Source organism: Neovison vison, chromosome 6 (assembly GCF_020171115.1).
Source record: "Neovison vison isolate M4711 chromosome 6, ASM_NN_V1, whole genome shotgun sequence".
NCBI lineage: Eukaryota > Metazoa > Chordata > Mammalia > Carnivora > Mustelidae > Neogale > Neogale vison.
The window spans coordinates 203,371,133-203,511,530 of record NC_058096.1 but is presented as its reverse complement, the minus strand read 5'-3'; the positions used below and the strand labels follow the sequence as shown (position 1 = coordinate 203,511,530).

At 55.8% G+C, this 140,398-nt stretch overlaps 2 protein-coding genes across 4 annotated transcripts; both read right to left on the bottom strand.

Moving 5' to 3' along the window:
* Positions 1-25,462: 25,462 nt before the first annotated feature.
* Positions 25,463-32,875, bottom strand: DUSP7 (dual specificity phosphatase 7). Its single transcript, XM_044253457.1, has 3 exons — positions 32,278-32,875; positions 30,398-30,832; positions 25,463-27,604 (listed from the first exon to the last, which is right to left on the bottom strand). The coding sequence occupies exons 1-3, from the start codon at positions 32,792-32,794 to the stop codon at positions 27,297-27,299; spliced, it is 1,260 nt and encodes a 419-aa protein (XP_044109392.1). The 5' UTR covers positions 32,795-32,875; the 3' UTR covers positions 25,463-27,296.
* A 16,275-nt stretch (positions 32,876-49,150) lies between these two features.
* On the bottom strand, positions 49,151-118,067 carry POC1A (POC1 centriolar protein A). 3 transcript variants are annotated; one of them, XM_044253455.1, is made up of 11 exons: positions 117,751-118,064; positions 115,663-115,747; positions 114,299-114,470; positions 113,715-113,894; positions 112,297-112,404; positions 111,204-111,319; positions 103,110-103,243; positions 93,857-93,925; positions 91,881-91,979; positions 69,204-69,347; positions 49,151-49,885 (listed from the first exon to the last, which is right to left on the bottom strand). In XM_044253455.1, exons 1-11 carry the CDS (start codon positions 117,766-117,768, stop codon positions 49,787-49,789), a joined length of 1,224 nt encoding a protein of 407 aa, XP_044109390.1. In that variant the 5' UTR covers positions 117,769-118,064; the 3' UTR covers positions 49,151-49,786. The 3 variants fall into 3 exon arrangements, with proteins under 3 accessions (XP_044109390.1, XP_044109389.1, XP_044109391.1); XM_044253454.1 differs by lacking the exon at positions 49,151-49,885 and adding an exon at positions 49,902-50,076 and having other exon boundaries at positions 117,751-118,067; XM_044253456.1 differs by lacking the exons at positions 49,151-49,885; positions 117,751-118,064 and adding exons at positions 49,903-50,076; positions 117,483-117,515.
* Positions 118,068-140,398: the final 22,331 nt, after the last annotated feature.

Genomic DNA, 140,398 nt, shown 5'->3' with positions numbered 1-140,398 from the left:
ATATAGGGCGGGGGCTTGCCAGGGGTCTCACCTGGGAGGGGACCACCACCTAACTCTCCTCACCCCCACCCAGATCTCCTCCTTCCCATCAGACCTCAGCTTGGTCTGCCCCAGGCTGCAGTGGGGCTGAGAGCTACCTGTCTGCCGCTGCCAGGAGGGGCCTGGAGGGGAAAGGGAACTCTGGAGGGAAGGTTAGAGCCTCTGGTGGCAGCCGGGTCCCCTAAAGCAGAGCCATTCATGTTTCAACTTCGTGTGCGAAGTTTCAGTTTTTCACGGCATTCTCTGAGGTGGGCATCACTGGTAGCCCCATTTTATAGATGAGGAAACTGAGACTCAGTCATTTCTCTGGAGTCAGAGCTGGATAGACCTGGTTTGTCAGACTCCAAACCCTACCCTGTGTTGCCTCCTATTACATCATTATAAAAGGAGGTTTCTGGTTTGTTCTGGGGATCCATGAAACAGCTGTTTCCTTCAAAAATGCCCCAGTTGCTACAGAGTTCCAGGCCCACTGGCATGGCTGGAACCAAGCACTGGAACCTGCACGGGCGCCCTTCTCCTGCACTGATGAAACCCCTTCCAGGGACTGACAGCCGCTCCTTCATTCTTGGGGCTCAGGGGCACATCATGGGTCCCGTGCTGGTTTTCTGGGCTCAAGGCCACCAAAGGCCACCTGTTCCCTGCTGTGTCCCCCTCCTTTTCCCATGGCAGAGGCTCCAGGATCCAGACGCAGACCCCAGCAGAGTACTGACTTGGCTGGGAAAGTCCAGATGAGAAAGTGGCTGAGAGGTGTTAGCCCCAGAGGCCCCCCGCCGGAAATCCCGACAGCTGCCTGGCTCGCAGGACCTGGGCACTGGGCCCTGACTCCAGGCTGGCTGTGGCTGTGTCAGGTGTCCAGAGGAGTTGGGGGAGGGGATGGCTAGAGCCAGGGGCAGCCTGCCTGTGGTTATGGAGGCTCTTGACACCTCCCAGGCTGCCAAGGCAGAGAGGGGCCAAGGGTTGGGGGAGGGGCCCTGCCCTGGCCTGGAGGGTTTGAGGAGGAGAGATGGGCCCTGTCTGAGGGTGGAGACAGACCCTGTCCTGAGGGTCTGAGGGCAGAGGCAGGCCCCATCCTGAGGGTCCAGGAAAGGAAGCACAGTCCTGTCTTGGGCTGGGGAAGAGACCTCTAGTCTTGGGATCTAGTAGATGGGATATATTTTCTAGCAGCTGGTGGGGATTGGGAGGTTGTCTCAGTCTCCCAACAGGGAAGGCTGCCTGCCATCTGGGCTGGTGGGAGAAGCTCCGGACTTGCTTCTCCCCTGTCCCCATTCAGCCGGCAGGCAGGAGGCTCTGCATTTCCCCAGAGTTTCTCCTAAGCAGCTGGAAGGACATGGCTCTGCAGGATAAGACAGGGGTCCTCTGGCCTCGGGCTGACCGCACAGCACCTCCAAAAGAGAGGAGGTGAATGAGCCCTGCCTGGACTTTTCCTGTCCTGAGGGAGGGTTCTACCTCTGCCCGTGGTATCAGGCCAGGCTTAGAGAACTGGTTCCGGGGGCGCCTTTCCCAGAATGAGCCCCACTGCTCACTCATCCCCATGCTCCCTCAGCTCCCCTAACGCCCATGTGCTCACGTCTAGAACTTCCTCCACAGGCATCTTCCTGGATTAATAAGGATGCCTCCCCCATCAGGCCTGGAGTGTCCCTCTCCTCCCCTCCCTGTTTCCTTGGAGCCCCAGCCAGCCAAGCCTGACCTTAGGAAGGCTTTGGGCCTCCATTTCTCCTCTCCCATTTTCCTCTCAATTCTCCTTCCCTCCTGGCTCCAGTTCACGGACCAAACCAGCCCCTCCGCCACACCAGCTCTGGGGCCTGCTCCCACCTCGGCTGTCCTTGCTGCTCGGCCGGGGCACCGACTGCCACCTCTTTGCTCAGTCTCCTCCCCTGCGTCTCTGTCCCTTCTGTCCACATTTCTCTTTGTCCTTTGCTGACTCCGACGTGGCTCGGTCTCAGTGTCCATCTTCAGTTCTCTCTCCCCTTCTGGCTCTCTCCCACCCAGTCTCCGATAGCTCGGCCTTCCTGTCACTGTTGCTCTGAGACCCTGTCCTGGTAGGGTCTTCTCTCCCCCTCTGGCCAGGATGCCTTCTGAGACATCTGCTCCGACAGCCACTTGCCGGGCCCCTGGGAAGAGCTCAGACGACACTTGTGGTCTTGGCTCTGGCCCAGCTCCAGGGGAGTGGCTGTGATTCCCAGAAGGCAGGCGGGAGAGATAGACCAGAGGGCTGTGTGCTCGCCTGTCCCTCGGAGGGTCTCCCTCTGTTCAGGCCACTGGCCATGATCTGTTCCCAGGACCCCGACTTCCTGCTCCACTTGGGCTGTGGGACCCTGGGCGGGCTCTAAGCTTCCATTTCCTCCTTCCCAGGGCCCACTGCGCCTGCTGCAGCAGGTGCCACACGACTAAATGTCAGCACACTTGGCAGGTACTTGGCACCGTACCTGGCACATAGCAGTACTAAGAGAGTCCCTGTTACTGTGACTCTAACTCCCCAGGGTCCCCAGAGCCATGATGGGTGGAGTGGGGGATGGGCTGAACCTAGGCCGCTTGTAGTCTCCCATGTCCATCCCGAGTCCCACGCCTGCCCCCTCCTCTGGGGAACAGAACACATCCCCCCACACCTGGGACCTTCCTGTCCTCAGAGTAGGTCTGAATTGCACACCGTGGTGCTCACCAAATTAATTACTGCCGGCTTGGGGATATACTTTTTTAAGAAGACATTTTCCAGGGGGAGAAACACGCAGGAGCTATAATTAGTTGGTAAAAGGAAAGAGAGCGGCGCGTGTGAATCACCAGCTCCAGTGACAGACTGTCAGAGCTGAGCAGAAGTTTTGGGAGAAGCTGCTGGGGTGTGGGTGAGCTGGGGACGAGGTGCGGGCAGGCTGGAGTCCTCAGGCACAAGGCACATTCACCTGTCACCCCAAAGTCTTTCTACTCTCCCCCATCCCAGACTTGTCAACCCATTGTCTTACACAAGGCCCAGCTTCTCTGCTCCCCTGCAGCTCCTATCTGCCTGTCCCCGGGGGCTTCTGCCCACTTCATCCCAAGGCCACGGCCGGTCCCTGCTGATGCGGACCTGGGCAGAGACCCTACAGCTCAGGTGAGGAAGGAGACACTGTAGAGGGTCTGAGCTGCCTGGGGTTCGAAACCATCTAGTCCAACTTCTCATTCATTCATTCGTTCAATCACTTGCCCATCAAGTGCTGAAATACTGTGTGTGCCTGGCCTATAGACAAGCAAACTGAGGCCCAAGGCTACAGATCTGTGAGTGGAGCAGCCTCTCTGCCCATCCCGTCACACCAGCTGTGCCAAGCCAGACCCACTGAGGTGACCAGGACCACACTTCCTCTTATGGGGCCCATATTCCAATGTGGGAGGCAGCCAGGAACCAGGGCAGAACGCACAGTGCCATAAAGCAGGGAGCCCCAGGCTGCGGGAGCCTGGAGGTGGCCTTTGATCCAGGGCGGTGGTCATGGAGGGCTTCACAGGGAAGGAGGTGAAATGTGTTCAAAGGCTGGAATTGGCACCATGGCCCCATCATGCCTGGAGGGAGAGGAAGTGACTCTATGGCTGGGCTCAGGGAGCAGCAGGTGTCGGGTGGGGGGGCGGTGGTTGCTGGGGAGGGCAGCTTCTGAGCCAGCTCATGATGGTGCCCATCCCCCCATGTTTCTTCTGAGCAGCCCAAGAAGGGGCATGACCTGCTGGGTGCCCCTAGGGCACTGCGTACCACACGGCCCTGGCCCTTGGGGGACCTCTGCTAGCTCTGTTTGATATCTGGGATCCACTGACTCAAGTTAAACTGTGTCTGAGCAGTCAGTGGCCAAGGAGATGGGACCCAGGTTCCTCCCTCCCTCTCTTTGGCCGAGGGCTGGCTACCCAGTCCTCTAGGGGGGCTCAGACCAGACCTCAGGGGGGTACACTAGAGCCGTGTGGTCTGGGCCTGAGAGCAGAGGCCCCAGATCTCCAGCGAGAGGACACTTCCTCCCCTCGGAGAGTATGGCATCATCCAGCCCACAGAGAGCTCCCTCCTAACCCCAGACCAAATTAGCCTTCCAAATTACAGGCTGCATAGCCTCCAAATTGAGGATTGGGTGGGAGAACAGAGGCCCAGCTCTCCTTCCCACTTCCTGCTCCCCAACAACTCTCAGTTGGTCCATCCGTAAATAACAGGACCACGTTAGGAAAGAATTCTGGGTGCGCACATTCTCCCACCTCAGGGTGCAGGGATCCCCAGGTCCCAGGCCCCAGACTAACATCCAGGCTCAGGACTAGCCATGCTCTCCTGGGACTGGACAACGAGCTTGGAACCAGGACATCTAGTCAAAGCCAGTTTAGAGTTCTGAGGACGTTTTGGGGGTTACTCATTCATTCAGTACTTTCTGGAAACATTCTCTGTGCCAGGTCTTGCGCTGGGCCCTAGACGCTGGGCGGCGTGGAGCTGACAGACATGTGACCAGGCAGGCGTGGGACAGAATGAACAGGCTTGTGGTGGGCGGGGGGGGTTGCCCAGTGGCTGTGGAAGCCTCTGGTGGGGTCAGGGAGAGCTTCCTAGAGGAAAGCGGTTTATAAACTAAATCTCTCCTTGGCCAGGGGAAAAGATGGGGGGCAGTTCCAGAAGGAAGAACATCATGTTAGTGCAAAGACCAAGAGCAGAGCAAGGGGGTGGCCTCGAGAAGTGGGTGGAGACCCTGGTCTGATCCGACTTCAGGGTCTTGTTGGCCATGCTGGGCGAGTGGATTTTATCAGCGGTGCGAGGGAGGGGGCAATCTGGGAGCAGGGGTGAGGAGGAGGATGGGGGTTGTGTGCAGAAGCAGAGATGGACCCATAGTCCCAGCCTGAGGGGTCCTGGTAGGTGGAAAGGGGACTGAGGGGGGTGGTCTCGGGGACCTCCTACACTGGCCTCCCTCAGACCTCTCCCAGACGGCCTCAGACCTTTGGAGAAATAATCCAGCTGGCTGCAAGGAAAACACAGGAGCATGACTGTATTTCTTTGGGTCCTGAAAGGAGGGTGATTTTCTATGTTTTTGCTAATTAGTTTGGGATTTTTCCTGTTTTTGTTTTAGAAGAAAATTATTGTAGATGCTGAGAATAAGGTGCTGAAGGCACGGAGTGAGCTCGCCCACTTTTGTGTGGCAGAAGAGGCAAGGGAGGCGGGGACATGGAGGGATGGAGGAACAAGGCCACACAGGTGCCCCCTCAGCTCGTGTCCCCCGGGGGAGCAGGAGAGGGTGGGGTGGTTTCCAGGGCTCAGGGGAGCAGAGGACACTTGGTGGGGGGTTTCTCACAGTGGGAGAGGAGGAAAGGAACTGGAAGCTCCTCCAGCTTCTGGTCTTGCTTACACACTTCTTGGGATGGAGAGCTCACTGATTCCCATTTGCCTGGGGTAAATTTGACCAGCTGCAGCTCTTTGGCCGTTCTTCCTGAGTAGCTTCCAGCTCCCACTCAAGGTTCTCTGCATCCTAACCTCTGCCCTGCCCTCGCCCATCATCTTCACCCCTGCCTGGGGTGAGGCCGGGGCCAGGGTAGACTCCATGGGCAGGGCCCTGGGCTTCTGTAGCAGTCGTCTGGCCTGTTGTCCAGCACATTCTGAATGGCCCTACCTGGCCTGGCTGAGGACATGGGCCAATGGGTAGAGGAAGGCCCCGACAGACCATTCTAGGGGCACGGAGGAACAGACAGGCCAGGCAGCAGATCAGAGCACTCCCTCACTCGGTAGGCTTCTGCATCTGGTCCTAGGATGCTCAGAAATGAATGAATCACCAACCTGAGCCCTGCCCTTGGGAGCCCATGGCCTGGAAAGGCACGGGGAAGACAATAGACCCCAAGAAAATGCCTGCGTTGCCAGCCCTACCAGCAAAATCAGCTCCAGACTTTTGGGAGCAAAATCCTACATAATCCAGCTTCCACCCAGCCACAAGAGAGGGACCTCTAAGTCACCTCTGGCCTCCTGCTCCCTGTGCTTGAGCTGCCCGGGGCTCCCAGTCGCAGGGCCCCGGAGGCCCTGTGTGCTCTCTGTTCCCTCCACCCCCCAACCCCAGCCTCTCCTGGAGCTCAACCCTGCTCAAAGCACTGAACACTCTTAGGTTTTAATGGTCTCTCTGGCCCTCTGGCCTTTTCCCAGGTTGTTCTGTCTGCCTGGAAAATGTCCTCTCCCTTTCCCTTGCTAACTCCCACTCACTCTCCAGACTCAGCATCCCAGCCCTCTCCTTGGGCAGCTTTCCCGGGTTTCAGACCATGACGGCCCCCTAGTGCAGCCCCCTGCACTGCCCTTGGAGCACTCATGGAACCTTCCATCAGATCTTTAATCATGTGCTTATTTGATTGGCATCTGGCCCCATCCTGGACAGCAAGAGGGGCAGGTTTCTCTTGGTCCCTTGTCCCTTGTCCCTTGGTCCCTTGTATCCTTTTGCCTCATCCCCAGCTGAGCTCAGACCCCACGCTTAATCGATACATGTTGAGTGATGAATAAATAGATATAAAAACCAGTTGTTTCTATTAATAGAAACTTAAGTTCAGGCCCATGGGGCTGGTAAGATTGGAACAAGCCTGTGCTGGGACTTTGCAAAGACTGGTACACAGGCTTCTAAAATGTAACCAACCCCTTGCCCTCCCCAACCTGGCTGGCCTTGGCTGGTTCCAGGCAGCCTTAAAGTTAGCAGGCCCGGCCATGTGCTGGGAGCTACCTCAGCACTAAGAAAGTACAGAATGTTTTTTCAATGAAACATTATATTTGGATGCAAGAACCTAAGGTATCAAAGCTTCCTGTGACGCCAAGATTCATTCATCAACAGATATTTCTCCAGCACCCACTGCGTGCCAAGGGTTGGCTGAGCCCCAAGGATTTGGCGGTGGACAGACAGACCTGCCTTTGCATCAGCCTGAGGCCAGGAGCAAAAAGCAGGATCCGTGGACCTTCCTGCTGGCCCTCTGGCCAAGGGAAGACATTTACTCCCACAGGACGTGCCACCTCTGAGCATAGCTGTTGTCTGCACAGAGGCACAGACTGACCCTGTCCTGGGGGTCCCTGGAAGGCCCAGGCCAGCCGGGGACCCTGGAGACTGCAGTCCTTTTGCTGGCCAGGTGCAGTCCTAGACCAGGTGGCCTTACACTCTGGGGCCAGTGTTCAAGCAGCAGTGAGAGCTGGGATGGGCCAACGGGCCCCACAGAGGCAGGCTCACTGCCTTCCCCTTCCCCAGGGTGCTACTCGACGGCCTGTGCCTGGGATCCAGCCCCCTCCCACACTCCCCAACCCCCTCAACCCCCAATCCCCTGTCACCTTCTGCCGAGGGTCACATAAGGGGCAGGTACAGGTCACAGCTCAGAGCAGCCCCTCCCCGCTCCCAGATCATGGCTCAGTGAGTCCTGCTGTGTAGGTGTGTATCTGGGTAGGGGACACTCAGGGGACAGAGGGGGCTCGGGAAGAACAAGGCCTTGCGGTCCCCTCACACTCCCCCAGACAGGGCCTTGTCTTCTGCTTCAGACCAGAGGCCCCAAGGGCCTTCACCAGGAAGATGACTGAAAATGAGACCAGAGCCCCCATCCCTACCTGACAAGACTCTCGGGTCAATGGCCTGGACCCTTCAGTCGCCGTGCTGACGTGCTGAGCAACCAGCCCTCACCCAGCTATGCCCTGCCAGGGCAGTGAGGGCTCTGAAGGACACACTCGGCTCTTCCTGTCAGGACAGTGGGGCCATTTATCAGGGAGATAAGCAGTAGCCAGAGGGCAGAGTTGGCGGAAGGAGCTGTCTGCAGGAGATAACCTGCGGTCACCCAGAGGACACAGGAGGGCTTCTGTCCCCAACCTCAGGCCACCCAGGCTCTGCCCCAGACCCTGCTCAGACACCTGCCCTGAAACCTGCCAGCCTCAGACATCTGACCGTCTTGCCTCATGGAAAAAGCTTCTGTCTTCCAAGAACAAGGAGCTCGCTGCGTCGTTCAGGCATGGAGTACGCCTCCCACTGCAGGGCCCCTGTGATTCTGCCTCACCTAATTTACAGATGGGGAAACTGAGGCAGGGGGGATCCTCACAGCACTGTGTTAGTGAGTCCTTCCTATGTCCCAGGTACCTTCGTGCATGGCCTCTGTCCTGTCTCCTCTTTCCTGTGGAGCAGGCATTGCCTTATCTGGCTTTTCCAGATAGAGGCAATGACCAAAGAGTGAGGTCCCCAACCCAAGGCTGAGCTGCTGGGAATGGGCTCCACTAGGATTTGAACCTGGGGCTCTCAGAGCTGCCTCCAGAGCCTGAGCTGGCTGGCTGCACAGTACTGTCTGCCTGGAGGGGCCAAACCAAGCCACTGGGCAAAGGTCAGCTCTGCAATTCCTCTGCCCAGCTAAAATCTGACACCCCCAAACTGTCAGAGTTTTCCGAGGCTGTTCCGCTCACTCTAACTCCCTACCCTGACACTCAGTAGGGCTCAGCAAATATTTCTGAAATTAAGAAGTCAAAAATGAGCTGCCACAGCGGCATGGATAATGATGTTTCCCCCACTTCATGAGCTCCCGGAGTTGGTCGGGCCCACACGAGGGGCTGTTCACACTGGTCTCGCTATCTTCCTGCCTGGGACATGCCTGTCCATCCCCTGCTCGATCATAAAAGATAGGGTCACCCTTGGGAACCAAGGTGAGCCCAGGACTTGGATTGCAGAGATGGGGAGGAGGAGGAGGCAGAGGAGGAAGGAGGAGGAGACGCCCCTTCTCCTGGGCTGGGGGTCGGACTCATCATCATGCCCCATGGAGGCACCTCTGCAGCCCTCGCCAGCAGAGGCTCTATGGGCTAGTGTTTTCAGCATGTTGGAGGTCTGGAGGTCTGGTCTGGGGATGAACCCCAGCTCTCCTCTCTCAGCCCCAGTGTCCCAGGCAGTGATTTATTTGATCCAGAACTGCAGAGGCTTTTTTGGAAAGTGTTGAAGGGAGCATGCTAGGGAGCCTTGGAATTCATCTGGCAGGCCCTGGGGTGAGGAGGGTGGCTTTTGAGAAGACTGGAGCCCCATGACCCATGACCACCTTTCAAGGTGAGGGGGTTCTGGGTACCCTTTAGCCTGGGCTATATATGGATGGTGCGGGAGAGGGTCCTGGGGGCTGAGGAGGTAGGCTGTGAAAGTGACAGTTGTGCAAAAAGGAGACCACAGGGGACCGTGTTGGGGAGGGGAGGATGACAGATAGGCACAGCATTACCAGCTTCATCCCCCAGCCCTTCAGGCGTCCCCCATGTCCAGGGGGGCCCTGCCTTCAGTCTGGCCGGGGGCATTGGAACTTCAGGTGTGGAAGGGCTTTTTTCCCTCTGACACTGATTGGGACACTTCATGTCAACCCAAGAGAAGATAAGTCCTCAGGAGATAAGCACCAGGCTGCCCCCTGAACCAGCAGAGACCAGTCCTGGGAGGCCTTCTCCAGAAAATTTCCCATCTTTGGAAGAAGCCCTGGGGGTGGTATATGGGAAGAGGGGCAGGGGTTGGCAAACCCCGCGCTGAGCTGGGCCAGCCTCTCGGGGTATAAGCCAGACGTGTGATAATAATATTGATGATTTAAAAAAAAAAAAAAAAAAACGGGGTGCCTGGGTGGCTCAGTGGGTTAAGTCTCAGCCTTCTGCTCAGGTCATGATCTCAGGGTCCTGAGATCGAGCCCAGCATCAGGATCTTTGCTCAGCAGGGAGCCTGTTTGCCCATCTCTCTGCCTGACTCTCTGCCTACCTGTGATCTCTCTCTCTGTGTCAAATAAATAAATAAAATCTTAAAAAAAAATCTTGGGGAGTAGCACTGCTGAGCTCTCCACACCCCAGTCAGAGCTGAGTTGAACCCCCCTGCCGCTCTCCCATTTCATTTAAATCTCATTGTGAGGTTCGCACAATTACTCATCCTTGTTTTACAGACAAGAGCCAAAGCCTAGAGGGGTTAAAATCCTGGCCCAGAGTCACAGAGCATCAATAATCCTAAAAGCACGTGTGTACACCCTCAAAGGGCCATGACGCTTTTCCAGGGCATGTCCCATTGCTAGTAAGCACACTCCTGACTGGGGTATCTGGGATCTCAGAATCCTTAATGGATGGGGGAGGGGTGATCCCTGGGTAACCCAACATGTTCACCAATCAAGTTCATGCTCAGGACAGGACCTCGAGGAGGGGGGCGTGGAAGCAGGCGCAGAAAGCGGTCCAGGCCCAGCGTCGGGGGCAGGTAGTCGCAGTTGACCCAGACGGACCCCATTCACATACGTTATGTGCTGTGTAAGCCCCAGGCCAGCACCGGGACACCTTCTTACACACACGCTGGGGGCACCCAGATAGGACCCGAGGCCCACACCTCCCGGCGCCTGGGCATGCCTGTGCACACAAGGACTGCTCACAAGGATCCTGCCACAGTGCTCTTGCGCATTCTTTCTCTCTTTCTCCCGTCCCCTGACCCCCTCCCCTCTTTCTCTGGGTTCAGTTCCAGGGTGTGGAGTCCTGGCTGGGGCAGGAGAGCTACCCTCCCCGCTAGCAGCTTCCTGCCCCCTCTCCTCCTCCCCTCCTCTGCCTCCCTCTTGCCTGCTCCCACCACCCTCTCTCTTCTGAGAGGTTCTGAGTTCCCCTCAGTGGCACCAGCCACACAGGCGACAGGTCACCCTGCCTCAGGCACACACAGTCCTGCCTCCCATCCTGGAGTCCCTCATGGCCTCCAGGCATCCATCAGCGGTCAGGCTGGCCTGTGGCGTCACCAGAAGTGATGGCAGCGTCACTCAAGCTGGCCTTGAGTCGCCATCCCCCTGTGGCAGCCCTGGGCCCGGGGGGAGTTTTCGGAGGATGGAAGCTTTCGGGGGGGGGGGGCGCAGTGCCTAGGGTGGGCATGGAGGATGGAGAGAGAGTGAGAGTGGAGGGGTGAAATGGAGGTTGGGGTGAGGCAGGGGCAGGTCTGTGCCCCTGCAGATAGGACTCCCACGGGGCAGGTCATGGCCCCTGTGCTTCTCCATCTCTGCCTCTAGCCCCAGTGCCTGCCCGGCTGTTTCCTATGGCCTGAGGACACAGAGGGGGCAGGAAGCTAGGCAGCTTCTGGTGCAGACTTCCTGTGGTCTTGGGCCGGTTAGGGCACCATGCTAGGCTCAGTGTCCCCATCCATTAAATGAAGCAACATGAAGATGTCCTAAGGAGAAGACACAGGTCCTGGAGATGCCCACCAAGAACCAGGGGGACAGCGACCAACCACCCCAAACACCATAGGCTTACCCAGAGCCAGGCCCCTTCCCTCCCTGCCTCCAGCTCCTTCGCTTCGGTACTGTTGCTCTCCTCTGCTGCTCTGAGCCTAACTCAGAACACTCACTTGGCAGGGGTTCGGGAAGAGAAGGTGAGGCTGGCCCTTCGCTTGCGGTCTCTAGGTCTCTAGGCTGGAGTTGGTGCCTGTTCGCAGCGGTCGCCCAGGTCCCCAGTGCTGGCTATTTCTGCCCTTGCCTGGGTGGGGGGGCACGGAGGGAGTGCCTTCTTGTTCCATGACTTCCCTGGGAGCTTGGTCAGCTCCCATGTGCAGGTTGGAGAGTTGTCCATCCTCCTGGGCTGAAACTTGGGGGTGAGGCAGGGACTGTACTGTTGCCCCAGGGGCAGCCTCAGTCTGGACCAGGTCCCATTCCTGGCCTCCTGGGGTCTGCTTGACTCCTCCTGAGCTGTGATCCTGCCTGTCTGTGCCTGGCCGGGCTGAGCTGCATTAATGAGCATTGAGGATGAGGGTCTCCTGACAGCAGGGCCTGAGGCTCTGGGGCATGTCCCCTCAGACTAGACCCAGGACCTCTGCCACTGCCTGCACCACCTCCCTCCTCAGCAGTGTAGGAGGTTGTTTGGGACCAGGCCCACCCCAGACTCTCAACAAGCTAGTCTAATACCAGCGTTTGCTTGGTCTGCTTCCTCTCTGTTCCTGTAACCCAGACAGGGCCCATGCCCCTACCCACACCCCATTCCTGCCCTCAACCTAAGGTGCAGCAGGCTGCCCCCTCGGACAGCACTCCCTCACATCCTCACTCCCATCACTCCTTGAGAACAAGGTGTGTCTCAGCCTTGCTAAGCCTCAGTTTGCTCATCTGTAAGATGGGGACAATGATGTCCATGTCATGGGATTTTTGTGTTGCTAAAGTGAGATTGAGCGTATTTAATGCTTGGTGCAGGGTCTGTGTAAAGCAGAGCTGCACTACAGGGGAGGGTCCTCGTGATCACACCAGGCCAGACATAGCTTATGGGAACCTCAGAGGTATCAGTCTGACATTCCCCATTCCCCCGATGTGGAATCTGGGACTTTGCAGGGTTGCCAACAGGCGCGAGGTCACCCAGCTCTAGCCTGCGGCCACAGCTCCATGCCTGTAACCCGCTCAACCCACACAGAGAGGTCCTCAGCCCAGGGTGACCAGTTTTGTCCCAGCTTTTCAGAGCTGTCTCACAGAGGGTCTGAACCTACCGGTTGCGAAGCATAGCTGCATGGCTCAGTGTGGCCCTCCAGAGAGGGCTCTGCTGGAGCCCCCTTTGCCCACCCCCAACACACCCCTCTCCCAGGTTGGGAGGGGCAGCAGGCTGTGGCTGAATTCATTCCCCTTCTCTCTGTACTGTATGGGGATCCCTGAGGTCGGGCAGAGACTGCAGCAGCCAGGACCTGGCCTGGAGCCGCGGGGCTGCCGGGCCAGCGGAGGCTGCAGCTCCGTTTTGGAATTCCAGGCACATCCCGATGCTGCCGCAGAAGCTGCGGGGCTGAAGCCAGGGCCCTGGCTGCACGGCCAGCTGATAGAAGCCAGAGCAGAACTGCCCCTGCCCCACAGCACCTATGGCAACACTGTCAGCGGGGTGGGTGCTGTGGGTTCTTAAAGGACCCCCACCCCGCCTGCTCTCCAGCCTCCCGGGGGCCTCCTCCCCACGGCCTACAGGATCACAACTCAGTTCCATGGCTCAGGGCCTCAACCTCCTTTCTGTTGCTCAAAAGATGGGGGCAAAGGAGCCCTCCCTACGAGGCTGAAATGAGGTGATATGTGCCTGGAACAGAGCCTGGCACACAGGGAGGGGAATCCATGCAGGTGCCTCATCCCTGACTCAGGCGACCTGAGAGCACTAAAGCAGGTGTCACGGCTTAAATGTTCCAAGGTAGCCTGTGGTGATGGGGGTCTCATCACCTGACTGCTGAGTTGTCCTCCTGGTCCCACAGCTTGTGTTTCCATCCCACAGACCCACACAGAGTGCACAGGCCAGAAGCTCCATTCTCCTCCAGTTGGGAAAACAAAGGATTTGCAGGTAGCAGGGCCTGGAGGCAAGGAAGGAACAAATGTCCTCTGGAGGTCCTGCCCGGCCCTCACCGTCTCAGGACCTAGACAGGCAGGGGAAGCAGTGGGCTAACGCCATGTGGATGCTGGGGAAATGGCCGAAGAGGGAGAACATGAGGGCAGGTCCCAGTGATCACCAAATGGGTCCCTGTGGTGCAGGGGGGGGTTGCTGTCAAAGTGGCCACCAGCCCCTCCTGGAGGACATCAGCCTCACGCCTTCCCAGAAAGTCTGGGAACTAAGCAGGGAGTGGCAAAACAGCTGTGTGAAGCGCAGAGCCCACCCTGCTCACTGCAGCCCTCACCAGCACCCACAGGCCGGGCATGGTCCCCCAGTGGCCTCCACGGGGGATGGGGGTGGGGGTTGGGCAACGGGTATAGGACTCAAGGTGAAGTGTGAGCAGGCTCCCCAGAGGAGGGGAGCTCTGAAAGCCCCATGACTGGGGAGACAGGAGGCTTGAGTTCCAGAGAGGAGAGAGGGAGGGCCGGGAAGGGCCATAGATATGGGACATAGGCCCAAGCAGTGGGGAGCTGGTGGGCGTGACTAGAGCCCTTCTTCCTGTGGGAGGGAACGACCCACCCAGGAGACTCTGGACACCAGTCTCTGGGACTGATGTGAGCCAAGGATGGGTGGCTTCTAGGGTCACAAGACTCAGGTCCTGCTTCTAGACGTGGTGTCCCCTCCTCTCACCATGAGAGGAAAGTACAGTGTTCTTCCCCACAGCTTGCTGAACTGCCATGCCCCACCCACCTGTAGCCCCAGAGAAGGCCTGGTCTGCGGAGTCCCACAGAAGCTTCTAGACCCCCACAGAGTACCCCAGCTGGAGGGCACCAGAAGGACCATCCTGGGAGTAAAGGGAGGGTTCTGCTTCATTGGTTCATTGGTCGAGGGCCTCTGAAGCCCATCAGAAGACACAGAACTCAGGTTCCTGAAGGAGTCTGTTTGACAAAGGTGGCCCATGGACCGGCTAAGTTCTGATGGCTGTATGTCTGCAGCCCTTCGTCATACAAATGCGGGAACTATATGGGGAACTCTCCAAAGATCACAGAGCAAGTTAGAGGCTAACTGCTTCTACTTTCCTTCAAGCAGAGATTTTCCTAGGGCAGTTTCCCAGACCGGGAACTGTGGGGTTAAAAGTTATGTGTATTTTTAGGCCTTTTTTTTTTTTTAAGATTTTATTTATTTATTTGTCTGAGAGAGAGAGAGAGAGAGAGAGAGAGATCACAAGTAGGCAGAGAGGCAGGCAGAGACAGAAGGAGAAGCAGGTTCCCTGCCGAGCAAGGAGCCCGATATGGGACTTGATCCCAAGAGGCTGGGATCATGACCTGAGCCAAAGGCAGTGGTTTAACCAACTGAGCCACCCAGGAGTCCCTATTTTTAGGCCTTTTGACTCAAGTCCTCAAATGGCTGCCCCCAGGTGGGTGGGCGGTGAGGCCAATCCGAAGGGAAGGAGCTGCCCCACCCCCGCCCTGGCAGCTCAGTCTTAACTGTGGCATGAGACTGAGTCACCTGAGCTCCCCGTCCTATGGTAGAAGAGCCCACCTGTGGGGACATCCAGGCCCACAACCTCACCCGGCCCCTAACCTGGACTGAACTTCCCTGGACCTCAGTTTCCACCCTTATAGTAAAACGGGGACCCGGTGGAGGAGTTTGGAGAGCTCATGGGAAGTCTCCAGCTCTGAGCAAGGGTCCATGCTGGCCCCAGACACCCAGGAAGCAGAATGCTCCTGGGAAAGGGAGGGTAGCTGAGCCCACTGGCCACTGGCTGAGGGCCCAAGACTACCCAGCTCAGAGTTCAGGCTCAGAGCTGCAGATCCCTCGTGGCAGCCTCAAGCTTTCTGTTCCTGAAGGGACACAGCTCAGGGGTTACCTTGGACTCGAAGTTCTGTGGAAATGTCTGTCCTCAGAATCCAGGTTTTGGGCTTTGGGGGCTGGAGTTACAGTAGGGACTCAGCCCTTAAGTCCTCCCAGGGTCCCAGGCTCGAATAGGCTGGGGGAGGCCTTGGACACGAGGGATTCGGGGGCTAGGGATCAGGAAGATGGGTAACCTGGCACCCTCTAGCCCCACCCCCACCACATGCTCCTGGGAGCCCAGAAGAAGGGGTGCCAGGGCAGGCAGGCTCCAGGGAGGGCTGGGCTGGGCATTTCCTGCCAACGGGTGCCAGGCTCCAGTCCCCTGAAGGCACGATTCTTTAGTCTTAGTCAGAGGAAGTGAGGCAGGGCAAATGGGCAATGTGTGTGCAGGGCCGCCGGGCACGGCGGGCAGGGCTGGGAGGACGGCGGCAGTCAGAGCCAGGGAGCAGCCCGGGCCCTGCACCTCCCTGACTGCTATGCCACCACGGCTGACCTCGAGAGCCAGCCGACCATCCCTCACCCTGGTAGGTCCCTGGAGACCAGGACCCTGCAGCAACCAGCTCCTGATTCCAACTCCCTCTTACCCAGGTGCTGAGGCTCTGCTCTGTTGCTCACCTCCCATGTGGCTTACACTTGTCACTTCAACCCTCTGAGCCTTGGGTTTCTCACCCATGAAGTGGGAAAATTGGGGAACCCATATGCCCCTGGCCTTCCCCTGCCCCAACATCAGTTTGGCCCACCCCCAGTGTCCTGTGGAAAGAGTGGGCAGTGTAGAGTCTCTGCCCTGCTTGAGCTGAAGGGGTAGTCCTGGGACCTCTCAAAAACTGGCTGCTCCGGGCTCCAAAGTGGGTCAGTCGTTGAGTGTCTGCCTTTGGCTTAGGTCATGATCCCAGAGTCCTGGGATCAAGTCCCTCATCAGGCTCTCTGCTCAGTGGGGAGCCTGCTTCTCCCTCCCACTCCCCCTGCCTCTGTTCCCTCTCTCGCTGGGTTGCTCTGTCAAATAAATAAATAAAATCTTAAAAAAAAGAAAAAAGAAAAGAAAAGAACTAGTTGCTCCAACAGTTTTTATTGTGTAATTATGCCCAACAGCGATCCCCCCTGTTCTCAGTTTTGGCCGAGCTCTCTGCATCCCCACCTTTGGCTGGGTGCCAGACCAATCAGCCTCCCCGCCCTCCACTGGTTGGTGGTTGATCAATACCGCAGCTGCCTACAGGCTCAGGCTGTGGGCACCTGCCCCAGGCCACTCCCCAGCACCAGCCCCTGCTTCCGAGTGTGCCTTGGGCCCCTGATGTCTGGGTTCTCAGGCTTTTCTATGACCCGGCTCTGACCACAGTGGGTAGAAAAGGCAGTTTCTGTCTTGGCCCATGGTCTGGGACCTCTTCCCCAAGGTCCCACCCCTCTCCCACTGGAGAAGCTTAGCAAAGCCTGGCCAGATAGAAAAAAGAGGATGCCTGGGGGTTCAAGACTCCAACCTCCAGCCTCTGACAAAGGGAGGTGGGAGATTGAGGCTGTGCATGCCAAGAGAGAGCCCTGGTTGTCTTGGCCTCTCTACAGACAGGTGCTCTTGAGGAGCTGAGGCTAGCTCAAGAACAAGCAAAGGTGGCCTTGAGCTAGCTCACACCACGGAAGGTCCCTGGGAGCAGAGGCTAGGAAGGGGCCTGGTGAAGACTGAACTGGAGAGTTCCCCTTGGGTTAGGGTCCCCTCCCTACCTCTGCTCTCACGAGGCTGGAGCAGGGACACAGGGGGGACGACTTAACCCTCTGGCTCCCAGTCACCCAGCCCCCTTCCCACAAATATGGGGACCGAGAGTCCAGGAGGGAAAGAACCGGGGCACGGCCTGGTGCCTTCATAGTGGCTGGCTCTGCCCCAGCTCTAAGCTGAAAGGGAGAGGTAAGGAAGGCCAGGAGGGTCTCCGGGACAGCCGGGACCAGGCCAGGTGGAGTGAAGGTGCCGGGCTCTGGCCAGGCTGGGTAGTCGGCTTCCCTGCCCTGGGCCTAGCCGGGTGGGGGCAGCTGGGCTCAGGCTGGCGGGCTGTTGATCCAGCCCAACAATGATGAAATGGTCCCTTTGTCCTGCGGCGCCAAAGTTACTGTGACTGGAGGAGGCGTGACGTGAAAGGGTCATTGTTCCCACTTGGGCGGCCACTCAGGGAGCTGGAGGACCGACCCAGAGCGGGCTCCATGCCAAGGCTGCAGCCCCGCCTGCGGCCTGCGGCCTGCGGCTGTCAGAGTGGCCTGGGCTCTCCGACTCCTACCCGCGGCCACCACCCCTCAGGGCCGGACTGAACACAGGGTTCCTTCTGCACAGCGTCCTGTCCCCCTCCCTCTTCTGTGCTCTGCAGCTGGAATGATACTGGGGATCATGAATGGGATGCACCCGCCGTGTGGGGGGCTCTTCTCTTTCCATACATGGAAACCGTGTGAGGCTGGATGCCTGTGGGCTTGAGGGGTGAAGAAGGTGTTTTGTCCTGGGGCAAGCAACCTGTCAGTGACATTCACATCCTAAGGCTGTGGCCTCAAGGAACCCCTCCCCCAACCTTTCAGATGAGGGGAGAGAGGCCCAGAGAAGGGAACTGGGTGGCCCTGAGCCACACAGCAGGAGCTGTTGGCTGATGGACCTCCATTCCCGCTGGACCGTTGAAGCCCCCTCCTTGCCAGTCCGCTTCTGCCACCCCCTCCAGTCCCTTCTCCCCTGAGCAGCAGACCCTGAGATCTTTCCAAAACCCAAACCTGACCAGGTCCCTCCTTGGCTTTCAACCTGTCATGGCCTCCCCTATCCAGCACCAAAGGTCAAGCTTTGGTGCTGGCGTTCAAGGCCTTCACTGTGCCGTAGCTGTCAGACAGGGAGCTCTGTCTATAGTACGGAGCATCCCTCAGCCCCTGTGTGGGAGTACGGAACCCAGCAGGGACTACTTTCCATCTCCAGATCCAGCCTTCATTCCTTGCTCCCGCAGGTCCCGCCCCCTCGAAGAATCCCCTTCTCCTCCACGGCTCGTCCAGGTCCCATTGCCTCCAGCCACTGGGGTCCAGGAAGCCAGGCGAAGGTGGTCAGGAGGGGTTTGGTCCAGGCCCAGACTGGAGCCTCTTCTCCTCACCTCCGGGGCCCAACTGGCTCCGGGGCCTAGAACTTAACTCTCCTCCCCGACTCGCCACTGCCCCCAGCAGCTGGCATCAGGTTCAGCCTGACCCAGGCTAATTAAACCCCCCCTCAGCCCAGGCGAGGCTCTGGCTCTAGCTCTAGACTTTTTTCCCTGGAGGGATGGAGCTAATTAACCGAGAGGGTTTAATTAATCAATTAGCGTGGCCTCCAGACCCCTCCACTTAGCTGTGGCAGTAGCAGATATTTATAAACAGGAGTTCCAGAGCCTTCTCTGGCTGGCTGGGACTGAAAGAAAAAGCAGGCGATCATGGTGGGCGCAGAGGCTGTAAGAGACCCAGCCAGCGGCGCAGAGGGGTCCAGGGCCACCTCCTGGGTACCACCATAGGCCTCAGCAGCTGCAAAATTGCAACACTGGGCACGTGAGTTTCCACAGTGAGGTGTGTACCCCGGATCCACCTCCACGGGCATGGGTCACGCAGGTCTGACATCCAGAGCCAGGCAAGTTTCCAGAAGTGCCCCCAGACAAGGGCCAGAGAGCTGATGATGCCCAGCTGGACCCAGCACAGTGGCTAGTAAGGTCTCCAGGAGATGGGGCTGCACAGAAGTCCATGGGAGCTAGAAGAGGCCCCAGAAGCCCAGCTGAGGGAAGAGGTTGGGAAGGCTTTCTGGAGGAGGAGGCATTTGAGCTTAGCTCAGGGAAAGAGTAGGAGAGGTAGCCAACTGAAGGGGCTATAGGTGATGCGAGTATTCTTGCAGGAGGAAATAGCATATGCAAAGCCCCAGGGGCAGGAACAGAAGGAGGTTCTCCACCACAAGACATCCCCTTCTCTGGGAAGCCTCCCAGATGGCCTTACCTGTTAGAATTGGTATCCCCTAGTCTCTGCCCCTCCAGCCTACACACTCCAGGACAGCGCAGATTCAACACTCCTCCCCAAGCCTCCTGACCTACTGCCAGCTCTCCTCCTCAACCTCCCCTGCCCCGTCCTGAAGAACCCACAGATGCATCCCAATCCCTTCAGAAAGGGGGCTATAGACTCCTTCCTCTGAAATGCTGCTTTCCCAGGGTTGGCACAGTCAGGAGCCCAGGTGGGATCTGAATTGGGTGGGGTCAAGGGCTCAAAGCTAATCTTCGCCTCTTTGGCCTGGGTTAGTTGACAGGAGGGACTCCCGATCTAGCCAGACCTGCACCCCGACCCCAGAGGGGCACCTTCCAGGCTTTGCTGCTCTGTCTTGGCTTCTTCCTCAGTTCATCGGGGATAATCTAGCACCTTCCTCTGAGGGTTGCTGAGAGGATCTGTTGAATTTATCACGTAAAGTCGGCCGGGCACCCTGGCCCAGAGCAATGGTCATGTATGTGCTTTGCTATTATTACTCTTACTGCCAGAGGAGACATTCAGCAAAATTCCCAGGCAGGGCGGCCATGAGGGACCGCTGGAGCTGGTGACCCAGGCAAGGGCTCCCGCTGAGGGATGGTTCAGCCCCCAGTGCTTTGCCGGGCCCCTGCTGGTTGACCAGCACGACCGACCGACATTCGGCTTCTCTGAATCAGCTACATCAACACCCAAACATAAAAGGTAAACGATCCTGCTTTCCTTTCAGAAACCAGTCGGCAAAACGGAGACGGGTGTTTGCCCCGGAAATGCCACTTCTGGGCACGAGGCCCAGAGAAAGAGCCTGAAGTCCAGAAAACACTACACCTAGAGTCCTGGCCCAGAGGTCCTGATGGGACAAGGAAGACTAGAGACAACCCGAGTGCCCAGCAACCAAGGAGGGGAGGTGGTGCCCAGCCCCTCTCTTTCTCAGGGCCAGGGGAGAGAGCTGCGAGGCCTGGCTCTAGGGATCGGAGGGAAAGCGTGACTCTGTTCCTGCTGTGCCGTGACTTGGAGGGCCGTCCTGAGCACCACCCCTTACCCTCTGCGGAGGAGAGAAGAGAAGCAGCTCCAGCCAGTCCAAGGCCTCAGGCACCCAGGGGCAGGAACAGAAGGAGGAGGGGAGGGGCTGAGGATGGGCAGGACTTGGGAATTTGGGGGGCTGGTGAGGAGGGACTTTGGACAAGCAATATGGGGTAACAAACAGTCTGAGCAAAGAAATAGAGTGAGAGGGAGGGGGTGAGCTCAAGGCCCTTTCTGACAACCCCACGAAGACATCTAGACTCCCAGATCAAAGCATCCTTGGGCAGGCTGGGACAGGGATGGGCAGGCCATAGCGGTAGGACCGGGCACCAGGGCTTACCTGGGAGCAACACTCTAAATTTCTCCGCCTCTCAGGACCAGGGGACACTGTGAGAGAGTCCTCTAGGCAGGTAGATGGAAGGAACAAGTGTCCTTAAGGGACTGTAGCAAAGGAGTCTACTGGAGCAGAGAGGGGCCTGGCCTGGCCCATTCCTCCCCAGCCAGGCCCCTTGCCCAAGGCTCCCCAGCCCTGAACTCCAGCCTTCTCCTTGTAGGTGGGATATTGGCTCCTAGGCCACTCCTGATGCCAGGCTGTCCAGCCCTTGGGATAGAAGTGAAGGTCTGGGCCATAATCCCTAAGTTCCGAGTCTGAAGGCTGGGCCCATCGGAGTCATTCTCATTTGTCACCTGTGCAAACAGGGAACCTGGGGACTGGATAAGAAGGAAGCCTGTCTGAGATCACCCAGCCAGCCATCAGCAACAGCTGGCCATGGGAGGTGGCCCCTGGAGGGTGGTCACAGGTAAAGTGGCATCATCATGACTCACATTCCCAAGGCCTCACTGGGAGGAAGGCCCTTCAGCCTGCTTTCTCCTCTTGGACCCACCATTCTTTATTGTTGTTGTTGTTGTTTTTAAAGATTTTATTTTTAAGTAATGTCTACACTGAACATGGAACTCGAACCCACAGCCCCAAGATCAAGAGTTGCATGCTCCCTCAACTGAGCCAGCCAGGCACCCTGGGACCCACGGTTCATGTCTCTGATGTACAGAAGAGAAAAACAAGGCTCTGAGAGGGGCCATCAGAGCTGTGCTGTCCCAGGAAAGTCTGCAGTAGGAGGGAGGACCATGGTGACCCCTGACTCTCTCTGGGTATTTGATGTGTGGCTAAACATTATGGGGGGCAGGTAAGGGGGAACTCAGACTCCAGTGGCCAGGGTTCCACATGTCCTGGCAAAGACCCATGGTGGTGCCTTTCGGGTCATGGACGTGGAGTCAGACAAGCTGGGAATTTCTTTTTTTTTTTAAGATTTTATTTATTTATTTGACAGACAGAGATCGCAAGTAGGCAGAGAGAGAGGAGGAAGCAGGCTTCCTGCCGAGCAGAGAGCCCGATGCGGGGCTTGATCCCAGGACCCTGGGATCGTGACCTGAGCCGAAGGCAGAGGCTTTAACCCACTGAGCCACCCAGGCACTGCAGGAATTTCTTTTTTAAAATATTTTATTCATTTATTTGACAGAGAAAGAAAGAGAGACAGAGCATAGAAGGAGGGGAGCAGGAGAGAAACAGGGAGCCTATTGTGGGGCTCGATTCCAGGACCCTAAGATCATGACCTGAGCCGAAGACAGATGCCCAACCAACCGAGCCATCCAGGTGCCCCAAGTGGGACCTTCTGTCCACACAAGAGGCCCTCCCTCCCATGAGCTGTCTCCCTCCCTGCTCGTTCTGCAGATGTGCCTCACCCTCTCCTTGTCCATGGGGGTCTGCCCTCCCCACCGAGTGACCAGCTCAGCCTCCTCTCTGTCCCCTGTTCTGCACATTCCCCTTGAGGGTGTTCTCCACGTAGCTAGGGGATCTTTCTAGTGACAACCAGTCACTGTCAGCCCTCGACTTAAAGCTTGTTAGGGCTCCCTGGTTCTCTGGACAGCACCTCGTCCTCCCTGGCTCGTCCAGCCCTGGAAAAGGGGCTGCACCTTCTCCTTTGCCTGCATCAGGGGTGTAAGGACCATGGGGCCATGGAGCGGGTCAATGGAGCTCCTACAGATGTGCAGAAGCCACAAGGTAGCTGATGCCCCTGGAGGTAGCCCGGGGAAGGGGGTTGGCTGCCTGAGCAAAGGGTGTTATGGGAGGCACTGGAGTCCCTGTGGAGGCTCAACTGACCCAGTCAGAGACAATGGGGCTGAGGCCCCTTGAGAATTGTTAATGATGGTCTTTAATGGCCCTGCCTGGGAGGGGATGACCTCACCCCACCCGCGCCCTAATGAGAAGAGGCTGTAGTCAGAGGCAGGCGGCTCCTCCATCACTATGGGATCTGCTTGGGCTTGTCCTGTCTGAGAAATGAGGGGGCCGTGGATATGTGTGTGTGTGTGTGTATGTGTGTGTGTGTGCGCGCGCGCACGTGCACACACACATATGACTCTGGTCCTTCACAGGGCCGGATAGAGAAGGCTCCCAGCCCGAGGTGGGAGGCTGGACCTGGACGAAAAGACTCAGGGCAGCAGTGTGGGGAGGCCTAGCTTCCTCCCTGACTCACTCTATGACCCTATCTAAGCCTCGCTTTCCCTATCTGCATGGGGTTGGAGGGAGCAGGGCCATTCTGAACCGTCTCCAGGCTTTCAGGTCTGCCGGGTATCAGGAATCAGATGGGACCTACCCCAGAAGACCTCTGGAAGGAGGTGAGAGGGCTGTGTTCCAGTGGGGTCCAGAACAAAAGGGGAAATAGATCAATCAGGACCCAGATTACCCCTGCGCAACCCAGGCTCCAGGGACACCTGGCTCCCACGTCAGGCTTTCCAGCTTCTGTTAAGAGTTTGGTGTGGGTGCTCGTGTCCCAGCCATGTCCAGATTGACATGGAAGGTGGCCTGAGATAGACACGGTGTCTGGAAGGAGGTCTGAGTGTGTCAGGCAGCAGGGGGGTGATAGGGGAGGGCACAGGTCCCAGCACGGGTTCTATGTTTGCATCCCAGAGAGAGGCCCTGGCGGGGGGAGCAGCCCCTCTCCTAAATGCTGCCTGCCCCTTCCCCAGGCTCAGAGCAGGGCTACCCTAGGAAAATGTTCATCTCTTTTGTGGTCAACTTGTCAGACGCCCCACAGCAGGGACTGCTCCATAGTGTGGCAAGTTCTTTCTCGTGTCCAGCCTTAGTCACTCCTGCTGTTGCACCTGATTCATTTATCAGAGGACAAGCTGAGGGCCCCATTATCCTGCCACCCAGCCTGACATCACCAAACTGCCCTCAGGCATGTTCCCACTCCTGGGGCAGCCCAGCCGACACAGGAAATGGCTGTGGGATGAATGTGCCCATGAGTGAGTGGCTGAGATCTTCCTCCCATGAGAAGGCTGGGAAGTGGCTAAGACTTGGAGGGAGGGGGCTGCTCCTGGGGCCTGGGCTGAGATGGAGACAGAAAAAGGAATCCAAAGGGAGGCAAAGAGGGGATCAGGAGGAGAGATGGGACCGAGAACACATGGACTAAGCAGATCCACCTCAGAGAGCGAATGTTCCAGAGCTCAGGGGACACTTGCATCAAGGGCTTCAGCCAAAGGTGGCCTGGGTCCAGCAGAAACCGGGTAGAATAACAGGAGCTCAGAGAGGACTATGAGGTGGGAACCTGGGAGCCACGGAACAGGCATGTTCCCACTCCTGGATCATCGGGAGTAAGCATGGCCCAGCCCGGAGTCACAGAGTGAGGACCCCCAGTCCCAGCTGCCCAGCTGTGACCAGGTCCCCAGTCCCCACTGGAGAGAAGCTGAAGGAAACCCACAGCCAGGCATGGTGCTGAGGTTTGAACTTCCTCAAATGAGGACATGGAGGGTCACTGAGGCCGCCTGGTCTGAGGTGGTCCAGGAGGTCAAGCCCCCTCGTCCTCTATTCGAGGAGCCACCATGGGAGGCAAGGCTACCCCCCCCCCAGCCTGTGCTTGGGCACGCTGGTACTGCCAGGCACTCACTCGGCCTGTCAAGAGCCCAGCCCCCAGCCCAGCACCCGCGGGCTTCCCCAGCCCTGGCCAAGGGCAGCAAGAGGGAACAAAGGCCCAGTCTCTGCCTGCTCGGGCCCCCACCCCCTCACCCGCCCCTGGCACAGAGGGACCAGGGCCGGAGGGAGCACCCGCCTCTTCGCCGAGGCCGTGAGGAGCCCCCGTCCCTCTCCTGCGGGCCTGCTGACTGCACCAGTGTTCCCCCATTCTAGAGATGGGCAAGCTGAGAGGGGCAAGGAGCTGGTAGCCACAAGTCTGGGATTAGAATCAAGGTCCCTTTGTTTGAAGCTGGACAGCCCAGCTGGGAGTTGCCCTTACCCACCACCCTACCTGCGGCCAACCCAGTGTGGTCACAGCGGAAGGGATAAAACCAGAGGAGAGGCAAAGATGAGGAAACGGAGTCAGCAGCTAGTCCCCGACGGGGGTTCCCTCCATCCGGCAGAGGCAAAGGAGACATAAAGCCTTCTGGAGCCTCTGTTCCCCATTCTGGAGCTCCATTCCACATGGAGCTATGCCCCGACAGAGGGCCTCACACCCCCAGGCCATGGCCACCATCCTTCTCCAGTCCCCTTCCCTCTTTCTTGCTCCTTGCTTCCACCCAGGTCCTGGCCTGGAGCCTCCAGGGGGGGGCCTGCATGGTGAGGGGGCACTCACTGGCTCCGGAGAAGCCAGGCATGGTCCCCGCTTCTCCTCTGCAGGCCCAGACCAGGAAATGAATAGAACCTGCTCCTTGTGCCCCAAATACAGAAGGCACTGGGTATCTCGTGCCATTGGTTCTGCTCAGAGATGGAAATAGAGGCTAAGGGAGGCTTGAGGGAACTGAGGACCGCCCAGCTCCTGAGGAGCAAAGTGGGGCTGATCTGTCACCAGCCAGGTTGCAAGTCCCACTGGCTTCCCAGGGACTGTGGGGGTGGGGGAGGGTGGGAGTTGGGTGGAAGGCTGAGGTGACCAATGCACAGCCCCCGTTCCACCCACAAGAGCAGCAAGAGGAAAAGGTCAGGGCCCCGAGGGCCTGGTCAGGAGACTGAGGCCCTGGGGCAGCTCTGGCCAAGGCCCAGTGGACAGCCCTGAGCCATTCAGGGTGAGTGAGGGCTGGCTCAGTTGTATGACCTTGGTCCACAAAAGCTCTCCAAGCTTCCATCTCCCGTCGACCAATCAGCAAAAGCCCACGGACAAAAGTCGCGAGGTCCCTGCCTGTAGTGTGTCAGGGCTGGGGCAACGCCACCCCTCCCTTCCTCCCCACCAGGCTGGGCCCCTCCTCCTCCTGGCTTGGCGGACTTCACACAGAACAGGTGCTAGGACCCCTCCCGCCTCTCCTCCCCACCTCCCTCCCCACTGCCAGTCCCTTATTGGACATCACACTTTGTTTTAAAGAAAAAATAATATTTATTTGCAATATAAACAAAGTCCCGTTGCTGGTTCGGGATATATATATATATATGTATGTGTGTGTGTATATGTAGGGTCACAAATTTTCCTTCATAAGGTCATAAAGCAAAACTGGCCACCCTCTTCGCATACTCTCACGTACACAAATCTGATGCATCTTTCTGGGGTTTTCTTTTTAAAGGTAAAAAAGAGAAAGAACCATGTACAGCATGGAAGCTTTTTGTCAATTTCTCGACTGTGGCAAGATTTTAATCCGCTGCCTTAAAGAATCCCTGAAAACCGCCCCGTGAGGTAAGACGCAATGGGGCAGAGCTTCCTCGGCCTCGCTCTCGGGCCAAGTGCTGGCTCACTCAGGGACCCCGGCCTGACCACTCACCTTTCCCCGGGCCCCTGTGCAGTCCTGACACCTGGTGGGACTGAGGCTGGAGAAGGAACGAAACTGGAGGATAACGGAATCCGTGGCTTTGTTCTGTGGATCCTGGGGGGAGGAGGGTGGACAGAGTCCCACACCCCTTTCTCTTGTCCATCCTTGCCCCTTCTGCCCCTGCCCTGTTATTTTCCTGGTGCGAGTTTCCTGGTAGTAGAAGGCATGGGCAAGAGGAGTGCAGGGCCAGCTTCCATGGGACACGGGGGCTCCGAGTGGCAGCTGGACCGAAGCATCAGCCAGGGTAAGGGACAGAAACTAGGAGGCGGGGCTGGGCCTCAGCCACCCAGGCTCCCCCGCACCCCCGCCCGCAGCCGGGCCTCCGCTCTCAGTCACAAACAAATGGGGAGAGAGAGAGAAAGACAGAAGTAGTGGGTACATAAAGAAAGGGCCCGGGGCCCAGACCCTCCTACGGGCTGAGCCCAGAGGGCTAATGCTACTGCTTGGCATCCCCCACAGCTCCGCCTCCAGTGGGCCCGCTGCAAGGCCACCCATCTCCTGCCTCCGGGAGTCTGCCCAGTCTGCAGGGGCCGCTGGAGGGCCCAGAATGCAAAGGCCACCCGGCAGCCCACCCATTGTGACTTGCAGAGGTCATCACAGGCAAGTGCAGTGCCACGGGGGCTGGGCCAAGAGATGTGGACACGACTTGGGGGGGGTGTTGACGCCAAGAGAGCAGCAAGTCAACCCTTCGAGAAGGGCCTGCTGCTGCAGAAATGGGAGGCTTCACACATGTGCAAAACGCATTTGGTCAAGATCAACACGGGGTTTGTCTTTTCCATTAAAAACAAAAACAAAAACAAAAACAGTAATTGCTTTTTGAAGTAGTAATAAAAACAAAACTGAGAACATCTCTCTCTCTCTCTCTCTCTCTCTCTCTCTCGCAGGATCAAGGAAGGGATGAAATACTGGTTTATACAATCCACTGTTGCATGTAGCCTGAAAATAACACTTTTCATTAAAAAAGAAAAATCAAGAAGAGCTTGAACACTTGCTGTGCTCCGGGGAGCTTGGATTACCTGCCAAAAGTAAAAAGTAAACTCAGGTCCGTGGATGGGTCTTTAAAAAACAGCCCAACTGGCCGGCCCATCTGCTGATGGAGTGTCCTGGGACAAAGATGAGGCCTCGCTGGCCTCCCGAGGCCATGTGTCCCAGAGCTCAGGGCCTCTCCAGAAAGTCCTGTGGAGGGAGGCCTCGCTTTGTGGTCCGCCCGCCCCAAGGCGGTGAGGGAAGCTCGGCCACCCGCCCACCGGGGGCCTCCGGGCACTGGCCAGGTCCGAGGCTGCCTGGGTTCTGGCTGGACGTAGCAGGAGTGGGCCACCCACCTGGCCCGAGGAGCTGGGGGGGGTGGGTTGGGGAGGGGCCGGCCCCCGCCACCTGTGCCCCAGCCTCACGTGGACTCAAGGGTGTTGAGTGGGAACAGGTTGTGGTTGGTGGGCGTGGAAAAGTAGAGCTGCTCGCTGGGGGTGTGGTTGTCGCACGGGCTGCTCAGCCCCAGCGTCCGCTCGAAATCCAGCAGCTGCCCCATGAAGTTGAAGTTGGGCGAGATGTTGGACTTTTTCCTCTTGACGAAGTCGTAGGCGTCATTGAGCGACAGATTCATCTTCTGCATCAGGTAAGCCACGGTAACCGTCACCGAGCGGCTGATCCCTGCCAGGCAGTGCACCAGGACACCACACTTCTTGGAGCGGGCCTCGTCTGCAACACACAGGCATGGGTCAGGAGGACACCTCTGCCAGAGAGCCGGCGGCGGGGGGCTGGGGCATAGAGGGCAGCAGGGTCACTGGCTGGTGCTGCCCAACACTTGAGGGACCTGGTGAAGGCCCACACGGGTGGGACAGCCACTTGGGGTGGAGGTCAAGAGCGTGACTATGGAGAGGGCTCTGCCACCCATCAGCTTCGAGTCACTGGACGTCCCTGTGCCTCAGTCTCCTCACCCATAAAATGGGCCCCCATGTTCCCAGTGCTCTTACAAGGACCTGAGCCAAGAGAGGGCTCTCCAAACCCTGGTGCCTGTGATGGCTAGAGTCACGGCTTGTCCCACTGCTACGACAGCCGAGTGCCCAGCCTGTGCTGAGCTTCTCTCTCTTGCTGAGGGTGTCACCTGTGTCCTTTCAGGCCATCTGCACCTGAGATGGTCAGCAAGTTCATTTTATAAATGAGATTCACAGGCACAAAGAGAGTGACAAGCCAAAGGCCACAGACAGGCTCCTCCTAACTCCTGGCACATACCACGGTCAGTCCTCGACTGGTAGCAGAGGCCAAGCTCACTCTTCTGGTGCGGCTCCCATGGGGATCCCCTGAGGGCCTCCTGGGAAACAGGCCTGAGGGGAACCCTGGAGAGGGAATGGAGGGCCCCTGCCCTACACCCAGCTCTGCCCTGTCCCCTGCCCTCAGCCTTACTCCTGAACAGCCAGGGATTGGGAGGAAGGCCACACCTGAGGTTTCGCCAGGAAGGCTCTCTTAGGTGAGTCCCCTCCCCCACCTCACTTACTAGACTTCCCCCAGAAGGCCCATGCACCAGCGACTCTCCCACCACCACCAACCAGGTTCTGCCCACCCTCCCAGCTTCTCCCAGTGTCTCTCTCAGTCTCCTCAGCCTGACACACAGTAGGAGCTCAATAAACACTAGCTAAGCCACTGAACAACTCAGTCCCGTAATCGCTCCTCCCCTAGGCTCTAGGGCCTCTATGCCACAGCTGTGCCAAGGATGGAGGTTAACAAGAGGCAGCTCTCTGAGGCCCTCCAGGTCCCTAGCTCTCTGATTCTGAGCCCACTGGGAGCCAGGCATACAGCTGGCACTCAATCAGTGCACTCCCACAAGATGATGCACAGGTTCTCAGGCTGTTCCGCCTCTGATGCTCATTCCCTCTGGCCTGGCAGAGCTTCCCCTCCTCATCTCCGTGAGGGCACCCAGGGCTAAGCATGCAGTAGGCACTTAATCCAGATCCAGGCACTGCCTGGGGGTGAGAGTAGCTGGGGAAGAGAGAGAAGCTGCAGCCTGGTGCAGAGTGGTGCGGTCTGACCTTGAGACTTAGGGCTAATGGGGCAGTGGAAATAAGCCCCCCAATGGTGACACACCAGGATATGGGGAACGCCTGGTCCCCAAACCCACTCCCGGGTGATTCAAAGTGAAACTGCTTCCACGGGCTTTATTTTTAGCCTTCTCAGGGTGTGGCTGAGCAGCGTGGGGCTTGGGGCTTGATCTAGTCCCAGCGAGTCCTGGGGGGTGCTCAGGCCTCTATTCCTTCACTTGTCCCCCTCCCCCACTCCTACACCCTGTTCTGTCTCCCTCCCAGATGCAAAGGGACCTTCAAGAAGGATAAAGGCACCCATGAGCCAGGCTCAGTCCTGGGAGCCTGGGATCCCCCTTCTCTGCTCCCCTGTCTTGTTGGGGAGAAGGAGTGAACGCTCAGGCAGGACCCAGAGACCTCCTGGCCTTGTCCGTCCCTGGGCAGAGCTGGGAAGCTCCCAATAGCCCTGGTCACAGCCCCTCCCCCAGGCCTCAGCTTCCTTCCTTCCTCCCAGCCAGGCACCTAGTTTTGGTTCCCAGTAAGCGGATGAGGCGGGGAAGCCTCCCACTTCCTGTTATTAAAGCTAGCCCGGCCCAGCTGACACCAAAACGCCCTCCACTGGACACAGCGGCCAGCGGGAGAGGACTGCCCAGGCCACCTCCTCTCTGCCACTGGAGGCTGGGGAGAAACACGGGGTCATCAGGCTCCGAGAGCCAAGGGTTTACATTCATGCTGATCTGGTAGCCCTTCCCTGCACCCTGGGTAAGAGCTGGGGCCAGGAAGATGACCTGCTAACAGCTTCCAGCTGGCCGCAGAGGAAGCAGGATGGGGAGGTCGAAGATAAAGCAGCTCATGGAGCTTGAGTCAGCTGGGGCCATCGGGGGCTGACGGTTCTAAGCGCAATAGCGGGACGTACTGCTCTGAGGGAGGTCTCCTATACTCCAAGCAAGCCCCACAGGCTGCCAGGAGCACCCAGGGCCCTACCAAGTCACTCTGGCTCGCCACATTCCAATAGCTGCCCATCTGGGGTCAGCCTTCGGCTCCAGCACCACCCTTTAGCCCCCTCAGGTACAAAATAAAGCCCAAAGAGGCACAGTGGCAGCCCCCTCCCGGAAAACAGGTGTGCTGAGGCATGAGGACGAGCAGGCAAGACCTGTGGGAGGTCTGAAAGCTGTGATGCTTCAGCTGGCCGAGCCCAAAACAGCGGAGCCACAAAAACACAAGCTGGACAGCAGGGTCCGTGGGTGAGGCGATGGGGGGGGGCGCATCCAGGACTCAGGGGACCACTTGGGTCCCAAGGGCCTCGGTGACTCACAGCAGGCATGGGTTCGGCCACGGGCACATGCCAGCACAAGCAGGGCACGCACAGGCTTCGACAGGCCCAGAGGTACCCAGCCAGGCGCCAGTGACACCCAAGTCCCATACACACCTCGACACAGCTGCCCACCCACCCCGCCCAGAGCGCAGCAGCACCTACCAATGAAGCTGATGGCCTCGGGGAAGAACTGGGAGAGGTTCTGGCTCCAGTGGTCCGAGATGGGGATCTGCTTGTAGGTGAACTCGCCACCATGCTCAAAGGCGTTGGGCAGGTTAGGCGTGACATTGAGGATATACTTGATGCCGTACTTGCCGAGCACGTCCAGGTTAGTGGAGTCCTTGGCGCAGCCGAGGTAGAGGTAGGGCAGGATCTGGACGGGGAAGGCTGGTTGGCTGGATGGCACAGGGCTGCCATCCGACTCCGTGGCACTGCTGGGCAGCTCTCGGTCGGACTCCCCGTCTGAGCAGTCAGAGCTGATCCGTAGGCCCCCCAGGCCCAGCACGGAGGTGGGTGGTGAGCCACTGGGTGAGGATGAGCTGTCCACGTTGGTCTCGCAGTGCTCTGAATACTCTGTCTGGAACTTGTTGAAACCACCTGTGGCCAGGGTAAGAGGGCCTGGGTGAGAGACTGCCCATGCCACCGGCCAATGTCCCCAGACCAGTGGGCTGCCCACATCAAGCACCTTAACACCGACAACAGCCAACGTGGGCCCTGCCAACTGGGTTACACGTGTACCTGCTCCTGTGTTCTCTACATCCAGCTTATGACCCCCGACAGAATGGGAAACTGAGGCCCCAGGAGGTGAAGTAACACGCCTGAATGCCATATCCTGACCCATTAGGCTTCAGGGCCCCAGCTCATTTCTCTTCCACAGCCCCCAGGCACACCTGGCACCCATGGGTGCTGAGTAACGGCTCAGTGGTAAAGGAAAGAAGACAACCCCGTCTCTGGCCAGCACCTGTGGGTGTGCAAACCCCTCTCACAGAGGGGACTGCAGGGGCCAGAGCTATTGTCTAGGTCAGTGAGAGGCACAGAGGTCCTGGGCCTCCTGCCTGGGAGTCCGGTCCCTGCCCCCCACCCCAACCACAGTCAGGGAGGACAGTGTGAAAGTACTGGCTAGCCCTTCCCTCCCACAGTGGCAAGTTCATAAAAGGGGTCCCAATCCACCTTTCCCCCCCGCTTAGATCTCAAGGACCCTAGTTTTGGAAACACAGGGGGAGGGCTGCTGGGGCTTTACAGAGACAAGAAATGGGGAGCGTCTTGCAGCTAGGCATGGGCCCTGCGCCCGAGGGTGCCGCAGGCTTCCCCTCCCCTCCCTGCCTGCACGCCCGCTGCCAGCGAGAGGCCATTTTGGAATGTTAATTGGAAACACCGGCTGCAGGCACTCGCCCCCCAGCTGCCTCCCCCTTCCACAAGCTCAAGGGTAGTAGGCTGGGGACTTGGGGGTCCCAGACAGCCATGGCAGGGGACCCTGGTTACAGTTCTGCCCCAAGTGTTTCCAAGAGGCTGTGATTCCCAAGTAGTGAGCCCAAAGCCCAGATGCCCAGAGTTCCCCAACCCAAACGGTCCCTATACCTTAGGGGCGGGGATAATGCTGCCAAAGGTTCCTATATCCTGACTCTGGTCTCCCAGGGACATGCATTCTAGACTGGAGCAGCAGGACCTGGTGTCCTGTCGCCTTTGGGGTCCCAGGAGGCGGCCCCTTCCTCCTCTGAGGGGCTCAGCAGGAGACTAGGCGCTGCCATGGCCCCAACAACAGGGGAGAAAAAAAAAAAAAAAAAAAAAGGAAAGCCCAGGTTGGCAAAAGTTTCTTCAGCCCACTCGAATTGTGTCGAGGACGGGATGCAGAAGGGACCCTCGCGCCAGCCTAAACCCTCACCGCGGGGGCCGAGCTCCCGTTAGAGGCGGATGCGAGCCGGGGGCGACGTGGCGCCGGCCGGGCAGGCGGAGCGCATGGAGAGAAAGCAGCCTCCGGCGGGGGCGTCAGGGAGCCGCGGGAGAGCCCGAATCCCGGACGGGGGTCTCAGTGCTGCCCTCACCTTGGAGGTAGTAGGCCTGGCAGCCGTCGTCGCGCAGCTTTTGCAGGAGCAGGCCAAGCACCGAGGCGGGAGCGCCAGTCTCTGGCTGCCACTCGGCCGTGGCCTCGTCGTAGAGCAGCACGGTGGCCGCCTTGCAGCGCGTGGCGAAGCGCTCCTTGTCGGCGTGGTTGGGGATGATGGAGCGGATAGGGAGGTTGCCCTTGCGCAGACGGCGCAGCATGAGGCCCGGGATGGCCAGGTTGATGGCCGTCTCGATGTGCGACGACTCGAAGAGCTCGTGCGGCCGGCAGTCGAGCAGCAGCAGGGACGCGCCGCCGCGCGCCTCCAGCTCCTCCTGCAGCCACTCGGCGCTCTTGCAGGGCATGGCCCCCGCACCCGTCGCCGCTCCCGCGCCGGTGCTAGCGCCGGACCCTGACACCGCACCGGGCTCCGACCCCGCACCGGTGTCCCCAGCAGCCGACGCCCCCGAGGCCGACATGTGCGCCCGCGCTGGGGGGCCGCGGAGCTGGTTTTTCATGGGGAGCGCGGGCGGCCCGGGGCAGGGGCCGGGCAGCCCTGCCCTGGGACGGCGCCCCGGCCGCGCGGGCCCCAGCCGCGTCTCCGGGCGCCCGCCTCCCGCCGAGCTGCGCGCCCGCCGCCCCGGCCTCCCGGCCTCCGTCCCGCCCGGCCCTCCGCGCGCGCCGCGGCCTGACAGCCCCAATTAAACGGCGGCTCCGGCGGCCGCGCGCCGAGGCGTCCTCGGGGGGGGCGGGGCCGCGGGGCCGGCGCCGGGGCTTAAAGGCGCCGCGCCTCCGCCGCCCCTCCCCACGGAGTACGGGAACGCGCTCGCGGCCCCGTGCACTCTGAGACCTGCGCCCGCCCGGGCCCTCGCCCCACCTCAACCCCGACCTAGCTAAGACCCGCCGGGGTTGCCCGGCCAAGACCCTTCCCCTATGCCCGCGCTCTCAGCGCTTCCGAGTCCTACCGTGAAGGGCTGCCCTAGGGACGTCCTGCGCCTCGCATCCCCTCCCCACTTTTCCCTGAAGCAGAGCCTCCCCAGGGATAGGGCGGTGGATGGGGGCGGTCACGCTGAGGCAACATCCCCCTCCTCCTGTCTGTCAGCCCCACTCATTCATTTTCTCAGCGAGTTCATTCAACAAATGGAAACTGAACGCCTACTACGTGCCAGGCACTGTGCTTAGGATAAGGTCACCGTTTCAGGCGACCGACTGGTCCCTAGGATGGCCACAGGCTCTGAGACCTGAAAGGGGATCCCACCCCAGCAGGCCTGATGGGTAATCAGCGAACAGGGGACTAGAGGACTAGGATGACCCAGGGCAGCCCCACACTCCGCAGGCAGGAGCGGAAAAATCCTGGAAAGGGCCAGCCCCAAGAAGACAGAGCTAGCCCTTTAAGAAAGCTTTACAAGCTGGGAGGTGACAGGCGCCGAGTGAAGCGCCACGTGACTTTCTCTCCGAGGGGCGGGTGGGCGGGGAGCTCTCCTTTATCAACCTCTCTCCTCGCCAACCTCCTTCCCAGTGCGCCAACCAACTTTCGCGGTAGGCGGGAGCGCGTCGCGCAGATGGCCAATCGTGACTGAAGGAGACGGTTGGGAGGGAGGGTGGCTCGTCACCCGTTCCACCCGGCGCAGGGAAGTGGGCGGGGTCTCCGCGAGCGCGGTGTGTCCGCTCGCAGGCGGGCGGGGCGGAGGAGGTGAATGGAGCCGCAGGTAGCGCAGGAACAAAGCGGCTTGACTCGAGCGGCGCGCGTGCGCACGGACTGCCGCGCTTTCCCTACGGAGCCACTCTCGTCTGCCGAGGAAGGGAGCTAAGGACCGGGCACTGGGGTCCGCCCGGTCCGTTGCCAGCGGGCGGAGTGCCTCCACTTCCTCGGGGTTTCCATCTCCCACTCTGCCCTAGGCTGGTTAGCACACAGCCACCTTGCCTGGACAGAGCCCAGCAGGCCCGTCACAGATCTATCCAGCGATGAGGGCACTTCTCTGAGGTCAGACCCTCGACTGGCAGTCCGCGTGCTGGTGGTCAGGGACGGCGGCAGAACTGGAAAAGGAAGCCTAAGCAGACCCACACTGGAGGGGACCTGCTGGCTGATGAATCATTCCTCAGCGGGCTTGTTGAGGGCTGGCTGGAGCTTCGGGGACAGCAGGGCCTGGTGAATTGGTTACTGCTCTCACTAGTGGGAAATGGGATCCTCCACTGTGTCCCCGCAGTCCCTGTCTCCCTGGACAGAGGAGGGAGGCCGTGCCACCCCTCCCATTAGCTCATGATGGCTCCCTCATCTCCCCTTCAGGACTCCTCCAGGGGAACCGTACAGGCTGGAGGAGAGACCTGTGAGGATGTGAGGAAATGGAGAAACTCCCCGGGAGGTGGGTGCATCCTCCAGCGCGGAGGAAGAGGCAGGGTTCAGATGCATCCAGGAGGAGGGAGGCACCTGAGGAGAAGGTGACAGTGAAGCAAAGGAGTGGAAGAGAACTAGCCTGGCTGTAGGAGCTGCCTGCGGGGCCCTGGACCCCCATCTCTCAGCTTGGAGGCATAGCCCAAAGCCTTGGTTCTTAGGTGGAAGCCCCGCCTCCAGTCTTGAACAGCTAGACACAAGGCATAAAATGGATCATATCCGGGATGCCCTGGGTGCATATGCGTGAGTGTGCACGTGCATGCAAGGGGGGGACACAGAACTCTCTGACTTACAGAGCACAGCAGGAACTCGCCCGTGGTCAGACAGCAGGAGGCCAGGACCACCTCTGCCCAGGACCTTGCCCTACAACTGTGAGTCTCCCTCCAGAATGCTGGGAGACATACCTGGAAGAGGGAGCCCTGTGCCCTGAGCAAGGTCTCGGGATCAAAGACATTTTTCCTCTTCAGGAATGTGGCCTTTCCTGCCCTTCAGGGTTCAGGCCCTCCCCCATCTGCAGCCCCCAGGAGAGGTGCCCCACCTCCCCCCTACCCCCAGAATAGGTCCAGGTCCCTGGGGGTAAGTTGGAGGTGGAGTATGGGTGGGCTGTCTCAGGGCTGTCCCTTTCTCCCACACACCTTCAGGCCTTTGTACACCCTACCCCCATGGCCTGGACATTTTTTGGCTTCACCCTTTGCCAGCCTTCTAGAAGATCCCAGTTCAGTGTCACCCTCAGGGAGGCCTCCTCTGCTAGAATTAGCCCCCTGCTCCATGCCCCTGGGACCCTTGCCCCCAATTTTGCACTGGAATTATCACTGTTGTTGTCCAGCAACCCCACCAGACTTTCTCCCTTTGGATACCCAATGGCATATCTACCTCCCCAAGTCTCACCCCTTTTCCCCCAGGTGCTAGGCCTGAGCCCATGAGGCGTGTTTGGAGCTACCTTCCCTATCTGCTCATATCCAGCCCCAGAACCAAGCAGTGAAGGGGACTTCCGGCACGACAAGGCTTGGCTATGATAGTGGGATGTTTGATGTGAACTGAGCCAGATGTGAGCTGGCGTGCAGCCCCCCTGCCGTCCACCCCTCCCCCATCCACGTGGCTTGGTGACCCAGGAACTATGTCGCCAAGAATAATTTAAGCATTGGGGCGCCTGGGTGGCTCTGTCAGTTTAGCTTCTGCTTTGGGCTCAGGTCATGATCCCAGGGCTCTGCTCAGTGGGGAGCCTGCTCCTCCCTTTCCCTCTGCCCCTCCCCTCTGCTCATGGGTGCACAGTCTCTCTCTCTCTCTCTCTTGCTCTCTCTCTCAAATAAAATCTTTAAAAAAATAAGAATAATTTAAGCATCTTGGAAGCAGACTTTCCTTTTCCTACCAGTGTCCATGGATTTCTTAGAGATGGGCAAACATGTTTTGAACAGCACATGCCAGAGGGAAAGGAGGGGAGGAGAGTCTGTTCCTCCTATCCTTAGGAAACTAACACAAATTTCAGGTGAGCTCCTGCTGCTTGCAGGAGGGCAGTTTGCAACGGTGATTGATTTCACACCCCCCCATGAGAGCTGAGCAGGGGCTGGGGAGAGTTCCGGCGACTCTAGCCCATCTGTGTCTGAGACCCAGATTGGGGGTCACTATGCTTGTCCCAGAACCATGGGACAGCTTCTTCCCCATCCCCCAGTGAGGTGCCTGCCTAGGTTGCCGTCGGAACAGGTCATGTCTAAACCAGGCCAGAAGTGAACCGTGAAAGGCCTGCCAACTCTCTTGCCCTGGGCAGAGCTCTGGCTGTGCACGCCTGAGCTTGTACATGCACATGCACTCAGGTAAAGACACACACATACAGGCCCAAACACACATAGACCTACCCTGTATCCACATATGCTCACAGGCAGAAATACACAACATGCATGTGCGCGCACACTCTCCGTTAGCTACACACACATACACAGTAATGTCTGTAATGTCTGGACATTTGCCATTCTTGTTGGAGGGGTACCCACAGACCAGTCACAGAGGGCTTGTTACAGGCTATTGGCTATTGCTTGGATCTCTGTGGTGACAGGTTCTAAAGGAAACCAAATTCTGCCCCTCCCTTCCTTCCAGGAGGGAGCCACCAGACCCTGGGTGATGGCAGTGTGGCCTGGAGAAGCTATTGCCTGGGACAGCTCTCAGGTTGGGGAGCCACATGCCTATTCATCTTCCCCCCACCCTGCCCAGGTGTGGGGTAGAGGGATAGGAAGGATAGGGCCCTGGGGAGCAGGTGAGAAAGGGTCAAACCCAAGAGAAGCAGAGACCAAGAGCTGGCAGGTTGGAACTCTCCAAAACTCCCTGGAGGAGATAAAGGGGAAGAAGTGAGGAGAGCCAGGCCACTGTGGAGCCTCCCCACTGAGCTTACACGTTTCCTGCCCTAGGCCAGGGCGTGTGCAGGAAAGGGGATTGGGACCTCAAAGGGAACTAGACCAGCATAATCACTCCCTCTCCCAGCTTCCCACAACAGCAGAGCAGGCCCTTAGCTAACCTCCCCATGTGTGTCCCCCACTGGGGCCAGCCTGAGGAGCCAGACTAGAGGACAAATCTATACTACTCTGCCTTGCTTTGTCCCTGGCAGACATTACTAGTCAATCACAGTACTCCTGATTGCTGAACCACCCTCTGGCCTCAAAACCGTCCTAAGCAGGCATGACCAGCTGATTGATTGTGGTAGACAAGGGAGATAAAACCTATTTGCTAAAGCCTCAATTCACAGCCAGGCCAGCCATGGCCTCTCTGTCCCCAGCCCTGGCTCACGTCACCCTGGCCTCCTCCTGCCCCCTAGTCTGTGCCCAGACATGGCACCCCTGCTTCCACACACTTCCTCGTCCTGTGCCCCCTGCCTTCTGAAATCATCTGCAGCTTCTGAGGGGTGTTGACCCCAGGAAGTCTTCCCTGCCTGACCTCAGCAGAGTGTGCTCCTTCTCTGATCCTCCAGGTGTTGTCCCTGTTTTCTACCCTCTCCCCACTTAAGGGCAGTTGAGCTGGAGGGATCTGGGGGAGAGCCGATCCAGCCAGGGAGCATCTGTGTGACTTCACCTGTGTGAGCCCCTGTTGTCACTGGAGTTCCCGAGGTCCTGGCTTCTCACCCAGAGTCCTGCCCCTCCCCTTCCACTCCCCCCCGCCAGGCCTTCCTCCTGGCCTGGCCCTCTGTCCTCCAAGCTCTCCTCAGAACGAGGGGCCCCGTAAGGGAGATGGGGGCCTCCTGGGATGCTCTCTGCTCAGGATGGATTAGAGACTGATTTCAAGCAGGCCTGGTTTCTGTCCCGGCGCAAAGGTCACACCCTGTGCTGCCCTCCTCCTTCGTCCTACAGCGTTTTTCACATCCTCAGCCCTACGTTCTTTGGCGATACCCCAGCGAGACCAGAGCAGGCCTTGTCTGTTCTGCAGGTGGGGAAGCTGAGGCCCAGGAAGGGAAATGTCTTGCCCAAGGGCCTGGCTCCAGGCCCAGCCAGTTACTCACCCATTGGGCCTGAGGTGAGTCATGGTGGCCCAGGTGATGGGAAGGAAACACATAAACACAGGCAAGTGGGAAGGGCCGTCTTGGAGGCGGGGTGAGTACCTGCCTCGGGCTCCAGCTACAATCTCCCACACGCAGACCCCTGTGGGCTTAGTGGGCAGGTGCACACCTGACTGTCTCAAATCACGTTCCCTTTTGGCTCCCCGTCCAGCCTTTAATCAGCCCTGGAAAGGCTGTCAACGCATTTGACGGATGGGGACACTGAGGCCCGCGGTTACCAGTCAAGCTGTGGCAGGGGCTGGGCCCCAGACTAAGAACCCAGAGCTCCTTTCCCCCAGGGGAGAGGTTCCCAGCTGGCTCTTATTGTGACTCCCGGCCCCTCCCACGGGAGGGGACCCAAGCACAGTCCACAGGGACTGCTTGCTCTGACTCCTTGCTCTTTCCCATTTCTGGAAGGTGGGGGCAGGGGACAGACTGGAGGTATGTGAACCTATTCACCCCATAACAAGAGGGGCCTATCTATACCTTGCACATAGCATCTATGCTATCAAACGCTCTTCCCATGTCCCAGGCACACCTGGCCGATCCATCCCATAAGCCGATTTCCGAATCCACCTTCACTGACCGTCACAACGTAGTCCCGGCCCTCCTCCCTCTCCCTGGCCCACCTTGCCAGCCTCATTCCCAGCACTTGCTCCGTTCCCCTAGCTGCAACCAGAGGCATCTTTTGAGAATGTGGAATCAGACTTGGCCTTCTCCCGCTCCGGAGCTTCCCATCATCCTGACAGAGTCCCAACTCCTCTCCGTGGCCAGTGTGGCCCTTGATGAAGCGGCTCGGCCCCTCTCCCCACTGCCCTGCCTCTCCTCAAGGGCCAAGATTGTCTGCCCCCACTCTCTTTCCCTCACTCTCCCAGCCCAGCCCTGCCTCCTTTGTTGTTCTCCTGCACTGTCTCTAGGGCCTTTGCACTCACTGGTCCTTCTGCTGGAAACTTCTCCTAGTTCTTGCCTTTAAATACCTTCTTACCCATTTGTCTTCCAGAGCTGGAGTGGGCATCTAGGAAGTGGCTGAACCAGCATTAGAACCCTGGCCTCCTTCTAGACTTTGTGTTGTCAGCCACCAGCCGTGATTTCAAATGCCTTTGGCTCTCCCCTGCACACTGGAAGCCTCCCACCTCCATTTCCCACTTGGGCTTCTCAGCCTGTCCTGCATGACCTGCTGGAGTCACTCAGTGAAATTACCTGGAGCCAGAAGAGGCTCCTTGCTGTCGAGGGATGGATTCCTGCTCTCAGTGTGCTTAGCAGCACCTGGCCCCCAACCTCCAGTGGCAGGCCTTAGTTTCCCTGTTTCAGAGAGGGCTCCCCTTCCCTGCCATCCAGGTGTGGCCCATCCTTTCTCCAAAGGTCGAGCCAAAATGTCCACCTCTTGGTGGACTCAGAGGGCACTGGGTCCCCAGCCTGCGTTCCAATCCTACATATACCACTACCCACCAGCTGGAGGAGGGGCTGGCCTGGGGGTTAGACTCAGCTGGGAGCCCCACCCACTGACACTGAGGTCATCCCTAGAGGGCCAACAGCAGCTCAGCTGCCTCAGGAAACCAGGCAGGCCGGGCCAGCTTTCCTGGGTGTTCAGAAGAAACAGCAGCGGGGGAAAGAGCCCACGTGAGCTCAGGACCACCCAGTCCCTGCCCCAAAGCCACATATGAAGGCCAGAGCCCTTTCCTTCCCGAAGTCTGTACTCTGAGTTGATCCCCCCTCCCTCTTGTGAAACTTGGAATTTGGGGGTACCCAGGTCACCCAGGTCCTGAGGGATGCGAGCCCGGGCTTAGGGGGAGTAGGAGTCCTAAGCCACCCGCCCATCTGTTGCCCTGGCCACCATGTTGCCCTTGGCCTCCTGCTCCAGGCTTCTGACCCTTCTGAGGCCACATCTGTCCCAAAGGGCCTGGAACCCTGCGCCTGGAGCAGGGGTGGGAGGCAGGAGGGTGTTTTCGACAGGCACTGCCGGCCAGAGCAAAGGCCAGAAGTAGTGATGGAGTCAGGAGCGGCTGCCTGACTCCCGCTCTGTCCTGTCCGAGTCTGGGTCCCGTTCTGTCTTGGCTGAACCAGCCTCTGGTTTCCCCGTCGGAGAACCAGCATGGGCAGGGTCCTGACGGTAAAGGCGTTCCAAGCTTTGAGGCTGAGAGGGTGGAGAGGCTGGGAATTCCCAGGGTATCTGGCGGGCGGAAGTGCCAGGGGCCTGGGCTGGGTCTGCTGCGGGTGGGCCAAGGGGTGGAGACTGTTCGGTCTCTCTGTAGCCGCCAGGCCTAATTGCCTCATTAGTATCTGCCTGCTGCCTGGGCCTGTCTGCTTTCCTCCCCACCGGCCCACACAGCCCTGTTTTTCAGGAATCCCTCCTACGAGGCCTTGGTGATGGTGACCACATGATCATGATGAGGCCGGGGGAAATGGCCTGGGACCGAGCTGTCCTGGGCCAGGCGCGAGGTTGTGGGGTTGAGGCCTCAGCACCCGGTGCCGTCCCGCATGGGCTCAGCCGTCTGGCTGCCTAGGCTGGACAGCACCAGGGGCAGCACCAGGAAAGGGTCTAGAAGACTCCCCTCCCTGGCCTGGCCCTATGCCGCCCTATTCCGGCCACAGGGGCACGTGCCCTGGAACTTGGCAGAATCCATCCCCACAAAGGTTAAGCTCTCCTGCGGGAGAGGAATCTAATGGACTCTGACTCTCAGGGCTCCAAGCATAATCCAAGGCGTGAGTGTGCCGTGCGTGTTGCGACAGGGCGGGAGAGGAGGGGTGGTGGGTGGAGACTGGGGTGGGGGGGAACCTGACCAAGAGAGACCTGGTTCCAGTCCTGATTCCACCACCAGCCTCTCCTCTCGCGGCCTCAGCTTCCTCCTCTATAAAGTGGGTGTGTGCTATACCATGCCAATTGCGAGAAGGCAGGAGGAAGCCCACTCCTGGAGGGCCCAGCCCAGGGAGGAGCACGTATCCCTGGGCTCAGCCCTCTTGGCCCTGGACAGTGGGGACAGGGCTCTGGGGGCAGGCGATGACCACCCCAGGGAGGGAAGCTTCCTGGAGCAGAGGGATGAGAAGGGGCCTGCGGCAGCTGTGCCAAGGAGTGTGAGCAGAAGGGGCTGGAGCAGAGAGGCCGGCCCCACAGGGAGGTGAAACAGAGACAGAGGAGACAGAGCACCATTGCTGGGCCTGGTGCTGGTGGCTGCCCTGTCCTGAGGCTGATGGTGGGGTGGGTGCGGTGGCGTGGACGCTCCCAACACCTGGGGCCTGCCGGTGCAGGTCCCATCCCGTGGTGCAAGGCCCTGCCCGCCGGCCTCATGCCTTTGACTTTGCGGCCACACCTGCCCACCCACCTGCCTGCCCCCCCATGATGAAGGGCGGGGAGGGAATCAGTGTCCTCAGGATCCTAACACTGCTCAAACGTGATCCCACCTCCAAGCCTCGGCACACCAGCCCCCTGCTGCTTTCTTTCACCCTTCCTCAGCTGTCATCCCCATTCAGTTCCCACCTTTCGCTCAGACCCAGCAGACAATAGCCCCTGCTCTCTGAACTCAGAGAGCCTTTCTATCAGGGGGCTTTGACCCAGACCTCCTGCCTCCTCAGGGCTTTTCCCAAAGTGGGATCCATGGAACACTGGGCCTCTCCAGTACACCTTGATATAAAAGGTTATGTGGGGCACCTGGGTGGCTCAGTCAGCTAAGCATCTGCCTTCAGCTCAGGTCATGATCCCAGAGTCCCCAGATGGAGCCCAGCATCAAACTTGCTCAGCGAGGAGCCTGCTTTTCCCTCTGCCTCCCCTGCTCCCCCTACTTGTGCTCTTTCTCTCTCTCTTTCTCTTTCTCTGTTAAATAAATAAATAAAATCATTAAAAAAAAAAAAAGTTATGTGGTCAAATGTCTGGAAAACACTATGAGCGCTGTGGCCCAAACTGCCTGGCACAGAAGTGTGTTAAAGGCTCTGACAAGTCCTGCCAGGATCTAGCTGGGTTTATTTTGTTCACCTGGCATTTCCCAAACTCTGGAGACCACAGCGGGGACCTGGGTGGCTCAGTCTGTTGGATGCCCAACTCTTGATTTCCGCTTGAGTCATGATCCCAGGGTTGTAGGAGCAAACCCCCCATCGGGCTACACGCTCAGTGAGGTGTCCGCTTGTCCCTCTCCTTCTGTCTCCCTGCCCCCTCAAATAAGTAAGTAAGTAAATAAATAAATAAATAAATAAAATCTTTTTTAAAAAAACACCAAAAAATGCTGGAGACCACAGCATCCGTTGCTGACATGACCTTCACTATCCGCTCACAGGACTATGCCCTCAGCGTGTCCTTCAGGGGAGAAAGTGGCTTTATGTTGCCCAGTGGCTTCTCACACATCTCTTCCCTGGAGTGTCCTTCCCATCTTCAGATGGAAGCGGAGGGTCAGCAAGATGATCACGCGGAGCCCCACGCTCTTCCAGGCTGCTGTAGGACCCTGCGGTCTATTTTCCACCTCAGGCCCAGCCCATATTGCCGCCCCTCCTCAACCCCAAACCGTGGGATCAGAAGCTAGCCTGTTGCCTGGTGGGGAGGCGACGATAAATAGACACGGTGGGGGGTGGGGGCAGGCTGGAGAAGGAGGAGGTGAGCCAGACACCCAGCCATGCCTCCCCCAACCATCAGGCACCAGCCCTTGGCCCTGACCAGCTCTGGTGGCTGCTGGCTCAAAGCTGCTCGGGGCAGGGCTGGGGTGGATGGGGAGGCTGCTGTGTCTCAGCATGGGAGCCATGGACAGGGCCCCCTCCGCAAGCCCAGGCCAGAGTTGGGTTACGAGCCCTGAGGGTCTCCTAATGAATTCCACATGTGAGTGGATGCCTCGGAGAGGAAACGAGGAAACGGGAAGGGGCTGGGGTTGGGGAGAGGGACCTGAGAGAGGATTGGAAACATGTGTGGAGGAGGAAGAGGAGGCAGAAGGGGGGAGAAGGATGACAGCAGCAAGAGGAGGAATCTTTATCTCCAGAAGTTCTGGTGCCTACCTCCCCACCACGAGGTTGGCTGCCAGGATCCCAGGCCCTCTAGGAGGCCCCAGGCTATCAGGCCCTTGGGGGAGTGGTAGGAGAGACCCTCTTTCAAGTGGAGAAAGCCCTAACCTCCTAGCCTTGCTTGGCTGGGGTTCTGAGCCATTAGGGGCAAGATAGAACAAGCTCTTGGGCGGGGGGGCTTGAGGAAGCTCCCTCAGAGCTAGACAGCTGGCCAGAAGCAAAATGCTCCTTGGGATCCAGCCCCTCTTGGAACTGTAGGGAGCTTCCCCTACTCCACCAGAGAGCCCTGGGGCGAGCAAGGCCACTGACATGTCAGCCCTGACCCCCACCTTTGCTGCTCTTGGCGAGGCGGTGGGCAGGGAGGCCTGGCCTATCTATAGGTTGGCTGTCCCCGCCCCCGTCAGGTGGGGGCAATGCACAGGCACCTAGACTGGCCTGACAGCTGGAAGCCTCATTAGGAGAAGAGTGTGTAGGGAGCCATGTTGACGTGTGTGCATGTGGTGGGGGTGTTGTCCAGTGAGAGAGACCCATGGTGGTTTGTGCCAGAGTCTGGGGGCTTTGTGGGGTACAATGCATAACGGCTCCCGCCCCCCCACCCAGAAGCACTGGTTTTGAGCCCCAGGTTTCCAGCTGGCCCACCTTCAGGACTCCAATGCCAGGAGCCGAGCCCTTCAGCCTCTGCCTCCAGCCTCTTCTCCAGACCATGTACTGGAGCCCAGCAAGGACAAGGCCTGCTCTTAGAGCTTTGTATGAATTGTCTCAGTGAATCTGCTCAACAGCCCTATGAAGCCACTCCTGCTCCCATCCCATGTTCTGGATGAGGAGGCTGAAGCGCAGAGAGGCAAAGTCCCAGCATTCCTGGCAGCAGGAACAGAGTGGGTGCAAAGGCTCCCTGGGGCTGAAATGCGCCAGGTATGGCCAAGGCTGCTGTGGCTGGAGGAGCATGAGAAGGGCAGAGGGTGGCAAGAGACGGGATGGGGGCCAGTCAGGATTGAGGAGGGCCTCAGGGCTGTGGTCTGCACTGGGGCCTCCACTGGCCATGGAGGATGCTGGGGGACCACTGGAAGCAGCTGAGCAGGGATGGCATGGGCTATCTTCCCGGTTCTTGCTTATTATTTATCACTTTTTCTTCTGATTGCCTAGCAGCCCCTGGCCACTCTGATGAGAACAGATGGGGGAGCAGAAATGGGAGACCAGGAAATGATCAGGCATCTCAGCGGGTTCTGGCTCCTTGGGGCTCACATAGCCAGGGGGGCTAGCTCTGGGATGGCCTGAGTGGTAGGCAGGCCCAAGCTTCTGGGGGAGGTTGAGAGGGCCCTCACCTGACCTGCACCACCTGAGGCTCCCATCCCTCACCAGAGGGGCCTGTGGAGCTGAGGATGCCTCAAACCAGAGGCACTTATCCCCCAACGGGAGACTTTAGAACATCTCTCCAGAGCCATGGGCATTCTTATAGGGGATCACAAATGCCTCTCAAACACACCCTAACTATCAGGGGTGCTAGACCCAACTCTAGGACCAGGGCAACCCCAGGAGCAAAGGTCAACTTCACGGTTTGAGCTAAGAAGTCCATGGCAGCAGCCCAGAGGCTGGCCTCTGCGACAGAAAGCACCTTCTGCTTGCAGGTAGCAGACGTATGTGACAGGCTGCCCGGAGGGTCTGGAAGGACTAATTATACTGCTTTTCTGGCTCCAAGTTTTACAAGCTTCTGAGGAGCCAGTCTAGGAGCAGTTGTCACAGAAGAAAGATTCTGGGAGCTGAGCTGGGAATGGGGGGCGCGACTTGGAGCAGGAGGGCATGCCTTTGGGTGCGGTCAGGGTTTAAGGGGCTCAGTGCAGAGGTGGGGTGGGGCATCACAGTTCTAGAACTAGGTGGTTCTAGAGAGATGTGCCAGGGAGAGCCAGGGCAGGGAAAATTCTGGAAGAGGCCAGTTGAGCAGAGCATCAGTGGGACACATGAGCCCTCCTTGGCCAGACCTGAGACCAGGAGAGCAACATGGGCTGGTTAAACACAGGCTGCAGCGCTCAGGGACATCCACGGCCCTGAAGGCTGTCCTGATTCCAAAGCCGAGTCCAGGCACCCAGCAGGAGGAGAATGGAGCTGGACCACGGCCGACGTCAGGATGCGAGGCAGAATGACACTGCTGGTGTGAGCCCTGGCTCCTGTGGGCCAGCCCCCTGCCTCCTGGCTACCCACGGAAGGTGCCCAAGTCCCACTTGCAGAAACACACACTGTGCCTGAAGGAGAAGCTTAGAGCCAAGAAAGGGAAGCTGCTGTAGCACAGGGCTTCCTTTCCTGCCCAGGTTCCCTACCCAGGTGCTCAGATCTCTTAGGTGGTAGGAGAGTGGGGGTCAGGAGAGGCATTCCTGCTGCCAGAAAGCACTCCTAGGCAGGTGGGGCTCAAGGTGGCCTCACCTGAAGGGAAAGCTCTCCTTGGCCTTGCTCTATAAATAGGTTCTTGGGAGACTGTTTGCGCACAGCGGCTCCCAGCCCCAGAAGGGGCTGGCAGGAAAGCCTCCTAATGCCGTCGCCCCCGGCTCTCTGGCCTGGCTCCAGTCCTATCTTGAGCACAGGCTGGGCCCTCCTCGGTGGGGAGTCAGGGACAAAGCCTCTAGAAGACTTCCCCAGAGTGGCCAAGCCAGTGAGCCTAGGTTGCCTCGGCCTCCTGGCTGGGGTGAGCTAGTGCACATCAGGCAATGGGACAAGGCCCTGCGCCAGGGCCCGGTGCCCAGTGGAAGTGGAACGGCACCCTGGGCCCCCTCCGGCCTGCCACTGCTGTCTTGGCCGGGGGTCCCTCCTCAGCAGCCTGGAGCGGGTGGGATGGAGCGGGGGTGCTCAGTGAGAAGCCCTGGGGGGATTTCTGGCCCCCTTAAATGGCCACACACCAATTAAGGCAGGAGCCATCAAGGGCCCATCTTGAGCACATCATCTAGGAAAATGAGGTTAATGACAGTGAGCCAGGACAACAGGGCCAGTGTGAGTCACCGCGCTCTCGCTTGCTCAGCGGGCTGGGTTTCCGGGATTCCGGGTCATCACAACACCCACCCTCTAGCCCGTGCTGGCCGGGGTGGCGGCCTTGGTGACAGCCAAGGAGGTGGCCTTAGAGTGGTTGCCTTTGGGGCAGGGGAGGGACTGCCTTGAGCCCCTCTGCCCACCAGCTGGCCCAAATCCCTCTTGCACCCCTAGGGATGTCCAGGGCAGGGCCCACTGCATCAAAAGATTGTAACTCTCACCACCCAGAATTCTAGAGCTAGAGGGACCCTGGGACCATCAGCACATGGACACAAGGACTAACTTCCGGGGAAGGGGCCTGACCTGCTGAAGTGACAGCATCCCAGGCTGGTGGAGGGGGATCACACAAGGACCACAGTCATGCTCTGTGCCAGTCACTGCTCTGAGCACTTCATGTGCCCGATTAGACCAGCACTCTGTCAAAAAAGTGAATTAAAAAATCTTTTAAAAAATAAATAAAAATAAATCACCAATCAGGGGCGCCTGGGTGGCTCAGTGGGTTAAGAGTCTGCCTTCAGCTCAGGTCAGTATCTCTAGGGCCTGGGATGGATCCCCGCATCGGGCTCCCTGCTCAGTGGGGAGTCTGCTTCTCCCTCTCCATCTGCCTTCCCTCCAACTCGTGTTCTCACTCTCTCAAAATAAATAAAATATATTTTTAAAAAGATTTATTTATTTATTTGACAGACAGAGATCACAAGTAGGCAGAGAGGCAGGCAGAGAGGGAGGAGGAAGCAGGATCCCCGCTGAGCAGAGAGCCCGATGCGGGGCTCGATTCCAGGACCCCGGGATCATAGACCTGAGTTGAAGGCAGAGGCTTTAACCCACTGAGCCACCCAGGCGCCCCAATAAATAAAATCTTTAAAAAAAGAAATCGCCAATCACCGACACCTGTTCTTTTAGTTCACGTTAGGAAAATTGGGCCATGAGAGGAGGGGGTGGTGGCAATTACCACTGTATATACCTAACAAAGCCCCCTAACCTCACCTCACCCTTCTAGCAAACAGAGACAGAGAGATGCAATTTGGTTTTTACAGAGCTCGGTTATCAAAATCCACAATCAGGAGAGATGGTGGCTGAGCAGAGGCATTTGCATTTCCAGAAGGCTGCTTTTGAGCTTGGCAGCACCAGCGGGAGGACTGGTAGGAGCCCCTACTACAGGGGAGCTGCTGGCGAGGCCTGGCAGGGAGACACCATCACAAGAAAGGCCCTGTCCCGTGGCCCCCAACCTTGCCAAGCTGCCTCAAGCCCACCCGGGCTCCACACTCCTCTCTTGCTTATGAGGCCCCCACAGCCGACCAGCCCAGTGTTGCCCAAGTCAGGGTCCTGTAGCACCTCCACGGGGCGGGGAGTGGGGGGGTCAGAGCACCTTAGGGTCCTCTGTCCCCTTTCTCTCAGGGGCAATCTGGGCTCCTAGGTCCTCACTCAAGAGCAGTGAAGTCCCAAGTCAGGCCCCACGGGAGCAAGAAAAGGAACTCTGGGCAAGAACTTGGCCCCTTCATAGCTTTGGCCTGTGTCACATGCTGACCCTCAGGCTTGGAGGAGGTGGGTCTCTGCGGTGATTCAAAGACAAGCGCTGCTCTCCGAGAACCATCTTGCCCCCCATTTCGATGACTGCCTCCAGGCGGGTGTGTGAGTGTGCAGGGAGCCCGGACAGGAGGGCCCTGCCTCTCAGACAGCCTGTGGCTGTCTCTGGGAGAGCCCAGGGTGGGGCTTCCAGGGACCCAGAGACACCATTGCCCCCAGGCCATTTCCCAAATCCCTGACAGGCTCTCAATCCACATTTTCTTCACAGAGAAACTCACAGCTCAATCCTGGCGTAAACCGAAGGCAGGGAGACGGTAACCTGGCTTGGCCAGAGCAAGAGCAGCCACACGCTGCCTGGAGACGTGGTTCTGTCCTGTCGTCCCCAGTGAGGGGTACCATCTGTGTCCCTGCAGATGACCTCCCCCTGGACTGGTGGCTCAGATCACCAGAGCCCCAACGCTGGGGTCTCTAGCTTCGGGTCTGGAAGCTCCCACAGGTCCAGCATGGGAGGGGATGGCCAGACTGGCCCCACAAGGGCGTCCTGAGCAAGCTCCCTTAGCGTTGCCCAGACTCCCTAAGAGCCTTCACGCAGGGGGAGCTCCTGACCTCCTGAGCAATCTGAGCGCCTTACCTGCCAATTCAGACCCGCAGGCCTGCCTGGCAGTCTCTTCCCCACTCACAGAACTCCGGGGGAGGGGGTCTACCTCCTAAGCCCCTGGAGGGGTACTTACCAGCCCTGCCTAAAACAAGAACTTGAGGCTCAGAGAGGTTATGTGACCGTGTCAAGGCTACACAGCTGGCTGAAGCCTGACCCTGGACTGTGGCTTTTCCCCTACCAGCTGGGAGAGGCAGCTTCCCCATTCTTGCCGTTCATCCAGGCTCCATGGAGGCCGCCTCCGTGTCGGTCCCAACTCCCAGCCTTCAGGCTCTGCTCCCACCTGGAAGCTGCAGAGGCTGGGAAGCTCATTAGCTGCATGGTACCAACAGCTCCTGAGAAGATCTAACGCGGCACCCCCCGAACCCCCAGGGCACAGCAGGTATGTTGAAGGATAAATACCTCCCTGGCTGGCTGGGCCCCAAGAAGCCAAATGCCAGAGACACGGACGGCACCCAGACACGTGGAGGGCACTCGCCCGGCTCTCCCTGTGCAGTGCACAGGAAGAAGCCTGTGGGAACCCTCCGGAGAACGTGGAAATGCAGCTGCCTGAGTCCTCCAGGACCCAATTGACGAAACTGGCTGAGGCCAGCCAGAGGGAGGTGGGTGCTGGGCTGGGGCTCCGGCTGTCCTGGCTCCCCCAGTTCCCTGAGCAGATGCAGATGAGTGTCCCGAGTGCCCAAGGTGACCTGGTAAAGGCCCTCGAAGCCACTGCTTTCATTCTCCCTTTAGGGACCCTGAGGAGTGGGGGGGACACTGATGAGGTCTCACTCAGAATGAGCCACTTTTATGACAAGCTCAATAAAGTCCATTTTAATTTCAGATTCCTTCACCCTCAGGTGTCCAGAGGAGGAAGCCACTGGGCCCCAGTGAACACGTGTGGGGCAGAAATCCAGGCCACAGTGAAGCCACCACCACCCCACCGCACGCTTGTTCCTGGACTAACCTGACTCAGATGGCCCCCATGGAGCCTTTTGTCATATTTAGAGGAAACTCCTGGCTGGCCCAGCCAATGGGCAGTCAGTCCACTCCTAAGCTGTCATGGGTGGGAAGAGCCAGGCATTCAGCAGAGAGAGGGACAAAACCCCATAAGGTGGCCTAGGGGCGACCTCTTCTGGGGGGAGGGTGTGTTGTGATCTTCGGGTCCATGAGGACTCTAAGGTAGCAAACATTTTCAAGTGACTCCTTCCCATTAAACCAAACGCAGTCCTCTGTGTCTGTGCGGGCACTGCCCAGAGGGGCCTTCCGCTGGCAGGTGGCAAGCCTCCGGGGGCAGAGCAGGTGGGGGACAGAAGTGCCTAACCCCAGGGTCTCGGGGGCGGAGCTGAATCCCCTTCGTTTATTGACCCAAGTCCCCCAGTACAAATCCCCCGCCTGCCATCCCCCACCCCACCCCCCCAAATCGAGCGAGCTCTTGATCCTGGCTCCCCTGATCACGGTGGTGTTCTCTGCATGATTAGCTGCTGGTTCTCCAAGCACTGCTTCAGCCTGTCTTCCGTCAGCGTCAGCCGCTGCTCCAGGATGGAGACTGTCTGTAAGACAAATGGCACAGTCAGGCCTCAGAGGACAGAGGGGCTACAGGGCTGCCCTGGGGATCCCCTCAACCAGTCCTGCTTGGCTGCCCAGCCTGTCGTCCTGCTGCCAGGTCCCGTCTCCGGTGGCTGCTAGGGATAGTTCCAGCCTTTGCGTCTCCTCCTGGTTCTGCGTGGCTGTCCTTTGATGTCTGCAGGCAAGGGGAGGACACAGGGAAGGGAGGCAGCGGGTCCCACAGCCTTGGTCATTCCCCAAGACAACCAAGAATCATGATGCCCAGCCCCGAAAGTCTGGCCTTTAGATGGGAATCCAGAGCAGAACCACTTCCTCATTTGGACTAGGCTTCTGTCCACAATCAACTGGAGATCATCACCCTTCTCCATTCCAAAGGTAAGAAAACAACACCCCCAAATGAAGGCACCCTATCTGGGTCCTGCCCACGTCTCAGACCCTTCACACCTCCACACCTGGAGGGGCTTCCCAGGCTGGGAGGTGAGTGACTGAGCAACTCTGAGCCTAGGAGGGCCTCTGCCTGTCTGAGTCCAATGAGGACCACTGCAGGAATAGGTCCTCTGAGACACAGGCCCTAACTCCATCTCTGAGCCCCTTTTTTCCTCTGTGATGGAAGGACAATGCCAAGGTCACAGGAATCCTGGAGCCTAGGAGGTGACTCAAGATGGTGGTCAGCATTTCTTAGCTTGATCCATGCTGGGAACGCTTGTCATCATGTTGGCTTCCAGAGGCTGAGTCCGTGGCTCCCTGTCCTCTCCTGCCTACCCAGCATGGCTGGCCTGTGGACCTAGCCGTCTGGCTTGCCAAAAGCCGGTAGTCCCACGTGCCGGGGAGGCATGTGCCTCATGGGCCGGGGCCAGTGTTATAGACATGGCTGCTGGACAAGGCTGTAAAAAAACATGCCCACCTTCTCTGGCTTGGGACAGAGTGCTGGCAGAGGGGTAGTGCTGTCTGGGAGCCCGTGTGTTCCCCACAGAGCAGCTGGCTCACTGCCCTCAAGGACTCCTGCCCAGGGCCTGCCCACCAGTCACACAGCCAAGCCCAGCCCTCACCAGGCTGGCCATGATGGCTGAGTTCTCCTTCACCTCCTCCCCAAGGACTGGGTGAGTGCCAGGCCTGCACCAGGCCCGGGGTGAATCCGCCATGAGCGAGGCAGGCTTGGTCCCTGTGCTGTGCAGCTGACAACCAGCAGAAAGGGATCAGGTTAAGAAACAATACTTTCTATTAATTTTGCCCATTTGTCTATGGGCTTTCCCAAGAGGTTCTGCCACCTTCCCTGAGGCTCCAAGGAGGCTCTGGGCCTTGGTCCAATGAAAAGGAAACTTTCCTTTCATACATTTAATAAACCATTGAAACATTTTGGGAAGGAGTTTATCCTCTCGGGCAGCTATAAATTCTCACAGCATCCCGCACGGATGTCGGCTGCTCACGGAGGCTGCTCCTCAGGGCGGCTGGCCATTTCTGAGGGAGCTGACCTGGGCTGCAGGGGCTCTGAACCCGGGGGTACAGGCCTGAGCCTGAAAAGGAGCACTGCACCCCAAGAGGCAGAGCCGGGCTGAAGGGAACAGTCACACTCCCCCTGTTCTGGCCAGAAGCCGCTGAGGGGTCTGTACCTCGTAAAAGGGGCGGCGGAAACAGCCCCTGGCTGGCCCAGAGCAGCATTCCTGGAAGTTTCCACTGGCTGCTGTGAAATGCGCGCTGAGCCAAGCTCCAAAATCCTTCCCCATCCAGACTTTTTCCGATGGCCCTGGACTCCAGGTCACAGTAGGGGAGCCGGCCTGCTCTTCCTCGTGCCCACCCCCTCCCCGCCCTTTTTAACTTTCCACAGGGACAGAATCCGCAAATGTGGAGGCAGTGGGTGCGGGGCGAGCGTCAAAACCGGGGGTGCCACGCATTTCACGAGGCCTCCACTTAGTTCCACGGGGGGCCCATGCTTCTGCTCGGTAGAAATACGGCCATTTGTCCATATTATACTTCTTTAAACATAACTGCACACCCATCTCTCCCTTGCAGCCCTTGGAAGGAGGGTGCCGGCTGGTTGTCCGGCTGGTTGTGGGCCCTCCCCTGGGGAGCTTTGAGGACGTGCTTCCTGGCCTGTTGCAGACAGGAAGGCTTCACATCCACGACTCCTCAAAATCTGCAGCTCCCCTCCTCCCTGTGGTTCTCCCGCCTCTCCCCTTCTCCAGCTGCAACCGACTCTGGAAGAGTCATCATCTCTGCTTGGTCTCTACTTCTAGTGCCCCCCGGCTCTGCCCAGATGCTGAGTGACAGTCGCCATCCGGGGATGAGGTCCACCAGGCTCTTCGCACTCACATTTGATCTCATCCGACCCCCGTCTGAGCCGGAAGGATGGGCCAGGGAAAGGAGGACGATTTTTGGATTATCTTTATGTTAAATGTTGTCTGGTGTCCTCTGCTCCACAAGTTTTCCTTAATAATCCTACTCTAATAAAGCATGGGGTGTCGTTTTCATGGAAAATGGTGTCTCTCAAGGTCAAGTGAAACCTAGAAATCCCAATGCCTGATATTGCTGATGTGCCTTCCCTCCGCCACGGAGGAAGATCTCCCCTGAGACCAAGTGGGTGCCTTTGGGGCACTCAAGGAACAGAGGTCAAACATGCTCAGGGTTGGCAGTACAGACAGCAAGAGGGCAGGTGGGCCATCTGCAGTGACTCAGCCCAGGCCACTATGGTGCCACCAAGCCTCCCAGCTGCTGGGGCCTCTGGCGGAAGAGGAAAAGCATTGGGGATAGCACATGGGTGGGCGAGGGCGTCCCCAGCAAGGACTGGCTCCAGGCCGTACTGCATGGCCTTGTTCACATGTCAGGCATACCACAAGCCTCAGTAAATACGTGCTGCCTCAGCATTCAGAAGACAGAGGCCGTAGTCCATTCTTCCAGCTGCCCAGGGCCATCCATGCTAAGCAGGCTGCTCACCCCGCCTTGCACTCTGGGTCCTGCCACATGGTGCCCAGAGATGAGGCCCACCTGCCCCAGAGGGTGGGGAGGCGCACTACTGAAGCAAACAGCCCCACAGTCTTCCAGACACCGTCACCCCTGCCTCCAACCCACCCTCTCACCCTCCTTCCACTCAGGGCAAATGAGGTCTGGCCTTGCAAGCAGCCCCGGGGCCCACAGGCCCCTCCCCTTTTCCTGTGCAGAGGAGCGGTAGGTCGGAGGTCTGGTCCCAGCCTCTCCCCCTTCTAAGTCCCACAGCTTGTTAAGTCCCCAAGGAGGTCTGGTGGCAGATGCCAATGAGGGAAGCAGCCCTGACTGACCCAGCTGTCTGCAGGCCTCTGCCCTTGCAGCAGGGCAAAGGGAAAGTGGAGAAGCGGCTGAGGAGGCCAGGGTTCTGGCTGCTGGGCGGACCTGTCTGGGCAAGGTGACCCATGTCCTAGGCCTCCTGCATGCTGGGGTCCAAACTCCTTCGGAAAGGTCCCTCTTGTCTGTGGACTGTGGAGAAACCAGGCAACTCATTCCCTCTCCCTGGGCCTTGTGCCATCCGGGCAGCTTACTCGAGTCCCCGCTGCAAATGGAGTGAGGAGTCCAGACTTGAAGGGAGAATGGTGGGAAGACCCAGGACAGGCTCGGGGGAGCCGGGGGTGGGGGGTGGGGGGGTGGCGGTCATCCTCATGATTTCTGACACACTCGGCTCCAGGGGCCGCTCTTGGCAGCTGCCGTTCACGGAGAGCTCATGATACGCCAAGCACTCCTCAAAAACCCTCCAGGGTGGGAGGCTTCATCATCCCCATTTTTCACATGAGGAAACCAAGGCACAGTGCTATTAAGCAGCTTGCCTGAAGTCACACCGCTTATAAATGACAAGCCAGGGCCGTGAACTAAGGGGGCCCAGCTTCAGAGTTTGGGCTAAAGCACCGTGACCTGCACCTTCGCTCTGTTCCCATGGTGAACGAATAGGTGAGGCCTGACCTTCCTCCTCCCCTGCTCCAGCCATGCCTGAAGGGTAACAGCCATGTAACCCCAGGAGACCTGTGTGTCCCCCACCCAAAGCCCAAACTCAGGCAGTCTAAGGAGAACCTCGTGCATCTCTGTTCTTATCCATCAGAAGACACCTCTGTCCTGCCCAGGTCACCTGGCCCAGTGGCTCCAGTTTAAATGGGAACGAACAACCCCCCAGTGTCACCCAGCAGCTCCTCACACCATCAGACCGCCCTCAGAGGTGGCTTCCAGGCCTCAGATGCCCCCAAACCCCACAAAGCACTCTCTCACCTGACTGGATATTTAGGTTTGGAATTATCACAAAAGTCACAATTTTGGCTACAAAAAGGTAATGTTATATGGACAAAAGGGACATTATCAACAAGAACCTTTTAATAGATATGTGATGAGAAACCACCCGAAAACTTGAATTTTAGATGCTTTCTTTTACTGGGGGCCGTGTCACTCAGCATAAATGATCAGTTCCCAAACACGCCATGGAACTCACCCCATTCCCTGCTCGTGCCCCACCCCTCACAACACAGGGCTTGACTACTCTCTCCCTGAACCACAGTGACAGGAACCAGAATTCAGACCCCACTGGGGCGCCTGGGTGGCTCAGTGGTTTAAGCCTCTGCCTTTGGCTCAGGTCATGATCTCAGGGTCCTGGGATCAAGCCCTGCATCAGGCTCTCTGCTCAGCAGGGAACCTGCTCCCCCCCCACCGCCTGCTCCCTCGCCTGCCTGCCTACTTTTGATCTCTCTGTCAAATAAAAAAAAAAAAATAAATAAAATTCAAACCCCATGCCTGGACCCATCACCCCTCATCTAACACCCTCCACTTCCAAGGTCACAGCCTTCACCTGCCGGCTACAGGGGAGCTTCATGGGCGGGCAAGGTCACAGGAGACCCAGAATTTTCATTCTCAAAGTCACACCTGGTCAGCAGGTCACCTTGGAGGGCTTGTTTCTGAACCACTTTCTGCTGCTCCTGTCACTGGTGATTTCCAGGATGCCACAGCCCTGGTCATGGGAAATAGTGCCCTTAGGAACATTCCTGCTTGCTGTTGAACATATTCTGTTGTTTCTCTAGACTGAGGCCTGGCACACTCAGCTTGCTGCCCACTTTTGTAAATAAGGTTTTATTGCCATGCCCACCTATTTACATACCGTCTATGGCTGCTTTCTGGCAAGGATGGGGTTGCACGGTTGTGACAGAGACCCTCTGGCCCACAAAGCCTGATAGCTACTGTTAAGAAAGTTTGCAGACCCTTGCCCCAGACTCTCTTCAGGCTCAGCCTCGGCACGTGACTCCCTGGGCTGACCTAAGTCACCGAGGTTGACAAGGGCACACACAGACTCGGCAGGAGCCATGGGGTACACACCCCATCCAGAGGCCAAGCACTAAGTAGCAGGATAGAACAGGAGGGTGTGCTGGGAAGAACCGAGGGGTCTGGGTGGGGGAAGGGAGGGGTGAGCAAAGGCTAAGAAGGAGTTCACCAAGCAAGCAGGCAAGGAGGGTGCTGGGCCCAAAGGATCAGTGAGCACAGAGCCCAGAGTTGGCAGGGAAAGAAAGGAACAGGAGGGACAGAGCAAAGGAGGGCCCTGTGCAGGAATGAGGAAGGGCCTCATGGAAGCAGGAGATGGGGCAAAGCGCTGCCGGCCACACCAGGCAGCCTTGCCTTCAGCCTTAGAGCACAGGATGGTGTTTGGTGGTCCTAGGCCGAGTGGGGAGCAGACCCCTCTGGCTGCCACACGGGGATGCTCTAGGGAGGACCTGCATGACCCTGGTTAGGCGTGTTAGAGGCCTAACCAGACACACCCACAAGGTATGAACTTCCAGCACCCGGTGGTAAGTTGGTGGGGGGGGTGGGGTGGGAGAAGGGACAGGACGGTACCGCAAGAGGTGAGAATGGGCTCCAGAGAGGACAGGTTAAGTGTGAGGCCCCTCTGACCCCTCTGGCCCGGCGGGGGACCAGAGCCAGCAGCAAGGCTATTTTGTTTTGCTAACATCATCTTCACTGCTGGGGGCAGAGTGGGGGACACAAGCAGGGAGAGCAATGGACCCATAAGCCCCTGGGTCTCAGACAGAACCAGGGGCACAAGGATGTCAGGGACACGGCTGAAGCCCCCTGGAAAGCAGCCTGGCCCCTCAGTGGTTGACAAAGAAGGGACAGCCCCACACAGGGGACCAGACAGGGAGGAGGGTGATAGAGGTGTTGGGGACCAAAACCATGAGCACGAGGGAGTCCAGCTCCAGCTGGAGCAGGGAACTGTTTCCAGCCTGACTTGGCTGCCTGAGCTCTCCAGAGGAAAATCCTCCCGGGAGAGGCCGAACAAGGGCATCTCACGCGAACCCTCATTTTCCTGCTCAGGGGACAGCAGACACTGATCTGTCCCCTGTCAAGTCAACATTAACAGGCGAGCGGCTTCTCTCACTCACAGTTCAAGACGTGTAAGACGGTTCATGTAACACCCTGAAGGGCCTTCTGAGTGGGGTCTAAAAATAACCAATTTTAAAGTGACAGGCTTGTATTTTTAGTCCCCTAAAAACCTGAGTGATGCTCAAAGAAGCCACACCAAAATGCCAGTCCTCAGCCACACGTCTGGCACCCAGGGCCCCCAACTCCAAGTGGGAGACAACACAGCACAGGGGACATTTCCACAGACACCATGGCTCCATACCTCATATCCTTAGACGGCTTCTACTGACAGGCATCCAGGTCTCCGATGCCTGCCTGAGGCCATGGGGCTCTGGCAGCTGGAACAGCAGAGCCCAGCTCCCCCTATACTGTTCCCATGCCCCCCAAGGGCTCAGATGGGCCAGTCTAGGTGCCCTATGAGGGACAGTGCCTGGTGTGTGCATCTCCACTAACTTCTGAGGTGGCCAAGAGGAGGCCCCGACTCCTGGTGTGTGACAGGGACTCAGGAAACGGTAGTGCCGTCAGAGGCCAAAGTGGGTTTGCAGGGCATCTGCCTGAGCGCGCTGCCCAAGCGGGCTGGTGCCAAGGCTGGGGAGCCAGGATGCTCCCACGGCCTCTGCACAGGCATCATGTGAAGGTGAGAGTCCAGTGCTCCCTGAGAGGACTCCCCCACCCTCGGAGGCCCCGCTTGCCTCATAGAGCAGTGTGCAGTCCTCTGGGGACCACTCTCTCCCTACCAGTTCTGCCATCGTGCTTTCCCTGGGCTTGGTGGGCTTCTCCTCTTTCCCTTCTGCCTACTTCCTGGCCCCCAACTTCCTCACGGCATGACCTCCCCTTCTTTCAGCCCTGCTGGGTTCTTATTTCTCCCCAGACTGGTTTCCTATTGAGACCGGCTTGTCTTGCATTTTTTTCCTCAGCTCCTTCCCCCAGTCCTTGTTTCTACCTGCTTTTCGGGTCATTTTTCATCCCCTTTTCACTTGTGTCTGGAGACAAGGCAAGAAAAGGAGCAGGATGTATTCACACAGAGTGAGATCCAAGTGAAATCCAGGACCCTGACACGGCTCACCTACTCTGGGGCTGACAGACCTGGTTAGGAGACCTCCAACTCTGACCAGGGCTTGGGAGGCCTTTGTGAGGAGACAACACAAGATGGGCTGAAGGAAACGAATTCCAAACCCCAGGTACAGCAGGTACAAAGGCCCTGAGGCACAGAAGAATATGGTGCACTTGGAACTATCAAGGAGCTCAGTGTGGTTGGTCTGGAGTGGCTAAACAAGGAAGAGAGTATGGTGGCCACAGGCAAGGTGGAGGAGGGGCCCCAGGGCCCTCAGCCACAGGGGACAGGAACAGGGAAGCCTCCACTCCCTGGCACTGCCTTATCGCATTCACAGGTCTGAGCAAGTTTCAGAGTGGCCAGTTCTCAAAGCTGATTCCAAAGCGAGTCTGGGGAAGAGGCTCAACCCAGGAACTGACCGTGGCCAAGTGGTGCCTCAGCTGGAGGTGAGACGGAAGGGAGTGACCTGGCACTTCGGACCACAGACCCAGGGCAGACCCTCCGAGCCAGGGCACCTTCTGCAGCTGCTCCTCCGCCCAGAGCACAGCAGCTACCTCGACCTTTGCTGAAAATCTCTCTCTTATATAGCCTGCGGGCAAATGTAGCAGCAAACCTGGAGCCCAACTTCCATAAAGCCCTGAGGGCACCACAGTACACCAATGGGGCCCTCTGGACATCCCCACATCTGTCAGGTCTGTCAGCTGCCGCCAGCAAGAGACTCTGGCTTGTGAGGGGGCTTCTAGGCACTGGCGTGGCTGCCACACCTGCCCTGTCTGGGCTGGCTTCTGGCGAAGCAGCTCGGCCACGACTAAGAGTGAGTAACGTTTTGGAAGGCGGGAGAAAGATGAAGGGAGACCAACCAGCCGTTCTATGTGCAGCACTTCTCAGCTATCCGGCCAGTTCCTCACAGAACGCTCCTGCATATGGAGGCCGTGTCCCAGCTTTTCCCACAGCAACCCCCTCTTCCCAGGCTTCTCTCCCACGGCCCCCCACCCCAGCCAGCGAACTTCTCCACATCTGCCTCCTGCTCTCAGTAGAGCTCTGGGTACAGCACGGGGCCCCTCCCAGGCCTCCCAGACCGTGGAAGATAGGTGGCCCAGAAGTGACACCCCCCCCACCCCCACAAGCACTCTGCCAGGCTCAGGACACAGCGGTGAGGGGAACTAACTTGTCCTAAGACAGCAGTGTAGCTGAAAGCCAGGAGACGGAGCCACCAGTGCCTGAAGGGGGCAAGACGGGCAGTGAGGCAAGAGGGCGAAGTGGTTGGGGTGGGGGGTGCCACTTGTGCAGCTGTGTGCCAGGGCCACGGAGTGGGGAGAAAGTCGGAGGGAGGGAGGTGAAGTATGCAGGGCGGAGGCAGCCCGGGGCAAAGGCCCAAAGGCTGGGAGAGGGCAGGGGGAGTGGTGAGCACAGGGGGGTGCTGGAGGGGGGGGGCTGCAGGAAGGGCTGACCGGGTGCAGGAAACCAGTCCCGGGACTGGACCGTGCTGTCTGCGACCCCTCTGGCTGCTGAATCAGGCTGGGCAACGCCCTCACCTCAGGGCTCTGCTCGAGGAGTACCCTCACCGGATCCAGGCAGTTTACCCCTGCCCCAGGGCCTCCCCCTCTGCTGCCTCAGCTTCCCGGGACTCCTGGGTCACCCTTCCCCTCCACCTGCTTCTCCCATGTTACTTTCCTGTGCAGGAGCTCAGGGTTAAAGGCTGGACTCCAGGCCCGCGCTGCCTATTACCACGGCTCTCTCTGACCAAAGCCCCACTCCAGCCCTCTTCCCCCTGAAGACCTCCGGGTCTCATCCCACTCTCAGTGCCTGTCCTCCTCCTCCCCCAGGATGTCCTGGCCACAGCACGGGGGCGGGCCCTTGGAAAAATGCTGCCATGGTAACCTCCGGTCCCCAACTTTATCCTGTGGTAAGAACACAGGCTCCAGGACTGTTCTTCCTGGGTTCAGATCTGAACTTGACTCCTAGCTTGCTGAGCAGCCTTGGGGAAGCTACGGGACTCAAGGTTTCAGATTCCTCATCTGTACAATGCATCTCTCTGGGCTCCACTGTAATCCTGTACTAACAGCTCATATTTATGTGGCCCTTGCTCTAGACACAGGGGTGTACTATGGGCAACATGGCTCCCCACCTCACAGGGGCCATGGCGGAGCTCTGGGCTGCGGGGGCCTTGCGCACAGATGGGGCTGGATGGGGCCCTGAAGAAGGCAGCCTGTGGTCAGGCCTGGTAGGGACTGAGCCATCAGGGCACGTGGTGGTCTGGCTGCTCCTTAAAGTTCTCTTGTGACGGAAAGTTCCTTTTAATCATTTCCAGGCTTGTGGTTGCTTTGGGCTCCTCCAGGCGGTCTCCCACAGGGGTGGGGGCATCCCAGCCCCCGCCCCCCACCCCAGAAGCCAGATTACTGGTGGTAGTGTCCCAGGCGCCCTGGGGCTTCGGGAGAGGGCACAGCTGCCCAACCACACCACTGGGGACCCTGGTGCCAGGCTGCGGGAAACATCCTGGCGTTGGCCATTGGCTCAAGGCCCCTGTCTTGACTATGCTGCACAGAATGTCGAACTTTCCTTTGGTTTCATTGCAAAGATGGAAAAATGTGGAATTAATCTCCCCCATAGCATGGTTTTGACTTCACTCAGATTTTAAAGATCTAAAACAGATGCAAGAAAAGGGGAATCTCTTTGCTGTGGGGTCTTGTGAGCTATCAAAACAAAGTGGGTTTGCCAGGTTCAGCGCCTGCACAGCTCTGCCTCGTCTCCTGCCAGTTCCAGCTTTGTCTGCTGGTGTATGTCTGTGTGAGCACACACGTGTGCATGCGCACACGCAGTACCCTGTCTTGGGGATGGTGCCCTGGCCGGCCAGTTGTCCTATGTCTGCGGGGTGAATGTGGGCTGGAAGGGCCAGCACACCTTCCTGAGAACGGGGCTGCTGGTCTGAGCCCTGCCCTTCCCACCAGCCAGGGCTCTAGCTCTCTGGCCCAGCCTCTGTCCGGCGCCCCATCATCTGTGGCACAGGGGCCCTCAAGTTGAAGGTGCAGATGCTGGCCCTCGACAGCCTGTTGACCTCCATCAATCTAAATGTCAGCTTCACGAGGACGGGGTTTTTGTCAATTCTTGCTCACCACTGTCCTCCTGTTCCCAGGCACAGCTCCTAGCACACAGTAGGTGCCACACAGGGCGCTGGATGGACAAATGCCAGGCCCTGAGCACCACGGAGATGCAGAGAATTTGGGTCCTGCCCCAACCAGCCCAGGTCCCCATGAGCCCGACTGGCTGGTAAGGAACCCGCTCCCCTCCCTCTAGCTTGGGCCTTGGACCTGGGAGGCTTGAGGGAACGGTGGGGGAGGGGTTGGAGGGTAGGTAGGATGGAGGGGCCCCTGTCAGCTGGCCTTGGTCTCAGCAGGATGTGGGGGTGCACAGAGTGGGTTGGGAGTCCAGGAAGCAGCCCACTTCCTCCCCTTTCCACCTCAGACCTCATTTGATGAGGGCAAACAGCTCTGAGCCCTGAACTATAGAGGGGAAGAAGGAGACTCCCTCTCACGCTGGCGTCCAATAGACTAACTTGTCTAGGATCACACAGAGTCGATATACAATAAAATGTGTTTTTGAAGAAATTCTTCCCAATCTCTCCAGGCTAGGCAACTGTCTTTTTAACCAACCCTTTTCACCCCCCAGTTTGCTGCTAACAACACAAAATGAGCCTTTGTCCCTCGAGCCCATAGGTCTATGTTTCTGTTTCACATTATCTCGGGGATATAGGATTTCTCTGACGTTTCTGCAACCCCCAACCCCCACCTCTACGGAGGATTAGCTCTCCTCGAGAAGTACATGAAACACTATTTTCTATTGGTGGATTAGCCATGGGATTAAGGAATCTTGGCTAATTTACCTTCCTTGTGGCTTAAAAGCAGCTCCTTTTAAATGAACACAGACTTTTCCATCTTACTACTTACCCACAAAAGAGAAGCTATTAAAAGTGGGTCCACTCACCACCATCCACAAAACCAAATGCTCCTGGGACCCATGGGGGGCTACCTGCACCAGGACAGAAGATCTGAGCTGCGTATCCCACCCACACTGGCCTGAGTGCAAGGCCATCTCTATGTCAGTCCCGGGCAGGCCACCAGGGAGGCAAAGGGTCTAACGGGGACAGCCCCAAAGTGCAGGATGCTAGTCACTGCTGGGCCAGAGGCTCTGCTGTACTCTGACCCCAGGGTGAGTCAGGGCCGAACATGGGGCGTGAACCTTGGCTTTGACCACCTCCTGCATTCTGTTTCTTTGGAAGCTGACTTTTCCAACAATCCATAAATGAACGTGCTAGTTAATTTACCACAACCCAATAAAATACAATCATCCCAAGTCAGACAGACTGTCAGGTAGTTTGTTGGAGGCCTCAGGACAGCCTGGCAAGTCAGGCGGTAAGTCCCAGCCCAACAGGACCAGCTCAGGCAAGAAGGGCTCACAGGATTTCCCTGCCCTGCCGAGGACCCACTGATCCATGGTAGGAAACGTAGCCTGTCATCTTTAAGGTTTTCTGGAGCCACCAGCTGGGCCCAAATCAGAAAGGAGGCAGGCATGGACCTGCTCCTCCAAAAGCCATGCCTCCCTGAGTTTAAAGCATCTTTCTGCCTTTCCTCCCCCATCAAGGAGAGGATCTGTACTGGCCGTCCAGGCCCGGAGAGGGCCCTCCGAGGGGCAGGGGGAAGGAAGGGGCCGGCCTGACTGTAGCTCTCCCTGCCCCTGCTCTAGCGGCGCCTCATTTGGGATAGTGCCAAATGGCCACAGGGTCAGCTGTGACTTGGTTCATCGCAGAGCCATGTAGGCCTATATGGCACTGCTTGTCCAACCAGAACATAGGTCCCTATAGGTCATAGGTCCCTTCTCGTGGCCAGCGCTTAACCCTTCCCCGGAGGGCCCCTGGGTCCCAAGAAGAGTGCGAGCAAACAACCTGCAGTCCCCTTCTCCCTTCTAGAGTAATCCTGGAGTCAGTCTGAAAGAGACGCCCCTGCATGGGCCCTGTTATCCCACTTCAGCCCCTGCTCCCCTACCCCTCCCCCCGCGCCGCCCACCCCAAGCAGGCTTGGGGCCTCACAGGAGAAATCTCCTAGGACCGTGAACATACCGGGCCCCGGAGGTAACCACAGCCATCCCAAGTCCATCTGGTGGGCGGGGGGGCCTTCGATCTGCAGCCTCTTTGGAGAGGAATGCTTTTTGCCACAACCGCAGACGGCAGAGAGGACAGAGCTGCCATGAAGCCTGCCATGCACTCATGAACGTGAGCTTGGCCTATCTTTGAGTGCCTTGAGCAGCGCCAGACTTTGCTTTTTGCAAAGCCAGAGGGGCCTGTGGATACATGGCCCAAAAGAGCAACAGGGTGGGGGAAGGGCCAGGGCCCAGCCCCTCTGCAACCAGCTGGAGTCAGACCCCAAGTGTGCCTCTGACACAGGCCACAGAGTGTCCTGTCCCCAGGAAGCAGCCTCTTGACAGGAAAAACAAATCTCGTCTCCAAACTCCCAAGTGGAGGGAGCGCAGGCTGTCCTGAACTTGATTTTGGCCCAATGGCAGCTTTTGAATGTCTGTACAGAGGACAGCTAGACCCTCTCTGGACTAGGTAGGCCTAGCGGTCAGCTGTGCTGATGTGGAGAGAAGCACCATGTTTGTGGGAACCTGCAACCACCACTCCAGGCCGCTGCCATTGGGGGGCTGCACACACTCTATAAACAGGAATCCTGGCAGGGGTTGGGGCAGCAGGGAAGGCTGACTTTCATTCTACACCCTCCCGAAGAGTTCGGTCCAGGCACACCTGGGAGGGCCGGCCCCCAGCTAAAATGGCACAACTGCTTCAAAATCGAGTCTGTTTGTACAAACAACAGTTCATCTGCCCAGGAAAGAAGTATACCAAGAGCCCCCGAGAGGGGTCAGGCGGGCCCTGCGTTCGCACCCTCCCTGCCAGCACGGAACTAGGTGTCTCACCCAAGCAGCCCATCAAATAGGGAACCACCAGGACCATGGTGGGGAGGGTCGGGATGTCTCAAAATAAACAGGCCACTTCCCAACTGTCTAACTCCCCAAAGCATACAGACACAAATCCTTGGCCCTGCTGAGTTAGGTCAGCAGAGTTACAACCTGGCTATTTCACGAACTCAAATGTCAGAGGCCCACACTGGCGGGGCTGGGTGGGTCTGCCCCCGCCTGCTTCCCACCGCATGCATGTTCTAGTCCCGGAGCCCAGCGGCCCCTGGTGAGTCACAGGAACCTGAACGTGACATCACAGCATTGCTGTGGCCAGCCCGAAGCACGGGTGCCATAAAAAAAACATAGCTGGAGCAGGAATTTCATGGTTTGGTATTTTTAAAAAGCAGCAAGATGTGAAACTAGAGTCGAAAATAACTCTGCTGTGGGCTTCAGAGGCAAAACCTCCAAGCTGTTTGTTGGGCCCATGCCCCTCACTGTAGCTTCCCCAGCTCCTGGGTACTGTCTGCACCTCAGCGCCCTACTTCTGGCCCTTGAGGAAGATCCAGGGACTCTGCAAAACCCAGAAAGCACCCGAAGCTCTGTCATACAGGAGTCGCAAAGGAAGCAAAGGGGGACAATGTGGGAGGTGAGTTCATGCAGCCAGGCCAGTGATGGAAAGTGGCCCCTAGATCACCTGACACAGGCCCACAAGAACATGAGAGAAAAGGTCAGGGCCTCTGTCTGGATACAGACCCCCAAGCAGGCAGGTCTGGCAGCCACGGGGCCTACCCTGGAGTCCTTCCTCAAGCGGAGCAGAGATAGGAAGGTGACTCATGGAAAGAAGGCCCTAAGGGAAGTCCTGGCCCCACGTGAGGTGCTGACCTTTGCTGCCTACCACATAGGAAGGCAGATGGGCAGTGCCCAAAGTCTCCTGTCTGTAGAGAAGGAAACCAAGGCTTACTCAGATCTACACAGACAGAAAGAGGCAAAGCTGGGCCAGAGCAGTTTTTTTCTGGACCTCACAGTGCTCTAAGGTTGAGCCAACTTTCTCAGGAAGAGAAGACTTGGGACAGGCAGTGACCCCGTGGTAGCCATAGGACAGGTGTGTGTTCTCTCCAGGGTGTGTGTTGTGTGTGTGGACAGGGTCACAAGAGGAAGACGGGGCACCCACTCAGCCCCGGCAGCTCCTGAGAATTCCCATCTGGGTTTGGAGGAGCAAAAAATTTCCAAAGAAAAACCTAAATCCTGGTGCCTGGGTGGCTCAGTTAAACATTTGCCTTTGGCTCAGGTCATGATCTCAAGGTCCTGGGGTCAAGCCCCACTTTGGGCTCCCTGCTCATCAGGGAGCCTGCTTCTCCCTCTACCCCTCCCCCTACTTAGGCTCTCTCACTCTCTCAAATAAATAAAATTTTAAAAATTAAAAAGAACAAAAAACCTAAATGCCACTATTAGGAAACACATTTCCCCCAACAATCATTAGGATAACTGGATTCAAAGTATAGCTATCACAGTAAGTATACGTCTTTGAAGAGCTTCAGTCTTGGCCAGATGCCTGGGTCCAGGTTCAAGGCTCCCATCTCTAATGGGCCCCATGACCCATCTCGGATTTTCAACAACCCCTTGCACCCCGGTCCCCCGTCACCTCCTGGACTCCCCTCCCTGGACCTGGGAAAGGAGCTCTTCTTTCTCTCCCTCTCATCCTACTGCCAAGTCAGACCACTAGAGTCTCACTGGCAGCTCAAGGGCATTCCTGGGACTCAAGTCCAGCAGCTGCGGAGGCCTGTGGAATGTCCACTCCCTACACTCCTGTGTTACCTGGCCAGCCTGGTGCTTTCCCACACTCTCCTGGGAGCACATGGACTTCGTGCTGTGCTTCACAGAACAGCTGGTGCCGGTCTAACACATCCATTTAACCAAGGGCTTCCCAACGGCGCTCGGAAACATGAGCTGGCTCGACTGTCCCAACTTTGTAAGGCTCTGGGGAACAATGTCACCTGATGAATGAGGGGGTTGGTCCTCAGATCCGGGAGGGCAGGTGTGTCCAAGCTGATGGGCCGGTGGTCACTCTGCTTCCCACAGCTGGCAGGGGAGTGTAAGGCTAGACAGACCCCAGCTGTTCAGAACACGGCATCCAGCTGGGATCGGGGTCCCAAGGAGCACAGTGGAAGAATCCGTGAAGCCCCAAACGGCAACCTCAGATGGGTAAGGAGGGGTGTCTTCTACACAAAGAAGGGTCAGGGCAAGGGGGTGTACTCTCTAGCCTGGGACCTCAGAACTACCAGGCTCTGTGATCACAGAGCAACAATGTCTGGCCTTAACTTTCAGGTTAACGTTCGGCTTGCAGGTGGACTCCTCGAGGAAGCCAACCCTGACTACACCAAAACTCTCCAGCAGGGGAAGCTGGGGAACCCCAGCCTACAGTGGCTTGAGCTCAGGATCACCCAGGATCCTGGAGAAGTCCCAGGCTGAGTGGCCCCAGGGGCTGGTCCAGGCCCAGCAAGCCATTACCCACACCCTATCCACGACTGGCATGGTGCTAGCTGCTGGGCACCAGGCTGGAGGATGACATGAGGGTCAGGTCAGAGAGCCTGTGGAAAGTTGCAGGGCTCAGATAAACAGCGGGAGGAGGCAGATGACAAAGAAGACATGATCCCTACCCTCTGTGGACTTCCCATCTAATACAACACCATAGGGAGGACTGCCAGGCCAGGCCAAAGAGAACACTCACGCGGGAGATGGACAAAGGCCTATGAACCTTGCAACCATTCCAAAGTTATCGCCCCGAACGGGTACACTTTTGAGGAACAATGTGTACCTGTTTGAAGAACAATGTGTACCCGTTTTGAAGAACACTTTAGAGAAAAGACATTCCTAAAAAAATAAAATGGTACAACCTCAACTGGAGAGTCAAAGGGCTGGATTTTGGATGCTGTACATGGCCCAAGGAGAGTTTGCTTCCCAGGCAATGACGAGCCTTTTGAACGCTTGCTGGCCCCAGATGCAGAGAGAGCTCAAGCAAAGAAGGGAACTCGCCGCCCCCTCTGCGAGGGTCTGAGGCACGGCTCCTCCGGGCAGGGAGATAGGGGGGAACTGGGGGAAGTGTTTCTGGTGCTGCTGTGATCCCCCCACCACCGCCACCAGGCCCTAATGACGAGGGCAGCACACGGCGCTGCTGGGGACTGTTCGCAGAGCCTCACACGAGCTAACACATCTAATCCTCACGACAGATCTGTGAAGTGGCTACTCTTATCAGTAATGGGTTCCAGATTTGGAAACTGAGGCACAGAGGTTAAGCACCTGGCCCAAGGTCACCAGAACGTACACCCAAGCAAGCTGAACCACTGTTCTCCATGGGTGCGCTCAGCCGCCTGACCTCTGGGGGCCACTGAGGAGGACTGAGATTGGTCCTGGGCCTTCAGACTGGCACAAATGGGCCGTGAACATCCAGAGAGGAGGAATTAGTCACTGGGCCACCCCAGCCAGTTGAGCAGAAAGGCAGGTTCTGAGGACTGAGGGCTTCCGCAACGGAGTGTCCTGCTCATGTCACCCAGGGGCAGAAGGCTCTGTGACTCACTCAGTAAACATTTCAGCCACTGCAGCCCCCACAGTTCTTCCTTGGAGGATGTTCTGGGGGATGGAGGATGGAAGGACCCAGAAGGCAACTTCCCTCTCAGAACCCTCTTTGAAGTAGACTTCCTTGTCAGGGAGGGAAGGGGCAGTGAGGGGGTTGGGACAGAGGGGAATAGCATGATTCAGATGACTCTGAGGTAGGAGTCCTTGTGGGGGTAGCTGAGAAACCCCTGCCCCTCCAGAGTACAAAGGTATGTCAAGATGGCGAGCAGTGCTCACTGACGGGGTCCTGTGTGAGACCAATACCCATAGGCAAAGGAGGCTCAGAGCCCGGCTGAGTGACCCACATGGATAGCTCAGCAGGGTAACCTGGCTCTGGGCTTCAGAGGTGGGGCTGCCCACAACCACACTGGTCCCAAGAGAAAGGAACACCCAATCCCACAAGAGACAGCTCTGGCTGTAGCTCGGATACCTCAGCTAGAGCCCCAAATGGAAGAGAGGAGGTACGTCTGGAAAACAACCAGCAGCCAAACTCAAGGACAGCACACCAGTGAGCACAAATGCACCTCCTACCACTTGGAAACTAGGCTGAGGCCTCGACTGGGGGCTTCAACTGTGGAAACCAAGAATCATCTTCAGGATATGTCAAGTCCATCAGGAACATTCAGGAATGCACACTGTTTGGCAGAGCAGGTGCCTGGCTGACGGGCCTGGCATCTGGTCGGGGGTGGAGTGCTGTTTGGATCTGCAAAGGGGCTGGATGGTGTGAGGTAGGACGAGGGTGCCACACAGCCATCCAGACCTGGGGCCAGAGGCCCAGGCCACCTGAAAGCCTTCATTATTCTCGGCGATGGCGGTTTCTCACAAAGTTACTATCACACTCCAAACTGCTAACACGTAACAAAACCTCCCGCGTGCACCCCTGAAACAGTGACGGGAAATGCTTCTAGTGCTATACTCCAATGAAGCGATCCAATGAAGCTATTTTTAACCGTCTTCTCAGACTTAATTTCCAATTTTATCCTATAAAGTTCTAATTGATTCCACCTCCCCTGATCTCTCACACTTGACAAGGCTGTGAAGAACATGAGGCGGGCTTGGCGGTTTCTGACGCGTGTGAGATGGGGGATGTGCATGTTGCTCATACCTCTCTCAGCACAGGCCTTCTTCTCAAGGGTTAACAGGCTTCCAGAAATGTCTGTCTGATGTGCCTGTCTTCTCCACCCCCAGCTACCCCCAGCCCCAGCCACTGACGCCAGACCTTTCCCTTCAAAGCTCCTTCCTTTCCTGGGCCCAAGATGTGCAGTGCCAGCTGGGATGCCATGACACGCCGTGGGCCACATGACATGATAGAGAGCTTTTCTCACTTGGCCAGGGATCCAGAGGGAGGGAAAGGATGGTACGCCACTTCAGCTCTATTTCTACCAGGGACTCAGGGCTCCCTTGTCTTCTTCCCACACCCTTGGTCTACCCACGAGTTGGCACAAGAGAAGGCAGTCTGCGCCCACAGCTGAGGTGGGGAAGGGGCCTGACGACCTTTAAATCCTGCCTTGGCACGCCCCCCCACACCGCATGCCAGCCACGCTGGGCTTTGCTTGTTGCTTGGATGTGCCTGTGGCCCCCTCCAGTCCTGCAGGCAAGGCCACTCTCATGCCTGCGGTGCCAGCAGCCACCTCTTGCCAGGGCACTCTGTTCTTAGGGAAGCTGTTGTACTCCAATTCTGTATTAACAACTGCCAGATGTATCTATGCTCCAGAGGCCTGGGTCCATGTCTACCTTGGTGATGACGCTGGTCAGCACCACCGCTTATGTTTACTGAACAGTTCCCTTGAGCCAGGTGTCAGCCAAATGCTTCCCACAGATTCATCTTCTTTAATCCTGACCATGAACAGGACCTGGAGTCCACGAACACCGCACATCACAGAGGAGCGCACCAGGGCTTGGGGAGCCAAAGGGATTTCGCCAAGGCTGCTTGGAGGATAAGAGCAGTGCCAGCTCAAAGCCAGAGCCTGGGCTCCCAGATGCCTGACTCACTGCTCACAGCTCCCTGGCACACCCCTGGAGGGTGCCCACCCCGCGATGAGCGGGATGAATGGACAGTGTTTCTTTCAAAGCTCTGCTGTGGCCCAGGCTGGCCCTGGGAGGGCACACCCTGGCAGGACCAGCACTGGGGATTTTTGGGGTCCAGTGGCTTGGCCGGAGCTCGGATGGCTCTGAGAGCCAGGACCTCAAGGCAGGCACTGCAACTTTATTAATTTGGACTGGAAAGTAGATCCATTATGATGATGATTATTATTTTTTAAAATATAGCACCTGCTGCCCAACTTCAAACGGCCCAAATGCCAGGCCAAGTGGGGTGAACGCATGTCCTGGCCTACCTGGGTAAGGACGTCCAGCTGGCCCACGATGTGCTCCAGTGTGCTGGTCAGCGTCTGGGGCATGCTGGTGGGCTCCTGGGGTTGGCTCTGCACCGACTCCTGACTCCTGCCTCTGCCTGGAGGGATGGGGAAATCCACTTCCGGCTAAGGACAATGAAAAGAAAGGGAGTCCTTCAGTCCTCATTCAGGGCTTAAAGAAACACGGAAAGAGGAACAGCCCCTCCAAAGGATAAAGTGGAAAACTACCCACAACCTGGAAAACATGAGTTCTAAATACTGGTGAGAAACGCAGTGTGGTGGTACTCCCACATCCGGGCCACGCGCCCCCTTCCAGGACTTCCTTTCTGAGCAGAGGCCGTGAGTGAGGAGTGCCATCAGAGCACATGGCAGTGAGGGCTGGAGGAGCCTGGGGGGAGGGGCAGGTGGGCCGCAGAGTGCCCTCCGCTGGTTCCTCATACAGCCCGTACCCCCAGTAGGCCCCCTCAGAGTCTGGAGACCCTGAAGCCCAGGCTGGCTCTGATGTCACCCCTCTTCCTGGCAAGGCCCAGGCCCATTCCCCACCCCCAGTGTGGGCTTGGCCTAGAACTGGGGGGATGTTCTGACCCCACCCTAGTGCAGAACCCCTGGGAAAACAGGAATTGTGTGTGAGCATCCAGATGGCTGGTGGGAATCCTGTGCCTGGTGGGACAGGCACCCCGAGTTGCTGTAGAGAGCCTTCCGGAGACGTGAGGGATGAGTGTTCCTGCCTGAGAGGCTTCAGTCCCCAAATGCAGAAGCCTAACCTCTGCACCACTCCCCCACCAAATACACACTCACAATCACTGGGTGCAGGTGATTCCTAAGGGGACCCATCCCAGTCCAACTTGGGTCTCCCCAGATTCAGGCACCACTCTTGTGTACGTATTAGCACTTCTCTTAACCCATGAACCGCTGTGCGCATGTTCAGCAGGGTGGAACTCCCAGAGCCACGCCGTTCCTGAGGACACAGATGGCAGATGCCCCAGTTTTGGTCTTAGAACCTTCCTCTGTGGACTTGCTCCCTGCGGGAATGATGTGCTTAGTGAGACTGACACTCTCGGCTGGCCCCAAAGCCCCAGTAACCCATAAAGGCAGCCACACGTGGGGCTCAGGGTTTTAAGCCATGACCTCAACAAATTTCTAAATGTTACCACATCACCCCACGGCTTTGCCAGTCCTCCAGGGCTCTCTACTGCCTTTGGGAGAAAATTTGAGCACCTTGACAAGGAACCCCACTCCAGGCTACCTCCTTGCACAACTCCCCTCCTGCCTCTGCACCCCCTTGCCCAGATCCCAAGGTCCTCCCCTACTGGAAGGCCTTCATCCAGCCTTCCTTCCCCTGACCCCAGCACCCTAGCCTCTAATCGCTTTGCAACCCAGAACGCCTGATCAGCAGCGCCTCTGTGCTCCCGAATGCCTGTGCCTGCCCCAGCCCTGCCCGGTTCCTCCAGCCACTCCATCTCCAGTGCCAGGACACACGAGTGAGCTGAATCAATGCCGGCCTGTCCATAGGGCCTGCTGCCTGTCCATGGGTCTGTGTGCCTCTCCCTGTTTCCTGCCTATGCTCATCAGTCCTGTCCCTTCTGAATCTAGGATATCACTGGGCTCAAAGCTTGCCAGCTACCCATGTGCCACAGAGCTACGGCTACTCTATCCAGATAGCAGAATTTACTGGCTGTGACTGGGGCTCCCCGAGGCTGCCTGCACATGTCCCACCAGCAGCTGGCTTGCATCTCTGAGTCTGCCCATCTCCTGGATGGACCCATAGTAGCCCAGCCCTAGGAAGATGCTCTGCTCTGGCCAGGGTCACCGGGGTGGGCATCAGAGTCCTAGAAGAGAAAGACCACAGGGGAGGATTCCCAATCAGCCAAGGAGGGCAGTGTGGCTCCTGGACCCTACTGCCTATTTTGCTTTAGTTGGAAAGTGTTCTAGTCTCAAAGATAGCAAACTCTCTCGTGCATGCCCATTGGAACCTGGAGAAACACAGGCTCTGGAGGTTAAAGAGAACATGAAGGTTAGACACAGAGCTCGAGGGGTGTTCTCGAAAACAGGAGCAATGCCAAGCACACGAGCCCATTGTGGGCGTGCCTGCTGTGTGCTATGTGTGCCCACCAGGACTGGGGCCCTCCAGAAGCCAGTGCGATTGGCTAGCATAGGCCCTGACAGGTGTGGGGTTTTCCTTCTGGTTTGTAATGCAAGTGCTTGACTTCTTGACTGCCCAGGCATCCACTTCAGAGAGGCATCCACTTGAAGAGGGCTATCTTGAATAAACATGCTGCCCGCCCATGACCAGATGAAGAGCTGGGACACCCCCCACCACAGAGGTTCCTTGGTTTCCGAGGTCTTGGCAGATTTAGGTAACTGACCATATGGCCATGTGGTTTTTTTCTTAAAATTCCCACTCTTATGTTTAAAATTCACCAATAACGAGTGAGCCCTGAAAACCCCCAGGCCTCTACCCTCAACCCCAATAAAAGTGGAACCTCAGGTGCTTGCTCTCTCTCCTCTCCCCTCACCCTTGCTGTGCGGCCTCACGTGTGCTGTGTTATTTCTAGGTCCCTTCTTTTTTTTTTTTTTTTTTTTAAGATTTTATTTATTTATTTGACAGAGAGATCACAAGTAGGCAGAGATCAGGCAGAGAGAGAGGAGGAAGCAGACTCCTTGCTGAGCAGAGAGCCCAATGTGGGGCTCGATTCCAGGACCCTGAGATCATGACCTGAGCTGAAGGCAGAGGCTTAACCCACTGAGCCACCCAGGTGCCCCGGTCCCTTCATTTCTTCCAAAGGTTCCTGATGGTTACTGCTGAAGGGTGTCTTGTAATTATATTAAGAACTATGAGGGCGGGTTCAACCACAACGTTGGTCATCGACAGGTAGCGGCACACAGTTTCAGATCCCAATGCCTATGCAGGAGTCCACCCCAAAAGGAAATGTTCCAGAAGCCTTGAATAGCCCTCACCTCACCACAGCTGCCCCAGGCCCAGGCAGCAATGTCAGGAGACCCGGCACAGTGCACTGGGGAAGAGCTGGGATTCAGACAGGCCCTGGCCGACATTTGAGCTCCAGGACTGATAAGCAAGGTGGCCCTGGGCAAGAAGCTTAACCTCCCTGGGCCTCTGCTTCCTCATCTGCATGATGGGGGTGATGATTGGGCCTACCCCGCAAAGGGCTGGGCTGTGAAAGGCACTTCTCTGAAATCACTTGCAGGCCCTTCTTGAGAAGTAGCTCCAGCCCTGCACCCCTGCCCCGAAAGATTCCCCCCCACTCCACCCCCGCCACCCTTCCAGACACACACACTCTTCCTTTGGACAGTGAGTCCCTGTGGCTCCCTCAGGAAAGGCCATGAAAGTGAGGGTGGGAGCCAGGTAGCCCTCTGTCCCGACAGCCAGCATCCTCCAGGAGTGGCCAGACGGGTGCTGCCTGCTGCCTGGGAAGGATAGAATGGAAATTCTGAGTGTTTCTGAAAAACGGCCCAGAAACTGACAGCCCCGAGCTGAGTCCCTGGGAGCACAGTGATGACGGCGAGTTGGGGGGACCACCGCTGACTCACAACAGGAACCCTTCTTCTGAGCCCAAACAGAGCCAGCTCCAAAGGTGCACTGAGGACAGCAGCCACGCACCGAGCCAGGGAGGAGGCCTTTGGAGGACATGGCTGTGGGAACCGCCATGCTCCCCTGCCCACTCTGACCTCTCACAGACTGTGACCAGGTGACAACAAAGGAGATGGAAGCTCCGAGAGCAAATGACCATTGGGAGGGCCCCAGCCTCAAGCTTCCCCCACAAGCCCAGGGTCCTGCCTGCCCCAGGCTATTCCTCTGGCCGCACCATCTGGTCCTTGTCTTTCCTCCCCCAGGACGCAGTGCTTTTCTGCTTCCCGTCCATCCTCTTACCGGTGGACATGACAGCACTGCACACGCCACCGGGCCAGCACATAAAGATGGCAAGAGCCGTTGTCCCCTTGTTACCTACCACGTGCCAGCATTTACACACATTTAATCCTTACAGTGGCCCTTCCTTCACAGCAGGCATCATTAAGCTTATTTTTCGGGGGGTGGGGCAGGCAGCAGGCTCGGGGAGGTTAGAGATCTTGCTCAAAGTCACCCAGGAAAGGAGAAAGCTGGGACCAGGACCCACGTAAGAGGCCATTCCCTGACATGAGGCAGCCTCTGACAGGTGACACGGCCTGTGGTTTTGCCTCCACATGCCTGCCACACAGGTCCGGCGTCAGACACTGTCTGAGTCACTCCCCCACCCACCTGCCCGGCACAGAGCTGAACATGGAGTAGGTCCTCCACACGCACCCACCACTTCCGAGAGCCCAGCTCACCACGGTGACATTCCTGGGTAATGAAACCTTGCCAAGGCCGGGGTGGTGGGGGGTGGGGGGAGAAGCTGCGGCCCCACCCCGCACAGCGCTGCAGCCCCTCACCTGCACTCCAGCTCCCTGGAGATGCAGCGTTTCCCAGCGCTGGGTGAGCAAGCGATAAGCAGAGATAAGGAGATGACGAACGGGAGTGGGAAGGGACGCACGTACTGGGCTGTGAGTAATGACAGTGACGGAACAGCCGGGGCAGCACGTGAGGGGGAAAGGCTATAAGGACTCTGCCCCGCTCAACATCAAAGGGTCCCAGGAGCCCTGCCCGGCGAGTCTCAGTGACGATGACATCAGCACATACTGTGTACCTACACAGCGGCACCGAGCGGACAGCTTTCATTTTTGCCATATACAAACCTCCTAACGTCCGAAGAAAAAAAGGTGAAGACTCAGAAGAGACAAATCCCTTTCACTTTGTGGATCTCTCACTTGGGGTCTGCATGTGCCCCCTGGTATGGTCCCCTGGTATGCTCCCTGGTATGGGATCCTGAGCTCTCACAGCAGGTTCATCTTCTGCTTGCCTCAGTTTCTACTGCCGCCAGCCTGTTATAGGCTACCAGGAGCTCAGCATCATGCACAGTAGAAACTGCAGAAATATTCGACTGATCTCGGCCACTTAACACATGGTCACCAACCCATACATTTTTTTAAAAACAAAACAGCTGGCAGGTCTTCCTTGTGACAAGAAATCAACCCATCTGGACTGACTATGGTCTCACTGGTTCAACATCAAGCTGTAGATACAGGTAAGGAGTAACACTAAACTCAGCTCAACTCCCGATAAGGCTATCTACTTCTGTCTCTACTATCCTAAACATGATGTATGGGCATTTGATCAAAAATTATGACACACACAAAAAGGCAAGGGAAAAAACCCCACTGTCCGATAGCATCAGCAGGAACGCCTGGCTGCCTCAGTCTGTTAAGCATCTGCCTTCGGCTCAGGTCTCGATCCTGGAGTCCCGGATTGAGCCCCATATTTAGGCTCTGCACTCAGCAGCGAGCCTGCTTCTCCCTCTGCCTCTCCTCAACATCAAATGTGATCACATGTGCATGCTCGCTCTCTTTCAAATAAATAAAATCTTGGGAAAAAAAAAAGTTATCAGCAGAATCAGATGACTTTGACGCTGGTACTATCAGACATGAAACTTAAAATAACTCTGACTACTATGTTAAAGGTTGCATTGGAAAGTGTGGGTAACACACACAGACAGATGGGGAATTCCACCAGAGAGGTAGAAAGTCTAAGAAAGAGTCCGTGGAAATGCTAGAAATCAGAAACCCCGTAACAGAGAGGAAGAATGGCTTTGACAGGCTAATTGGTAGGCTCAGCCTAGCTGAGGAAAATGAATCCATGTCCTTCAACACTGATCAGTTCCTCAAACTGACACAGTAAGGGGGGAGGAAAAAATCCCAGAACAGAGTATCCATAAACGTGAGACAAGACCAAACTGTCTGACACGTGTGACAGGAATCCCAGAAGGAAAAGAGAAAAGAGACATTTCTTACAGAGCAAGTTTGCTAGTGGCAAATTTTCTCAGCTTTTGTTAGAAAAAAGTCTTTATTTCTCTTTCATTTTTAAGAGATATTTTTGCTAAGTACAGAATTCTGGGTTGACACTTTTTTTTTAAAATACTTTAAAGATGTTACTCCAATGACTTCTGGATTGTATAGTTTCATAGAAGTATTCTTCTATGGTTCTAACCTTTGATCCTGTATACAATGTCACTTTTCTGCCTATCTTCAAGATTTTCTCTTAATCTTTGGTTTGTAGAAGCTTCAATGTAATTTATACAGGGTTTGGTTTTGGTTTTTTGTTTAGCCTTTTGTCCTTTTTCTGAGCTTTTTGGGTCTGTTGTTTGATCCCTTTCATTAATTTTCAAAAATCCTTGGTTACTATCTTTCCTATAGCATGAAAAAAATCATGAAATGTGTTATTCCTTTCCTACAGTTGTTCTAACAAACGGTCACGCTTGGTGACTTAAAACAATAGAAATTTATTCTCTCTGTGTTCTGGAGGCTGCAAGTCCAAAATTAAGGTATCAGTAGGGCCCCTGCCCTGAGAAAGCACTGAGAAAGAATTGTTTCTTGCCTCTTCCGGCTTCTGGCGGCTCCAGGATTCCCTGGCTTATGACTGTGTTGCTCCAGTCTCTATCTCCATCTTCACAAGGCCTTTTCTTCTGTGTAGCTCTTGTAAGGAGACTTGTCATTGGATTTAGGGCCAACCCAACAATCCAGGATAAAACCTCATCTCGAGATTTAATTTCATTGGCAAAGACCTCCTTCCCAAATAAGATCATGTTTGCAGATTCTGGGGGTCAGGGCAGACATATTTTTGAGGGGGCCACTGTTCAACCCACTACAAAATGCTTAAACATAAATCTAACAACATATATGCAAAATCTGTATGCTAAAAACTACATGTTTTTATGCTAAAAACTACAGTACACTGATGAGTAGTAACAAAGAAGACCAGTACCAATGAAGAGATATATCATGTTTGCATACTGAAGGCCCAGTGTTTTTGAGATGACAGTTCTCTCTGAAATCAGCTATAGAAGCATAGAAACATTACCTGATTTCAAGACTTAGTTTAAAGTTACAGCAATCGAAGAGAGTGTGGTACTGGTAAAAAGACAGACACATAGATCAACGCCATCCAGAAATACACCTACAGATAGCCGGTCAATTAATTTTTAACGAAGGCATGCAAACAACTTAGTAAAGACAGTTGCTGGAACAATTGGACATCCATATGTAAAAGAATGAACTTTGGTACATACTTCATACCACATATAAAAAATAACTAATTCAAAATGGATCACAGACTTAAATGTCAATCCTAGAACTATAATATTTGTATAAGCTTTTCTTCTAAAACATAGGTGAAAATTGTTATGGTCTTGGATTAGGCAAAAATTTCTTAGGTATGACACCAGAAGCATGACCCATAAAAGAAACCGCTGATAAAATGAACTTCATCAAAATTCAAAACTGCTCTTTGAAAGACACTGTTAAGAAAATGAAAACACCAACTATAGACAGGAAGAAATTATTTACAAGTCACATATCCAGTAAGGACTTGTATCCAGAATATAAAAGAACTTTCAAAGCTCAATGAGAAGACAACCTAATTAAAAGAAAAAACAGGGGCACTTGTGTGGCTCAGTGGGTTAAGCCTCTGCCTTCAGCTCAGGTCATGATCTCAGGGTCCTGGGATCGAGCCCGACATTGGGCTCTCTGCTCAGCAGGGAGCCTGCTTCTCCCTCTCTCTCTGCCTGCCTCTCCGCCTACTTATGATCACTCTCTCTCTGTCAAATAAATAAATAATATCTTTTAAAAAAAGAAAAGAAAAAAAATCCCCAAAGATTTGAACAGACACTTCACCAAAGAACATATGAAGATGGCAAATGCACACATAAAAGATGCTCTCCATCATTAGCAGTTAGGTAAATGCAAGTTAAAAATCACAGACTCCCGGGTGGCTCAGTCAGTTGGGCGTCGGCCTTCAGCACAGGTCATGATCCTAGGGTCCTAGGATCAAGGCCCATGTCGAGCTCCCTGCTCAGTGAGGAATCTGTTTCTCCCTCTTCCACTGTTGCTTCCCCTGCTCTCTCTCTAATAAATAAAATCTTTAGAAAAAAAAAAATCACAGTAAGATACCAGTATACACCCAGTAGAATGGTCTAAAGTTAAAAAACCTGACCATACCAAGTGGTGGTGAGGAGGTAGAGAAATTCAAATTCAGACACTGCTGGGGAGAACATAAAATGGTACAACCACTTCAGAAAAGAGTCTGACAGTTACTTGAAAGGCTAAACATACACTTGTTATGTTCCAGCCATTCCACAGCTAGATAGGTACCCGAGAGAAAGGGAAATACATGTCCATATAAAGGTAAGTATATAAAAGTTAACAGCTGGGGCGCCTGGGTGGCTCAGCGGGTTAAAGCCTCTGCCTTCGGCTCAGGTCATGATCCCAGGGTCCTGGGATCGAGCCCCACATCAGGCTCTCTGCTCCACAGGGAGCCTGCGTCCTCCTCTCTCTCTGCCTGCCTCTCTGCCTACTTGTGATCTCTGTCAAATAAATAAATAAAATCTTTTTAAAAAAAAAACAACAAAGTTAACAGCCAAAAAAAAAAAAAAAAGTTAACAGCAGCTTTACTTGCAATAGCCAAAAATTGAAAATAATCCAGATGTTCACCAACAGGCAGATAAACATTCGATGGAGTATTACTCAGCAATAAAAAGAAATGAACTGGGGCACCTTAGTGGCTCAGTGGGTTAAAGTGTCTGCCTTTGGCTCAGGTCGTGATCCCAGAGTCCTGGGCTCAAGCATTGGGCTCTCTGCTCAGCGGGGAGCCTGCTTCCCCCTCCCCCGCCCCCCCCCCGCCCCTGCCTGCCTCTCTGCCTACCTGCAATCTCTGTCTGTCAAATAAATAAATAAAATCTTAAAAAAAAAAAAAAAAAGGAATGAACTATTGACTCATGTAACAACATGGGCAAATCTCAAAATAATTAGACAAATGAAAAAAAACAGAGAGATTATATAATTACATGATTCCATTTGTATCAAATTCTGAAACACACACACACTGACTGATCCGTAGTGACAGAAAGCAGATTAGTGCTTGCCTATGGGTGGAGGTAGAAGGAGTAGATTGATAGAAAGAGGCAAAAAGGAATTTTAGGGATGATGGGAATATTCTGTACTTTGATCATGGTGGTGATTAACTGTACACGTCTGCCCAAACTCAGAGAGCAATTCATTTTTTAAATATTTTATTTATTTATTTTAGATAGAGAGAGCATGCAAGCGGGGGAAGGAACAGAGCGGGAAGGAGAGGGAGGGGGGAAGGAACCCCAAGCAGATTCTGCGCTGAACACAAACCCTGATGTATTGGGGCTCGATCTATGACCCTGACATCATGACCTGAGTTAAAATCAAGAGTCGTATGTTTAATTGGCTGAGCCACCCAGGCGCCCCAGCAGTTCATTTTTTAAAATGGCAAAAGCTAAAGTGCATGGCTGGTTCAGTCTGTAGAGCATGCAATGCTTGATGTTGGGCATAAAGCTTTCTTAAAAAGAAAAAAAAAAAAAAAAAAAAAGAACAAATAAAATGGTGAATGCTACGATTTGTATGTTAATAAGCCTGACCTAAAAAAAAAAGAAAAAAAAGATGGGCACCTGGGTGGCTCAGTGCATTGGGCCGCTGCCTTCTGCTCAGGTTGTGATCCCAGGAACCTGGGATGGAGTCCCACATCAGGCTCTCTGCTCAGCAGGGAGCCTGCTTCCCGCCCCCTCCCCCATCCTGCCTGCCTCTCTGCCTTCTTGTGCTGTCTGTCAAATAAATAAATAAAAATCTTGGGAAAAAAAAAAAAAAAAAGATGTTGTTTTAACTGAAGTAGCCCTAGAAGCCCAATCTGCCCATCACGTAACACTGCACTCGATACTACCCATCACGGCCACTCGGTACTCAAGGTGAAGATCACTAACTCTCCACTGGACATTACCAAAGGGCAAACGTCCAGGCTGAAGACTCCAGGTGAGGCCCATGAGGCCCATCACTGGTCTGGGGATTACAGTTCCCAGATGCAGAAAACCAGCTCACGTTTCAGTGCAGCTCAATTCTCAAAGCCTCAGTTTCCCTGGTCGTCAGCAGAGGTCCCCAGGCAGCGTTTCTGAGGCAGTGGCCACCCTCTCTTTGGAATGTCAGGCCCCAGCTGCTCAGAGGTCCCTATGTAGCTTGATAGTCAGCAGCAAGCAAGGTCTGCGCATACCTGGCCAGCAGCCAGGAGTGGCTGGAGATTTACCATGAAGATGCTGTGAGTTAATGTAACCCAATGGCTGCTCTGGTAAGTGGTGTGGTCAATTATTAACACCTGCTCAAGGTGGAAATTTCTCCTTTTCTTTTAATCTCTAACACTGGACCTTGCCCCCTGCTCGGCCTGTTCTGGAAACAAACTCTGTCACAGACAAAAGTACCCAGAACTAGTCCACGGGCCAGACTCTGGGCCAGAAAGGGGAGAGGAAGGTGACTTGTGCCCCAAATCTGGGCTGTCTCACAGGGACCCAACTTGTACAGAACCGAACAACAGTCTGGCTGGCCACAGCCCACTAAAAACACCAAAGCGTGTCACTGTGTCTCCAAAGCAGGGCTAAGCACGAAATTGGAAGAAATGGACAGACACACACACACACACACACACACACACACACCATGATTAAATCTTTCTCAACTAAAATCTTTCATCTGACTGCTCACTGCATAGTCTGCTAAGTGAGGGTGCACAGATTCACGCACACGCTTCTTATAGTCTTTGCCTCGGGCCTCTGGCTCTGACAATTTGCCCTCATGAAAAGTTAATGGGTGTCTATGTCTGCCTGCCTGTTTGCTAAACCTGATCCCAGCCAGGAGCGCAGAAAAGAGGACAGAGCTCACTGGAGCTCATGCTTCTCTCCAGCTCTTCAAGTGGAAAAAAGGCACGGCCGTTTTCTCGAATCAGAGCTCGGAAGAAACCTGGTACTGTATCCACTGCGCATATTTGTGGACTAGATACACAACAGCCTTGTTTGCCCTATAATTTAGAGTTCCGGCCTGGGGTCCAACAAGAGAGAAAATTTCTGGTTCTAAACATAGCCCTGAACCCAAGAGGAACACTGATGTCTTCAAATCATCTAATTGTTCGACAATCTTGCCAATGTTCTTCCAAGCCAGCCTAAGTATGAGTATGGGATCTGGTTACCGTGTTGGCTTTTATCTAGAGTACGAATGTGCAGGGTGCTCTCGTGTGTTCCCCGCAGCAGGCTCCCAAGGAGGGCAGGGTGCTGGGTCATCTGTGTGCACAGAGGGAGCCAAGAGGCTCAAGGACACAGGGTCTGCGGCCAGCAGAGCAGCCTCTGAACGGAATTAAATGTTCTATGACAACGGGTCACATTTGGGTTTAAGAGCCATCCCTTGACACCAGGCCCCCACCGATCAGAAGAGGACAGGGTATCCTCTGAATTAAGAATTGTGAAGGGGTTGAAGGATGGGTCTGAGATGGATGAGGGATCCACATGCTAACCCACCCTGGGACTCCAGGCCCACTCCCATACCAGTCCTCTCCTCAGAGAGTGGTCCCTTGGAGGCAGATGGCATCCCATCACACCTGCGTCCCCCATAGACCTGCCTGGCACATGCGAGATGCTAAATGCACAAACCAAGGAACCCTATCTCCTCACCCAGGCTCAAAGCAAGACTGAGGCCTCCATACCCAGGCTCAAACGACACTCCTGGGCGCCACCCCTGGCGACCTCCAGCTGCCCACTGCCAGCCACACTCTCCAGGAGTTTCCAAATATCTCTCCCCACACGAGAGGGCTGATGTATAAAGCCAGAGTTTTCAGAGGAGTGAAAGGATTGCCCTGAGAAGCAGGAACGGGAAAGTAACTCCAACGTCCACATATGCCCTCCAGGGAAAGCAGTGGAGCTGAGAAGGTCTGTTCACCACAGCGGCATATTCAGGTGAGGGGAGCTGCGGGGGGAGAAAAGAGGGAGGATGAGCTGAGGTTGGCAGGGGGCAGGGAGGAAGACCTGGCGACTGCAAACAGGTAGAGGCCATGGGAGAGCAAGAGGGCCACCATGCAGCGAGAACTGTCCTTAGCACAGAGGGGGTCCCTGACCCTCCTCCCCAAAGGGGTGCTGAGGGAACAGGAAAACACCCCAGGCCTTTAGGGACTGACACCCTCCAGGCCCTCATACTGGGTACAGCCAGAAACACACAGAGGTGGGTTGCAAGGCAGAGTCAGGGGCCAGGGCCAGGGACCAGAAGGAAGCAGGCAGGGGTGGGGTGGAGTCGTCCACTCCTAGAGCAGGTAAGACCTCTGGAGCATTAGCACAAGCCACACTACTGACAAGCAGAGAAGCCACCCTGCAGCCTCCACAGCAGTGAGCAGCGCCCCTGTGACACCATTCCCTCTGAACAGGACCCGCGTCTTCCAGGGTCAGCTCTTGTTCAGCTCCGTTCCACAGATGTGACCACAGGCCCACCCCCGGCTGGGTGCTGAGGGGCTTAGCACCTCCCTCGAGACAGAAACACCTACCCTCCCTGTGCAAACACCTGAACCGGGGCACCCAGGGAGGGAGATGAAGCCCAAGGACTGACTAGAGATTTTCTTTTAAAAAATTAGACTGCTTTGAACTAATTTTAGACTTAGAGAAAAGTTGCAAAAAATAGTACAGAGAATTTCCATATATCCCTCCCCCAGGCTTCCCCAGTGCTAGCATCTTACATAACCATTAGGATAATGCTCAGAGCAGGAAATTAACCTTGGGACAATACCATTAACCAAACTAAGGGCCCCGGCTGAGCTTCACCAGTTTTTCTAATGTCCTTGGATCCTGCTATTCCAGAATCCCAACCAGGACGTCCCCCTGCACTGAGTTACTTCTCCTTGGTCTCCTGCAGTCTAGGTCAGCTCCTCAGTTTTCCCTTGTCTTTCATGACCTTGACACTTTGGAAGAAGAGTACTGATCAGTTCTGTTGTCAAACGTCCCTCGGTGTGGGTCTGTCCAGTGTTTTCTCATGATCGGAACGAGGTTTTCCATTTTTTGATGAGAATACCACAGAAGCGAACCACCCGACACCGCAGAACTCATGTGGACAGGACGTATTATCAGTGGCGCTGACCTTGACCAATGGCGATGACCACTCTGCCAGGCTTCCCCAGTGCGAAAATACATCTTTCCCTGTATAGTTAATCTTGGCTTTTAAAATGTGGCTTTTAAAAAATTAATTATTTTTATTAACATATAATGTATTATTTGTAAAATGTGGCTTTTTAAAAAGGGAACGTGTCGCTGTCATTACGAACTCCGCGCTGTCAGCCCAGCCTGCTGATGGCCACAGCTGCCCCACAGATGAGAGGCAGCTAATGAAGATGAGCGGCAGAGCCGACGTCTCTGGAAGACGCCGAAGCTCTCGGTGACAAAGAGGAACAGTAGCGGTTTATTTATAGATCCACTTGAAGACAGCTCATTGTAACTACTGGGGTTGAATTTTTAAAACCTCGGGAACAAAGGCTGGCTATTTTAAACTCTCCTTGCACTTAGTTCAATGGAGAGTGTTAGAGGCACTGACCACACCCGGGCATCACTCCCAAGCTCGGCAATTCAGAATTTGTGTAGCATCTCAGGACACGAGCACGGCCTGCCAAGGCAGATAACCACGGCCAGCTCTGCCTACCCTAGAGGCAGCGGGCCTCTTCTGGGCCAAAGCTCTCAGCCCCAGGGAGGAGTCAAGGGAGGCTGCATCCTATGGGGTCTCTCAGCCTCCCCCTCCTGAAAAATTAACTTGCACACAGCTATTGTGAACCAAGGTTATATCACCTCTCTCCCTGCCTCCCCCTACAGGCTGCAAAGAGGGACAGCGCCCTCCAGCGGATGCCTGCCCAGGACAGCCGGCACTAGCGGACCCATCTCCAGGCCGGAACAAGGGTGTCCTGGAGCTCGTGGTATAAATGTCCCTGAGGACAGCGGGAGAGTGGCACCCCGGAGCTTCTCTTGCCCTCAGCCCAAATACACCTCCAGCCAAGACTGCTCAGTCTCTCCAAGCACCAGAACCATGGTGGGGAAGGGAGACATGGGTTTTTTCAAAGCCTCCCACGTCCTTATTTGAGCAAAAAGCACAGAGCCATATTCTTGACACAATGTGGAAAAATGTGAGTATGGACTAGGCATTTGATAGTAAGGGATTATTAATTTTGTTGGATGTGACAAGAGCACTGCAGTTATATAACCAAGAAAAGTCTTTATTTAGGGTAAAATAATGTATCTGGGATTAAATAAAAATACTCCAACTCTTCTAAAAAAAATGGGGGGAGGGAGATGAGCAAAATAGACCAGCAAAACGCTGAAGCTAGACGAAAAATCCAGGGGAGTCTGTGACACTATTCTCGCTACTTTTTGTGCTTGCTTGAAATTTTCCACAATATAAAGGGGGTTTTTGTGTTTTGTTTTACTTAGTAAAAAAGAAGCTCCCAGGTGGAGCTGAGGCCAGGCGAATGAGACCCCAGGAAGAAGTTGAGGACATGTCCCCAGCCTGGTGTCCCGGCATTTTCAAGCACAGGATGCAGATTTGTCGGAGTCCGTCAACATTCAGGCCAGTCTTTGGCATGGCCATAGAGAAATCCCCCAGGGGCACCACAAGCATTCTGTGAACCCTGCAGCAATGTCCAGACCATCAAAGAAACTAATTTTAAGATAATCTCCATGGAAACCATCTATTCTGATTTTTGCCATGGTAACCGATGAGAACATAAACACAAGCGCTATCTAACACCCTTACACCACATGGGCCAACGCTGCCATCCAATCTGGCAAATTCAAGCTGCAAAAGGCTTTTTTCCAGTGAAAATGAGAAGTACTGAAATTTCTAGCGTAGACATGCTGATTCTACCACCTCCGCTGCCCGGTCACTGCCCCTACCACCCCGTGCACCTGCCCCTGGAAACTGACAAACCAGGCCAGAAAGGGGTTTCCTTCCTTTAACCTGGGACCGTCAAAAACACTAAAAGAAAGAGCCAGAGCCTGCCTCTTGCCTCAAAGGCTCAACCCATGCTGCCCACAGACTGCAAGCACGTGTCCACTGAACCCGGATTTCTAGAACATTCTGTGTTCTGGTGACATACAGGGCGCCAAAAAGTGACCAAGTACCTAGCCCTCCAGGAAGACCACAGGCCAGCGAATAACCAACTACAGGAAAGAAGGGCTGCTCCGAAAGGTGGGGCAGGAAGGATTCACAAGCTGTGGGCCTCCCGGAAAAGGCTACATGGAGGAGAGGTCATCTGGGAAGAAGGGAAATGCGGGAAAAAGGAAAACCTCCAATGGTTATGAGACCCTTGAAGAAGGTAATAGAGCTCTGAAAGGTGTGTGTGCGTGCCCAGTTTACGCTCCATGTCCAAGCACGCAGAGCCAGATGCAAGGGTCCCCCGGGCCTCGTGTGGGTTCCGGAACTAGGTTCTTGGATCTTCCTGACACCATGAATGTCTTACCATGCCTTGCCTGGGGTTTCCGAGAACATGTCTGCTGTTGGCTTAAGTCATTAAATAGGCTTTCCTTCCTAAGAATCACGCTACTCTTCTCTAGATAGTGACCTACCTGTTGGTGGAACAGATGAGAATTTTCCAGTGGCAGAAAACTACCACTCCAAGGGGCTACTCTGAGAAGGGTGTACAGCCAAGTCCCATCCTACAGCCCCATCCTCTCACTGCCACTGCTGTTACCGCTGTTCTGGGACTTGCTTCTGCTCCTAATACCTGGAGGCACTTCCCCGGAAAGCTCCTTGACCTGAGGCCTGAGACGCTGAGACACCAGCACCCAGGTCATCTCAAGCTCAGGGGCCAGAGACTCTCGCCTGCTGGCTTCCCTAGAGGCCCCGCAGGCTCTGGAGGGGGCGGGGGGGATGATGGAGGCACACACCTGCACAGGCACAGGAGGCAGCGGCACTGAGGATAATAGGCAGGTGACCACAGAATGCGGGTTTAAGAACAGGTCACTGGACTAGTGCAGCAGCACTAATGGACGGAACAGGAACCGAGACAGGAAGACCGGCGGCAGAGGCCCACAGAGGGCTGCCCTGGGTACCATCCTCCCCTTAGTGCATCCTGGTTGGTAATAAAACCAGACGTCTGTAGAGCCCAATGGGTGCCTCTAGGTTTAAAGAGCCCACAGGGGAGCACTGGGATTTCTTTTACCACTAGACAGAGATTAGAACTAAAGCCATTATAGCACTTTTCCTCTCTTGGAAAGAGGAGGACTACAATTCTCCAAATTGGGCTGAAAGGAACCCCAGTTCTCCAAATGCTTCTCCCAAACTATAGTCCCCATGAACTATGGAAAGTTCCCAAGATGGTCAGAGACTCTTCTTCCTGCTACATCCCTGCTCAGGAAGCTATTGTCACAACTGGCTAGACTGTTTTCCAGTAGACTAGCGACTCTTAGAGTGGGTCCCGGGACCATCGACATGACCTAGAAATTGCAAATTCCTTTCCAAGTCAGACACTCGGGATGGGACAAGTTATGTTTAACAAGCCCTCGGGGTGATTCGGAAGCACAATGAGGTTTGAGAGCCACAGCAAGAGGCTTATTGCAATCCACGTGAACTGGTCAAAGGCCTGTCTCCTGGCTGCGCTGCCAAAGGCAACTTCCTCCTTCCAGTAAACACAGTCATTATTGAACATGCGCCTGGCTGCAGCCCTGACCCACCTCCCAGGAAACTCAGTTGTGGCCTCTGGAAGGAAAAGGAGTGGGGATCCGGCCTGCTTCCCAGGAGCAGATGCAACAGGCCAGAGCCTGAGGGAAGGGTCCAACCCCCCCATGCTGGTCCCCAGGCCCAAGGTGCCCCTCTGCAGGGAACATTGGAATCTTTGGTTCTCCTACACTGGGCGCAATCAAGTTACCCTCTCCGGCCACTGGGCAAGGATGCCCAGACTCCAGCAGGAACTCTCTTTAAGAATTGTAGCTTGGTAACAAATACAGAATCTTCTTTGTTTCAATTCTCCTCTGTCTTCCCGCTTAAACTAAGAAGCCCAGAGCACTTTTCATGACTTCTACGCCGGTAAAGGTGAGGAAAATGCAACCAGAGTATGAAGTGAGGCCTCTTGTCTGGGGCCTGCTGCTGCCCAGAATCAGCAAAGGCCGCTGCGGTCACCCTACCCCCACGCCGGCAGGAGAAGCTTTTTATGTACTGAGCCAGGAAAATGGAGAATGCCCGAAGGATGTACCGTAGGCTGGTGGGAGGAAATCCGAGTACAGAGAAGCAATATGGACTGCCTGAGGTTACAGGAGAGACTCAACACGTCAGGCTAGGCTCCAGCTTCCTCTTGGATCAGCAAACAGGGGCAGTACAGCTCTTAAACCGCCAACCAAGTGGTTATAGGCTGTCGGGAGTCTGGACCCCAGGAAACCAACCCTCTTCCAAGATGCGTAAGTGCCTGGGCCCGTCCCGACTCACCTGCTGACTAGAGCCCTTTTTACTAACTAGTCCTGGGAAATTCAGAGCCAGAACCAGGGTCGGCTGGAGAAAGGAGAGGTTCCCTTCTAAGGCACATAAATCCGGACTTCATTCTTGCCATAAACACCCACAATGCCTCGTCTGCCACGCATCCCCTCAAATGCATACCTCTCCCCACTACTGAAGGCAAATGCCAGCCAAAAATCTACGTTCTCAGCGAGAGACTCCAGTCCTCCGTGCTCCATACAGAGGGACTTCCACAAAGCAGGTAGCAATGGACCCCGTCCTCTGCCTCAACTCTGACTCCTCAGGCTAGATGCCTGGGTTGAGAACCCAGGAGCCTCAGATCTTCAGCACGGGGTAAGAGGCAGTGCCGAGACTGGAATCGAGCCCGAGAACCCCTACATCAAGTCCCACCCATGGTAGCACCCCAAAACAGAAAGTGGAAGCATGGGTGTAGGAGGCGGCTGGGGCTTCACCCTCAGAACGGAGAAACTAGAAAGAAGAAACAGGCCATCCTCAGGGAACGCTGAACCCTCGGGTCAAGCATTCTTGGCCAACCTTGCCACCTCCTCCTGGGACAGCTCTAGCACTGAGGATCTGGATGGGGGCGGGGGGCCAAGGGCAGCCACTGCTTTGAGGAGTCATGGGGGTGGTGGAAGAAAAGAAGCCTGTTTCCATTCACCTTATGGACTGGCTTTTGGATCTGGGAACACAGAGGACTTGGATCTCTCATCAGGAAGCAGAACTGATTCCTGCAAGGGTCTAAAACCCTTACAGGACCTCACAAAGGCGACCTGCAGACAGCAGTCGACATCAAAAATTATTTCTGTCAGAATCGCTCCCTCTGCTGCATGTTGTCCCCCAGCTCGGCAAGTGGGGAACACACAATCAGCCTGACTGGGCAGGGGGCTCATCCTGCTCTCGGTCTGACAGAGGAAGGAAGAGGAACATTTTAAAAACAGCTAGCTAAAGCTTGGTGAGTACTTGCCATGTGCCAGGCACGGTTCCAAGTGGCTGCCTGGCATGCACCACCTCGTGAAATCTCATAAAGGAAGGCCTGGCGTCCTCCCATCTGAGGTTGAGGGACCCCAAAATTCAAGGTTACTGTCTGAACTGGGAGGGCAGCCAGGCCCGAGAACGCAGGAAGTGGTTTTCAGTTTTCCTGAATTACCTGGAATTCTGCGCTCTTCCCCTCCCACACCGCTCGGCACAACCTTCCTTCGCAATTACATAATAGGCTCTCAGGTGTTTGTGGAGGAAAGGCAAGAAGAGTAAATCGGAACAAATGCATCTTTGCTGTTAAAAGTGGTTTTAAAAATGCTTCTGTGGTTGAGGCAGAAATCAGTCCTATGGCAGCTGGGCTTGGGGGAGCAGGGGCCAAATCCAAGGTCAATCCCTGATGCCTCATGGGCTGGCAGGAGGGAGCTAAGAGGAGCTAGAACCTGAGTGGCTGAGTGCCGAGAAAACAGAGAAGGCCGGGGACTACAGCTCAGGACAGAGGTGAGCACCAGACCCTTGAAAACAGCAGCAGGAGCACCTGCTGCCTAAGACTGGCAGGGCCCACCCCCTGCCCCCACACGTGCCCCTCTGGGAAGTGCTCATCTGCCCGCAAGCAGCCATCCCGACCTCCCTCTGGCCTTGTAGCGTGTCACAGGGCAGAACACGGAGCTTCCCGGCCACCCCCAGCTCAGCCATTGGGCTGGAGCCCTTCCTCTGCAGCCTTCCAAGCAGAGAAAGCTCCCAGCCACAGTCCTAAACTCTCTCCTCCACAACTCAGCCAGGAATAGAGGGAAAATGGAACCCATTATTCTCATTCTGAAGGGCTGGGAAATGGCTTGTGCTTTTCAACATGAAATGTGCCTAAAAATAAGCTGTGAATTTCAACCAGAGGTTGAAAATAGCTCTGGCAGTGAACAGAGCTCTCTGTTCAGAGTGAGCTCAAGGATGGCCTTCATTCCAAGAGAGAGAGCTGAATGCTACAGTCCGAGCAGGGGTCCAGGGCAGGGGGCTTTCCAGGGCACAGGGGCTGTCACACGCTCACAGGGCTGCCCTGGCCATGGTCCACAAGGGGTCTGCCCTCCGGCTTTAGAATGCCATCCTCCGTGACACACACAGTATCTGGCCTGCTGGCTCCCTAAGATCCTCAAATGCCCAGGTGTGTGTCGGGTAGCTTTAGGGCCCCAGCCTCTGGGGAGAGACAGAGCTGGAGGGGGAGGGGGTCAGAAGGTTCAAGAGCGCCTGGGGCATGGGCTGAGCCAGGCCACCCTGGCCAGCCACCAAACCACTCACCAGTTACTATCTCAGGGCCAGAGAAGCCGGCAGGCAGGAAGGGCAAGAACGCACTCCAATGGTAAGTAAAAAAAAAAAAAAAAAACGAGTTGCTAAAGGTCTTTTTTTTTGTCATTTACCGTCACCTCTGGAAGATTCCAAAGTTTGACAGGCTGAAACGACATTTCTATAAAATAGGCTTCTGTAGAGATAGTCTAGAGACCTGAGCCATGGCTGCCGGGTGAAGCCCAAATCTGGCCCAATCGAGCAGGGGCAGGAGCTCCAGAGTCATCGTGCTCGGGGCAGCCTACCCTCCACACTGTGGCCGTGCTGTTTCTGCCAGAGATGCCCCTGACCCACCTGATTCCTACCCTCCTGCTGTTGCATTCACTGCCTTTCTGGGATCACTCCTGAGGCTGGAGTTAGGGTAGCGATTCTCAGCAGGGGGTCATCCTGCATGCACTGCACCCCTCCTCCCCCGGAAGCGATCTGGCAATGTTTGAAGACATCTGGGGCTGTCACAACAAAGGGCCGGGAGATGGTACCGGCAGCCAGTGGGGAGAGGCCCAGAAGCTGCTGAGCATCCTGCAAGGCCCAGGACGGCACCCCCTGCAGCCTTCATAGGGCCTGGGTGGGGTCCTTGGGAGGGGCGGGAGCTCATCAGATGCACCAGTTCCTGGCATGTGGCTGCAGAGGACCTGGGCTCCCCGGGGAGTGGTGACACTCAGGCCAACCATGCGATAGGTGCCAGGGAAGCCCTGGGGCAGGAAAATTGAGACCGTACTTGTCAGCTTCCCTTCCCACCACAGGGGCAAACCTAACCGCGGGGTAGGACTGGGCCAACGGGCTCCCCTGGGCGAGGGGGAGCTGGAAAAACTCTGTGGGTGACAGTGGTGATGGCTGATGGCTTACAACAGGGTGAATGTTCTTCTCGCCATTCAACTGCATGCTTCAACTAGTTCAGAAGGGAAATCTTATGTCATGTACATAAAACGGAACAAACCAACCAAAAACCTCGTGTGCTCGCTTCGGCAGCACATATACCAACCAAAAACCCCTTAGCCCTCCTCTTGGCCTGGGAGTCCTGAGATCAGAGACACTCCTAGCCACGTAATCCAGGTGGTGTGTAGCCTTGGGCATGGGGGTTTGTCTGGATGAGGGCCCACACACTGCCTCGGCGTGTAGAGGAAAAGCCATAAACAACAATTTTAGGACTAATAAGTCCAGTCACTGTGTGGATTAGTAAAGTTCACCTATGTCCCACATGGAGTCCTCAGAACCTGCCTGCGGGAGTACTCAGGTCCCACTGTAGAAATAGAGGTGTGGGAAGAATGCGTGCTTCGTCTGGGACCACACGGCCAGGATTCAGACCCAGTTCTCTGACCCCAGAGCCCATAACCTTTCCCCTGTGTAAGCACCACGTGGTGACGTCCAGGGGAACTGTGGCCATAGCTCCGTCGTGGGCCAGCAGGCAGTATGGGAACACATGGTTTTCCCGAGTACCAGTGAGCTAGTCTCCCATCCTTGCCAAACCCTGCCCTGTCCTGCTGGCTTCCCCTACCCTGAAGGCCTTCGTGCCAGAGTATTAAGCCCTACAGCTCTGGGTCACAAGGATGCTCCATACCCCTTATCTGAGCAAGACTGAAGGGACAAGAGGCAGCTTGTCCAAGCCACTTGCCTAATAACCACAAGAAGAAGAATATGGGATTCTCCCCTTGCTGCTGATTACTAACCATTCCCAAGAGGCAGGTGGCCGTGCCCTCTCCTGGGATGGGGGAGAGCTGCTGGGCAGCCCTGTGCCACCTAGTTTCTAGCTCGGTCAGCCTTGCTCAGAGGGGCCAGTGTGGTGAGCCCCCAGGTCCAGGCATCCCAGCAGGTGACTAAGCCCCAGGCATCTCATCTGAGAATGAGTAGTAACTTGACCCGTCCAGTCTGGGCTCGGCTCACTGAATGCCCAGTACATGAGGGAGCTGGAGGGGAGAAGGTCCTCACCCCACAGGATCCCAGTCCTGCAGTTTGAGAATTGCCTTTCTAGGCAGAAGACCAAACAGTAGCAAGCAGGCCACAATGCAACCCAGTCATCCCCACCAAACCCCAAAGCTGAGAATCGGCTACAGTTAACAAATGTGGAAGGAGAATAAAACCTCCCAGGGCCACCCTTGGAAGAAAAGCTTTAAATCTTAACCCTACCTATTCCTAGAGGTAGCTCCAACACACAGAATGGGGGTGTATGTGCGCGTGTGTGTGCGTCTCAGGCTGGGGTGGGGGATCCCTCTGCTGGAGCCAAGGCAAGCCCAGGATGGACTCAGAAGCTTCCTGGTTCTATTCTGGGCCAGCCTTGACTTGCTGGGGGCCTTGGGCAAGCCGTTTCCTGTTGTTCAGGCTGGTTTCCGTGGGTGGGAGAGGCTACACTGCCTCCAGGGTCCGGGAGGGAGAGATTTAAACACCCTGCGGCCACTAGGGCTTAAAACCCTCAGGGCTCCACACCCTTGACTTGACAACTTACTTCAGCCACAGGGAAATGCAACCTTATTCAATGAGATCATGTCAGTTATCAAATTTCCCCCCAAAAGTATCTGTCAAAAATTGCCGTTAACTATTTTAATTTAGGAACACTAAATGCCCTTTTACCAACAAAGATACTAAAAACTGTTTGTGGCTGAGGAACTTCCTTTCCAGGGTTTAAAAAAAAAAAAAAGGGAAGTGAAAGCAACAAGGCTGGGCCTTTCCCATCCGTCCCAGCTGTGGCTCAGGCCCCACGCCCTCTAGGAACTCTCGGTGGGTCCTTGGCCGGAGGCTCAGGCATGGGACAGGTCCTTCCTCTCCTCAACCATTAGTAGCCTGCGCCATGCAAACACTCCCCCCACCAGACAGCACAGGACCTCGCACCCAGTGGTCCTCACGTCTTGTTTGTACACTCTAGATTTGAAACAAAATGCAGCAAGTGCCAAAGTATGATTTGCCATTCACCATGACCCACCAGAGTTTCAGGGCTCGGGACATGCCTGCTGAGCCACTTACCAGACTCCCAGAGGACGTGGCCAGTGGGGCTGGGGGCCTGTGCACTTTTAGGACTTCTCCATAATCCACAACATCAAAGTTACTCTTCCAGACCATCACCTGCGGAGAACAACAAGCAAAGAGACATCACACCAGCCCTACTTCATTGAAGAAATGAGCCCAGAGGTGACCCCACCCCCAACCCCGGCCAAAATTGCAAGGCAGTCCCCACCTGACAGCCCAGCTCAACTCTGGGACCTGCCCCACCTCCCAAACTTTTTGGACGGGCCACCATGTAGGCTCACTGTGTGCTGTCCCTAGGCCTTTGCCCTTTGTTGCCCCTTCCTGGAGTGTCCCAGCATCAGCGTCGCTAGCTGCTTGTGCTAAAGTGTCTGCTTCAGCAGCATCTTCTGAGAGACTGTCCTGGTCTCCTGCTAATTTTTATCACAGCCCTCTAGTGATTTCTTTCAAAGCATCAGACTCAACAATTACTCAATTTCTCTGTCTCTTGTCCTCGTTTATATTGTCCCTCTCCCCACAAAACAGAAGCTCCCAAGGGCCGCGGCCTGGCCTTAAGTTACAGCAGACCACTGTGGTTAAATTCCTGGGTCCACCTTTTACTGTGTGGCTCCAGGCAAGGCACTCAACCTCTCTGTGCCTCCGGTTCCTCATCCGTGAAGAGGGGATGATGTTACTTCCAACCTCACAGGAGACAGCTCGGCAGACACTGGTAGCCAGGGAGCCGTGAGTAACACACCCATCACTCCCCGCTCCGCCTGAAGGAGCGTCGCCTCTTGAGGCTCCCCCAGCAAAAGGCTGGAAAATGGCCCTGCTGGGGAGCAAGAGAGCTCCTGCTAGAAGGTGTCAGCCCCAGGTGGCTGCCCTGCACCAGGGTCACTTACAATGTGTCAGGAGCTACGGAGTGTGGCTGGTGCTCAGCGGAGGCCCCAGAGAGTCCCGAAGCCTCGTCAGATGTGAGCTCACCACACCTGAGAGGCCTCCCTGCTTGCGAAGCAGCCACGAGCCTGTTCTGTGGGAGGCCGCACCCCACTCCCAGGGCAGCCCACCGCTTACTGCCCCCTGACTGACAGGCACTGAGGCCTTTGTTCCTCCTCCTGTTTACAAACAGAATTAGCACCCCTCCCACCCTGTTTGTAGGGCCCAGTGTAATCGCACTGGTCCAGCTGCTGACTACACTCCCGGGAGGGGGACAGATTCGCATGTCTCTCCGCAAAGGCTCTTGGGAGTTGACTTTCAGAAGGCAGCCAGGGAGCTGCTCACAGGGACGGCCTGAGGAGGGGCCAGAGTGGGCAGAAGCCCGACTTTCTACTAGGCTGCCTCTTGTACCCTGTGACTTTCTTTTACCAGGACTATTTATAGTGTGACTTTACTGTACGACTTTTCCCTTGTTTAAGCAACGAGCCAGGCCTCCACACTCGGGGACAGCTCAGGGGTCCCCTGGGCCTTCTTCCTCCCTTGTTTGGTTAGCACAGGAACTGGTGCTGGGACGGGAAGATGCCCACGGTCTCTTATCCAGGCCATGCCACAAAAGCCTCCAACCACCTTCTGCTTTCCTAGCAGACACTCAACCTGAATCTGTCCATGGGGCCGGGGGGGGGGCTCACTGGGAGGCCAATGGGACTTTCCTGGGCTGAGCAGTCAGAGCTGTGAGGCCCAGCCCCAAGCGAAGGAACATTCTGGGCTGGAGGCACCAGGGCTGACAGGCAGAAAGCCTTGGCACAAAGGGTGACAAAATGGGACAGGACCTCCTTACATGTGTCTTCCCCCTGCAACCAAACAGTTTGAAAACAGGGCCCCTCAAAGAGCTCCTAAGTGGAGCACCCCGGGTCTGAGCACCTCAGCCCAAGTTTTAGCCTTCATGGTCACTCAAAGCCACCAAGGAAGCTGGCAAGAACTGGCCCATCCTCAAGGTGCCTTGACCTCCTGTTCCCTTCTGTAAGTATCAGCCAACGTTGCTCACACCGTTCTTTACTTACTTGTTCATCAGAACCTCCAGAAGCAAAATACTCCCCTGTTCTTGAAAAGGCAACAGTGGTGGCGGGGCCCTATCAGAACAAACAAAAAAGAACAAACACCAAAGGTCACTCTAGCTTCTAAAAGCACAGGATGAAAACCAGCTCATGAACAAGAGCAGTGGGAGGACCGAGGGCTGGGCCTCATGGAGCCCCTAGTCCTCCCCAAGCTTTCGCAGAGGCACCTGTCGGAGCTCAGCCTCAAACATCAAGGCTGAGTCCTCTGTTCCCAAGCAGCGCTGACAGCACAAAGGCCAGGCCACAGGGTCGTGGTGGGCAGGGAGGAGTGAGCAGCACAGTGCACACTGACAGTTCTGCTGGGTTGACATCACTGTCCCCACTTCCCAAGGGTGAGCTGGAGGTCAGAGAGGTGCCCTGACTCATCCCGGGCCTAGCATCGGCTCCAGAACCTGGTCCTCCTGGCCAGGGGCCGTGCTTCTCCCCCACACCGCCCTATAGCCAAGCAGAGAAGTGCATGGCCCCAAGCAGGAGCCAATGAGCAGAAGCAGGGTGCTGTCAGGGAGTCCAGGGGACACAGGAGGCCAGAGCAGGGCAGGAAGGGGGCTGGGGAAGGGATTATCAAATGTGCCTGAGCACAGGAGTGACAAGATACATCCCCCTAATGTGCACATCACCTGCCTTATGTTAGGACCCTGGGGGGAGAAAGGCCCACTCTGGCTTTCTGGGGCTAAAGGTCTGGATGACTGTGGAAGGGGGATGCCAGACCAGTGCAGGCAGCGCTTGGAGGGCCCAGAGGCACATCCAGGCTTGGAGGAGCAGGGCATGATCTCCTGGGAAAGAGGGAAGGCTCTTTCCCACACGCCTGCCATCCACAGCAGAAAGATGCCCGAAGCAAGTCTGTTTACATGACACAGTGAACCAATCCCTCCTAGCCAAACAGTCCTTCTGCTAGTACCTGGCATCCCTCAAGCAAAACCAGAAAAAAGAGATTCTCTCCTAACTGATGACAGCATGGCCTCTGTCACAAAGGCCATCTCTGTTCTTCCAGACCAGAGCAGAGAGCAGCAAGAGACCCAGCTGCCCAAATGGGTGCCTCTGGCCATGGGGAACACTGGGATGCACCTTCCACTTGATACCAGAAAAGACCAGACAAGTTATGGGCTAAAACAGGAATCTGTGGTCACAGAACAAGACAAGCTTCTGCCTGCCCAGAAAGGATAGGCAAGCAGAAAGCCAACCCCCTGGGCCCAAGCATCCTCAGCAGGACAGAACATTCTTCCACTTCCCGAATCTACCCACAGCTCCTCCTCTCCAAGATGCCCATAATGAGGATGCTGAGGAAGAAAGTAGTATGGGGCCATTTAACACTGCTGTGCACTAACCCACTTAATCTTTGGAGGATGGTTTGCATGCTGACCCCTCCCTACAGGTGACATGTCCCAGAAGGGAGACCCAGGCCTGAAAGGTCCTGCCCCTTCCCCCTGCGCCTCTCCCTGCCTTCTCTCTCAGGTGGGACTCCAAGTGCCCTGGGGATCAATGCAGCCAGGAGCCCTACATGGCCATCCAGTAGGACAAAGGAGATCCATCTTTATGACTGGGAATGATGTCAATGGCATCAGTTGAGTGCAAAATGCCAGTTGCAAGGAATCATGGGCTGCCAGTGCGGGGCTGAGTGCATGAGGGTGAGGGGCAGCTCGAGCATCCCTGAGATACTCTTTCAGGGTGACAACCCCCAAGGGTGAACAGGATTCTGGGGTGGTGGGGGGAGAAAATTTCAGATGACTCTTACTTGATTCTTGGAAATCCTGTAATTTCCCAAACTTTGAATTCTTAAACAATGAGTATGTGGCGTTGCTATGTTAATATAAAAACAAAACAACAAAACTATTTTCATTCTGAGGAAAAACAAAGAGGGGAGAGGGAAAAGAGAAGGAAACCAGGGCACGGGAGTGTCAAAGGAGCTGGGCTCTTTGCCTGCCTGGAACTCATGGAGGAATAGCCAGTTTCCACGAGGTCACAGCAACTAAGGAACCAAACAAATACTCATCAGTCTCCTTTCCCGCTGTCACTCAACAGATGCCAGATGCCAAGCTGGGGACAAGGTGCCGGAGGCCAGCAGTAGCAGCACCCCTGAAGAAGGCAGCCGGCAGCCTGTGGCTTGGTGGGGGGCTGGGACCAGAGAGCAGGTGCTGGAGGTTTCCCCAGAGTCCAAATGCCCAGACACTCCGGGGCTGGTGCCTGCAGCAGGCAAGCAGTAAGGCAGCAGGACCCCAGTCCTCCCCGGTAATGCCCATTTACCCAGAGGATGCTTGGCTCCTGTACCTTGCCGTTCCCAGAGGGAACACCCTTCCACGGAGGCTCTCGCCTGTTTGAGGCCCACAACGAGAGCTCTGCTGTGGGCCAGAGCCAGCAGGGACTGGAAGGCAGCCCGGGCTTCTCCACCACTGACAACCCTCATCCCACCCCTTCTAGGGCCCACACAACCCCCCGTCCCCCCACCGACCTCACCAGACCCCCCGCCCTGCACCGCTTCCTGCCCTCACCGGTGCTCCAGCCCCATCAGCCTGCTCACTGCTCCTCACCACAAGCTCCAGAGGGTCTCATCTTGCTTCAGGATCTTTCGTCGACTTTCAGCATTGACCTCTTGATTCGATTTTTTCCAATCTTTCTCACAGTTTTGAATCAACTCATTTAAGGCTACACGTGTGCCTCCGATTTACTACTTTAGCTACACCCCCAAAGTTTACAACATGCAATACTCTCACTGGCGGCCACCTCCAGACGGTGTTTCCACTGATTCTCTTTCAGCCCAGCAATCATTTAGGCGGGCATTCTAGCTTCCAAACCACCGTGGCTTGGGGCGGGGGGGCGCGGAGTCCCTTTTATCACTGACAACGATCAGATGGGATTGCTGTTCTCTGAGATCTTTCTGCCTTCAGGGTGGCTCACACTTTTCAGTTAGTCACTCTCGGTGCATTAGTTCACTGGCTTGGGCCAGGGATGTCACCGAGTGGTCTCTGCACCCAGACAAGAGGGGCCTCTGCAGTGACTCCCGAGCGTGACTCTGAGCTCTTGGCTGAGACTTCAGCAGTGTGCTCTGATTTCCTGAGGCGCCCACCTGCCTGACGTCCTGGTCCCCATCCGCCTGCAGGCCACATCTGCTGGCAGAGACCCTTCACAGGGTCCAACCAGATCCTTCCCTCCCTCTCCAGATCTGGCCAGTCAGGCTTCGGTGAGATGATTCTACTAGGTCGTCACAAGCACAGGACACAGCCTGACCTCCCACCCAGTCACTTTAACGCATACTGTCTCTGCCTTGACAACCTCCAAATCCAAGGGACCCACAAAATCTGCTTTCTTTGCTCTCGCATGGCAAAGCATCAAGCATCAATCAAGAAAGTTTAAGGGGAAAAAAAAAAAAAGGCAAAACAAAGGAACCCACAGTGTTTAGATCCCATAGGTCCTGCTGATTCTCCCTCTCCAGCCCTTGTAGCTTGTCCAGGCCCTTCCGCTCTCCTCATACCCTTCCACCTGACTCCCCGAGGCCCCTGTGCACTTGAAACTTTGACCACGGTGCCCACAACAGCTACACTGCCGAAGACCCAGCACAGTACCCCACCCACCACCACCTTCCAAGGCTTCTGAAATGTTTTTCACTGGCCGCCAGCAAACAAACAGGAATGTCACACCATATGTCTCAAGTCAGAGGTAAAAAAGTGACCATCTAACAAAGATATGGAGACCAGGGAGGCCTGAGAAGCCCCTGGCGTGGGAGCTCTGGTCTCTGATGTGCCCAGGCTTCTCCTTCCACAACCCCCACAGCAGGGACGCTCCTGCACTCGCTTGCCGGCACCTGCCGTGGCTGACTCTTCTGTATGAGTAGTGACCCTGTGGACAAGGAGTGGCCTCTGGGAGGAGCTGGGGGTCAGGAATGCTGAGGCTCTCTCCTGACCTTGGCCAAGGACGCGGGTTCCCAATCCTCAACCCTGGGCTGGTGGCAGGGAACAGAAGGCCAGGCTGACCTCTCGGCTAACACAAGTTGAAGTAAATGAGCTTGTTCTCCCTCTTGATGTGCTCTCATCCCTCCCCGGAGGTGCTCAACTATCCAAACTGGGTCTACTATCCAAACTGGGTCTGAGCCTCCCAGGCATAAAAGTAATTCTCCAAAGTGAAATGATTACACCAGGGCCGCAAAGCACTGGAAGAAACAAAGGGGGCAGGGCACTTTCTGAGAGCTTCCTTCCACCTGGAGCCGCCTGAGGGGCAGCCCACGTGCTCCATGCCACTCTGTCACGCTGCCCCCTCTCCTCCTCAACCCTGCACCCCCCCCTTAATGCCACTTCCCCAGCCCCAGCCTCGGTTCTGGCATGGCCCAAGCTCCCAGTGACCTTGATGGACCCCATACCCTGAGCCTGTGATTTCACAAGCACCAAGCCTCGGAGCACAGCCCCAGGTGTGGACAGCAGCCCTGGGTTGGGGTTCTAGGCCCTCGAGCCAGCCGGGGTGCACGGAACCACGTGCCCATTGGTCCCCGTGCAGCTCAGTCACTCTGCAGCAGCACGAATGCCAACTGCCTAGCCAGAAACGCCAGATTTAACTCCCACCCACGTCCCGCCCACCATCCTCTCCCAAATAGCTCTGGGGACTTAAACCAAATGAGCATGGCTCAAGATTATGTTTCAGAAAATACAGAAAAATAAATCTGCATTTCTAGCACACTGCTCCCACACTTGCCACACGGAGCTATGGGGGCCTTGCGCGGGGCATGGGGCTGCAGTACAACAGCTGTGCTCAATGGGAAAGCTCTTCTTTCTCTTGCTCTCCCCTGCTGCAAGGTGAGGGGTGCCAGAGGAGACCCCTGTATGCTGACATCCCCAAGTCTGCACTGGGTCCAACAAGAAGCAGGGACCCCTCCTTCTGCTTAACTGTCACCGCCATGGCTGACCCTAGAGTGAGACCCTCCGGAGCCTCCGAGAGGGCAATGGCACCCGGCCAGCCTCCTGCTAATATACCTGGCCCATCCTCCGGGAGGCAGGCCCTAGAAAAGACAGCCTGATGGGCGGGACTACTAAAGGGCCTGGCAGGCAGACCTGTAGACCAAGGCATTAACAGGCCACACCTACTCAGAGCAACTGGCCAGGACAAGTGCGCTGAGGCAGAAAGCCTGTGCAAGGACAGGTTATCAGGAGCTGTGTGGCCAAAGAGAAGCCAAAGCAAGAGGGTGTTTTAGGGGAGATGAGGATGAGCCCAAACAAAACGAAGAGCTAGATAAACCCCTGAAACACCCTGTGGGTGATGGAGGGAAGGGAAACAGGCACTCCCCAGCCCCGAGAGGGCAGGGCTGGTGGCTATGGGCCGGGCCCATCAGAGACCCCTACCAGGGACTCCTTTTCCTACAGAGGAATGCCCACGCGGCCTGCCAGGACCGTGCCCGTAACACAAACGTTCAATGGCCTTTTAACGAGCGCTCGCCTAGAGCAGCCTGGGATCTTTCCTAAGAGCTAAAGTGGAAAAGGACCAGTATCTGTAAAGACCTACCATGCCAGGTGCTGGGGAGTGTAGACACGTGCTCCCCTGTTAGGAGACAGATGCAGCAGTTCTTACAAATAAGGAAGAGCTCAAGGTCCTGCCCAATGTCCCAGGGTAAGAGGCGAAGCTGGAATGGTCTGACCTTGACAGCCTTCTTCCTGCCTCCTGAGGCTCAGGCTTTTCGGCTGAACTAGGTGGGAGAGGAGCCGTGGCTTTTCGAAACCAGAAACAGGTGGGTACAAGCTGTTTGTTCCTGGAGATATTGGGGTATTTCCTTAAAAAAGCTGAGCACCATCACCCGCCAGACAAGGCTGTGCCCCGCCCCCAGAATGGCTCCTAGCACTCTCCTCAAAGACGCTAGCAAACGAGACTGGTGCAGGCTCTTTACTAGCTCAGTCCGCTGAGAGAAACTGCCCTGGTATTCCTGGGGACAAAGGTGGAGGAAAGAAGGCAATGTGCCCCATCCAGGCTGCCAGTGCCCTCCCTACTGCGTCCACCCTGCACCTGGGGTGGGCAGATTGGCTGAGGTAGAGGGCTCCCCTCAGCCTGTCCCACCAGCCCCACCAGCTGCCTCCTCACTGCTGAGAGCCCTCACAGCTGGACCAGCAGAGCTGCTGAGGGCCTGGGGCCCCCGGGCTGCAGAGAGCAAAGGGCCTGTCCAGCTCTCGGCCCAGCACCCGGTGCTCAATCACTCGAAGACACTCATGTGGCAGCAGCCTCTGAAGAGCCCCCACGGGCCCTAGCAGCAGCCAAGGAACCATTCCTGGGGGACAGCCAAAGTGGCACTGAGCTCCCATGGGACAGAAGCCTCTCTCGGTCCCCAGCTACCTCCTCTGAATGAACCTTCGAAGCTCAGAATATTCGAAGCTCCCAAGGCCAGGACTGCAGGAGAGAAACACCAGAATCCTTGAGGCCCACAATGAACTTAGGATTGACATCCACCCCTAACCCCACAAAAGGAGCCAGTTTCACATGGGCCGATTGGCGCTATGGCCGACTGTGTGCTAGACAGCAACCAGCAAACTGCTGCTGTGGCCAGACTCCTGGGCTGACGAGCTGTCCTCAGTGCAGCATGGAGACCCGGGCTGTGTCAGGTGATCCTGACCTTAGTTTTGGCACTTGACAAGCACCTCCATCCCGGTGCCCTTGTGCCTTTAGGAGACCATGAAATGGCCTATCAGACTTCTAGCCTCAACCCAGATCAGAGTGTCAGCCCCACAGCACTGCCTGCCCTGAGCCTCCTTCTCCTCCCTGACCCTCCCTCACTGCTCCCCCAAAGGGGCTGGCTCAGGCCTGGCCCTCACATGGGGACAGAGAGACACTTCCCTGGCATACACCCAGAGCGCCCTCCCAGCCAAGGGCTGCCTCCCGCCGGCCTCAGCCCCCTGCAGCTGGCTCCTTTCGGCAGGCCTGACCCTGAGCCTGGGCTGTCCCTTCTCGCAGGTGTGGAACTAGAAGCACGAGGAGGTGCGTTCCACTTGGCAGAACAACTCGCTGGCCTTCCCTCCCACAACTCTTCCCTCCCATGCCTGGGGACTGTCCCAAGGAGGGCTGCCAAGTCCAAACCTAAGTTTCATGGGGTTCCCTCCTGCTGGACCAGAATGAGGTCACGCCGCAGGCAAGGCTGGAACACAAGCGGTCACAAAGCCTGCTGGCCTCCTACACCGACCGGGAATCGCAAAACAGAGCGAAATCACAACTCGACAGCTAAAAGCCATACGTGTGAGGCAAGTGAGTAAGGTGGGAACTGTGGAGACCTGAACACCAGTCGTCGCCCTGCCACCTGAAGCTGTGTGCAACCCCTGCAGTTCCCAACCGCTCCCTGGGCCTCGGCTGCCCCCACCAGGATCGGAAGTACTTTCAAATCCGCCGCCTTCACCTGCAGGACAGAAGCCCAAGGCACCGACGATCCACTCGGGAGCCCAGGGGCTGCTCAGTCCCATGCTTCAGGAAGTGGCTGGTGGTACCCGGGCCTGATGGGGCACTCAGCCACCTCCTGGAACAGAACGTGAATGCTCAAGTCCCCGAAGAGTCCAGGTTCACAGCTCCCCGGAGAGACGGGCCAGGGAGCGGACTGCACAAGCAGGGAGCCCAGGAGGACAACACGCCCGCACAGGGCTGTATGAACTGCCAGCTGTCCCTCAGCCTAGTTCCCACATCTCCAGGTTCCACAGCCAACAAACCACTGCGCAGTTTCCCTTGTTCCCTGTGTCACCTCTACAGGAGAACGTCAACAGGTTTCCTTTACGTGCTCAATGCTGTGCCTGAACATGGCACTAGCATTCTAGACAACACATTTAAGGCTTATTAGGCTGAGAGGTGAGTCAACAGTTTAAAAAAGAACCCTCACACACACACACAAACGCACACACACACATCCCAAAAGCCCTAGGTGATCACTTGGCATGCCTCTGTTTGCGTGATGTTTCTGGATATTGCTTTTTCTTTCTGTGGGGAGTTGGAGGGGAGAGCACAATTCATGTGGTTTTAAAATATCCTCCTGGTTATTGAAGAGCCCAAACCGGTTATACATGAGTCTGAACAACCGATTTGCCAAAGGGCAGACAGGGTGGCTTCCCAGCAGTCGCCCGGAGGCCAGATACTACACCTAGATGGGCCGGCCGCTGCGGGGAGGGGACCACCGGTCCTGCACTCCAGACATGTGACAGGGAGCACAAGTGGTCACCATGGGCTGAGGGGAGCAGGCAGCCTTCCAAGTCCCAAGAGAGCAGAAGAAAAGGCCCACACTCCCCGCCCCCTCCCCAAGCCATGGCCAATGGTCCCCACATGGCCGACTCAGAGGGCAGGAGAAACCAGAGCCCCCGCCTGGACACCTCACACCTTGGTGCCGGCACGAGATGCATGAGCACAGCAGGCCTCCCTCAGCCCTCAACAGTCCACCCCTGCTCTCCTCTTTGCCTGCCTCCCTCTCACAAGTGGAGAAGGGGATGAACTGAAAGAAAGCTCTGGTCTCCGCACTCCCTGCCCCCTTTGGTGGTGGCAGTTATGTCCCAACTGGAGACATTCCAATGACTGTTCTGCTCAGCCACACTTCCTGACTGGGCGCTGGAAGCGGCCCACCTTCCCATGGCCTGCCCACAGGGGCTAGTGCTGGTCAGTGGCCGCCCACGGAGTCCAGGCCACTGGCTACGCTGGCAAAAGTCACTCTGAGAGAAGGTCTCTGCTCCCTCCATTCAATTCCAGGAATTCGCAAACATGCGCGCATGTGCACACACACGCGCGCGCACACACACACATACACGAAGATTTTCTCCCTTAGCCCCTGCCTGAGAGACACCTGTGGTTTCTGTCTCCAAAGACATCGTGTCTGGAGAACCCCCAAGAGACCTCCATTCAGGGCAGGGGTTCCAGGCCTCTACTCAAATGTTGGACCCAAGGGACACTGGAGGTCACTGAGGGACAGATTCCATGCAGCCCCCTGGGGGAAGTGTGACCATGTCCAGATGCCTCTCCCACCCCCAAAGTTAACCCCTGGACTCCCTTCTCAGCTATAGTACCAGCCCCAGCACTTCTGCCAGAGGTCATAGGTTCTGTGAGGGGTGAACCTGTTTCTGCATCTTACCCCATTGCCCAGGCTGTGAGGGGACCACAGAAACCATCCCCAGCGGGGATGCCAAGGGAACGGCCACTCCCTAGACCCACATGGGCCTCAAGACTGCACCTCCGCCTCCCTCCACATCACCGAGCGCCAGGCTGATGCCCTCACCTGATGCCCGTGGAGTGTGTAGAGCAGCCGGCCCTCCATGAGGTCCAGAATCTTCAGGGTCGAGTCACTGGAGGCGGTGAGCAGGTAGTTTCCAGACGGGTGGAAGGAGAGGGCATTCACCGCTGCGCTGTGCACTAGAGGGGGGACGTCAGTCAGGTGCTGGCAAGAGGCCCGGGGATGCAGCCGGAGCCTGAAGATGGGCGACTGGGGCCAGCCGAGGCTTGGCTCGGGGCCAGGCCAGGGTGGCCACAGCTCTGATGACAAGGGGAGCCCCACAACAGCCCCTGGGAGAGGTAGAGGACTTGTCCGTGCCCTTGTCACATGGGCTCCCGCCTGCCCTGTGTCTCCTGATGCCTGTCCTCAGCGCATGGAGCAGTCGAGCTGGAGCAGAACGGAGTGCTCAAACATAGCGTCCACTCTGTCTCTCTGACCACTACTTAGGGGAAACCGAATGGGGGATCGGGGCAGGCGGGCAGATGGTGAGACTCACACTCCGGAGCCAGTCAGGCCTGGCTTCCGATCCCGCCTCCCCACTGTCCCTCACCGTAGGACCCTGAGCAAGCACCCTGACATGCTATGTCCACTTCTCCTACTCTACCTCAGCACCCATGGGTTGGGGTGCAGTGGGAAGGGGCCTACCATTGGCCTCTGTCCCTGATCGGTCTCTCTGCTGCCCTGGCTGTCACCCACAGCTTCCAGGTCCTGCCGCTTTACCCACTCCATAACTCCCCCTCATCTGTGTGACTCTTTCCCCCAGTGGCCCGGCCTGAGCCCCCCCCCATCCCAGGGTGCGCAATCCAGCCACCCCGGCCCGTCAGCTCCCCAGCTGTTCCACACAGAGCTGGGAGACTCTTGCCCATTTCCAGCCCCGACCTTGCAGCTCACTGCTCAGTCACCTCCTCCAGGAAGCCTCCCGATCTCATCAGAGCCACCCCCTTGAATTGTCCCCCCAAAGCACCACGAGGCTCCAGTGGGTGCACTCTTCACCGCAGTCTTTCACGTTTCGGTGTAGCTCTTTGACTCATGGCCAGGTCCCCCATGAAATTATGTGCTCTACCAGGCAGGGGCTGTGTCAGGTCCTGGCCTCCCGGCTCAGCGCCTGACACTGAGCAGGACTCAGAAAGCGGCTGGTGAGCTGGACCCAGGCAGGCCCTGTGGGGACAACAACGTGACACCGGCTACCTTACACCTTCTTAAAGAAGTTGCTTTAAGAAGCCTCAGTGCCGGGGCGCCTGGGTGGCTCAGTGGGTTGGGCTGCTGCCTTCGGCTCAGGTCATGATCTCAGGGTCCTGGGATCAAGCCCCGCATCGGGCTCTCTGCTCAGCGGGGAGCCTGCTTCCTCCTCTCTCTCTCTCTACCTGCCTCTCTGCCTGCTTGTGATCCCTCTCTGTCAAATAAATGAATAAATAAATCTTTAAAAAAAAAAAATAAAAAAAAAGAAGCCTCAGTGCCTTCATCCGTGGGCCAGGTCGGGGACACCAGTGAGGGTGAGATAACCGTGGCCTGCCGAATCAGAACTGCTACAAACAGAAAGACAAATTCTAAAACCAGCCCCTCAGCCTGGCCCTGGGAGGTTGCGACAACCAGCGTTAGGCCAGAAACACACCCACCACAGGTCGGCCATCCGCAGAGCCCACAGGGGTACAGGGAGCCCCCCCAGACACCAGCCCAGCTAATGTGCCAGCATGCCTGGGGAGCGTGGGTACAAGTTCCCAAGCACACTTAGGGGAGACAGCCAGGGCTTTACATAACAGTGTTTCCGTCTGAGTACTCTCCAGCACCAGAGCTCTGCAAGCCAGCCTGCAGAGGCACTGACAGGGGCTCCACAGAAACAGAGGACAGAGCCCTCAGCCTGCCGCTCTCCCCACACTCGAGGCTGTTGGGGGTGGGCGAGGTCAGGGTTCTCAGTGTTTGCCAAGACTTGGGGCATGGAGAGCCAGAGAATTCAGCCACAGCTGACCCCATCGGAACTGAACAGGCAGGAGCCAACCACAAGCAGAAGCAGAAAGAACGTTCGTAACAGAATGTGACTGCCAGTACCCACATGTGGAAGGGGACACGCACATGCAGAGGGAAGTGGACAGAAGCTCCAAACAGAGACCTTCTATAGAGTCCTCTGGGGAGGACAGGAATATGAGACTTCTCATTTTTATTCTGTATACTTCCAGATTTTTTTTTAATTTGAGAGAGAGCGAGAGCACGTGTGTGTGCAAAGCAGGGCGGGAAGGCAGGCGGAGAGAGAGAAGCAGGCTGCCCGCCAAGCAGGGAGCCCAGTGTGGGGCTCGACCCCAGGACCCTAGGATCATGACCGGAGCCGAAGGCAGACACTTAACCGACTGAGCCATCCAGGTGTCCCAGATTTTTTTTTTTAACCATCAGAATACATTCACTGTGATTACACAACTGGGTGAATGATAAAAAGTGAATCTTTCCCTCCCCCCAAAGAGTGAGTCATGCCCAGGGAGGCAGGAGCCCAGTCTGGCTCAGCACCCTCCCACCAGCCCTCTAGGTCGGGTGTCTACAAGCTAAGAGCTAGGGCCCTGTGCTCCCGAGTGGCCACTGATGCTCGCCAGATTGCTGCCTCACGCTGGTAGTGAAGTGGGGTGGGAGGAGGGGAGCCCCGTCACCCTTAACCCCTCAGCCCCCCAGCGGGACAGCTCTGTGAGGCAGCCTGCCCCACCTCTACCTCCCCAGGACCCCTTCAAATGCTGCTCCTGGCACGTCTACCTCCCTGCGCCTGTGGCCCTTGGCAGCCTGTCCTGGAATGAACGCCACCCCACCCCAGCCGAGGCAAAGCTGGCAGAGCAGCAGTGGGGGCAGGAGGGTGTGGATCAGGGGAGGGCGAGCTCACGGAGTCCAGGGCTTCCCCACACTGCCAGGGCGGCTGGTCAGGATGTGGATACCATGCAGGGCCTCCCAGCTGGACAGGTCTACCCCACAGAGAGAATCTCCCCCAGAGACGGGCACCAGAAGTCCTGCTCCATTTTAAACGGCAGGAATATCAAAGCTCTCCTTGCTGGGATGAAAACAGCTGGAACCATTTACTCCAGAAGAGCGTTCAGCCTGGGGGATGAGGATGTATGAGATAGCAGGACCCACTGCCTGGCCCTCCCCATGCTCCTCCCTCTCCCACCGCCCCACCAGCCTGGGGCAGCCCTTGCCGCTCCATGGAGGTGGGAGACACATTCTAGGGAGGCCTCATCCAAAGAATCAACCCTGCACAACAGTCCCCCAGGGAGGCTCCCGCCATAAAGTCCCAAGCAGTGACTGTCCAGAACAATCCACTTCTGATCAAGCTCAAAGCTTGCAGGCCCTCTTCTTGCTTCCAATGCAGCGAAGGGGGGAGGGCAGGGAAGACATTCCAACCCATGGTCAGAAACACACCAACATCAAGATTCTACACGTCACCAGGAGCCCAGAGAGGGTGGGATGGAGGCCGTTGCAGACCCTGACCCTATGCACTGGGAACTGGCCATCGCTTATGGGCAGCACGTGGCCTAAGGAGAGTCCTAGGTACCCACAATCCCGCTGCCTACACAGCCCTGCATGTACAAGCCCTCCACAAACCCAGCCCACTCTCCAGTGGGCTCCAGACGGACCAGGGGGCCCGGAGAAGTCCCAGGCACCCACACAAAGCTACCCAGGATGTAGCTTTGTAAGGAGGTAGCTTTGTAAGGCAGGCACCACCAGGCCGAGGCCCAGTCCACCACCCTCACAAAGGGCTCGGCTCTCTTCACCCGGGGCGGCTTCTCACAACGTGCCACTGGCGTCACCAGCGACCTTGGGTTTCCAGGGGCCACGGAGTCACACAATGACAATGCTCTGATACCAGCAGGGAAGGGTGCTCAAAACCTGCCTCAGTGTGAATGTCCCATAAATGCCCACTTAGGGATGCCATGTGGGAAGGCCAGGTTATGTGGGACAGTGCTCTGCCCTCCTGACCAATGCTTTTTCTCCAAATGTCAAGCAAAGAACACAGGCCCGCCCCACTGACTGCACAGCCCCCTGAAGACCCTCCATGACCACATCTGGGGTAGGGTGGAGGGGTGTGGTAGGAACCAGGGAATAGAGAACCTGGGACTCTGAGCTCTAACTAGAATGTCGGGAGAAGGCTGAGCCACAGTCTCCCAGGGACCTCAGGAAGCAAATCACGAGATCTAACATGGTGTAAGGAAGCCAGCATGTGGTCGCTACACTCAGAGGCCTTCCGTTGGAGATTCAGATCCCCAGCTTCCCAGCTGCGGGACCATGGGCAAGCCTCAAACTGCCCATCTGTGAAATGGGGAGTAGCCCTGTCCTGTTCGCCTACCCCCCGCCCCCAGCCCATCACTGGATGGCGGACCCGCACGTGCCTGTGAGCCACAAACCTCTTTGTGAGTTCCGGATGGGGGTTGCTGCTCAGATGTCTGAACAGCCTTAATGTGGGCTCAGAGCATATGGAGCGGAACCCACCTCCGTGGGGCCCAGCACCCCCAGGGCTCCAGCAGCCCCACTGTCTCCTTGCTGAATTGGGAAACCAGAACCGAACCGTTCCCCACAGTGACAGGCTAGAGCCAAAAACTCCTTGCCTGAGACAAATGGTGCCAGCTGCCTGCTGCTGCCCGAATTAAGTCCCGAAGACCCAGCACAGGACAGGAAGTGTCCTCTGTGATGCACGCAACCACAGGGCAGCTGGACATGGGCAGGCTGGGCTTGCTGACCACACACAGTACCAGGAATCAAAGGGTCTCAGAAAGGCCCGACAACCTCACATGCCCCAAGCGTATCCAGGAACGCCTGGTACTCATCCAGAGTCACCAAGAGAGACATGAGGGGTCACGGCAGCCTTAAAAACATTCCTCCAGGGGTTGGGAACCGAAAAGAGTTCAGGGATGTGCTACCAGAGTGCCAGAAGTCCTTCTCGGGAACCAGCCTCCAAACAGATGCCCCAGCTCCTCTAAGGATGAGGGAGCAGCTGCCATGAAGGGGCGAGGGGGAGCCTCACAGGAAGAAAGTTCGGCCATGGAGCCCTTAAGGGAAGCCGCTGGACCTAAGCAGACCTAGCCATGCCCTCAAGCAGCAGAAAGGTGAGGGCTCCATCCCCCAGCCAATGTCCTCAGATCCACCAGGCTCTCCTGGAGCCCTAGAGGGTGAGCTTAGAGCCAGTGGAATGAGTTTGCTGCCCCATGTACCATGCACCATGCACTGGGCAGGGAGTTGAGGAAACCCGGGGTATTCCAAGCCACCCAAGGCGTCTGATCCATATTAGGGTGGCTTAGGAATAAGACACCGGTGGTTCTGTCACAGGAGCAAAGGACAACAGCAAAAAACCCACTGAAATCTCTCCGCAGGGCCTGTCAGCCTCTCACACCTCCCGTCCCCTTAGGGCTTGGCTCCTGGTACCACCTGAGCCCTCCCACCACCTCCCCAGCCCTGCCAGTCACTGACCTCCCATGCCCACCCACTGCCAAGACTGCCCCCTCAAGAACTCCAGGGACCTCTCTCCAGCACCCGGCACCCTCCTCGACTGCCTTACATCATTCCTCCTCCCAATCACACTCTTCAGGAGACGCAGTGCTCCTTCGTGCCTCTGGCTCTGCCCCTTCAGCCCTCCCATACTGGGAGAGAGGGCTTCTACCCCTCACTCTGGCTGCTTTGTGGACCTTCCATTCTGCAGCTCCTCGATCGCAGGGACCCAGGATATGGCCTCAGTCCTTCTCAAGCCCCCCGATTCCTGGGCCCAGCTGGCTGCTCAACCCACAGCATGACCTCCTGACTCCAGTCAATCTCCAAAACCTATCCCTCTGGGCCCCATCCCCGCCCCATTCAGATACCCGGCCCTCACTCAGACACTAGGTGCAAGCAGCCCATCCACCAGTCACCCAAATGCATCAACTTCCCCCCCGCCCATGCAGACTTCCCAGCACTGCTGTCCGCCCAGACAGACCTTCACTCCTCGAGCAATGGGACCAGTCCCAGCACGGCCAGCCAGAGTGCATCTTTGGGACCATAGGTCAGAGTATGGCATTCAAGGTCCTCCCCAATGGGTACCTGCTTGTGTATTCTACAAACCCAGACCCATGCTCCTGATCCATCAGAGGTGAAGCTGGACCCTCCCAGGGTCGCCTAGACATCCTCTCCCCTCAGTGTCAAGACTTATGTGGTGAAAAAAAATTAAACAAAATATTAAAAGAAAAATACTTCTATGGTACAAACCACATTTCCAGGACTCACGTGGATTCCCCCAACAGAGCTTCACAAACCCCATAAGGTATTATTACCACCCCAGTTACAGATAGGAAAGAGCCTATACTCCCAACCTGCAGTGCCTCATTACCTTCCCTTCCCCATTCTCCTGACCCCACACTCAGGGGTACCTTCCTGCCCAGCGCTCCTCCACACCTGCCAACCTTCCCCTAGTTAACCATGCAGATGTGCCCATTCTCTAACCCAGGCCTGGCCCAGAGCAGAAGAGAGGCCTCTAAAGCCTGAAGGAGGGGAAGGAGACTTGTGGTCTCCAAGTAGAGGGCAGACGCATAGCTGCTCTATTTTGGAAGCTCCGTCTGGGACAGTGGCTGTGACAAACACGGGGCTCTGGGGAGGAAGGAACCAGTCATGCGGCTAGCCTCTGCCACCTGGTGGTGGTGTAGGGCAGTGCAGGCCAGACTCCCTACTCCGGGATCTCCAGGACCCAGACTTGGCAACTCCGGCATCACGAACACAGCACCTGGTTCCAGACCACCTTGTTACCCTACGAACACCATCTGCGAAGGAGATCCCATCACTGTTCCAGGGGGCCCAGAGGAGTCAAGTGACCTGCCCAACATCACGAAACTAGGAATGCAGAGACTGGCTGCAGAGGCCACCCTCCACCATGTGCTTTTTAAGACCAGGAGCCTCTCCCTCTTCTTGGAAGATCTTCTCACATCAGTTACCTCAAGAAAGTGCCATCCTCAACATCTGAGAATCAGCTAAGGGCTCAGAGCGGGTAGAAAGGAGAGCTCTGAACCCCAAGTCCCACACCTTTGTCCAGACACATCCTCCCCATTTTCAGGTGTGAATTCTGGAACGTAGCCCGTGGATTTTAAACTTAGCCCCAGGGGCACCTGGGTGGCTCAGTGGGTTAAAGCCTCTGCCTTCGGCTCAGGTCATGATCCCAGGGTCCTGGGATCAAGCCCGCATCGGGCTCTCTGCTCGGCAGGGAGCCTGCTTCCTCATCTCTGCCTGCCTCTCTATTTTTATTTATAAAAATAAATAAAATTTTAAAAAATAAATAAACTTGACTAGTTGACTAGTCCCAAGTCAACGACCACAGGTCCTCAAACAACTCCAGCTCTCCCCCTCCCCAGTCTCGGCCACGGGCCCACCCACCATTTTGCCCCTTGCACTTTGCCCCAGTTCCTCCCATGGACCTCGCCAGCTTCCTTCCCTGGCCCCATCCCCACAACTGAGGTGGCTCAGGGCCCTGCCCAGTCACACCTGCTCTCAAGACAGTTCCATACTCCAGTACCCTCGGCTAGCTCATCCTAATCATACCAAATCCGTCCCTCCCCCACCCCCGAGCTGGAGCCTGATGTAGCCCATGTTGACTGCCGGCCACTCTGCCTCCCAAGGGCTACCGCTGGATCAGGGCACACAGCCCCGGGGCGGTCTCCTGAGCCTGGTCTCTACCCTAAGTGGATCCTCCATCTGGTTCATGGCTCTGTATCTATGGAGGACACCATGAGGCCAGAGGTGGCCAAGATCGCATAAACACTGACTTCCTTTGACAGACCTGCCCCCTTTGCCTTAGGCCAGTAGCACAGGCAGCCCCTGAGAAATGGCCCGTGAGCAGGGCCATGGTCAGACACCCCCCACGAGCTCCTCGTCTCGCCCTACAGCATGTGTAAGATTCCCAGAGGGCTTGGGGGACACCAGCTAGTGCCACGATCCGCCTCCAGGCCAGTGTTCTGAGCCAGTATGGCCACACACAGACTACAGACCACGGGAGATCCCAGCAGGCCCAGGGCTCTTCCCCACTGACCGGGGCCATCCTCGGGGCCACTTCAGCACCAGACTGACAAGCCCGCTGCCTGCTCCCACGCAGCCCTGCCATGGCGGCGCACGGCCACTCACGTTGATAGTGCTGTAAGAGCCGGTGTGTCCGCACGTCCCACACCTTCACCGTGTTGTCCATGCCGGCGGCGGCGATGCATGTGCCGCTGGGGTGGAAGTCCACGGAGGTGACAAAGCTGCAAAGAAAGTGGCCGCCACAGGCTAGAGAAGGACCATCCGGGCTCTGAACAGACCCCAGACATCCAATCCTTTCCTAACCATGCACATCTGCTCGGACTATTCCCCAAACACAGAAGACCTCCCTTTTGCCCTGTTTCTTCACCAGGGGCCAAGAGATAGCAAGGAGAGGGTGAGAACAGTAGCTAGCAGGTACTGGACGTGGACTCACCAGGGAGCAAATCCCAGCAGCCACTTCTAAATACAAATAGAGAAAGTGGTCCTCAGCCAAGAGGTCAGCTGATGACTCAGGGTGTTCTGAGTCAGAGCTGGAGCCCTCATCAAAGCAGGAGGCAGGGCAGGCCCTGCCCACTGAGGCCCAGCCCCAAAGGGCCAGCAGGACCCCAAGGCCGCTGGCTGACCTATCTCCAGGAGACAAGCTAAGGTCCCCCAGTATGCCCACACGCGACACCCAGGCTGGCATCGTGGCTGGCTCTCCAGAGGAGCTTGGCCCTGGGCTCCCAACTGCCTACTGGAGGAGGGCAGAAGCTGGGGTTCATCAAGGAGAGAACAGAGGAGGTCCAGCTCCAGTGCAGGCCCCTGCCTCTCCTGATGATGTGGCACAATGGGAACCACCACCAAGAACTTACAAGAACCTGACAAGCCTGTCATTGATAAAACCATCACCATAGGTAAGTAACATACTAATGTGATGTGGGGAGGTCTGGGGTCACCTTCTTTAAGAGAGACAAGTCACCAGTCTGAGAACTGGGAAGTGAAGGGAAAAGAGCGGCCCCAAGCATCACATGCCTTGAAGTCAGCCCCTCATATTTGTGGGGAGGGGGATGAGGCTGAACCTCCTGCTCACAGAGGAAAGAATCCAGAGACAGAGAGGGGCAGAAACATGGCCCCACATAAGGCCACTGGGGCCCCTTTGTCCCTAGGTCCATGCTCTTCCTGAACACCTGCAGGAGGATGACAGCGTCCAGTGACTTACCTGCCGTGCTCACAGTAAGAGTGGACACACTCCCGGCTCGTCTTGTCCCACAGCTTGACAGTCTTGTCATCGCTGGCAGACACGATGAGCCGCCCGTCGGGGGAGAACCTGAACCAGGCAGGGCACAAGTCACACCACCACTGTGGACGCGGCACGTTGTCCTCCACAGCCACCTTCTGCCCTGCCCACCCCGATTCCAGAACCAGCCAAAGCAATGCGCCCTGCTCCGGTCCTGAGCAATCCCGGGCAAGCGGCTTTCCCTCTGGGAGATGGGTAAGAACGGGACCTACCTCGCGGGGAGCAGGGAGCAGCGTCGCTCACATGAGGCCCCCAGCACTGCACATGGCATGTGGCAAAGTGTGCGCTGATGGCTCATGCTATTAGCATGAAGGTGTCCCGAAGCCACCATCAGCATTGTTATCCTGTTCCCAGGACCCCTGAGTTCACTTTTGACTTGGAGCACCATCTAACGACAAAAGTGTGTGGAGGTCCTAGGGACCCACCCACAAAGGTTGGTGTAGGTTCCACACTCGTTTGCTGGCCTGGCCCCTCCTATTCTCAGGAGCCCAATGGTGAAGCCTCTCGGAGCAGTCAGGGACCTCCCAGGACAAAGGTGCCCTGAGAACAAGTAACTTGCGTGGGGTCTCCAGAAGAACACTGTAATAGGCCCTGATCTCCGACTCACTTTGTTTCCCAGGGTCCCCAGCCCTCCCAACCTCTTCCTCTGGAGCGCGGAGATCTACAGAGAAAGGATCAGAATACCTAAAAGCAGGCTCATTTACATCCACGATCCTTGGCCCCTGAAATGTCCTCTGGGTGACTTGGCCCCCATCCCCACAGCACTGCCCCCCCACAGCAAAGGGAGAGCTGGCCTCCAGACCAGCCTCCTCAGAAGCCTCCACCCCCATCCAGCAGCTCAAGCAAAATCAACTTCTGAGCGGTAGACCGCAGGTTCAAATCCCAGCTCTGCCACTAATCCAGCGAGCGCCCAGGGGCAAGATACTGCACTGTTCTGAGCCTCGCTGTCCTCATCTGCAAAGTGGGAATGACCCCATGTAGCCTGCAGGACTGCCGTGAAAAGGGAAAAGAAATCGTAGTGAGGTAGAAGCGACATCACCTTGTCGCTCTTGCTCCAAAACAGCCCCTGCTGACGTGCTTCCAGCCACATCAGCCCAGATGTGACACACTCAGTCGTGGCTGGCAAAGAACTCACTTGCCACGTGTGAGCTAGAAGCTCCTCAACAATTCACAAAGTGACAACTTCTCTGCTCCCATTTCACCCATAAGGAAACTGAGGCTCAGGAATATGGAAGAGGAACTAGTGTGCCCAAGGTCATGCTACACTGGTGCCCAGCAGCGCCTCAGGGCCCTTCAAGGCCCGGGTCCCTCCGAGGGACCTGGGCCAGGACGAGGCTTACCTGGCACAGCGGACCCAGTTGATGTGCTGGCTCAGGGAGAACAGGAATTTCTGGCGATGAGTTGACCACACCTTCACCGTTTTGTCATCGGAGGCCGTCACGAAAGACTGGCCGTCGCTGCAGAAGTGGACACTCCTCACTGTGGCCGTATGGGCACGAAACACGGTAGACTCGCCTTTGCTGCGGGGACAAGTACTTCGACTCAGGAAACCCAGAGCGGTGACCAGAGGGCCCGTGAGCACCTCGATGCTCTCCCCACCCCACAGGGGCCCCTCCCGACGTCAGTGCAGGCCTGCCGCCCCAGCCCCCCGACAAGGAAGGCCAGAACCACCACCCACCCTGCCATGCATGAGCAGCATCAGATGGGAGCCCTGCCGAGATGGCAGCGGTAAGCCCCGAATCCCTCTCCTGACCCGGCGGGGAGGGCCCCAACCGGAGCCCCAGCTTCTGACGGCCCCTCTTCAGAAGTTGGGCTGATGTCCCACCGAGAAAAGTCCAGAGCCAGGGGACTCTGGACTTGAGTGGGGACAGCTCTGGCACCAGGGCCCCAGGCTCAGATAAGCCCTTCCAAGTCTGTAACTCACACATTGGGTATCCAGATCCGGACGGTCTTGTCTCGGGAGCCTGAGGCCAGCAGGTGTCCCGAAGGGGAGAAGTTCACACAGGTGACAGCATCCTTGTGGCCCGCAAAGCGGTAGGCGCGTGACTGGGGCTTCATGTGCCAGACCATGAGGCATGAGTCCATGGAACCACTGGCTGAGGAAGGAGGGATGCTGTGACCCTCAGCTCTGGTGGGCCTCGAGCCTCTGAGCAGGACGATGGGGTGAGGGGACAGGAGACAGACCACACTTCCAGCGACTGCTAAGCTTGGGTTTGGAGCAACGATGGGCTGTCAGCTCTCCAAGCAGCAAGCCCGAGCAGCAACAGGGGAGTGTAGCCAAGAGATGCCCTTCACATGCCAGCCTGAGGCTGCAACCCAGCAGGCCTCTGACAAAACTCATCCCCTGTGGGGACCCACATAGTCACACCCGAAGGGTAGTAAACAGCAATTCCTACAGCCCAACCCAATGGCCTTTTACCATTGAGAGGGGCCAAGTTAATCAGAAACCTAGAGATTCCCCAAGATAGATCAAATGACTTCATTTGTTCTTCATCTATAGTGACCAGCAGCATCTGGCAGGGGACCCTGACCATGGGATGAAGGGGGAGTCTTGTCCATAGAAAGAAGAAAGCAGGGGCACCTGGGTGACTCAGTCGTTAAGTGCCTGCCTTCAACTCAGGTCACGATCCCAGGGTCCTGGATCCCAGGGTCCTGGACTCCCTTCTTAGCCGGGAGTCTGCTTCTCTCTCTCCCTCTTTCCTTCCCCTCCACTTGTGCACGCGTGCACACCCGTGCTCTTTCGCGCTCTCAAATAAATAAATAAAATCTTAAAAAGAAAAAAAATGCATTAAAAAAAAGAAACAAACAAACAAGAAAATGGCAGCCATGACGCTGTATAAGAACCCCCAAGCGACCAAGAAGCAGGATTACTCAGCTGCTGCACAAGGGTAGGGAGTATGTGGCTCTGCTCTTTGCCCTTCTCACTGGATGCCCCCATACTGCTGTGGACAACAGACTTGAGGACCCAAGGAAAAGGAGCCATTGTTTAGGGCCATTCCACCAGCCAGACCCAAGAGATGGCTGGGGTATATGCAGTGAAAAGCCCAGACCCTGGGCCCCCCTCCCAAGGCTATGTGCCCTTGGCAAGGCCCCCAGACTCTCTTGAGTCTCACACTCTGCATGCAGAATGCAGTTCACAGAGACACAGAGCCCAGCACCCAGACAGTGGCCAGCTGAAGCCAGATGCAGGTCTAGACAAACCACCTGGGTCCTCACAGTGTCCTACTCCCCTCACACCACACCTCCCAGCTAGAGACTCCGCCTTTAGGAAAAGATGCCTCCTCTTACCCAACTGCTTCGTATTGAGACTGAAGTCCACAGAGGTAACTGCATCTCGGTGGCCCTTAAAATGCCTCTCCAGCGAGGGGTCCTCCTGTTGGAAAGCCAGGGTCAAATGTGTGAAACTTGAATGAAGAAGGGGCTTCCCCAGGGGTCAAAACTCTTCCAAACAGCCAGGAGGGTTCACAAATGCTCAAGGCACGATCCTATATATAAAACTCCTTAGGATTTTTATATAGCTAAATAACTATTTTCATATAGCTAGATAACTATAACTTACATATAGCTAAAAAACTAATAGAGCTAATAAACCAGTTAAGCAAGGTTGCAAGATCAGTATATAAAAATCTATCGTGGGGCGCGTGGGTGGCTCAGATGGTTGAGTGTCTGCCTTTGGCTCAGGTCATGATCTCCAGGTCCTGGGATAGAGCCCCATGTCCGGCTCCCTGCTCAGCTGGGAGTCTGCTACTCCCCATCCTCTGCCTGCCTCTCCCCCTCTCAAATGAATAAAGAAAATCTTTTAAAAATAATAAAATAAAATAATAAAAATCTGGGCCACCTGGGTGGCTCAGTGGTTGAGCGTTTGCCTTTGGCTCAGGTCATGATCCCAAGGTCCTAGGATCGAGCCCCATGTTGGGCTCCCTGCTCGGCGGGAAGCCTGCTTCTCCCTCTCCCACTCCCCCTGCTTGTGTTCCCTCTCTCACTGTCTCTGTCATATAAATAAATAAAATCTTTTAAAAAAAAAAAAAAGGTGACTTTTAGGACATGTGAGTATTTCAACAAAGCAATTTTTCTAAGAGAATGAAGAAGAAATGGGGGCCTTTCAGCAACTCCCATTTCGGGAATCAGATTCTGCACTTTCAATCTCACTGGCAGCCAGTGTTGGCCAATGAATCCAAAGGTCAGCCTGGACAGGCCCCAAGGGGCAGTGCCACCATTCTACTGAGGTCAAGGAAGCAGCTGTTCAGGACACAGCTTAGGAAGACATGGAGAAAATATTCTAGAGACTCTTACCACCCAACAGCAGCTTCTCTTAGTACTTGAAGAGTTACAGTCCTGCCATGCAAACATCTCCCCTTCCCTAAATATCAGAAACCTCAAAGAAGCATTTTGGGCACACCATGGAGCCCAGCAAAACCTCCTCTTGGTAAAAAAAAAAATGTCCTTGGGAACAGAGTAAGACCGATGCCACCTCACAGAACTGTAACCAGAACAAAGGCCCCCAGGGCCCTGTGCCCAGCTCCACCCCCAACACACCTGCCCCAGTCCCCCTTTCAACAAGAAAGGGAGTGGCAGCTGGGAGAGGGCCCCCAACAGAGCAGCAACTGCTACATCTGAACCTCTTGGGAGAACAAGAATAAGATAATGTCCACCTCTAGGCAAGTTCAGTTCTACCTCTGACCAGGGGGTTCCTGAGACCTCCCAACACCCTTCCCATCTCCTCATCCCACCAGGCTCTATGGTTCCTCATCTCCCCGAAAGGTGGTTTATATACGGAAAGAAGTGGGGAGGGATTTGTGGAAAGGGCTAGAATAGGGATCAAAAAGCCTGGATCCTAAGTCTAGGCCTTCCGCTCTCCAGAGCACCATCTGATCTTCCGGACTCTCAACCCAGCCCAAAGACCAGACATGTTTACACAATCTCTCAAAAAGAGGGGTTTGGGAGTGCTTCCCTCTGGAGGAACCTGGGACTCAGGGCGCCCAGCCCAGAACACAATGCACACCTGAGCTGTCCGGTCCGAGCAAGTGTTCGCTCAAAAAAGCCCCTACCAGCCACCCAGGATGGTGAGACTCAGGCCAGTGAGGCCCGGATCTCCAGTCGAAACGTACTAGTACTAGCGTCTCCTCAGCTAGGATGAGAATCCAGGGAGCAGGGACTTGGTGGTCCGCCGCAGCAGTCCGCAAAGGGTCTGGCGCGCAGGAGGTGCTCACTACGTGTCCCGACCCAGCGACCCCTGCACAGACCGTCAAGCGGCTGGAGAAGACTGGCTTGGAACCCGGCGTCCCAGAAGCCCCCTCGCAGCCATCGCCCGGGCCAGGCTCCTACAGTCCCAGCGGGGAGACTAAGGCCGGGCAAACACCGCCGGCGAGAACTTACAGGGCAAGGTGCAGCCATGGTGGGCCGGGGGCGCCCAAGGCGCCGGAGAAAGCTGCGTCGGCCGTTGCGGCCCGTTCAGTTTCCGCGCCCCCAACCGCCGCCAATAGCAACGCGGTTCGCGTCGCCACGCCCCGCCCACGGCGATTAAAGGAGACGCAGCGCGTAGGCTTTTTGACCCCAGGCCGGAAGCAGAGCTGTGTGGCGAATTCCGCGGCCTCCGCGCACAGCTCCTCCAGGCCAGCAGCCCACGGACGTAGCGGCCAAAGATCTCCGTCCACTGTCACTAATCCCCTGAGAAATGATAAAACGCAGGATGAGGCGTTCACGCCGCCCACCCCTAGCTCGGTTTACGAGGCCACGAGCACAGCCTTCTGGGAAATGCAGTTTCAAGACAGCGGCCACCTAGAGTATGTAGGAAAGTGGAACTACTTTTCCCAAGATACCTTGAGAGCCCGGCGGGATTAACCAAACGTTGAAAAGGCCTCAAGGATCCCGGAAGTGGAGGACACGTGCGTCATTCTTTGGGCGTTCTCTTAAAGGTCCCTTGAAACCAGGTAGTCGCCCAATGCCTTAAGAGCCAATTAGTCACCCCTCGGAGATTGTTTAAATGGTCCGCTCCTCCGAACTTAAAACAAGTGTCAATTTGAAAGAACACCGGTCACTTGGAATGACATCCGTGGGATTCTCCATGGATGGAGAAACCTAGGTTCTATTCTTTTATTGTCCTGCCTCATTGTGTGACCTGTTACCTTGGGGGGAAATATCTCTGCCCAGGCCTCAGTTTACCCATTTGTAATACAGAGAAGTGTGAGGCAGCCTGGGCCTCTCCAGAACCCTCGGCCCTGAGAAGTGGTTATAAATGACATGTTTAAAAGAAAAGGAGGGACGCCTGGGTGGCTCAGTTGGTTAGGCAGCTGCCTTCGGCTCAGGTCACGATCCCAGCGTCCTGGGATCGAGTCCCACATCGGGCTCCTTGCTCCGCAGGGAGCCTGCTTCTCCCTCTGACTCTGCCTGCCACTCTGTCTGCCTGTGCTCGCTCTCGCTCGCTCTCTGACAAATAAATAAATAAAATCTTTTTAATAAATAAATAAATAAAAGAAAAAGAAACATTTCCAGATATGTCTCCTGAGGCAAGAGAGCCAAAAGCAAAATTAAACTATTGGGACTACATCCAGTTAAAGAGCTTCTACACAGCAAAGAAAGTAATTAACTAAGGCAGAAGACAACCTACTGAATGGGAAAAGATATTTGCAAATGACTATCTGCTAAACGGTTAGTGTCCAAAATATATAAGGAGCTTATACAACTCAACACCAAAAATGCAAATAATCCGATTAAAAACGGGCAGAAGACATGGACATTTCTGGGATGCCTGGGTGGCTCAGCTGGTTAGGCATCTGCCTTCAGCTCCTGTCATGATCCTGGGGTCCTGGGATTGAGTCTGCATCTGGCTCTTTACTCAGCAGGGAGCCTGCTTCTCCATCTGCCTGACGCTCCCCATGCTTGTGCGCGTGCTCTCTCTCTCTGATGGGAAAAAAAAAAAAGACATGGACATTTCTCCAGAGAAGACATCCAGATGGCCCACAGACACGTGAAAAGATGCTCAACAGGGACGCCTGGGTGGCTCAGTTGGTTAAGCAGCTGCCTTCGGCTCAGGTCATGATCCCAGCGTCCTGGGATCGAGTTCCTCATTGGGTTCCTTGCTCGGCAGGGAGTCTGCTTCTCCCTGTGCCTCTGCCTCTGCCTGCCGTTCTGTCTGCCTGTGCTCGCTCTCTCTCCCTCTCTCTCTCTGACAAATAAATAAAATCTTTAAAAAAAAAAAAGAAAAGAAAAGAAAAGAAAAGATGCTCAACATCATTCATCATCAGGGAAATGCAAATTAAAGCCACGATGAAATACCACCTCAGAGCTGGAATGGCTAAAATAAAAAACACAAGAAACAACAAGTGCTCGCAAGGATGCAGAGAAAAAAGAACCCTCATGCCCTGTGGGTGGGAAGGCAAACTGGAGCAGCCACTGTGAAAAACAGTATGAGGTTTCCTCAAAAAATTAAAAATAGAATTGATGAAGTTCTAGAGCATAGGTGAGGTTCGGTGGGGTGAGGTCCGGAGCTGATGACCAAGAAAGAATTCTTGAGACATCTTTGGTGCAAAATGGTGGTTTATTAAAGCACGGGGACAGGACCCGTGGGCAGGAAGAGCTGCTGTCCCAGGTTGTGAGGGATGCCAGGTTTTGTACCACTGGGGTGGGTGAAGTAAGGAAAAGGGAGGTTTCAATAGAACTTTCATATGCTAAAGAGGACCTACAAAGATACCAGATACCAGAGGCCTTGCCATTGCCAAGGTTGTTTTGCCCTCTAGCAAGGTATGAACATTAAGATGGGTGGGAGATTCCTAAAGAATGTCACATATGTCCCACCCAGGGTGAGGGGGTGGAGTTGGAGGGTGTCAGCTTTTGTTTTGTCCTCGGGCAGCCTTCTGTTCCCTCATCAGAACTACCCTATGATCCCATAATTCCACTATTGGATATTTACCCAAAGAACAGGAAAACACTAACTCAAAAAGATATATGCCTCCCTTTGTTTATGACAGCATTATTTACAAAAGCCGATTTATGGAAGCAACCCAGGTATCCATCAGTAGATGAATGGACAGAGAAGATGTGGTGTGGATGTGTGTATATATATCCTTGGCCATAAAAAAGAATGAAATCTTGCCATTTCCAACAGCATGGGATAGTCTAAAGAGTGTAATCCTAAATGAAATAAGCCAGACAGAGAAAGACAAATACCATATGATTTCACTCATATGTGGAATTTAAGAAACAAAACAAATGAACAAAGAAAAAAAGAAACAAACAAAAAAAAAGACTCTTAACTATATGGAGAACAAACTGATGGTTGTTATCTGAGAGAAGGTGGGTGGGGAGAGGGATGAAATAAAGGGGATTAAGAGTACCCTTACCGTGATGAGCACTACACGACATGTAGAATTGCTGAATCACATGTAGAATTGCTGAAACTAACACTGTATGTTAACTCTACATCACCACTGTATGTAACAGGGTAGGTTAACTATTCATAACTGCTGTATGTAACACTGTATGTTAACTATACTGGAATTAAAATAAAAAATAAAAGAAGATAAATAGGAGACATTCTAAGGGCCTGGCCACCAGGGGCCATCCCTGCTCATTTTATGTTGTTGGAACACCCAGGCAGTCCTTGTTCAGACCTTTTACCCTGTTCTGGGCATCTTCCCAACCTGGAACTGACCTGGACCGGATGTTTTGCAATATTCAGGAAGCTGTTGCCTCCCTGGACAGGCCAGTTTGGCCACACTCCAACACTGATTAGGATCTGGCCAGGCGCAGAGATTTCTCACTACATCCCAAGACCTAAGATGGTATCTCCATGGGTCTCCAAACCAGAGCAGATTCAGAATCTGGCCCAGGTGGGTAGCTGGCGTGTAGAGGAATGGGTCTCTCTTTTGGATCTGGAAAGTCTGGGGCCAGACAGAAGAAACAGATACATTTAATCCCATCTTCTCTGTGATTTGGCACAGAATTGGTTTCTTCACATTACAAGTGTTCAGGCTCTAAAAGACACTGAAATTCTGCTTGAAACAAGTGTTGTATCATTTACACGCCCTGAGGTTGTTCCACACTGTTCAAAGAATGATTTTCAAGTCTTCCCGCCAACATTCACAACTTATTCAGTGATTCTCTTGCCTGCTGTCTAAACACTTAAAGTGAAAAAGATAAGGAAGGGGCGCCTGGGTGGCTCAGTGGGTTAAAGCCTGAGTTGACCCTGGGATCCTGGGATCCTGGGATCCTGGGATCGAGCTTGGCAGGGAGCCTGCTTCCTCCTCTCTCTCTGTCTGCCTCTCTGCCTACTTGTGATCTCTGTCTGTCAAATAAATAAAATCTTAAAAAAAAAAAAGTTAAGGAAGAAAAAAAAATACAGAAAAATATATCCATTAAACTTAGAATTCTTTTCTTGCTGTTATTAGTAGTGTTTTTGGTTTCGTTTTGTCTTTTTCTTTTGTTTGTATAATTTTAGCTGTGAAATATCCCTGGTCTGTTGGAGCTCATAAGCTACAAAACCAAATTTAGGGAAACCCTTTGGTAAAATGATTTTCAAATGTTGAGCTCGCTCAAAGTAACAGGCACTAGAAGATTTTACTCATTCTCCTAAGTCTTTCCAGATCCTACTATCTTCTATCCTTACCCACGGAAGAAGAGCTGGGGATGCCCCACCCGTCCTTGCTCATGTATTCTCCAAAAATTGCAACACCACATTCTCCCAACGCCACGGAGACAAGCCATGATCCACCACTGACACAACCTGTATAAACAAAGACTAGGGCCTCCACCTTCTGACTGAGCAGCCCCTACCCTGTGCCACCTCCATCTGATTGGACTCCGTTTCTATTTAAGTCCCTCATATTGGGGACAAGTATGCTCAATGTTGGAAGAGCCAACATTGTTGGCCTCCATGTTGGGGGGACCTCCATGTTGAGGGGGGCTGGAAGAGAGCTTTTTCAAACCCCCTTGTGGCAGGAATGTTTCTATCCTGGTATACAGCCCATGGGTAGACACCCCTGCAAGAGACTCTCTCCCTTTCATCACTTCCAGACCCCCTGCCCAAGAGCCAATGTCACCTCAGGGTGAAGCAGAGAAAGAAGGAGGAAAGGCAGGGATCACACCCATCCACATAGCCCAATCCAATCTGCCCCTGGAAAGCCCCATCTATTCTATCACCCGGCCCTGCACTGTGGCCTGGGCTTGAAACTCTGAGCATGGCAGCTCAGGGCTTGTCCCAGGGTCAGACACATCTTGGGACAAGCCCAGACCCCGCCACCTCTAAGCTGGGTGATCTAGCAGGAGTCACGCCATTATCTCTGAGTCTCCATGTCCTTGATTATAATCATAATCTATCTGCCACAGTGGGGGAGGAGGGATTCCGTGAGCCACTAATTAATGTACGAGCTTGATACGGAGCTGTCACTTAACACATTTGACTTTTTCCTCTGACTTCAGTCACATCACATGTCTTCTCTGCTCCAACCGTCTAGCTGATACCTCTATGCCTCTGCTCCCACCTCTCTCCCCTGGGCTGCCTCTGCTGCAGCCACATGGTCCTTCTTGCTGTTCCTGGAATAAGAATGTGCGAGACACACTCCCACCTCAGGGCTTTTGCTCTGGCTACGGTCTCTGTGTCCACTTGGCTCACCCTAGAACTCCCACTGAGAATTTGTTCCTATGTCACCTTCTCATTGTGGTTTTCCCGGCCACCCTACTTAAAACGCCAACCCTCCTTCCCTCTCCCTGCTTTATTTTTCACCAGTGACTTTGCCATACGACACATCGGACTTCTTGGGTTGTTATCTTCTCCCCTCTTAGAACATCAACTCCAGGGAAAGGATGTGACTATATTCCTGCACCCAGGACGGAGCCCAGACAGAGTGGGCTCACAGTAAATATTTGCCAGTGAAATAAATGAATCATGACAAGATTGCTCATGGATGGTTACAGAGCCTCTGAAGGGCAGGACTTGTTCTCAGTGGGAGAGAAGGGGAAGGGATTAGGGTAATCAGGAAAAGCTTCTCTGTGGGGACGGGAAACCTGAGCTTTAATGGGGGGGGGGTGTTCGGACACACAGGACAATTCCAGTGCAGGGAATAGACTAGGCAAAGGTCTGGTGGCAGGGTTGAATGCGGGGTATCGGGAGAGCAGGGATAAAGCAGGTGGCCTCAGAAGTAAGGCTAGACTATAAGGTCACACACACATTGACAAGAATTGTGGGGATTGGGCTCAGTGGGTCAAGGGGCTGACCACATGTCCCCTCCCAGGGCTGAGAGGAGCCAAAAGAGCCCTCTCACAGATGAGGCTGTGATGTCAGGACTTCCTCTTGTGGGAGTGATGTCTGTAGGAGGGAAATCCCATGGCAATTCTGGGCCTCGGTCATACCCGCTGTGGAAATAGTGTGCCTGCCCCTGCTGGCCAAACTTCTCTAAAGACAGGCTGAACCCTAAGCAGGGAGGAGTCTAAGCCCAAGACTTTATCCTTCCTCAGCCCTCCTCCTCCATCCAACAGCACTGGCCACTCTGGTAAGAAGCCCACACTGGGGGCACCTGGAGGGCTCAGTGGGTTAAGCCGCTGCCTTCGGCTCAGGTCATGATCTCAGGGTCCTGGGATCGAGTCCCGTATCAGGCTCTCTGCTCAGCAGGGAGCCTGCTTCCTCCTCTCTCTCTCTGCCTGCCTCTCTGCCTACTTGTGATCTCTCTCTGTCAAATAAATAAATAAAATCTTTAAAAAAAAAAAGAAGAAGCCCACACTGGGGCATCCCTTTGGGTGAATGTCCACCTTGAGCCTGTCCTTCCATATTGCAAACAGTGAACGGGCATGTCTAGAGCTGCTATGGAAATTCCTGGGGGGCAGTGATGTCAATGAATCTGGGACCAGTTTCCAGGAGGTGTGAAGAAACAGAGCTGGTTGGTGGCCACACCACAACCATCCACTCAAGTCAGATGGGGAAGCCTCTGTGTGCTGAGTCCTTCTATCCACATCACATGAGCGTGACCAGTGTCCTCCCTCCCATAACCCCAAGCAACCCCTTGGGGGATGGTTTTGTATTGTCCAGGAAAAAGAGAAGGGGCCAAAAAAGCCCAGCTGGGATAGAATAAATCCCACAAAGCTGAGGCCCGTTGGCCTTGGCTCCCTCCCTAGGGGGGCTGGGGTGGGTTGCAAATGCCATAAAAGGTCTGAACTCAAACCTGAGAACCTTCCTGGTAGATAATTCGGACAGGGCTTCTGAGCAACAATGTTCAGCGCCCGCTGCTGTTTAGAAGCTCTGCAGGTGGACCCAGCACTGGTGTCTAAGAGCTCCCCAGGTGAGTCCTTGGGCCAAGACTGCCCTAAACCAGAGGGACTGAGAGAACTTCCTATGATGATGGGAATGTTCTCTAACTACACTATCCAATACAGTAGACCTTGGTTACATGTGACTATTGAACCCTTGAAATGTGGATCCTGGGCCTACACAACTGAATTTTTAATTGTATTTAATTTTCATTAATTTAAATGTAACAGGCGTATTACCTAGTGGCCGCGGTACTGGACAGCACAGCCTTAGGCTACGAATTGGCTCCATGGTCTTAGGCAAGTCACTGAGCCTCTTAAACTTCAGTCTTCTGGCTGTGAGGAACATAGGCTCAGTCCGCAGTAGCCAAGGGAACTCTTTGTCCCCATGCCCCACTGCCCAGCAGCGGGAGAGAAGCAGGAAAATCTGGCAGGGTGTTGGGAGACACCAGTCCAAGCCTCGGGATGTGGACCAAGACAGTAAGACGCAAGCCACAGCCCCCTCGCGCCCCATAGCAGGACTTTGCTGGCTAACCCCAGAGCATTTGGAGTGAGAAGATGGGGCCAGACACCTGAGAATCAGAGGATAATCGGATTTCCTTCCTCCAGGGGATCCTGAATTGTGGTGCAAGGGAAGGGGTGACCAAGAAAGCAACTGACAACTTTAATTTACCACAGAGTCACTCCACACCACATGTCACATGAAATCTTAGCCCCAACCCCAGGAGCGATACAGCATTTTGCCCATTTTACTGGTGGAGAAACTGAGGTACAGAGTAAGTGGGAAGCGAGGATTAGAGCCTGAGAACTAAGAACGTTGAAATAGTTTGGATCTCAGATGAACTAAAAAGGGCCTCGGGGGACGCCTGGGTGGCTCAGTTGGTTAAGCAGCTGCCTTCGGCTCAGGTCATGATCCCAGCGTCCTGGGATCAAGTCCCACATGGGGCTCCTTGCTTGGCGGGGAGCCTGCTTCTCCCTCTGCCTCTGCCTGCCTCTCTGTCTGCCTGTGCTCGCTCTCTCTCCCTCTCTCTGACAAATAAATAAAATCTTTAAAAAAAAAAAAAAAAGGGCCTCGGGACTTTCACTCCTGAGGGTGCCTGGGTGGCTCCATCAGTTGTGTCTGACTTGATTTCAGCTCAGGTCAGGATCTCAGAGTTGTGAGATCAAACCCCGCGTCAGGCTCGGTGCTGGGTGTGAGTCCGCTTGAGAGTCTCTCTCTCCCTCTCCCTCTGCCCCTCCCTCACTCCCTCTCTGGGGGGCAAAAAAAAAAAAAAAAGACTTTGATCCCCAACAGTAGAGATGGGGACCCAAAGTGTCCCAGAGTGGCCAACCCCACATTAGAAAGTCCTTTGTTGTCTTGTGTTTTATTGTAAATGGGCAAGTAAATTTAGTGTCTGCTTCTCTTTTAATGTCCTTTTAATATAAAATTAATATTTTGAGGATGGACCAGTTGACACCAAGTCACACTGAGACTCAGGACTAAGTCCCAATGTGCCCCGTGGTTTCCTGACCCCCTCCACCACCCATCAATGTGAGAGGTGGGCTGTAGAAACCTCTCTCAGCAGGTCATCCAAGGAAGTGAGCCTGCTCCTGGGGCGTAGGACTCAGGGTTTCCAGAATCCAGGATGCAGATGGTTTAGATGCCTATTCCTAGGTCAGCTACAGAGCCTGACTCCATGGGTCTGGGTAATTCTGTGATGGTCCTGGTACCTTACCAAGAAGCCCTGGGCGCAATGGGGCCTGGACAGCCCTGCCCTCCAGGGGAGCTCTCACCCATCTCCGATGCTCTGGCTAGGGACCCAAGACTAGACAATTCTCAACTCTGACCCTAACTTGCTCTGTGGTCCCATCTCGGACCTCAGGTTCCCCATTGTCCAGTAAGGACATCCATAGGGGACTTCTAAAGCCCTTCTGGTCTCAGTGGGTATATGTGGTTGGGTGGACTCCCCAAGGCAATGGGCTGGGAGCACGCCTAGGCAGGCCTCCTTGGTCTCCCCCTCCTCGTCATGCCACACTGGCTTCCCAGACTCCAAGCTCAGACCCTTCTGGGGCTTTGCACTGGCTGTTCCCTCTGCCCGACCTATCTTCCCCGAGATCATGCCTGTCTCAGGCCTGGACCCTCAGGCCTCCGCCTGAACAGTAATTCCTCAGAAACATGCCTTCTGACTCTCTCCGCTTCCATCCCCCTCGGGCTTGTGTGCCATTGCCTTCTCATGCATCTCCCCCCGGTTTATGAGCTCCAGGAGAGCAGGAACCCCACCCCTTCTGGTCACAGGGGGTGCTGGACACTCATCCCTGGCCTGACAGAGGGAAATGTCACCCAGACTTTGACAGTTCAGTCCTTGGGGTCACTTGGGCCTGAGTGATTCACCAGCAAATCCTTTCAAGGCCCCCAGTGATGCTTGGACTCATGGAGGGACTTTCTGTCGGGTTGGGAAACAGGTAACTCAGTTCTGCAAGCATCTGTCAAGTGCCTGCTTTGTGCCTAGCCCTCTTCTGTTATGCAGAGTCAGGCGTATAATAGCCCTTGTGCCTGGCTCCTCAGAGGACTCAGAGAGGGAAGGAACCATCAAGTAGGCTAAGGTCCATGAGTATCCTCCCAGGGGCTCCAGCTCAGCCCTGGGGTGTCCCTCTGTTGACAAGATGGGCGCTTCCAGGAGGAGGTGGATGGGGAAGCGGACTTGAAGAACAAGCAGGTCTTCCACAGAGAAATGGCATCGCAGGCCCCAGAAGAAGAAGGGCTGGGTTGGAAGAGATCCACAGCTCCTCCAGGCTGAGGTGAGCAGGGACAGGCCTGACTGGTGAGGACTCACCTCCACTGCCTAGCTGACCGCGTAACGGAGGGCCAGCCACTCCCACCGCAGCGGCCAGGAGCCCAGAGGTCCACCCAGGGGACAAAGACCTTCTGTGGTGAGTCATCGTCAGGTTCTGGGTAGGTTCATCCCCTACGGGTCAGTCACACGCTCAGGGCCAGAGCAGCCACCCCATGCAGGGGAGATACTGAGTTCCAGAGAGGACGGGGCTTGTCTTCTGTTCCTTGTGGCAGGGCGAGAAGGGGTTTGGCGAAGATGTGGGATGATTACACTTGGCAGTCTGTATTCCCTGGGGCTGGCCCTATGCTCCCTCACATTAAACCCTTCCATGGCTCCCTGCCCTCAGAATAAAGCCAGGCTCCCCACAGAGTCTCTGCCCTCCCCTGCTCCAGGCTCGCCGCACACCCCACCGCACCTCATGGGCCAGACCCTCCCCAGCCTTGTGCTGGGTCTACACTGTTCCCTCTGCCTGTACAGCCCCTCAGGGCAACTCCTACCCTCTACCCTTCGTTCAAATGCCCTCATCTTCCATGAGCAGAACGAACAAACAGCTGCTTTCCCTCAGGCCCCCACAGGGCTCAGGCCGCTTAGACTCCCTCAGGCCAGATTCTCCACTTCCATGCCTCCCAGAGGGAAGATCTTGTCAGTTGAGTCTAGTCCCCTCTCTAGGGCACTGGACACAGGTGTATGCATAGCTGGGTGTGTGTTTGTCTGCATTGTGACTGAGGGTGTGTGAGTGAGTGTGTCTGTGTGTGCACACGTCTGGGTGTGGCTGGCCATGTGTGTGTGCCTGCGTATTTCACTGTAGATTCTTCCAGAAACTGACCCTGAGGACAGATTCAGGGGTAACTCATTTATTTGGGAGGTGATTCTGGGAAACAGCGTAGGGAGAAGGAAAGTGAAACAGAGAAGGGAAAGCAACCAGTGAAGGGTGTGTTATGAAGCAAGTGACTGCTGTGGGTGACGGGGGCCCAGTCACACTGGAGCGCTCTTAGATGTGACACAGAACTGGCCTCGGGGCTGTCCCACCTGAGGATTAGGGAGTCACCGTTTATGGCACCATCATGGTGGAGGCCTGGAGCTGCCAGGCTCTCCTGGGCCAGGCCTGGGGCCTTCTGGGGGAAGAAAGCCCCAGTATAGGATCTTGGACGCCAGCCAGGAAGTCAGGCTTGTGTGTGTGACAGGGGTCAGTATGGGTCGGGGGGCAGGGACATGAACTGTTGCCCTGTGTGTGTGCTGGTGCCCTGCTGGGGCACATGGACACAGGGACTCCGATGACCTCTCTGTGCAAACTTCTGCTGGTTCAGGAGAGGTGAGTGCATTGGGCAAATGTTGGCCTTGCCCTCCTTCCCTCTCCCAACCAGGTCGGCTCAATTTGCCAAATCATGCCAGGCCTGTACCAAATGAGGCCAAACAGACTTGCGCTTACTTTGGGCTGTGGCAACTTCCACCCTTGGGCCAGGGTAGAGGGTCAGGGGGACCAAAGCAGGTGTAGGGCTGGGAGCTCAGGAAGGCCTGATCTCAGAGAAAGCAACAGGGCTAGAACCCAGGCCTCCTCTGGCTGAAAGTTGCTGCCCGTGGGAGCCTGGACAGTAGTGGGAAAGGCCCCGCAGACTGCACAGAGAAACCTGGCCTCTGTCCTCTAAGCAGTGGGGGACACTAGAGCCTTGATGTGCCAGCGAGGGGTACAGTCGATGCTCCCCTTCGGGAGGACCACTCTGTGAGCCTGGAAGCCCGAGCGCTCAGAGAAGGCACTTAACTGGGCAGATTGGACAAAGCCCTAAGTATGACAGGTGACTGGGCCAGGGCTCAAGGACATGTGCACGGGGTGACACTGGCCAGCAGGATACTCCTTTTTGGGGAGGGCTGGTATCCAGTTACTGTCTGAGCAACGTTTAGGAATTCAAGAGCTGCAGGACAGAGCTGGGGTCAGGGAACTACGGGAACGAGGAAAGGGGAACTGCCGGTCTCATCAAGGTGGTCTAATAGCCATCGGGTGAGGAGCTGGGGTAAGACAGGAGTCTGAGTGACCCAGGGGAGTGGTCCTTGGCAAAGAGAGAGCATGGAGGTCCCAGCAGGGGTCAGCCCTCGAAGAAACCCCTTCAGGAAAGGGAGTGGTCAGGGAACAGAGAGGCCCGGGTGGTTCAGACATAGGGAGCAGTGAGTAATGAATCCGGCTGCGGGGAGATCAGGACAGCACAGGGACGTGGCAGGAAGAGCAGTGGGGTGCTGGGCTGTGGGACAACCAGAATCCCCACATTAACTGAGGCCACTGTGGCGCCCGGGGGTTGGGGGGATAGGGAGATGTGCCCCTGAAGCCTGCTGGGGAAGAGAAGGAAGGAGGTTAGGGCTGGAGCTTGGGGAAGCCAGGACATTGGAACAGTCTAGGAGCTAACAAGGAAGACAGGAGACCACCAGCAGGGAGGGCATGGGATCTCCCCAGGGGCTGGGGGGGGGTGTGCTTTAGCAGGTCAGGGGATGGAGGCAAGGAAGAAGGTGACAGTTCTGGGGTCCGTAAGGGAAAGGCTGGAGCTGTGCAGATCTGGGTTCTAATCCCAGGTATAACACTGACTTGCTGTGTGACTGTGTTCAAGAGCTTAACCTCTCTGAGCCTTGTTTCCTCATGTAATAGAGATCCTGTGGCGTTCGTAACAGAAAACTGGGTATACCAGTTTCCTAGCACTGCTGTAACAAAGTACTACAAACTGGGTGGCTTAAAACCACAAAAATTTATTCCATCGTAGTTCTGGAGGCCTGAAGTCAGAGGCTGAGGTGTTGACATGGTCAACTTTCCTTCTGAAGACTCTAGCGGAGGTTGCTCCATGGCCCATTTAGGCTTCTGGCAGCCCCCAAGTTCCTCAGCGTTGGGCCACATGACTCCACTCTCTGCTTCCTTCTTCAAGTGGCTGTCTTCTCTATGTGTCCAAATTTCCCTCTTTTTGCAAGGACATCAGGCATGGGATCAGGGCCTACCCTCATCCAGTTCCATCTCATTTGACGTGATTATATTTGCAAAGACCTTATTTCCAAATAAAGTCACATTCCCAGGTATGGGGTCAGGAAGGGGATGGTTAGGACTTCAACATGTCCCTTTGGGGAACACAACCTTAGGGTATAGGGTTGCCATGAGGATTGAAATACAGACCTGGTGCACAGTAGGCTCTCAATAAAGAAAATATAGAAAAAAGCGGGGCAGGTGCGCGGAGATGGTGGGAGCTCAGACTGGCAGACTTTCCTTGCGTGTACCCACGTACTCACACGTGCACGCTTGTGTGTGCCTGGGTGTATATGAGTGCCCGGGAAGCAAAACACTGCTCAGGGAGTGACACCCAGCCCGGAAGGCCGGGACAGGTGGCCCAGGGACCTCAGTCCCCTCAGTCTATCCACCAAGCAGAGCCACTCAGAGCAAGGCTCGGGGCCTAATGTCAACTCACTGGGCAGGGAGCCCAAAGCCAAAGCCTTGCTTGTCAGAAAATTCCTTGGGACTCCTGAACAAGGCCACCACTGACATCATGTGCAAGTTCGCACGGTCCTTGAGGGGGGCTACTCAAGGCCACCCAAACACAGCCTTGGCATGAGGGCAGAGAGTCACAGGGGTACAGCCAGCATGGCAATTTTCGGGGAAGGCAAGACACAGAATCAGACAGCCCCGGGGACCGCAATGAAAATCCTGGGCAGCCCTCCCCCACCTTACGGAAGAGGAGGTTAGAGGAGGGTCTACCACTGCCCCACCCCCTCCCCGTAACTCCTCTGCACCTGTCAGTCAAACAGGTCCAGCTAACCCTCCTTCCCCTAGCTGCCCACTGGGGTCACCTGCAGGTCAAGCCAGAGTCAGTGAAGTGTGCAGCGGAGAGAACACACCTGGCCGCAGTTCCTCAGAACCTTCTGGTCTCTGTCACAGAACACCCTCTGAGCTCATCAGGATCACTGGGGGCAGCAGAGTTTGTCAGCACTGCCATGACCTCTGGGAAGAATCACCAGGAACACTGAGTACTCCAAGGATAGACACTGATAAGACTCTTGGAGCCAGTGACAGAGCCCGGCTGTCACAGGGCCACTCCCCACAGCCTCAGCCCGGACACCTCTGTCCACCTCTCCAGCCCCTCCCTGGGCGCCAGTCCTGACCTCAGACCAGAGAGCCACATCCAGAGTCCACCTGCGAAAGAGTTCCCTGCTGCTCAGGGCTGCCTGGCCTCGCACGCCCCAGCTTTAGCCCTGCTGAGGCTCTGAGCTGCTCTGGCTCCATTTACTTAATAGTCCCCCCCACCCCACCTCCTGCCCTCAACCTCTGCTGAGCACTGTGCACGGTGCTGGGAACAGTCACGAGACAGCACGGCCCCGGCCTCATGGAGCCAACATCCAGCGCTGTGGAAACCGCTGTGGTTCCCAGGGGGTCTCTTGGAAGAGCAGGGGTACCAGGCTGGGTGAGGGGGATGAGAAGGAAGGGGTGGGGTGGGGGTGGGTTGCCCCTCTGGGGAAGATCTGGGGAAGGAGCATTACAGGGCAAAAGGAACACCCACAACAAGGGCCCCACGTGGGGATATTTGCTGGGTCGGCTTCAGAGGGAGGGTGTCTGCAAGGTGGGTAGACCTTACCGACTCTGTGAGGACTTGGTTACTCCTGAGCGAGAGGGAGCCACAGGAGAGCTTTGAGCAGAGGAGGACCTCTGGGGTTTGACTTTAAATAGATCCCTTTGGTTGCCCTGAGAGAAAATCGGTGGTTTTCCCTGTGATGTCCTAGCAGAACTTGCAGAAATGCAGATTCCCTGGCACCTTGCTTTATCTGGAATCCTTGTGCCCCTCAAGCCTCATTGCTCAAGGTCTCCCACCCCACCGGAGGCTTGGAGAAGAGAGCAGGGTGGAAAGGAGACCCACGCCATCTCCCCACCCAACCCCCGGAACCCAGTTGCGGCACACAGCCTGACAGGGGCTCTGCCAAAACCCACAAGTGTGAAACCAGTCTGCCTTTGTTCAGCCCCGCTGAATTATATAATAGGCTTTCCTAACTAACTTGACCACAGAATTTTTTTTTTCCCCAGAGAACACTGTTAAACGTCCTGCACCGATGCTACTCCGGGTGCACTTTGGTTTATTTTCTCTGGGTTCCTGCGTTGAGCCTGATCCACAGTGCCCTCTCAACACCTGCCCTTTGGAAAGTACACGAATCTCTCCGTGGTGACCCTGACCACCAGTGGGTTTGGAGATTTCCAAACCCACTGGCTTTTCCCGAGCTCTGGGGAGACATACTGACTTCTGTGTTGCCCCAGAACCCCAGGGGTCTGAGAAGATCAGGAACAAGAAGGGGAAGAGAGGCTGCCACTTGGCCTCTCCAGTACAATGACTGTCTCTGGTGCTGAGACACCCTGCTTGAGCTCATGGCTGAGTTACACGGCAGCTTTTCTAGAAGGTTCTTTTTGCCAGCGGGTTGCTCATAGAAGTCTTGGGTAAGCCCCCAGAGGTCAGTCTTACTGGCCCCTTGGTTCTAAGCTGGGCGCCTCCTCCTCAGGTCCTGGAAGACAGCCAGGTATCAGGCCTGCGTGAGTGGCCCCTGTGAGGTCTGAGGCGCAGCCGGGCTCTGCTTTGTTTCCCAAGAAACTTCAATGGGGGCCCAGGTCATTAGTGAGAGGTATTTGCCTTAAAGTTTGAGTAGAGACTCAGGAGCCAGATGGCCCCAAGGAGCCCATGGCTCAGGAAATGCCAGAGGGACCACACGATCGTAGCTGTCCCTATCACGAGTACCAGAAAAGACTTGGAGCCACCAGGTCCATGCCCCCATTAAACAGGTGAAGAAATTGAAGCCCCAAAAGAAGAAACTGTTATTGTCGCTCAGCTTGACTATGATGCCCCAGGGAGCTCCCTGAGGCCACACAGGCCCGTTGGGGACTTTTCAGAGTTGCACAGGGCCATCGGGGGATTTGTGAGTAGGAGGGTCACCAAAAAGGCAGGCCAAGGGAGGGACGGTCAGGGCTCATGATAGCCTTGGCTTCATCAGGGATGTGGCTGGGGGTAGGGATGGGCATCACATCCCATCCCAGGGAGCTAGTGAGCCCTTGCGGGGAGGGTGGGTAGCGGCAGGAAGGAGGATGAAGCAGTGTGCATGACTCTGTGACCCTACACTCCACACATGTGCGACACCATGTATGACAATGTCATGGCAGTGGTCCCCTGCAGCCATCCTGGGGTGTCTGCCTGTAACAACATGACTTTGCAGCTCTGGAGGCTGTAAGCGTGTGTGCTGCTGTCCCTCTGATCAGAGTGGCTGGGTGTGTGGCTGTGCAGGAGGTGTCAGCGACCCTGACACCTGTGGGCCTGGGACCTCTGGAGAGCTATCCAGTGTGTGCCCCTCTAAATGTGACTAGCGGCTTGCTCCGGCAGAAACTTGGCCCTAAGAACTCACCGACGTGAGGCGTCATTTCAGAGCTATCAGCAAAGACACGAGCCAACTGCGGAAAGCAGATTTTGTAAATGTAGCTAGCCGGAGGTAGAGGGAGAGCCTTCCTGCTGCATGGCCCATAGCTATCCTCTGATGTGTCAGCCCCAGAAGGCGGCAGGGGAAAGACAAAGAGAAGGGGTGAAGGCCTGGGATGGGGAAGACTGGGCCACCTGCCCGGTGGGCTGTCCTGCAGTCCCCACCCCAGCTTCGCTCCATGGGACTCAGTGGGCTCCTGGCCACAGACATGGTCCATAGACCAGGCTCAGGATCAGAAATGGCCTGACCCAGGATAAGCACAGAGGGAGGCGGGAAGGAGGACCACGTGGACACATGCGAGGATCCGTGTGTTCTTGTTCGGGATGAGAGGAGGTGTGGTGCCAGGATGCTCAGGACGTGGGCACACACAGATCTCCCCAGGGCAGGCTCCTGCAAATGCCCAAGCCAACAGGTGCCTGGTCAATGACCTTGAGAACTCCCCTGCCCATCTCTGGGCTATCTGCTAACCCACCATCTGCTTCTTGCTTTCCACACTTGCCTCTCTGCTGACACAACCTGCCCTCAAACTGCCTCAGAGTTGGGAACCCACCCGCACACATGCATTCACACCCAGTCCACAGAGAATCCTCGTTTATCTACCCATTCCATTTCTTAATTCGTGCATGCATTTGTTCGTCCATCCATCCATCCATTCAACAAATGCTCATTGAGGAACTCCTGTGAGCCATCAGCTCTGCTGACCCCCTCCACCAAGCACCCCTCCACCAAGTCAGTGCAACGAAGGCAAAATCCCAACGAACCTCGATGTGAGTAGCTCAGAGAAGAGGAACCTCGGGGCTAGATAGGATGGCAGCCGTTGGCTACAGGGAAGCACTGAGCAGGTGTCACAACCCAGAGGCTGAGTCAAGCCGGATGGGCTCTAGAGGTTGGGTAAATGTCATGGGTGGCCTCCCCCTCATGTCAGCACCCCCCGCAGCTGGGTATGGCACTGCCACTCTGCCTGAAGCCCAGGGTCTGCCTCAGCTAAGACTGAGCCCCAAGGTTTCAGAGCCGTCCCTCAATCCCAAACCCCACCCAACAAGGTTCATCTCTAGCCTGGCTCTCAGGACCCCTCCACTGGGCCCAAGGGGCCTTGGCCGCTCGTCATGCTCCTTCCCACCAGCTGCACCAGACGCTGACTTCATGGAGGGTTCAAAGGACCTGGAGGCCTTCGAACTCTTCCCTACTCTCCCTCCTCCAGTCCTTAAAGGTCTAGGGAGCCTGTCTGAGTGCTTCCTGCCTTCCCGAGACTTCTCATCCATGCCCCCTTGCTCACATCGTTGTTGTAATAGTAGTAATATAATGAAACATACCCAGACCTCAGTCCTGGGCATGATGGCTGGTGGCCTCCACCTCCCATGTTATAAAGTGCATTGGCCAGAGCTGAAGGCGGCCAAGAGCATGGATCCCGCAGGCTGGCTTTCTCCACTTCTAGTCATCACCTGGTTGGCTCCTTCTCATCCACCAGGACTCACCTCAAATATCCCCTTCTCAGAGAGGCCTCTTCAAGCCCCCAAGTAAAGCAGTCCCTGTCCTTGTCACTCAGACCACCCATGTGAGCGCTCACTCTGTGACCACGTTTGCTTGGGCTTGTATTTAATATATATATACTGAATATATATTTATATTAATATATGTAAGTTGTATATATATGTATATACAGTCTGCCCCACTAGAACATCCCATGGAATAGGACTATATATGCCTTGCTCTGTCTTAAAACCTAGTGGGTGTACAGTAAGTATTTGCTGAATCTATAAACCTATCCACCCATTTCCTGAAAGCTATCTCACTTCATCAAGGGTCTGAGGCTGCTTATTACAAGAACACATGCAATTCATTATGAGAGGAGAAAACAAAGATTTTGACCTGTGACCTAGTGATGTCCTTTCTAAATATTCCACGTCCCCATACGAGGAAGCATGTTCAAGAACTTGTAGGGGCAACCTACCAGGAACCACCAAAGGACTGGTGAGGGGCTAGGCCAGGGAACTAGGAACAGCAGGACAGTGGGGTGCTATGCAGCCATAAAAGGCTCTCTGCTCACCATGGGGCCCTCTCCAAGCTACAGCGTTAAATACAAAAAGCAAGGAACAAAGAGGAATATGTTTTATAAATGGAGCTCAGTTATAACAGGCAATTAACGGGTTAATGTTGAATGAATGAGCAGAATCTTTCCGGAAGAACCCAGGAAACCTCGGGAACAGTAGCTGTGTCTGGGACAGACCCTGATGAGGAAAATTTCTTTGTTTACCTGGTCATACTATTTGCATTTTAGTCATATGCAAATATTATCTACTCAAATAAGTTTTTGTTGTTTAAAAACACAAGAAGAATTCTGAGTGCTCACATAACAATCTGGATGTGAGGCTTTTCTTGAGAAAAGGGAAGAAGGCCTGGCCGCACTAGGTTGTGTTCCTGGGGATACAGTGAGCAAGGATGAGATGTAGGAGGGCCCTGGGCGCCCACTGCCCTTCCCTATCTGGCCCCCGTGGGTCCCTGTGCTGCCTACCCCAAGTGCATGCTGCAACGGGCCTAGCTTGCTAAATCTGCAAGGGGGAGGCAGGGCTAAGGAGCCTTCCCCCAAGAGAAGGGGTGGTTCTTTGGCTATCGCTCCTGTGCTGATCTCACTCCAACCACTCCAAAGGCCACAGTAGGGCCACAGCAGTTCACAACGGCGGCATGTCACAAGCCTGCTAGTCTTGCACAAGAAGCTGTTAACTTAGTCCCAGCCAGGCCCCAACAGTGCCTCTGGTCTCACCTCCCCCACCTGGTCCTGAGGGCTTTTGTTCAGCCCCAAGGGAACCCCTGGAGAGAGGGAGCCACCGGTGGCCCCTTGGGCACCTCCACTCGAGGTTCTTGGCAAGGAGGAGGGTGACAGGGCAAAGACACACTGAGCAGTGGGGAGGCAGGACTGGCCCAAACACTGACCCCAGCTCTGATACTTGGGACATGTCACTTTTCCAAGGCTCATCCGTGGCCACCCGCTAACGCGAACTGCGTGCTGTTGCACAGGCTGATCCCTGCTGCCCAGGGAATCCCTGTGTCACCCTTGCGCGTAGGCGCTGGATCAATCAGGCTTCTCCAGAGAGACAGAGCCAGTAAGATACAGATACATGAAGAGAGAAATTTATTTCATTTTAAGGAATTGGCTCAGATGATGGCAGAGCCTCACAAATCCAAAATGTGCAGGGCAAACCGGCAAGTCAGAAACTCAGGTAGGGTTCTCATGTTACAGCCTGCAGCAAAAGCCCTTCTCCAAGAAACTCTGAGGTGGTTGTTCTTTGAGGCCTTCAGCTGAGTGTATGAGGCCCACCTCCATTATCATGGCCAGGTCAAGTGGACCCATAACATTCCACCATCACAGAAAGTATCACTGCCTTTTTGTGCAGGAGGGAATGGAAGCTCAGAGAGACTGTACCATCTGCTGAAGGCCAGGGAGCACAAAGAGAACGGAGCTGGGAGCCTAATACCTACAGGAGCCCATCTCCACTCCCTAAGAATGGGGCTGCTCATTGCCCTTTCAAGGGCATGTGTGGAAATTAGATGTGGAGACACGCCAAGGGCCAGGCAGAGAGGCAGGTAGTCTAGGAGAGGAGGCAGAAGGGGGCAGGCTCTGGAGTACGGGACAGAAAACCTATAGCCCAGACCCTCGTTCCTCCTTCCAGGCGCCCCAAGGAGAGAGGAGGGCAGCGGGAAGCCTCTGCTAGGCTGTGAGCCATGGTGCGTCTGGGCCCAGAGCCACTGACCCAAGTGTAGGGGATAGAGAGGGAATGTAGTGTCCCACCAGAGTGTGGGTTCTGGAAGGACCCTGAGGCCATGGCTGGCTGCCCAGAGGTCCCTGAAAAGAGGTGACTCCCACTAAAGGTCGGGATGGATGGCTCCTTGGCCTGGCACTCCTGTCTGCCTATCCAAACCAAACATATATCCTAGAAGTAGAGAAGAGCTTCCACTCAGACCTTGACCCTTGACACAGCCCCAATCTCTTCCCAGCTGCCTCGTCCTTCTCAGGATGGAGCACTAGACCAGAAAGTCCAAGGCCAACAGGTGAGCTACACTCTCCACTTGCTGGCTGTGTGAACTTGGGCAGGCTACTGCCCCGGGTATGGGGCTCATCATTCCACTGACCTTGGAGTAGGGTTGCTCCAAGGGGACCTGAGGTTGTGCATATAATCATAGCACCAGGCCGAAACATTGAATAGAGCTGTTCTTGCTGCCATACTTGTTCACTGTGTTATTATCTTCCCTGGCCTTCTCCTAGTTACCCTTGACCACCCAGGACCACTTCTCTGGGGCTCACTCACTCTTTCTCCATTCCTCTGCCTTTCTTCCAGCTCTTCAATGTCTGGACAGAAGGGGTGCTAGGCAGAGCTTTAAATGCTTCCAGGCACCCCATCACTGGGCACCCCTCAGCCTAGCTGCTTGTCCAAGGTGGCATCTCTTGGATACCAGGCTCCAGTTTCGAGGTGGGTGTCCCTCCTTGCCATTCGCTGTCCCAGAGCCCTTGCCCACACTGGTCATAGCCTCAAAAAGAGCTACTTTCTTGGCATCTGTCTCCACAACAACCATGAAGGGCAGGGAAGGAGGATCCTCCATGCTTTGCCTCCAATATGGGCCAGAGGGGCAAGGGTTCAGCCTGTTCTATCCATCACCAGCCCATCACCTCCTGGGGCCCATCCCGGCCTGATCCACATGCAGGAGCTGCCGGTGGGGCATGAAGGACGACAAGCATCAGTCCCTTCCAGAAAGCCTCTCACAACCAGCCCGATCCTTCGCCCAACCCCCTGCCTCTGACTGTCATCTAGAAGCTGTGAGGGCAGAAGAGCCCAGCGTGTGTGGCCTAGGAAGCAGGACCCTGGGGTTCCCTCACAGCCCAAACCTCCCTTGCTATATGACCTTGAGTCCTCTCCCACCTCTGGTTCTTAGTCACCCTAGCTCTAAAGTGAGTTAGGGCTAAAGACACACACTCAGTTATCTATAGAGCAGACATACGGCACTGCTTAGACACCACGTGTCCTTGGGGTTAGGGATCCACTGACGCGAGGGCTGGTAGAGAACTGGAGAATACACTTCCTGCCTGGGCCGGCTCAGGGGCTCTAGGCCTGCTGAGCCCTCAAGAGAAGTTAGAAATCTTTCAATTTAACAATCTCCTGACTGTTGAATGTTGACAACTAATTCACATTTTTTTTAAAGATTTTATTTATTTATTTGACAGATGGAGATCACAAGCAGGCAGAGAGGCAGGCAGCAGGAGAGAGACGGGGAAGCAGGCTCCCTACTGAGCAGAGAACCTGATGCGGGGCTTGATCCCAGGACCCTGGGATCATGACCTGAGCCGAAGGCAGAGGCTATAACCCACTGAGCCACCCAGGCGCCCACTAATTCACATTTTTAAAAAGCCCCGTGTGGGTCAAAGAGAAAGTGTCTGGACCACAGTTTGTGTGTTCTATCCTGGAAGACTAGGTTCAGGGGTCCTCTGGGGCTTTCTGGGAGAATAGAGTTTGTTCTTTGATGGGTGATGCTGTTTCCTGTAATTCCCCCCACCCGACACACACACCTGGAGCATTTGACGGCTTTGCCCCAACCTAGCCCCTTTCTCCCCTAGCTGGTCAGAGTGCACCCCTTGCTCCAAAGCTGGCTTTACAAACCCCAGTCCAGGCCGGTACCTGGTGGGCCAGAACCTAAGAGGGTTCCAAAGGACAGGCCAGCACAAAGCAGCTGTTGGGGACCTCAGGACCCTCCTACCCTGTCCAACTCTTAAATTCTATTTCCTATGGTAATTCCGGGCCCTATTACTATAAACCATGGAGCTCACATTTCCAACTCTCCAGGGCAGAACTGAGCTGTTTCCAGAATCTCTAGCCATTCTCAAGGCTGATCTCCCACTCATTGCCAGCCACCCCAAGGAGCACACCTGGCTCACGGCCAACACTACACAGAGCATCAGTAGCAAAGGCTGTAGGTTTGGCTTCTCTTCAAAACTCTCCTGGGGTACTGAGTGGCTCAGTTGCTTAAGTATCTGCCTTCAGCTTGAGTCATGATCTCATGATCTTGGGGTCCTGAGATCCAGCTCTGCCCAGCTCCCTGCTCAGCGGGGAGTCTGCTTCTCCCTCTTCCTCTGTGCAACCTCCCCCACCACCTCCCCAGGCATACTTTCTCTCTCTCTCAAGTGGATAAATAAAATCTTTAAAAAATATATTTTAAAAATTAAAAAAAAATGCCCCATGTCCATCTGGAGCTCCTTGGGGTGGGGGGCTGGAGGGATTTTTTGCCTGACAGATAGATGTTGAAACTGAGACCCAGAAGAAAGCCTTAAGCTTGTGTAAGGCCCCTTGTCGGCTCCTTGACCCTCAAAGAGGGGCACTACTACAAGCAGCTTCTGGGACCCAGAGTGGAAAAGGCTGAGCTCTCAGGCTGGGTTTGACATTTTCCTTCTGCCTTGACCGCTGGATGAGTGCTGTGTGCAGCAGCCCCTGACGGCGACAGTGACGACAATGATGATGACG

Excerpts from the sequence above, each read along its gene's own strand:
- POC1A (XM_044253454.1), bottom strand. Across the intron at positions 103,244-111,203 it reads GCTCTTACAGCACTATCAAC|TGCACAGCGCAGCGGTGAAT; the intron begins GTGAGTGGCCGT and ends TCCCCCCTCTAG. Across the intron at positions 50,077-69,203 it reads AGCTGGACGTCCTTACCCAG|ACATCAAAGGACAGCCACGC; the intron begins GTAGGCCAGGAC and ends CCTTGCCTGCAG.
- DUSP7 (XM_044253457.1), bottom strand. The coding sequence starts at position 32,794 with ATGAAAAACCAGCTCCGCGGCCCCCCAGCGCGGGCGCACATGTCGGCC. Across the intron at positions 30,833-32,277 it reads CCAGGCCTACTACCTCCAAG|GTGGTTTCAACAAGTTCCAG; the intron begins GTGAGGGCAGCA and ends CCCTGGCCACAG. Across the intron at positions 27,605-30,397 it reads CGAGGCCATCAGCTTCATTG|ACGAGGCCCGCTCCAAGAAG; the intron begins GTAGGTGCTGCT and ends TGTGTGTTGCAG.